At 31.4% G+C, this 116,173-nt stretch overlaps 10 protein-coding genes across 17 annotated transcripts; 6 read left to right on the forward strand and 4 right to left on the reverse strand.

Annotated features, from left to right (window-relative positions):
* The first annotated feature begins 4,639 nt into the window (after positions 1–4,639).
* On the forward strand, positions 4,640–7,391 carry LOC130798559 (uncharacterized). Its single transcript, XM_057661595.1, has 3 exons — positions 4,640–5,604; positions 5,698–5,887; positions 6,482–7,391. The coding sequence occupies exons 1-3, from the start codon at positions 5,242–5,244 to the stop codon at positions 7,057–7,059; spliced, it is 1,131 nt and encodes a 376-aa protein (XP_057517578.1). The 5' UTR covers positions 4,640–5,241; the 3' UTR covers positions 7,060–7,391.
* Positions 7,392–30,844: 23,453 nt separating this feature from the next.
* LOC130798560 (uncharacterized) lies at positions 30,845–41,039 on the forward strand. Its single transcript, XM_057661596.1, has 17 exons — positions 30,845–31,459; positions 34,854–34,956; positions 35,069–35,138; positions 35,260–35,298; positions 35,411–35,528; positions 35,608–35,665; positions 35,823–35,929; positions 35,973–36,015; positions 36,101–36,161; positions 36,368–36,427; positions 36,544–36,563; positions 36,646–36,711; positions 37,082–37,249; positions 37,888–38,145; positions 39,264–39,476; positions 39,611–39,882; positions 40,394–41,039. Exons 1-17 carry the CDS (start codon positions 31,377–31,379, stop codon positions 40,536–40,538), a joined length of 1,884 nt encoding a protein of 627 aa, XP_057517579.1. The 5' UTR covers positions 30,845–31,376; the 3' UTR covers positions 40,539–41,039.
* A 587-nt stretch (positions 41,040–41,626) lies between these two features.
* On the reverse strand, positions 41,627–42,574 carry LOC130798241 (protein ELC-like). Its single transcript, XM_057661153.1, has one exon. It carries the CDS (start codon positions 42,572–42,574, stop codon positions 41,627–41,629), a length of 948 nt encoding a protein of 315 aa, XP_057517136.1.
* Positions 42,575–44,472: 1,898 nt separating this feature from the next.
* On the forward strand, positions 44,473–57,490 carry LOC130798561 (histone acetyltransferase GCN5). Its single transcript, XM_057661597.1, has 13 exons — positions 44,473–45,266; positions 45,879–45,943; positions 46,088–46,168; positions 46,406–46,480; positions 48,733–48,901; positions 50,171–50,214; positions 50,504–50,603; positions 51,690–51,758; positions 54,625–54,679; positions 55,553–55,671; positions 56,529–56,622; positions 56,942–57,083; positions 57,173–57,490. The coding sequence occupies exons 1-13, from the start codon at positions 44,655–44,657 to the stop codon at positions 57,231–57,233; spliced, it is 1,686 nt and encodes a 561-aa protein (XP_057517580.1). The 5' UTR covers positions 44,473–44,654; the 3' UTR covers positions 57,234–57,490.
* A 1,771-nt stretch (positions 57,491–59,261) lies between these two features.
* Positions 59,262–63,841, forward strand: LOC130798563 (V-type proton ATPase subunit F-like). The gene is made up of 5 exons (XM_057661599.1): positions 59,262–59,425; positions 59,531–59,621; positions 61,739–61,820; positions 62,351–62,433; positions 63,468–63,841. The coding sequence occupies exons 2-5, from the start codon at positions 59,559–59,561 to the stop codon at positions 63,630–63,632; spliced, it is 393 nt and encodes a 130-aa protein (XP_057517582.1). The 5' UTR covers positions 59,262–59,425; positions 59,531–59,558; the 3' UTR covers positions 63,633–63,841.
* Positions 63,842–64,005: 164 nt separating this feature from the next.
* Positions 64,006–69,383, reverse strand: LOC130798562 (tryptophan synthase alpha chain-like). The gene is made up of 9 exons (XM_057661598.1): positions 69,061–69,383; positions 68,088–68,234; positions 67,921–67,986; positions 67,531–67,639; positions 66,743–66,819; positions 65,940–66,017; positions 65,125–65,202; positions 64,901–64,960; positions 64,006–64,811 (listed from the first exon to the last, which is right to left on the reverse strand). Exons 1-9 carry the CDS (start codon positions 69,265–69,267, stop codon positions 64,677–64,679), a joined length of 957 nt encoding a protein of 318 aa, XP_057517581.1. The 5' UTR covers positions 69,268–69,383; the 3' UTR covers positions 64,006–64,676.
* Positions 69,384–70,030: 647 nt separating this feature from the next.
* LOC130798564 (uncharacterized) lies at positions 70,031–77,156 on the forward strand. Of its 8 annotated transcripts, XR_009039076.1 has the most exons (9): positions 70,091–70,303; positions 71,073–71,185; positions 71,290–71,411; positions 72,164–72,299; positions 72,391–72,518; positions 72,603–72,801; positions 72,902–73,045; positions 75,152–75,276; positions 76,575–77,156. XR_009039076.1 is itself a non-coding variant. In XM_057661601.1 (8 exons), the coding sequence occupies exons 2-7, from the start codon at positions 71,125–71,127 to the stop codon at positions 73,009–73,011; spliced, it is 756 nt and encodes a 251-aa protein (XP_057517584.1). In that variant the 5' UTR covers positions 70,031–70,303; positions 71,073–71,124; the 3' UTR covers positions 73,012–73,045; positions 76,575–77,156. The 8 variants fall into 8 exon arrangements, 5 of the variants coding, with proteins under 5 accessions (XP_057517584.1, XP_057517583.1, XP_057517586.1 ...); XM_057661601.1 differs by lacking the exon at positions 75,152–75,276 and having other exon boundaries at positions 70,031–70,303; XM_057661603.1 differs by lacking the exon at positions 76,575–77,156 and having other exon boundaries at positions 73,439–76,568.
* Positions 77,157–78,743: 1,587 nt separating this feature from the next.
* LOC130798565 (transcription factor UNE12-like) lies at positions 78,744–82,995 on the forward strand. Its single transcript, XM_057661605.1, has 6 exons — positions 78,744–79,324; positions 79,924–80,043; positions 80,540–80,605; positions 81,333–81,398; positions 82,011–82,088; positions 82,241–82,995. Exons 1-6 carry the CDS (start codon positions 78,983–78,985, stop codon positions 82,469–82,471), a joined length of 903 nt encoding a protein of 300 aa, XP_057517588.1. The 5' UTR covers positions 78,744–78,982; the 3' UTR covers positions 82,472–82,995.
* Positions 82,996–84,637: 1,642 nt separating this feature from the next.
* LOC130798566 (NADH dehydrogenase [ubiquinone] flavoprotein 2, mitochondrial) lies at positions 84,638–90,184 on the reverse strand. Its single transcript, XM_057661606.1, has 10 exons — positions 90,010–90,184; positions 89,882–89,914; positions 89,697–89,762; positions 87,558–87,674; positions 86,792–86,869; positions 86,598–86,703; positions 86,452–86,498; positions 86,283–86,360; positions 86,121–86,186; positions 84,638–85,043 (listed from the first exon to the last, which is right to left on the reverse strand). The coding sequence occupies exons 1-10, from the start codon at positions 90,073–90,075 to the stop codon at positions 84,936–84,938; spliced, it is 765 nt and encodes a 254-aa protein (XP_057517589.1). The 5' UTR covers positions 90,076–90,184; the 3' UTR covers positions 84,638–84,935.
* Positions 90,185–92,609: 2,425 nt separating this feature from the next.
* LOC130798568 (auxin-induced protein 22D) lies at positions 92,610–94,602 on the reverse strand. The gene is made up of 2 exons (XM_057661607.1): positions 93,718–94,602; positions 92,610–93,330 (listed from the first exon to the last, which is right to left on the reverse strand). The coding sequence occupies exons 1-2, from the start codon at positions 93,936–93,938 to the stop codon at positions 92,955–92,957; spliced, it is 597 nt and encodes a 198-aa protein (XP_057517590.1). The 5' UTR covers positions 93,939–94,602; the 3' UTR covers positions 92,610–92,954.
* Between the last annotated feature and the right edge of the window lie 21,571 nt (positions 94,603–116,173).

Raw genomic sequence — 116,173 nt, forward strand, 5'->3', positions numbered from 1 at the left:
AAAAACAGGTCTGTGAGATAGCTTTCTTAGAAAAAAATAAATAAATAAACACCTACTCTACTTATTTTATGTTTAATTAGCTTAATTCAACCTCAACTAGCTAAAAAATAGAGTATTCATAAACATTCAAATTTTAATATTTTGTCATTGCTTTACTTGTAGAATAGGACTAGCTAGATATGTAGTATGTCAGTATGTGTATATTTATATTTATATATTTATGATTTTTTAGTACATTTCTTTTGCTTTGCCATAATTATTCTTTATAAAAATATTTTTTTTATTTTTCTTTAATCTTATTTACAATCTTTTTTGCTTTGCTATAATTATTCTTTATAAATTTTTTTTTTCTTTTAATCTTATTCACATTTTGTAGTATAATATTCTCTAATTTAAATTTAAATAATTCTATTATTTTTATGTAATATAAAATTGTTACATTTTTTTTTATGAGTAAATCAAATATCAATCAATATCTGGCTAACAATTGGATAATTTTGAACCACATAATCGAAATATGGACCCCACACATACATTTTAATAATTTTATTTAGCTCCATTGCATAATTACTACCAACCACAAATTATTGATTTAAGAGTGAGGTAATATAATGGGCCGAGAAATTTTAACATCTTATGATGGTACGGCCCATTATGACAGACAAATTAATGTGTTTATTGGCCCGGGATTGGGCTCTTTTTTATTTATCATGACAAAATAGTATTTTTAAATAAAAAGTTAAATACTAAAAATTTTATTAATGCGTCAGCTATTTTGTCATTAACCAGGGAATTTTGACTGTTTTAGGTTGACTGACAAACTGATAACTTAGTAATTCTTAGACTTTAGTATAATTAAATTAATTATTATGAATGATGACTTAAAATTTTGGACCATTTCTTGCTAGCTAATTAGATTGGACCATATATTAGTCTGGTCAAACATACAATTTTTATTTTTTTAAATTAATAGAATATAGTATATAAATACAATTTCGAATTATGAGATTAAATTTTGAATGAAATTGCATTGTTAATATAATATCAGAAATTAACCTAATGAGAGGTTGTGAGTATAAAAGTTCTCACCGAACTCTTGCTTGATACAGTATATAACATATACAAAAATATTCTGAGGATATTATTCTAATAACTCGTCCTATATAGTTAATTTGTTTAGGATTATTATTTTGACCATATATAAAGTTTGTAAATCATTGATTGAAATTGGACAACATATATATATGATCAAATAAAAAGGATTTTAAAATAAGAAAGATGAGATGAATTTTTGTTTGATTTTGTTTTGTTATTATATATACAAAAAAGATATTATGTTATAAATTAAGAACATTTTAAAACTTATTTCATAGTTATTTTTCTGTGTAACATAATTACTTTTACAATTATGTGTTTTTGGCTCCATCATGACCATAGATTTTTTTTATTTTAATGAAATCAAGAGTGTAGAGTTCTTGTTATCCTTCTCATTTTCAACCTCTTCTCATTGGATCCCTCCCACATATATATATATATATATAAAAGATCAAATAAGAAAGATTTTAAAATGAGAAGGATAAGAAAGATTTTTTATAAGTCACTATATATGCAAAAAAAAGATAGAAGTACTATCTTATAAATTAAGAACATTCTTCATATTTATGACATAGTTACCTTTCTGTGTAAGATAGTAACTTTTACAATTAAGTATTTTTGGCTCGATTGTGTCCATAGACTTTTTAATCTTACTCAAATCAAGGGTGTAGAATGCTTATTATCCTTCTCATTTTGAACACCCTTCTTATTAAATCTCTACATATATATATATATATATATATATATATATATATATATATATATATATATATATATATATATATATATATATATATATATATTAGTATTTAAAAATGATATGTGGAAAAATTTTATATTGAAAATTTCCAAGTATTACTGGATATGGATAAATAATTGAAGTCTTATGATGTTCTTGTATTACTTATAATGGATTTCAAAACTTGTTACAATTTGAATATAATGGGGTTGCGTACGATATTATAAAAGAATTAAGTGTGGTTTTTTTATGTAATTTATAGGTATAGAATATGATGTAAGTTACGATTAATCACATTAAAACATAAACAAATAAATAAGTCAAAAAAGTTTGAAAAGTTGTGGTAGTTCTTGATTGATGTTTTAGTTATGTTCGAATCAACAAGTCCAGTGGATTGATGAATTTTCAAAAATGTGTTAAAAATTGCTAGAATAAAAACAATTTACTTAACTTATTTACTCTCTACTTCTTTAGAAAATATTACTACGTAATTTATTTTTGTTAGTTATATTTGCTTTTTATATAGTTTAAAACCATAATTCAATTCTCAATATTTTTAAGTATATTTTATTAAAAATAATATATCTTAAAATTCTATAAAATGTTTCATGGTCCAATATGTGGGCACAATTAGAAACTTGACAATACAAGAAAAGTATTTTTTTCAAAGTATATATTGTCTTACTTTGTAAAGGCTATTTTAAGTTTCTTTATTTTTGTTTCAATATATTTGCTATATTTTTATTTTTCAACATTTCAATGTACTTTTTTGGTTTTAAAATATTTGCATCAAATACATTTTTGTGCAATCCAATGCGTTTGTCGGATCGTTTATAATTTATATCTATAGTTATACATAACTACAAATTATAAAAATTTAATATTATGAAAATATATAGAGAGATGAATAAAATAAGATCTTACATGACTATATTTTTTTTCGTATAATAGTCAAAATATGTAAATTACCATAGAATGATAAATAGTGCAAAAGTTAGTTAAGTATAAGTAATGCGTGGAACAAATAAAGTATTTGCTAATTACTATTTGGCTAATAATAATCACCTAAATATCTATTTTGTCATTTTTGTTATCTTATATGTACCTCATAAACTTTTACACATATTTTTTACATGTTATAATAATGATCCGTTTAAAGCAAGAATACAAAACCTCTATGTACAAACAAAAACACAATGAGGAGGTTTAATTTTTTTAAGACAAATTCTTGTGAGAAACATATTTTTTGAGAGACCATTTTTGTTTGGGTTGGCCCAAAAAAAGAAAAATATTGAGTAAGATTTTCGGCAGGCATTATGAATATTGTAAGTACGTATTTAAAATTTTGTAAGTACTTATGTACTTACTCAGTGGGCATTAAGTATATTGTAAGTAGACGTTAATGATATTGTAGGTTGACATTAAAGATATGGTAAGTAGGTTAGTAGACTAAGTTTCTCAGTATACATTAAGTATATTATAAGTAGGCATTAAGAATAATGTAAGTAATTAATGATACAATAAGTGAACATTAAAGTTTAATGGGATGGACTTGAGAGACATCTCGCAGGAGATTGACTGTTTTTTAAAGTGCAAATCTTCATGTGAGACGGTATCACCGTGAGACGCTTTTTACAGATCAACTGAATGGCCTGACTAATACTTCCTCTGTTTCAGAATACCCGCTACGTTTCAGTAATAATAATACTATTCATCTCTAATCTTGTTTCGAAAATTTAGACTCATATATAAGAAATAATATAGTCATAGGAAATCTTATTTTATTCTTCTTAAAATCTATTTTATAATATTTAATTTTCATAATTTTTCGTTCAGTGAAAATAAAATATTGAATACAACTCATCTTGTATGAGTCCGTCTCACCATGAGACAGGTCCATATAATAGCTCATTTCTTCAATTAATTACTTTAAGATCATAAGTAATCGTTTTATGATTATAAGTAATCACTCTAAAACTATAAAAACTAATTATATTAAAATTATAAGTTATCACTTTAAAACAAAAAATTATATTAGATTAGTCCAATAAAAATAAAATCACATCTCATCAAAATACGATTTTACATTAAAAATATATTTTTTAAAGGACTAAATAAACTTAAAAAACAAACCTTCAATGATGATGCTCTTGCATCAAAAAGAGGACCTAATATCAAATTTACCATAACACCCTTTCAAAACCTCCACCTTTCTGTCCTTTTCTAGACTAGCCTTTGTCCACTTTCACCTGTCATTCAAATCTTTCTCCAGGTGCAATCTCGTCCTTTCAATCATATCTAATCCAAACCTTCCACGTGTACATCCCATTTTTTGAAATTCCTCGCATTACGAGGGCTATTGTCCTTACTCTCACGCTACCAACTTATTTCCACTCACAACAATAAGGGGGTGTTTGGCACAAGAAAATGTGACTTTTGAGATTTTTAAGCTAAAATAGTCTCTTATTTGATATGTAAGGAACTTGGAAGAAAGAATGAAAATAAAAGGCTCAATCAAAATACACACCTTCCCCCAAGATATTTTTTAGGGATCTTATCTCTTTTAGTCCTATTCCCTTTAGATAAATAAGAATTTAAACTTTTTTTTAAAACAAAATCTCATATCCTTCCACAAATCTCAAATGCCAAACACCCCTTAAGGGTAATCTCGTCTTTTCACAAAACCGAACCCAAACCAGCTTCGGATGACCCGAACCAAGGGATTTCAACCACGTAGGATATACACGTGGCAGATAGTCAATCCTAGTCAGCTTGACTCTATAAAAATAACCAAGTACTCCATTGTCTCCTCTTTATCCTTCTTCTCACAATCAGATGAACTAAAACCACCAAACTCTCATTTTTAAACCAAAAATTAAAAATAAAATAAAATAAAATAAAAATCTCCATTTTCTCTCTCCTCCATGAAAATTCAGTTCAACCGCTTCACCTTTCTATGAGTTTTAATGGCTGAAGAATCGTGTGACTATGAATTACAGATTGATTACTGATTTTCTATGTTTTTTTTATTTTTTTTTTTAAAAATAAATCCTAAATTTGGAGTTTACTTGGCAGAGTTTACAAGTTATTCCATGCTTTACCTCGCTAATCACAAGGATTTTAAGCATTTCTAGGGTATAATTTAAGTTTAATCCTTCTTGGATTCCGTGTTAATTTTCCTTTTTCATTTCTCCAAAAAAATATTTTTCCCCCTTTGGAAGATGCGCAAAATGTTGTTGAAACGCGATTTCAAGATCATCTCTTACAATTGAAACTCTCAAAAAAATTGAGCTTAGAAATTGAAATTTGGGCGTTCAATGACAGAAAATGGAGTCCCGAGGGATTGAGAAGAGCAAAAATTCTTCAAAGTTAGTGTAATTAGGTTTTTGGTATTTGTGTTTTTGATCATGCCGTTATCAATGAAGATTCAGCCGATTGACGCTGCCGGAGATGATGAAATACTGGTGAATGAGCCGGTTAAGCCGGTGGTGAAGTCCCGGCTTAAACGGCTTTTCAGGATCTCCGTTTCGGAGCCGGTTCCTCCTCCATTACCGGCTTCAGCCGAGGTTTTTGAGCCGAGTTCAGTCTGCTTAGCTAAGATGGTGCAGAATTTCATCGAAGAAAGCAACGAGAAGGTTTCACAATCACCTGCGGTGAGGTGTACGAAAAATCGTTGTAATTGCTTCAATGGAAACGGAAGCGACGGTTCTGATGGCGAATCTGATAATAATAACACTGTTTCTTCTGCTGACGTCTGTGATTTTCTTAAGGTATCATAAAATCATAATTAAATTGTAATTTATTCTATTAATTGACTATTTTGGGTTATAATTGATTATTTTTTGAATTAATTTTGGAAGCAGAGTTTGGTGGTTTGTGCAAGTCTGAATGAGAGAAATGTGTTAGCAGATACAGCAAAAATCGTTGCAGAGAAGAAGACAAGCAAAAGAAAAGATGAATTAAAGAAGATTGTTACTGATGGATTATTGGCTTTGGGTTATGATTCTGCTATCTGTAAATCCAAATGGGAGAAATCCCCTTCCTTTCCTGCTGGTAAATCTTCCATTTCTTAGTTCCTATCAATTTTAGCAGTTTCTTGATTTTCATGTTAGAAGATAAATCTGGAAGTTTTTTAGGCCAGAGGAGAGTAATTAGTTACTTTTTACCTACCAATTTGATGTTTTAATACAAATTTTCATGGAAATATTATTGCTAGATATGTGAAAATTTCTATGATTCTATTTTTATTGCTGTAATTTAGGGTATTAGGCATCTAAATTTCTGCCTAGATCGGTGCCCAGTGTTGTCTAATTGGCTTTAGGATTTCACAATTAGGCTCAAATGATGGCCCAAATTAGTGTAAAATTCGCAGGGGATTAGTGAATTAGGGAGCTGTTTTACTGAAATATTTCTATATTGATGTGAATTTGGTTTCTGCTTTATCCAAAACTATAATTCAGTATCTGGGTTTTTTAATTTCTGACAGAATAAAAGTGAATATTTTTTTGGTGGAGTAAAATAATTAGGAGCATTTTTAATTGTTGTATTGATCGTTTTCTACCTGGATTTAAGGAAGGCAGTTAAGATCTTTATTTATGTTAAATTAATTGATTGATTGATTGAAATTTTGGGGAATTTGTGGAACAGGGGAATATGAATATGTGGATGTGATAGTGGGAGGAGAGAGACTGATAATCGACATAGACTTCAGGTCAGAATTTGAGGTAGCAAGATCAACCAAGGCATACAAATCAATCCTTCAGGCACTTCCTCATATCTTTGTAGGAAAATCTGACCGTCTTTCCAAGATCATCTGTATATTATCTGAGGCCGCCAAACAAAGCCTTAAGAAGAAGGGTATGCACATTCCACCTTGGAGAAAAGTTGACTATGTTCAAGCTAAATGGCTCTCCCCTCCAACCCGAATCACCTCCGCCTCTGCCACGGCCACTCCACCTCCAAGCCCCCTCTCCCCGACAAGCTTTGCCATCGACACTGATTTGCCGAGCCCTGATAAAGCCACAGGCTGTGATAACCACACGGCCAACGAGTCGAAGTTGAGCCAGAGCTCACCCTCATCTGAGTCAATTTTCGACATGTCGGAGAGTTCTGGTGAAGAGGAGGTCAAGGAGAAAGAGAATAATAAGCCTAACAAAGGTTCTGCAATTGGGGTCAAACTCATCACTGGCTTGACTTCAATCATGGAGGAGAAAGAGAAACCATAAAAGAAGAAGAAATTTTTGATCTTTTTTTTTTTCTTTTAATCTTTACTTTTTTGGACCCAATTTTCTTATTTGAGGGAGTTAGTTTTTGGTAACTACTACTAAGACAGAAGCATAAGTTTATAGAGGGTATTTTGTTAACTACTACTTACTAATATTACTAGTACTACATCATAAGTGATTTGCTTGGGTGGGTGGTAGCTTTTGACCTCTAGCTCTCTCTCCCTTCAATCCCTTCTCCTTTTTTGTTGTAAGGGTTTATTGTATTACAATCTACCTACTGATTTGAATCATATCAATAATATACAAGAAGCATCAAATATTGTTATATACTACTACATATACTTGGTCATATTCATTTTATTTCTCGTTTTTCAATGCATATATTCAATCTCAAATGTATTATTGTTTAGTGATCGTATTGTTAAGATTTTTGAGCTAAATCGGACTCAAAATGCTTTGATTTTTCTGGTATTTGATATGCAGCAACTAATTAAGACAAATTGGAAAACCAGAGACAAAGGAAGAAGAAAGGAGGATAAAGAAAAGGTTAGAAATTCTGAAATTAGCTTTGTTTTTAGGTATTTCTTTAATGTTTAAATTAATTCCTTTCTTGGTAAGCTGGGAAGTGGAGAATCTAGTGAGGAGAAATGGAATGAACCCTCGTGCTATCTCGATTATTGTGGTGTTAATAGGTTGAAGTTGAGAGAACTGAGGTTGTGTATGACACTGTTCAGATTATTATAATGTTTTCTGCCATTGTTTCTTGTTTCAATTCTAATATATATATAAAATTATCTCCTTTTGGATAAGATCCATGGTTAGTTCTCAATTTAAGTTTTTAAATCCTAAAAATGAAATTAAAAATTTTCATTATTCAATGACATCTACTAGGGGTGTTCATTCATATTATCATGTCGATTTTGGACTAGGTGTTTCGGATTGGACTAAATCTGATTTTACGTCAATTTTGGTTTATCTATGATGTTAAACTCATTATGAACTCGGGTCAAAGTCTCGGTTATAAGGTCCGGCAAATGTCTGATTATCGGGCCTGTTTGGAGCACCTCTACCTACGGCTCTCATTAAAACTAGCCAAGTTTTGAGAATCAAGCAACTTTACACCTAGTTAGTGATAACAAAAAAGTTGTTTACTATTTGGCATCAAACCACAAAGGTAAATGAGTTACTAGAAGTAATACCAAATGTTTTACTATTTCTTTTGTTTTTTTTCTTTAATCAGTTCTATATTTTGACTAATTCTTTTGTTTGACTAATGTGTATTTAATGTGAAAACACTTTAAAAATGATTTGGATTTTTGGGTTTGTATTTAATTTTCAAGAGGCATCTATGATCTGCCCTATGCTCCTCTCTTTTTCTCATCCTTCTCTTTTTGTACTTGTTTACTTGCTGGTGGGTTGAGAATTTGATCAGTAACCTTCTTTACTTTCCAAGGGGAAAAAGAAAAAGATAGTGTTTACTTCTTTATCTTTCTCTTTTTGCAATAATATTTCATGGGATTAATTCAGGATTATTCTAATATTCTGATTAATTAATAGTGAGTCTAATTATTAGACTTTCAATCAAGAATGTATATTTCTCTTTTAATTACGCCGAGATGAAATATCAAATTTTCTATAGACAAATCAAAAAATCTTATTACGTGTTTTAATACTTGCACAAAATAATTATTTTCCGTATATAAAATGACTTTTCTAATCTTTATGTGGGGCTGATAGCAACCGTCTCCACTTATTCCAAATACTGACTGTTTAATTATTTTAACACAAATTCTTGTGGTAATTAGGCCGGCTCACTATATATTTTTTAAAATATTATATGTAGATTTTTAAGAATAATATAAGTAAACATTTAAGATATTGTAAGTAGGCATTAAGGTAACAAAAAGTAAGCATTAAAGATAATGTAAGTAGACATTAATAATACGATAAATATGCATTAATTTTTAATGGGTTGGACTTAAAATATGTCTTTCAAAGAGACGGTCTCTCAAAAGACTAGCTGTTATTTTAAACGCGGTTTTATTTAATTTCGTGTTGGTCATGATTTGTCTAGAATCAATTATTGAGATTAGGATATGTTAACCCTAGATGTAGATGTAAGTTAACTCCTCATATAATCAAGTCCATTTATGAAGGGAAGGTGATGTTGAAGACCTAAAGCTTTGTTTTTGAAATTTAGGTTCTAGGACACACACATTACTCGTCTATCGGTCTATTTTATACTACTTTCTCCGTTTCTTTTTAAATGTCCTATTTACTTTTTGGTCACTATTTATGCATTAAAATACAGTTAAATGAAATCTTGTTTGATTCGTTTCAACATAAAGTTTATTAATATCAAGTTTTATAATTTTAAGTTACATACAATTATTATTATTAAGTATTAAATTAATATATTAATAAATATGTAAAAAGTAAATGAGAAATGTAAAATAAAACAATCCTGAGTATGTAATTTAGAAATTGTGTTTGGTAGAGTATAAGGCAATCCTTTTCTTAATGGTGGGTGTTTTGGTTTGATGATGGGATGGTGCCTGGTGAAACGTTATTCTCTACAACAGTATTCCTGTACTGTTGGAAGTTGAGAACTTTTTATGGCTTCTTTCAGGAGATGAGATGAGATGATGGCATAATACTCTTTCCATTTTTAAGTGATGTTAATATTTTTTATTTTGAGTTATATTTGTTTTTCTTTCAAACAATTTTTGTATTTATATTATAAATTTTAAACATATTAACTTTTTATTAATGATTATGATTCTTAAATATTTTTCGCTAAATTCATTTTATAATTTTAATATTGTTAATGATTTCCGCAAGTTTTCCACTAATTTAATTTAAGTATTTTTTAATAATTATGGTCTACATATTTTTTTCATTAATTTTATTTTAATTTTTTTTCATGTTTATGATCATCATTTTTCTCATTTAATTTTATTAGTTAATAAAATAAAATATTTACCATTTAAAAAATTTTATTTTAAAATTATTTTAATACATAAATATAAAACCAAGAGACTATGAACTTTAGGCTGACAGATGGAGTATATTTGGGGGAACAAAGTAGAGGACCCTACTTGTGTGACCCACTATACACGCAAAGAAGGCAGTAAATGGTCGGTGGGTTCCATTTAGATAGGACTACTACTTTCTTTGGAGTAATCTTTTTCATCCATTCTTTTTTTTTACTCTAACCTTCCCTATTTTTCAACTTGGAATATTTTTACCCTTTTGGTAAGAGGTTAGGCTCATGTTTAGTTTCACAAATACTAGTTGTTGGTTAGTGGTGATGGCTTGTTAGATTAGTTAGAAGGTTTGCTCTGTTTTATTTATATTGCATCATTTTAGAATATGATAGAATTGTAAAATAAATAGGATAGAAGAGTATTGTTTGATAAATCAGCATAAAGCTTAAGTTAACTATGTAAGCTAATTGAGATGAAAATGTTCGACAAAAATTAGTTGCTGGCTATCGCTTGTTTATTAAAGACAAAAAAATATCAAAATATGTAAGTCAATGAAAAACTAATCATTTTAATTTTTTGATTTTGGCTTACAAACGATATTTCCAATTAGCTTAAAAGCATTTTTCAAATACTTTCTTTTGATGTATATATATAACCAATTAAAAAATCAAACAAAAACCATTTACCAAATGTTATTTGTTTCATGTCACTAGCTATCTTTTCAAATAATGGACCGTTTTCTTTGACCATTAATGTTCAAATGGTATAAAACTGAACAGAATAGTAACTACAATAAAAAAATAAAAATTGTTATAGAGTTGAATTATATAGAATTGAATTAATTAATATTTTTAGAGAATAAGTTATAGGTGCTTACCTTTTTCCATTTATGGATTCTAATCGATTGATGTTAAGTTGTTTACCTAAACTAATTACTCGAAGTTGTTAGTGTAGTGAAATCTTATATCAATAGATTTCAAATGAACAAAAACAAAGGACAGTAATTTGAGAACAATAACCTTTAAAAGTCTCCTCAAATATTTTAATTGATAAAATACTAGTACACAAGAAACTATGATTGGGGTTGGGGAGGGATAAAAGACAATAATTCATATTCATAAAGGAGAAATCAGCCAAAAAATCTCTCAATTAAAAAAAGATCCTCAAATAGAGAGATTCCTGCAGCGAAAGAGAATGAGTAAAGCTGAATCCGCAAGTCTGCATCCTATAACACAAGCTGAACTATTAACATAAATAAAAAATTAAAAATAACTAGACGATTTAATATTAAATGGGTAATTGAGTGATCATGTAAATAGGCAAAGAATAAGAACAAAAACAAGTAAGTTTTTCTTAATTTGTATTTAAAACCCTTTATTTCTATAAGTTCATAGCAATTAAATTTTCTTAAAATCAATTACAAATGTTCTTCTATCTCATTAAGATTGCTATAATTATCCTTAAAAGTTTTTTTTTTTTAAATGCCTAATGTAATAATTGTAGTTGGAAAGAGAAGTATATTATTATTATTATTATTATTTTTTTTTTTTTTTTTTTTTTAAAAATTTTTTTTTTATGTAGGGGTCACCAACTTTGGTTGTTTACTCAGATTTGAAGGAAGAGTCCTTTTAGAAAATGTACACAATAATTCTTGTGCTTAACTTTGGAGCCTTTATTTATCCTTTAGCTTTGGTCTTTAGTGTCAACTTATCATATGAAATGTTGAGCATAAAGTTGAGCAATGTGTTTGCTTGTTAACGGCTACATTCCCCTGTTTTTCCTCTCTACCTTTTTCTCTTTAGTTAGATAAATTAGGATATTGATTGATTTAGCCAAAAGATGACATTATCTCAATTTAATTAGTTGGGTTAGTAGAGCCTACAATGTAGTTTACATCACATTAATTAAAATGATTTAGTCTTAATTAGATTAGATGCTCTAATTAGTCTTTAGCTACTCTATGATGATGGGAAAAGTCTTGCATTAGGAAATTCACCTTAATTAAGCATTCTATTTGTGTCAAGAACTTGGAGAACATAAGAAATGTCAGTTGAAACACAATTAGCTAATTTTAGCACATGTGTTATAACTAGTGTTAATGCATTTTAAAGAGTAAGTACAATAATAACCATATGTTTGATTATGTTGTGATTCATCTAAACGCGAAGTTATTAATGAATGAAGATCGACCATGACCATCACAAAAAATCAGGGAATACGTTGTGTATGATGTATTTCGGCTCATAAAATATTTTACACTAAGTTCAAAACATAATAAAAGCTTATCTCATTGTAACATACTAGAATTGATCGAAAATTCTACTATTTGTTGATTTTCAATCTCTCTTATATTTTGAGATTTTATTATTGTTTTATTTCCGGCTCCTTTTCACCTAAAGTCCTATCTTTGGCTAAAGCTTCCCCTCTAGCGCTTGACCTGTTAGAGTTGGTTGGTATGTAACGAGTACAAACGAAATAGATATACACAATCAAAAATATAGTTACAAAGAAGGTTTTAAGAACATATTCACTTTTTTCTGTATGAGATTTTAACCGGCCATATGATTACTAGTCGAAATAGACATGTATGTAACGAGTATGATGAAAATAAATATAAAAAATGACTTTAATTTACCCACTTATCAATTTTACCATCTCGATTAAAACCTTTAACTCAGTTTGTGAATAATTATCACATATTACCAGTTTCAAACCTGAATATGAGAGGAAGATCAACGGTAGATTAATGAGAATCAGCTCAGTATAACTTAGTCACAACTTATAATGATAAATTAAAAACTAATCTCAATATTTTAGAATTAAGCTTTAAAGGTTGTTGCTATTTACCTATATATTCAACATATCTCCATTGTGATAGCGTAATTAGTTTGATCTTACTTACACAATGACAAGTGATGCACAATGTATAGCACAACCACCTGATCAATTTAATTCTCGTTGTGCTACTAATATTAATAAAGTTCATGCTTCCAACTTAAAACTAGGTTTATAATATTATAAAATTTATGGACATAGTAAACAGAAATATAAAGGAATATCTTGGAAATTGAAGCTTGAAGGAGAACTTTAATGGTGAGATAATGTATAATGGAAGTATATTTATAATGGAACTGTTGAAACAATCATTGCAGTTTTGTTCATATAAAATAAATGTAGTGCGAGTATCGACTGTATGAAATTTGAAAGCTATTTGGTTGTCGTTTTGCTATATATTGTTGTGTACGTTAATTAAATCTATGACGTACAAGACTGAGACAACTTAAGAAATTAGCACTTAGCTCTTTAGTCGTTTTGGTGCCTACTAGAACATATATTATTTGGGCTTCAAACTTATCAATTGGGTATGCTGAATACGTAACTCAATCCATGGATAAGTTTTTAAATATAATTTCTAGAATCGTTATCATAATCATTATCGTATTTTTTTATACCTATCATTAAGTTTTTAAGAAGGTTGAACGATAGCAAATTTTATCTTTATCAAAAGGTATAAAGAGGTTCAGCCAGTACAGAGATTTATGGTTTGAAAATGACTTGCAAAAGAAAACAAATAACTTAGTAGACACTATAGGCAAGGCAAGACAAGATAAGACAAATACAAGATTAATAACATGTATCAAAGAAATTAAATAACGTTATTGAGTTTTAAATTTCAATTATCAATTTTAAGTTTTTTAACTGTATTGTTTACCTGAGATGATATTAGAGCCTATATTATTGAAAAATTTCACAATTTTAAATATCTTTTGCTATTCATTTCATGTCAAAGATTAGATATTATGAATGAATATGACCTATGTTGTATTTGCACTAACTTAAGTGACTCTCATAGTCTCATTTGAGAGGGAGCCGCTGTGACATTGAACATAATATTATACTCCCTCCTATTCATCTTAGGAATTCCTTTTGACTTTTTACGGATTTTAAGGAGAGTTAAAAGTGGGACCCTAAGGGTAGGAAAGAGAGTGGTATTATGAGTTTTTAATGTAAGGGAGGAAAATTAGTAATAGGTAATGGAGGGTATAACTGAAAATAGGATAAAGCTACTAAGGGCATAAAAGTCAAAACCTATACCAAAAATAGAAATGGGACAATTAAGATGACTTGACCATAAAAGGAAATGAGATACATAAGCGGAATAAGAGGGAGTATAACATAGAGATTTTTAAGCCTTTTAACTATTAAAATATGAAAATTGAGAGTAAAATTTGTGAAGAAAACTAATTCAAATGTAATCAAACTAGATTGAATAAGTAGATACAAAACAAAATGGAAACAAAATTTTTGAAGATAAGTTGATGTAATATAATAATTTTAAGAAAAAAAAGCACGCTCTATTTAATTTAGAAATTAGAATTAATATCTAAATAAATAATAAAAAATTAATAACTTTTTAAACTTTTGAATTTACACTATATTATATTATGTAAACTCAAAAAGACAGATGAAGTATGTTAAACTAAATAAATAAAAATAAAAGATATGCATTAGGCATTGTAACATTGTCTCTTTCGTCCTAGCTTAAGTAGATATGACCTTATGCATATATTATATAAGTGTCAATAATAATCTAACATCACAAAATTAAAACCTAATAAGTAATAATCTATCAATAATGAAGTATAAATGATGGGTTATGAACTAAGATGCTTAAAAACAAGTTTAATGTGAAGAAAGCAATGTCTCACCTAACCGTCTGACATCAATTTTAAGACTTAGTTGTTTATTATTAATCTGTGAAGATATTAAATTGCATTGCTTTCTTGCATGTCAGTAGGCGATTTCTGATGTTTATATTTTAATTTTTTTGGTAATCATATAATCTACTAATTCGTAAGCAATTTGAGATAAATGTCACTTTACAATACATTTTATAAGCATATTGTATTAAGTGTCACATTTATAATACAATTTTTAGATCATTTTTTTTGAAACCCATCCCTTCATCTTTTAATGCAATGTAAATTTTCAATGAAGAGTTCTATTTAAAGTGGTTGTAATTGTAATTATAAAATAAAAATTACAAATTCACATTAATAATACAAGTTATAAATATTAATAATGTCTATTCCAACCCATAAATAATGTAAGACTAATTAATATTCTCTGTAATTATTTTTTAACCCCTCTCTTTATATTCCCTAATGCAATGCAAGTGGGAGTTTATTAGAGAAGGTGAAAAGTCTGAAAAATAAAGTTAGGGTAATACACATTGGGAGTAACTCATTCAATCTATCTTATATTATAAGTTCACAACAAAATAGCTATCAAAGATTCACTTTTAGTATGTATTACATAAAAAAACACACATGTATTAACATCATATGGTACGATTGAAGATTTTTCAACTACTACTACCACTTTCAATGGTCTTTAAGAACATTCAAGTTCTCTAATTTCAGTATTTCTTTTAGAAATTTAATTCTAGCATCCAGTTATGAGGGAATATTTAATCATAATATCTATTCAAGTGTATCACTATGATAATATCATTAGCACTTTAAGTTTTATTATGTATTATGGTACAAATTTGCTAATGCTGAATAATAATTATCAAGCATATTCAAGAAGTGGTAAAAGGTTTTATATGAGGACTTTGCTAAAATTTTGTTAAAAGTTCTACATGTTATAAACCCAAACAATCTGTAAAAAAAACAAAAATATAAACCCTAACCGTCTGTAACACGAGTATAATCCTAGTATACTCAAATTGTTATATCAGGAGATGTTGATATTAATGTGAAATGCCATCCTTACATAAGTTAAATAGCTTATATTGATAACGAAAGTCTCAAAGAGGTTCAACAATGAAAAACAAATGAAAAATATAATGCAAAAGATGAACACAAGTGTTTATGAGGTATCTTGAATACCTCCCCCTCAAATATAGTTTATTATAATGAATTCAACAATAACAAGTATAATAAACCTCCCTTATCTTGAGAACAATCTCTCAAGACCACAAATACTAAAGCAAATTAAGAACACTCTCAAGTTTCTAACAATGCAATAGCCCTCTCAACAATATGTGTGTTTTGTGGTGAATGTTACTATGAGTGATGAATCCTATTTATAGGCAAGATATTCATCACTCTTAGTATTCCCTCATAAATCACCATAAACTCACATGTAACATCCCAATTAACATCCTAATTAACTATGACAATAAACATTACAATAAACAATAGAGTAATGCACCACATTATTGCATAGTCACTACAAATTCTGACCAAAAACAGGATCCAATGTAGTCTGCTGGACTTCCGTTCGACCGAGCCACTACTACCTCGCTCGGTCGAGCAAGCTTCCAGTGAAGCTACTGACCTGTTCTGGACACCTTGCTCGACCGAGCTAACACCGCTCGACCAGTCGAGCTAGACTTTACTCGATCGAGCGGTTGGTCGAGCCACTCACAGTCTGCTTCTTTCTTTGTTGCTTTGATCAAGCAACTCTTATCAACTGCTCCAAACCTTAAATCACCCATATTCGACACATCTTTATCGACCCTCTCTAAAGTACAAGACAAAGCATGTTCGATTATATGTTTAAAGTTAATTTCATCATTAAGATTATTGGCACTTGCTTTAAAATATGATAATATAAATTGTGATAATAAAAAGTTAAATTTGTCGTAGTGAATTATATTATATTGGTTAATTAATGTAATCTGTATTATTTGTTAATCAATTAGTTAAATTAAATGGTAAGTAATTTAATGATAAATTATTAACTTATAAAAATTTCTTTGAGCTACATTTGATTGTTTTAAAAAGTTAATTTAAGATCACCCTGAAATTCTGTAGAGCTTGCTTGATATAATATTTGTGGTTTTAAGTAAAGTCCTATCTATGTCTATTGCTAGATAAGCAAGCTTAATTAGTTGACCTACTTTGTTTACTTTCTTTGTTCTTAGGATATCCACAACTACATTTTCTTTATACATATTACTTCTTTTGTTTTCATTTAATATTCCCACAAGTTTTAATGTATATGATTTTTCTATACATATACAAAAAGTAAAATATATTTTATGAGTTTTTGTTTTTATTTTTATTAGCCGTTACAAATAGTGACATCTTGACGTATAAAACCATAGAAAGTATATAGTTAATATTTTTTCATGAAATACTTGATAGAACAAATACTTTGAATATCTACAAGTAAACTAAATAAGAACGTAAAATAGGAGTCACTTATATTTTAAAGATGTTGGGATTGTAAAAATTAAAAGACAAGTGTTAAGGCTAAAGAAATAACTTGAGGTTTTAAGAAAATACTAATAAATGAGATATATAGAGTTCTTACTTATATAAATATGCTCTCATTAGCTTTTTGACCCCAGAGCGAAAAATAAGAAAAATCTTATAACTTAAGAACGTACAGTATAATATTTCTTTTGTTTTTATTATCAATGATCCCTAATAATTTTTAAACCTAAAAACTCTAGACGGTAACCCTACGACCATGCTTATTACGATCTTGATATTAAGCTACTTGTGTTTTCTTTCGGCTTTTTAATTTTGCAATAATAATTAATAGAGAATATAAATGGAAAGAAAGAAGGGTTAATAAAAAAAGTTAAAAGCTGCCAAAATCACGAGGATTTCATCATCCTTATTTGGCTCTATTATGTTTTATGCTTTCTAAGTTTTAGATTACTAAACCGTTTGTTTTACCCATCGTTTGTTATTGTTTACTGTTTTTATTTATTACTTTTTACCTCCTTTAATTTTATCTTTATTTTTAATTATTTGTTTGTATTCTATTTATTCTATTTGCAAGTTGCATATTTCTCTCATTTTAAAGATCTTTCTCGAGCCGAGGAACTCTTTAACCGCACTCTCTTCTATGGGTATAAGCTGCTGTCGTTCTTCCCTCTCAGACCCTAACTATAGTTTTATATAAATGAAATACACTATGATGATTTTTTTGCCTCCAAACTTTCCTTGCATGTTTTCTTGGACCACCTCTTACTCCATCTCATTTTATCCTAACTAGACTTTGTCCATTTTTATACTTCTAAAATAAAATTAATTCAAAATCCGATTTATGGTGTTGGAGTTGTAATCTTGAAATTTTTAGGCATAATTCGAAAATAATCTTACTAGAAAAAAAATCAAAGTCAACACCATATTTTGGCCCTAACTCATATTGTAACACCTCTAACAAATAAAGGGATTAGAAAACTCCCATATAAGATTGTGCGAAAATTTTCGACAGCATATATCCTAAAGTTGGACGCACTGAACAAATAATGATCAATAAAACGTAATAAAAAGGAGGCATCATTGGCCTTGTAATAAAATATCACGGTGGAATGATCATCGCCTAATCTTTGGGTCGACATGCTAAGTATCGATCGTAGTTCCAATGTAAATGCTTGAGTTCAAAGGAAGAAAGAAAATGATAAACTATTAAAATTATACAACCCACAAAAATAACGCAGCGGAAATAACTTATATAGAGGAGGACATGTACCTCAAACTCAAAACATAAACAACTTAATTAAAAGAAACCACAAATAGACAAAAGAATATTGTACACTTCAGGATTCTCACTCATTTCCCCCGGTATGCAATGCAAATAAGCTCCATCACCTGTAATAGCTACCTATGATATACCCGCTGCTCCACGTAAGATCATGGACCAATGTGTCATAACAGGACCATCGAAGACAAGCCATCAACAATAAAAACAAAATAGTAGATAATTTTTGTCAACTTCAAAGTCTTTAATGATTTCCAGCCACTGCCTTTGTCGTATATTCAGCTCCTTCTGATTGAAGAAATATTTCAAATTTTTATGATCAGTGAAGATCTTGCATGGTGCTCCATAGAGATAATGTCTCCATAACTTCAGGGCAAAAATTATGGCTGCAAGTTCAATGTCGTGTACTGGATAATTCAACTCGTGTGGCCTTAATTGCCTTGACGCATAAGCTACTACTTTGCCTTCTTGTATTAGTACTCATCCCAAACCTTTCTTTAATGCATCACAATATACCTCAAATGCTTTCCCACAGTCGGGCATGGTCAACACAGGTGCAGTCGTAAGTCTCCTCTTAAGCTCTTCTAGTGAATTACTATGCTTCTCGCCCCATAGAAATCGAACTCCTTTTTTAAGTAACTCAAACAACGGTTAGACAATTTTATAAAAATTTTCCACAAACTCCCTGTAATAGCCTGCTAAGCCTAAGAAACTTCTTACTTTAGTAACACTCCTTGGGTTCGACCACTTCATCACTGCCCTAATCTTTTCAGGGTCAATAGAAATTTCATCCTTCGAAACAACGTGCCCTAAGAAAGATATCTTTTCTAACCAAAATGCACATTTACTAAACTTGTCATAAAGTTTCTTTCTCAATTTCTCCAAAACTATCCTTAAGTGCTTCTCATGTTGCTCTTCATTCTTTGAATACACCAATATATCACCAGTAAACACAACTACAAACTTATCCAGGTAAAGGTTGAAGTATCTTTGCATGAGATCAATGAATGCTACAGTAGCATTCATTAGACCAAATGGCATTACTAAAAACTCATAGTGCCCGTATCTGGTTCTGAATACAATCTTAGGAATAGCTTCTTCAGCAATCCTTAATTGATGATAACCAGACCTCAAATCTATCTTCGAAAAGACCCTTGCTCCTCTCAACAGATCAAAAAGGTCGTCTACCCTTGGCAAAGGATAACGATTCTTGATGGTAATCTTATTGATCACCCTATAATCAATGCATAGCCTCATACTCCCATGTTTTTTTTGTTAAAGAGAATCGGAGCTCCCCATGGGGAAACACTAGGTCGAATGAAACCTTTTCCAGCAATTCATCTAGCTGCTTCTTTAGCTCAGCCAATTCAGCAATTCGATACAATGCGTATTATCACAAAAAAACAATGATATCTTAAGGGAAAATTGCATATAAGGGTTATTTACTGCGTAACGTACCTGTAAACATCACTGCACGACAAAAATCACAATAATCACCCAGTTAAAGTTATACTTTCCTCTTATGAACTGGGAACCTATACAAGTTTCAAGTAGAACTAATAAGCCTACTTTCCTCTATTTAAGAGAGACTAAAAGCTAAAACAAGTTATCATTCACCTATTCAAAGTAACTTTTAATTATTGTAATACGCACTTAACCAATTCACATGACTCAATCTATACTTATTCATAAGTTATGACATCAACTCAACAATTGAATAAACTTTCACATTCAGTACACCAAGAATCAAATAAGCTTCCACAACAACAAAGTGTATGTTATGACCATATCTTTAAATCAACGAGACTCAAATTATGAAACCACATCACCATGTAATGTCATAAACTACTAACACTTACTCGTGTCACGAATATTAATAGTAACTTATAGTTTTGGCTATAATTACACCACTTACGAATCAACCTTTCAAGCATCCTTAACATGACAACATTCACATTATACCATAATTAACTAACAATAATATTTAATAACATAAACAATGTCTACCATCATCTTTATAAAATAAGTGATAATTCACAACCACTGTTAGTGACTAATAATCTCAACCAGTTATAAATACTATTATCACCATTCATAATATAATCACATATTCAAAGTTTATATAATTCTATTCAGTTTACAAAACACTCCCAAAACACAAAAATGGTACCACCATCATCATTTTCATTCATACTTCAAAACCTAATTTATAACTATATTCAAATCATCAATCAACTCTTACCCATAATAAGATTCAATGAAAATAATATAAAATAAATACTAAACTCATAAACTTTATAAAATTTTAATTGGAAACAAGAAGAAATCAAATAGGAGAAAGGGAGATGGCTTACAAAGATAAGACTAGCAAGAGGGTGAAGAGGTAAGTAGAGGTTGTAGTGGTGGTGGCACAGGATCAAAAATGGGCTGGAGGGGGAGCCAGAACCGGCAGTCCCAGCCGTTGTCTGCTGGCTGTTGGAGGGTAGCACAGCCTCCTGTTGGCGGCTGCTCGTGGGGAAGGGCTGTGTGGCGGTTCTGCTGGTTGTGGGGGAGGAGGCATGGTCGCCTGGTTGTGGGGGCAGGAGGCACGGCTGCTGATCTGTGGTGAGGGAGTAAGGCGCAGGCAGTGAGGGAGAGGGAAGAGGGAAAGACGTGAGTTTTGTGACTGAGGGAATGTGAGATCTCACTCGAAAATCCTAATTCATGTTATATTAGCTATAAAGACCCAATCAAGAAAAGCCTCTTTATTGTGCTCACAAATTTTAATAAAATTATATTTTAATTCGAATTTCTTTATTTTAGCAATCGCAACTCTATTTTTAATATAAATATATGTAAATATTTAAATTCACGTATGACAAAAGTTTATTAAAACTAATTTGAAAATATTTTAATATAATTATAAAATCTCCAAAAATTATTATAATAATAAAATAATAACATCATAAAATAATGAGGTGTTACACGTATCTTTTTAGTTAATATTTTTTTATTTATTTAAAATCTATTATTTTTATTAAAGTTTTAAAGTGCTATACTGCTATATATATTGTTTTTTTTTTCTTAAGAAAATTCGTTATTAAAACAATTATTTAATTTTTTTAATTAATGATAAGAAAATATTTTAAACATTCTTTATCATGATACAACTCCAAGATGATGCAACTCAAATTAACTCAATCCGAATAAACCCAATAGACTCAATTTAAAACTGGATTGTCCGAACATTTTGAATGTTGTCATCGTAACTGATCATATACACACACAAACAATGATAATACGTTATATGGAGTATTTTGATACTCTATTTAGTTTATATCATTTTCACTAATTTAAAATCTTTTATTTTAGAGCTACTCTTTATATAGACGTTTTATATGTGCTCAAAAATCTAATCCACTTCTCTCTCTATATATATTACGTAGATGTAAATTTATTTTTTTAATTTGTCGTTTGACCAAAGTATTCATCATAGTTAGGTAAATTAACATTATATTGAACAATTTGTGCTTGAAATGTGTTGTCATGTATTGTGGCGTTTTCTTTCTAATTCTACCTGACTTTTTGGTGTTAATTTGATACTGTTATGAATTCAAACTATTAGTAAGTATACTTCTATCATCTATGGTGTTGTATTATAAGCAAGAGAAGGAAACCTAGATAATTTGACTATAAATATTGAGTTATTTATAGCTAATTAAAAATTATTTCTATTTGTCTTTTTAAATTTGAATTATATGACTTAAAAACTCATATATGTTTAAATCATATGATGTAAATTAGTTTATTTCAGAGTTTGCACTATATAACTTAACGAACTTAGTACTCAAAGGGAGAGAGATAGTGTATCTATCTTATACTCACCCCGATTAACTATAATTGCCTCCTTGGTTTGGGCACAAGAATTAAAAAATGGAGGGAACCATATAAAATGGTACTCTCATTTGGTATTTTGACGTATTATATTCTCTAAATTTCAACTTATCATACTTATCACTTGAGACATTTTTTTTATTATAAATAGTTTATCAGGCATTTGGTAAAAAGTCTATGATTTAAAATAAAAAAAAAGACAATTGAAGTGAATCAACCAAATAAAAAGCGAAATAATTATATTGAATTGGATGGATTACTTGAATTTAATTTACACCAAATAGTCGACTTTTGCATATGTTTTCAAGGACTAGGGCACATCATATGTGTGACTATTTGATGTGTAATAACGTACCACTTCTAGTACTCCTATTTTTTCAAAAAATAATCTCAATCGTTAAATATGAACTAATAGTGTTCTTTTAATCTTTATAGCAATATAATAGTAATATATGAATTCTTTATTAATCAAAGAATATATCATTCAAAGAAATCATTTAATTTAAGCACGTTATAAATTTTAATTTTTGTTTAAAATAAGTTCATTATAGAAAGATGGAAGTGATTAAGATGCACATAAGATGAATAAATCTATTGATGTAGGATGCCGTAAAACATAAGGTGTTGTAGCCAAAAGAATATTAAACAAAAAAATAAGAGAAAATTGGTTTGTTTCATTTAGTTATATGCATGGAAAAAAAAACACCGATAAAATGTTGAAACTTTAAGGAAATTAGGAGAGTTTGATTTCTGTAACATTCAAAAAGATTACAATCTAAAAAATCAATGCCTAGATTAATTGTGAATGTCTTTGAGATGTTGCAAAGTCATCAACTAACACCTACTTGAGAATTGAACATAATGTGCGTGTAGTCAAGTCAAGTATAGTTTGGTCAATTCTTTTGAATGAAATATTTATGAGTAATAAGCTGTTATTCAACATTTATAGTGAGTATTTCATATTGAGAATTTGTTTGGAAAATAATTGTTAATTGATTTGATTAACTGAAATTATTAACTGATTAGTTAGTTTTTTAAATCAGTTCTTAAATGATTAGTGATTTATCATCATCATCATGTTCAGTGTATTCCGCTTATAAAAATTATGATTAGAGTATAAGGAGAAAGGAAGACGACAAATTATACATTCATACTCAAAAAAAAAAAAATACAGTCAAAGAGGCTTCTGACTCGAGAAAAATGCATTTTTTTTTAAAAAAAAAAGAGAATTTGATTTTGTATGCATGTATCACTCTTGTCCGGAAACATGTAGATTACAGAATTCATAGACGTCGTGTGCATTAGCATGTGCGGTTCATACACCACTCTGCTTGTCATGCATGCACGTACACACACGAATGACATGATGTACCTTGCACACACATTAACTATAGGGTATAGACAACGGCGAAACTTAGGCAGGGCGTGGGGGGACATTGCCCCCTAATTCTTTTAAATATTATATATATATATATATATATATATATATATATATATATATATATATATATATATAGTAATAACGCCTTATAAATTTAAGTAAAATTAAAATGACCAGCTTAGCGGTAAAGTTAGTAATAATAAAGAGATCATAAGTTCTTTAGAGTATATAAAATATTATAGAGGTTCAACTATCGACTTAACCTTTTAGTTGAGTTGAAATCTTAACAAGGTATTAGAGTTAGTGTGGCAAGAGGTTAAGAGTTCAAATCTCAACAACCCCTGTGAGCTTAAACTGATGGTTGAGAGTTGAGACTTTGGAATATGTTATATACTCTAACAAGTTCTCAAACATATTTCGAGGTATAATTTTTTTTATTTTCTGCTCAGGTTTTATCATTGGGTACAAAAGTTTGTGAATTTTGTAAAAATAAAACACTTATAAAAGCTCGTGAATTGTGTAAAAATCAAACACTTTAGAAAAGAAATCACCTGATTTTTTATAAGATGAACGTCTCTAACAAATTAAAATCGTTTAGAATTTTTTTCAACCATCTTACATATTTACCAAAACCAAATAAAAGACAACATGAACTCCAAGAGGAATTTCACAATTAGTAACCAAAAAAATGTGCTTTTTACCATGATGACAGAAAGCAAAACTACAAACATTATTTATTGAGTCACACTTGTAAAAAAACATCCTTTTAACATATCTTGGGGTGTAAGAAGGATCGAATGCATCATAGTGAAGGGCAAGAAAAGTCGACGAAGACCTAGAAGAACGTGAGAGGAACAGATTAAAAGTGACATGCATGAACTCTACTTTTCCAAGGACCTGACAAGGGATAGAGACAGTTGGCGGCGCCTTATAATCCACGTCTTAGATTACTAAACCCGTCCCTTTTACCCATCGTTTGTTATAGTTCATTGCCTTTAATTATCCATCTTTACCTCCTTCTTTACTTCTATCTTTATTTTTAGTTATTTGTACGTATTCTATTTATTCTATTTGTAAGTTGCAGGTTTCTCTCTCTTTGAATACCTTTCTCGAGTCGAGGGACTCTTTGACCGCATTCTCCTCTATGGGTATGAAATGCCGCCTTTCTTCCCTCCCTAGACCCTGACCATAGTTTTCTATGAGCGGGGTACACTAGATATGGTGATGATGATGATGATATATCCTGGGGTCTCAACCATTAAGCCTCAAGATATGTTATATACTCTAACATTTTTTATCTATGAGCCAGTTAATTGGTTTAATCATCTCAATTTTTCCTTTTAGATATGTTATTGGGATTAAGTGGCAAAAATAATGAGAATGAAACAAATTAATTAAGAATAAAAATTAATATAAACAATTTATATATAACAATACATTTCCGGCAAATTTATTGTGAAACGAAAAAAAAAAAAACATGTATAACTGATGTCCACTAATTCTTTATTGAGATCGTCTCATCGTAAGACGATTTTATTTGAGATAGTGAGCTCAAACTATTTTAAAATATTGCTTTCTATATAATTGAAAATTCAGTTTTTATTGTTTTTTATAATATTTTTCTTTTGCTAATAGATCTTTTATATAAAGATTTGAAAAACTCTTTATTTATTTATTACGTGTAGTAGTACTATTATTTATATTTTCACCGTCCACATGCGGCAATATCCAAATTTTATTGATAACATAACATATATTTTTGTTGTTCCTATGTAGGACAGTAGGAGTACTACGGTATAAATTTTAATATTCTATGTGTTCTTAAAGGTATATAATGCATCCACGTGCAACAATATCTGTTCACGTACACTCGCCAAAATATTCTTCAATACTATAACCAACTAGGGAGCTATTATTTCGACCAAATTTAATATAAACGTATTTGGTAAATAATTTATTTTGTTGGCTTTTAAATTTTAAGTATGAGTTATTCAAACAATTAGAAGCATATTTTGTAAATGTTTTTTAAACTACTTTGTTTGTTCTTTGATGTTTTTTCCATTTGAAATATTCCATCTTAAGGAAAAAGAAATTTAATTAATATTTTTGACACATATTTAAAAAAATAAAATATATTCATGTGAGATCTCGTTAGATTCGTCTTAATATATACTTTTTTATTATATATTTTTTATAATTTTTTATTATGTATATTTGGAGATATTAAGGTTTAAATTTTACATTGAAAATGTAAAAAAATAAATGAGAGGAACAAAAAGTGAGAGGGAATAGTTTTTAAGGTAAGGTAATAGTAATTACTTAATAGGCTTTTTTTATGGGAAAATTGTCAAAAAGTATTTAATTTTTGATTTAATTTCTTTTTCAATTTAATTCAGATTTTGACTTTTGAGTAAAAAGTAGAGCAAAAAGATAGTGAGGAAATTAAATTGAAAAAGAAATTGAAAATAAGGAAGAAGAATTTTCGATTTTGACCAGTCAACTGAAGAAAAACGTTTCTTGGTACTTTTTAGAAACACAAAAAAATTTTATTAGGTATCTTTTGGTAAATTTTTTTTTATTAGATACTTTTTTGAAAAAAATTTATTAGGTACTTTTTGACAATTTTTTTTTATTATATCAATTAAATTTTACTAAATATATTATAGTTGGCTTAAAAATTTTATTATATCAAGGTGAAAAATTTATTATTATAAAGTTTCAAGTAACTTAACTAATCCAATCGATCAACAACCAGCCGCGTAAAACATTCAATGAACAAAATCTAAAATTTAAAAAGGTATGTATACCCAAAATAAATAAATAAAAATAAGAATAATGATGAAAAGAAAGATGGTATTATAGTTAGAGTCACATTTTCGGCATGGAATAGAAAAAGGAGAAAAAAAAAGTAGTTCAGGCTGCTGTTAAAAAAAAGGCTGACAAGAATAATGTTAAAGTTACAAGACATTGGCATTGATCATTCAATTCTTAACCCATTGCCTAACAAAAGTCATGCTTGATGCCACCACTCTAGATTGGCAAAATTCAAAAGAAAATAATTATTATACCATTTTATACCCTTTTTTAAAAATAAAATAAATTATTATTATCATTATTGTTATTATTATTACTACTATATATTATTTGATTACAATTTACAATATAGGCTGAAAGAATAAGATTGCAGGTAAGATTCAAACTCAGAGTCTTATGTAAGAAAGTGATACTTGCTCTTCAATTAAGATAAAATTCGATTTTAAAAAATAAATTTAAAATGAAAGCCTCAGAGAAGTTCAACAAAGAAAAACAATTTGAGAATTAAAGCAAAATATGAACACAACTATTTTTGAGGTATCTTAAATACCCCCTCAAATGTAATTTTATTAGAAGTGATTCAACAATACAATTATAATAAACCTCCCTTATCTTAAGAACAAACCTCTCAAGATCGCAAAATACTAGAGCAAAGTAAGAACACTCTCAAGTTTCTAACAATGCACTAGACTACTCTCAATATGTGTGTTTTTGGTGAATGTTTCTATGAGTGATGAATTCTATTTATAGGCAAGGTATTCAACACTCTTAGAATTCCCTCACAAATCACCATAAACCACTTGTAACATCCCAATTAACTATGGTAATTAACAATAGTAATAAAACATCACAATAAACATTACATTAAACAACTAAGTAATGCACTTTATTCAATGACTACACTAAGAATTCTGACCATATTAATATCACATAAGAGCTTTAGATCTAAAATTGCCAAAAGAATAGGTATTTTAAAAGTTTTGTTATGCTAGTGTGGAGTAATATGACTTAAACATAGATCTAAAATTTAATTTTTTTTATGTATACTACATTTTACTAATTTTTTTAGTGTGGTTTGTGATCATCAGTATTATCAAATTCAGTGTATCTTACCATAGATATACTATGGTCAGGATTTGGAGAGGGAAGAAATGCGACAAACCATACCCATAAAGGAGCATGTAGTTAAAAAGTTCCTCGGCTTGTGGTTGATCAATACTCCATAATACTTGTTTGTTTGTAATTTTAATTGTTAAGGGTTCTCATTCGAGAAATCACTTACGTTTAATTCTATAATGCAATATGAGGTATGAAATATTTATTATTTATTATCATATAGAAATCTTAAATGGTGATCTCTGTCTAAATACAACCCAAAACACATAGTACTATATTATAAATATGAGATATTTCGATGAGTGATCGTTTCTCGATATGATGCTCTAAAAATAAAGATACTACATGTTAATAATTTGTAGTGGGACTATTCAATCTATATTATAGGATACGTGAGACCGTATGAGATAAGAATTTGTGTAAATATATATAGCAAGCGGATCAAAGGCGTTTTGGATTGACGAAACTACCAAATGGGCCACCATATTGTTTGTGAATGTCAAAAACAATCAATATGGGCCTGATGAACTTCGCATGGACCATTACATGTGGACTTTGGGTCGGGCAAACCTATCACATATGTCAATAACAGTCTCATTAAAAGGTTGTCTAAGCTATTCTTTGTTGTATGAGACAGTCTCTTTGTGAAACATATAAAATATATAGGTTAAATAGTTTAACTAATATAAAATATGAGCGTATGAGTATTTTATTTTAAGATCGTCTTATCGAGAAATAACCTCTCACAAGAGTAATTGTTTTTAAATTCTCAAGTTAGTTTTATATTTAATCAATCATGAATTGTTCAAAACCGGTTAAAGATTTGTTCATTTATTTAACATTCAAATTAATTTTCACAACTAGCACAAATTCTCATACAAGCCAACCCAATTTAAATCTATCCCATGAATCTCCAAATTTTCCTACAACGCATGATTATAAAGCCTGCAAAAACTTCAGCGGATGAACGTCAATATATATTACATGTTATATAATCAAACACTTTTGGCTGAGGGTCCTACAAATAGAAGTGTTCAAAAATACCTGATTTACTTGATTCGACCCGTCGACTTGATGACCCGCATTTTAATGGGCGGGTCAATTCATTATAAACTAAAAAAGATACGGGCCGATCCGTCTTAACCAGGTCGGGTTATGGGTTGCAAAATATATTTAGTCGGGTATCCGCTGATCCGTTATATTAGACAAAAATTAATTTTTTGAAATATAAATGTTTCTTGCCAAGTTACCAAGAATTACTGTGTTATGTGTATTACTAGCCACAAATTAAAGTTAAAAAATTTTGTTGTACCAAATCTTAACTCTTTACTGATTGTGTTAGTTTCTCATTCCCTCTTCATTTCATACTTTTTCCTTAATTATCTAATTTTCAAGTGTAGGTTCGTTTGATCAAAAATTCTACTATAAAATGCTTATTTTTGGCTATATTAAAAAAATTCTATAGCAAATGCTTATTGTGTTAGTTGCGTGACATATTACATTATGCCTAAAAAAATCGATACAATTAACAATCGGGTATCAAGTTTTTCAATTACCAGAAATTCGAATACCCGGATAAATTAGGCCGGAGCACGGACCGTTGAAAAAGGTACCCGACTAATCGGGTACCCGCTAATGAACACCTCTATCTTAAATATCTCATATTTTCCTTTGAACATAAAGTATAATATCAAAAATATTTTCCTTTGGTCATTCAGGGTTGTATATACTTTGAACATGAAAGCAGTTCAAACATTTACACCATCCTCCCTCTATTTGAATTATAAATTGTTGTAATTTTCTTAAAGAATGTCCCACTAATTGGCAACATTTCTATTTAAAAAGAGATCATCATTTAAGATTTTCTCAGATTGTATTAAGAAATCTTTGGGCATCACAATATAAATTGTGCAAACTAAATAATACAACATACAAATATTTCTATGTGTACATACAATTCGACCCAAAAAAAGAAGTGTATGGGTGAGATACCCATGCATTTTTTCTTTGTTTTTTTTTTTCCTATTCTATGGATAGAACATGACGCTTTCTCTCAGATTTGTACTTTTTTTTATTTAAGTTGTATTGTTTACTTTGCACAGTTTATATTGTAACGTGGTCTTATTTTTCAACTACAAATTAATATTACATTTTAAACAAATACGTGCGATTTCGCATAAAAAAAAAGTACATTCTATTCAATTATGCACTATTTCTTGAGCTTCGCCAATCAAATTAGGTGTTTGTCGTGAATTAGGCCCAATAAAAACTTTAGGTTGTTGTGAAGGAGAACCCAAAATTTTTTTATGAGAGGCGAAATTGTTCATTTCTTCATAAACTTGCTAAATTTTTTGGAACAAGTATATAATTCAGAAGAATATATATCAAATTATATTAATGAAAATAAATATTTGCTAATTAATTTAACTTTTGTCTGTTAATAATAAAAGTTACTTTGCGACTTATACTACTAAAAACTACTATATTATTTTGCTTGTCTATATTATTTCATGAATAATGTGGTTCTTTAATACATACAAATACCTATTCAAATAAATTCATTCAAAAATCAATTTAATTATTTTTCTACTAAAATTTTTAAATATTTTCTCAATCTAAGCTAATCTGAATTAGAAAATTTCCAAACTAAATTATTAATTTAATTTAATTAATTTTTAAATTTTTCACTGAACAACTACAAAACCAATTATTCCCTACTTATTATTAATTATTACTCAATCAGTTCTTTTATATTTGTCCACTTTTCTTTTTGCATGCATTTCAAAGCAAATTTGGAACCGATATCTCTTAATATGCATTATAAAAATTTATAAAATTTATATATTAAAATTTTTTGTATCAAGACAAATCTAAAAAGATTCTACATGAACATATTTTGTTTTTAATATATATACTTCAAAAATCAAATCTAAATTTTTGTCTCTTAAAGTGGAAAAACTTAAAGTGGACAAATAAAAAGAAACGAAAGAAATAACTATTAATTATTAAAAAGGGAGCAAAGTTAATTAAATTTTTTTGAAAAATGACCAAAATACATAAATAATTAAATATCCTATTGAATATTTGACGTTAGAAAGTCTCCTCATTTAGGCTCCATTGATCAACGTTAATGAAGTACATTACTCATCTTCTCCAATGGCCAAAAAACACGTCTAAGAATTTACGTTAGCTTAAACTGAAATTACCATAATATCCCATGTTATTTTCACTAATTTCTTCGATGTCCATTCAATGGCTCAAATCTCAGAACTCCGATTCCACTCTCTTCATCTTTGATCTTTCTCTCTCTTAATTGTCATAGAAATTCTGGAGATCTTCCACTTTCCAACTTCTTTAGCCAAACAATCACCTTCTTTATCGTTTTTTTAAAATTTTTTTTTTCTGGGGAAGAAAATTTGAATTGCAGAAAAAAAAAGAAGCAAAGGTGGGGCAAAGGTTGGGATTTTAAATGTGAATTAAAAAATACCCACTTTGCAAAAATTTATACATTTTCAGAAATTTTATACCTTTTTAATTCAAGTGGGTTTCCTGGGTTTCTCTTAATTTTCGAATTGATCCACTTTTGGATGAGATCTCAAAGAATGAAGATTTGAAGTATTTTGAATTTTTCAACAAAAATGGTGAGGATTTGGAGTTGGGTTTTGGTTATGTTATCAATTTTTGCATCTGGGTCTTCATCAATTGATGACTTCCACCAAGCGTATGTGAATCTTTCTTCCTTCATCTTGCATTTTTTATGCTTGTTAGTTAAAGTCAAATCTTTGGTAGTTTAGATTTGACTTTAAGATTGATGAACAATGTGGATAATTGCTGATTTGGGTTTATTTTATGATCAATTGCATGCTTAAGTATGTTTGTGTTATGCATATTTTTCTTTAGATTAGTTTTCTAAATTTCCATTATTTATTGGTGAATGCTAATAGTTATGTGTGTGAGCTACATTATACTAATTGGGGTTTATGATAACTTTTCAAGGGTTGACAATATAGGGAGTCTAAATGAGTTGAGATGATTATGACATTTGTGATGAATAAAGTAAGTGGGTTTTTGATATTAAGGCCAAGAATTGTCATGCAACTACTAGAGCATTGTCAATGGAATTGCAATGCAATGAGTTTGGCACTAAGAAGATAATTGGGTTAGAATGAGATAGAGTAAGAGGTGGTTTAAATACCTAAATAGATCAAAGTTACTTTTGTTTTGGCATTATTTACTGTAGGTATATTTTAGCTTGGTCAAGTGTGCTTGATTTGGTTTATCCATGGTTGGAGCAGAGAAATAGAATATATAGTTGATCTGAAGTCAAATTAAGTTTTTGGCATCCGAGCATACACATAGAATTCTTTAATTAAAATCATAGGAACAGAATCACAATAGTATAAGAATTTGATTGGAGTATGTGGTTCTCCTTCACCCTTGTAAAATAAGTGAGATCTTATATTGAATATTTTTAAGTTTGTATACGCTAAGATGCACACTTCGGTTGAGTCATTGAGAGGGTGGGAATGGTCCAATTATCTTGAAAGGACTTTTAGTTGAATTATCGAGAGAATGTGGGTTATGTTCCAATCACCATGAATGGAGTTTTAGTAAAATCGTGATCTATCCTTCACCTGTTCATCATGAGGAGTTTGGACTATATGGCAATTATTTTCTGGTTGGAATAAGTTTATAGCCTGAGGAGGTGTGTTCAGGATTGTAACCAGTGTTGAGCTATTTCTATCTGAATATTAGAATGGGTTTCTTATGAAAAATAGGTGCTTTAAGGCTTGAGGTGAATAGACATTATCTTTGTAAGTCCTTTGTAGAAACGCTCATGTTTAGTGGCTTCTTACATTTTAGTCAACTCTTGTATATAACGCCTCTATACCCTCATATTCTTTGTATATGATATTAGAACTTAAAATACCATACCTATTATTTAGTCTTTGTTAGTAAATAAAGGTATAGGCATTTAGAAACACAAATGGCATTGACTCTTGTATTTTGATAGAAACCTTAATACAATGAAGTTGCCGTTATATTGGCTCACCTTTGTACAACATGTCCTAAAGAAATCTTTTGTCTCATGTAAGATTAGACAAGATTTCTGAAGTTCATTACTGTCATCTCAAGTAAATGCATTTTTCTCTTGAAAATGCAAATGCAAAAGTTAAACGATTATTCTGTGGTTCATTACTATTGTCTCAATGTGAACCTCATTGCTAATTATATTTGTTGTTTTCTTATGGCTTGAATGTGAATTTGAGATCATCAAGGTTAGATCGGAGTGAATGCCATAATTCTTGCAGGAAATTATCCTTTTTTTAGTTAACTCTGCTATCCTTTGTTATGGCTCATCCTTTGTTGTCCTTTTCGTTCCTTTTCCATGCTATCCTTTTTTTAGTTAAGTCTGCTATAGTACTTCCATTGTCCCTTAATAAATTCCGCACTTGGACTTGGATTGAAGTTTAAGCTTAGTAAATAGGGTAGAAATGTGTGGGGATGGAAAGAGAAAAATTGATTGAATGTGTGGGTGTGGATTTTGGAGGGAGATAAAGTAAAGAGTTTATTCTAAAAGATTTCTGAACATCCAATTCTATATTTCTATTTAGGAACGAAGGGGTTTGTTTTTGTTATATCTTAGTCTATTCTTAAATGTAACTCTAGGTTAGTTTCTTACCATAGGAAGTCAATGATGAGAATTTTTGCTTCTAGTCATGAACTTGTTTTTGTTGGTGTGAGGTTTCATATAAAATTTCATAAGATGAGACTGCTAAAATCAAAATAGAGCTTGTTATTAAGCTATGTTAGAGCAATTTCTCATTCTTATGCTGCTTGGAATCAAGTTTCGCGAATGCAGACAAATACTTGTCTATGGAGTTGCATGCATGTGATGTTCTTTCTTAATCCTCCCATTCTTCAGTTTTTTTTGAGTTGAAGGAAAGGGTTTGTTTAGTTTCATGTGAGGGACAATTTGTCCTTATTGCTCAAAATTTCTCAATCTTTGAGTGATAAGAATACTCATGGATGAGCTAGAGCTATTACAATGAAGAGAAGAGTTGATGGTTAGAATTAGTTAGTTTGTCTCTAGGGTTTATGATTAGATATTGCTAAACATGTTATAGTATCACCCCTAATTTAATGGTAATATCAGGATAATTTAGTACACATGATTTAGTATTACTTCTAATTTTAAGGTATATCATTATCAACATAATCTTAGTACTATAAAGAGTATAAACTTCTAATTCTTCCCACTTCATATGTTATTAACTAATCCAAAAATATATTTTTCTTCCATTTCTTTTCTAGTTCCTACCACCACTAAGCTCTTCCCCTTTAACGCCAAAGGATCGCCAATGCCCCGTTCCTCCACTCTAGATTTCCACCATAAGCTTCTCCACTGGAAGCTTTCTTGCATGAAAGTCGCTGGAAATGGCCCCTGTTTGCAGTTGCAACATTGCCTCCATTTCACAGCCTACTCTCACTTTTTATTCATCTTCATGCTGCAGGGAGGTTGACACTATGGTTTAGGTGATTGGCGGGTTGTAGACTCGTGTTCATGTGGGTTGGGCGGATGTCAAGGGTTTGAATGGGTCCCGGTAATGTTCGATGGTGTTTTGGTGTACAGTCTGACATGAGATATAAGAGTGGAAACTGGAAAGTGTTTCATTTTTAAATGATTAAAATGGAAGTGTTTAGTTTTTAGATGATTAAAAGATATTTAAACTCAATTGGGGTTGAATTTGGAGTTAACTGAATTTATCAAGTCGAAGGGTTGCTTTTAAGAATTGTTGGGAGGTTTTTCGAGTTAGTGATGGCTTTAAGATGTTCATATTTAGAGGTAACATTGGTAGAAAATATGCCAAATTTCATCCTAATTGATCAGTATCTTGCATATGCATGATACAAACTTTAAGTCTTTTCTTTTTGAAAAATAAACTTAAAAGTCTTAAACATTGTGAACTTGTGATCTTAGCTTAAATTAATTCAGTTCATGCCAATATTCTGTGTCCATTTTTTTTGGGGAGGAAAAGGAGGGGGAGGGGTGCTGCTGAAAGATTTTCGACTCATGATCGTGATGATGCTGACATTTTGTCTCTTCTTGACAGGTTTCCTATTGTAGAACCTGATCCTGGTCATACGAAATTACGCCTTTCCAGGGAGGGATTGGAGGCCATTGAGAGAATAACATCACCGATTTCTGCTGTAGCTGTAAGCTGATGGTGTTATTGAGCCTTGTTTCTTCTAATTATGGCTTCCAGCCTTCCAACCATGTATTTTTCGTATTTATCTTGACTTTATTGTTGTTTCTATATAACATCAGGTGATTGGACCGTACCGATCTGGCAAATCCTTCCTACTTAATCAGCTCCTGTCACTTTCTTGTAATGAAGGTGATGTATTAATATCATGGTTATTGTACTATTCATATTTAAAAGTTGTATTAATTCACAACTTTCTGACATTTTGAGAATTGAGATCTAAAACTTGTTTTTTATATTTTTTCTTGAGCAGGTTTTGGTGTTGGGCACATGCGAGATACTAAAACGAAAGGTAGGATTTTAAGTAATTTAGAGTATTACTCTGATGGAAAATCCTGGAAATATGACTTTTGTTAGATATCAATATTCAATAGCATTTGTCACCCATGAACATTATTTTGCAGGGGTGTGGGTTTGGGGAATGCCAAAAGAAGTGGAGGTTGATGGTGTTAAGATGGCTGTACTGTATCTTGATACTGAAGGATTTGAAAGCATTGGGAAATCAAATGTTTATGATGACCGGTAATCCTTTTTTCAAGTTACCTTGAATTTATCGGTGAAAATAATTCTGTCTAAAGCCGTTCTGTTGTTTCCTTCTCAGCATTTTTGCGTTGGCAACTGTTATGAGCTCTGTACTTATTTACAATTTGCCGGAGACGGTTTGTTTCTCTTCCTCTTAACACTCTTCATCTCTTTTTGTTATTGCTTTGAATTTTGTACCCATCTCTTTTGGCTCCTTGAGATCTTTGATAGTTATACTCAGGCCTCCTTTTTTAATCTCCTGTGGTTTCTGAGATATGATGTTTCTTGTTTCAGGTGCGTGAAGCTGATATATCACGACTTTCTTTTGCTGTCGAGCTTGCTGAAGAGTTTTATGGAAGGTTAAGAATCATGACTTGCATATATCTATTTCATGAACAACTATTTTTTTTCATTAGTTGTATATTTTTTTCCAATTTCACTAACTCTTTTGTTTGTTTTTGTGGGTCTAAAACAAAACAGAGTTAAGGTATGTCCTGTGAAATGTATAATTAATGTTTTTACTTTAGGTTTTGTAATGGGCTGAAAAGTTTGCAATCCTTTGGTTGTCTCAGGGACAAGATGTTGCCTTTGAACCTGCTAAGCTTCTATGGCTCATACAACGTGATTTTCTGCGTAAGTTCTCTAACCCATTTCTTCAGTTTTTTTCAAACTAGGAGTTTATTTGTCTGTCTTTCTAAAAACATGAGTTTAGTAGTTACCTGCTGTGAACACAAGTCATATTGTGGATTTTTAATATATGTTTTTTTTGTTACATCATACATGGGCTTTAATTTAATTTTTATATATTGAAAATTCTATTGCGTATTGCTGTCTCACAGAAGGGAAATCTGTGCAACAAATGGTAACCGAAGCTCTTAAGCGGATTCCCAACCTCAATGGTTTGTTCTTTTCCTAATTAATTTTTTCTAGAAAGTTCATCAGTTATCTTAATACTTTTTACGTCCTTTGGGACTATATTCTGACTTTGTCTTTTACTATGGACCTGTCCTTTTAGATGACAAGGATATTGATCAGGTATTAAAACAAAGCTCTATACATGGAACTAAGATGACTGACTAAGTTATAGGTTGAACTCACTTTTTATTCCATTTATCAGGTAAATCAGATCCGAGATTCGTTGGCTGTTATGGGAGACAACAGCACAGCTTTCAGCTTGCCACAAGTATGTGCTCTATATAATGAGTTCTTATGTTTATTTATGCAGTCAGCCATCAGCCTCTCTTCTGTTGCCATTGTCGATCAATATCAGTATTAACATAAATACATTGTACACAAAAAACTTTTAAATGCGTTTTTTGTTTTTGAATTTTGGTTAGTGTTTGGAGGGAACTGTTAAAATTATCTTAAAGATTAGATTTTCCAGTGGAGTGTAATGTGTTTGGGCTGCTTTCTTTACTAGATCTACAATTTGCTTGAGATGTGTCGTCCATAAATTTCTCTTCTTTACTAGTTCATGAACATCTTAGTGGTAACTTTTGGCTGACTCTGTGTGAAGGTGACTCTAATAGTTGTTCTTCTTCAAACTTTAACAGCCTCATCTACAGCGAACAAGACTATGTGACATGAATGATACCGAACTTGATCCTGGCTATGTGAAAAAGAGGGATCAACTGAAGGAAGTTGTTGCTTCTATCATCCGCCCAAAAATTGTCCAGGGAAAAATGCTGAACGGGAAGGAGTTTGTTTCATTTCTTGAACAGGTGCCCTCTCTAATCTTGCTTGAATTGTGAAAATCATGCATTCCATTTTCAAACGGTTTCTTTCAGTTCTGTAAGAAGCATACATCTAATTACAAAATGCTGAATATCAACTATCAGCTATACTTGGATGTCTAGTTGTTTGGCTGAGTGTATATTTTCCCCTTTTTTATAATTATACTATAGAAAATCGAAATTAATGGAGAAGATAAATCCTTGTGGACGACAATTGAAAACGATCTATTGGTTCTGACCCCAATCTTTTGGGATCAAGGCTTTGGTTTTGTTGTTGGTTTGTTGTATACTGTATTGTTTGATCTTGTTACACTGGAATTTATTAATCTGGACTTCAGTTTCCTCCTATGTATATGCATCACATTGCCTAACAATGCTCTTCAAGCGTGATAATTTTTGGTTCTAGTTCAGTGTCTCTTTATGCATTGCAATGTTATGATTGTCTGGAAATTATATGAACGGCCACTAGAACATACCTATGCTTGTAAGAAAAAGCATGAGTTGTGAATGTAAGAAAAAGAATGAGTTGTGAACTTTTCATGGAAGATGTTTGTTCGGGGTTTGTCTTTCTTGATGTGCCTTTTGACTGTACATTTTTAAAATTTATTGCTTTGTTGTCGTTTCAGATAATCGAAGCATTGAACAAAGGAGAAATTCCATCCACCGGATCTCTTGTTGAGGTTTTCAATAAGAAAATTGTTGAGAGGTGCCTGAAGCTCTACAATGAAAAGATGTCCATGTTGAGATTGCCTCTCTCTGAGGAATCGTTGAAACTAGCCCATGAAGAATCAAGGGTTGCTGCTATGCAAACTTTTGATGAACAACATTTTGGTCGTCAACATGCTAAGAAATCAGTTGAACAATTGAGTGAAGAAATTAATAAGGTACATGCATCCGGTTGAATTATTTTTATAGCATCAGTTATCATTGAAACGTGCCATTCAGATTTGACTGGTGTGCCTTTTTATCACAGTGTAAAATCAAGGCCGCATTGCTTCGCATCGGCCGCATTGTATAGGTTTTAAAAACAAGTGAACCTATATTTACCGCGTCGTAAAGGTGTGAAAAACTGCTTTTTTGTCCGTATGAAGGGACATCTTATGAGTCAACCGATGTTTAGGCGTAATGATAACCCATCACTCCTGTTACCGCATCATTGTCATGTTACCACATTTTTACACTATGCTTGTGATAGAAATTTTCTTCTACTAGTATTGCCAACTTGGATTATTGCTATTCCAACAAATATGTGTTGAACAATCATTAAACATCATATTCCTCTATTATCTTCAGTAAGACACTCCTGTAACCTTATATATATTTGATATACCATGGAATAAAAATGAGGCAGTTCATTATATAACAACCGCTTTATAATAGATTTTGAGCTTATAAGGTGTTATTCTAACATATTAGCCGTTGTAATCTTTACTTTGATATGTATTAGGTTTTAAAAGGTCTATTATTCTAAAAAAACTTGAATTACTATGATAATAATTTTTTTTAAGTGAACAATTCACCACGTGATGTCTGCGAAACGAGTCATACGCTATGAGGTGCCGTATCTGCAACAACGCAACCGTTACCGCAATCAAAACGACTTCCGTGATTTTTTTTTCTGTGGGTCTAACTCCACCTGTTTTTTAAAGATGATAGTGTTTTTCACTGAATATCATTCATCTTCGTGGCTGTATTGCAAATGGTGTTATTCGCCTTATTGTTTATGCCTGAAATTCCCTTGAACCTCTTTGTTACTTAAATTTTCTATCTTCATTTCTCATGCTAAAGGGAGCGAGCGATAGAAATATAGAATCCTGAATTGTCAAATGAGCAGAATTTAGGTTATATTTAAAGTCTGATATCCATTTACTGCTTCTGTAGCACTCAGCTGCGCTCTACTTCTCTGCTTTTGGTTTCTTCACAAATGAGAACAGCTCTGGAATGTTGGTAGCCAATTTATTACTTCTGACTTAATCGGAGGCAATCATTGCTTTTCATGTAGGTGCTTAAGAATTACATAATGGCAAATCAATATGAATCAACAAAGCTTTGTGAGATGCTGTTTACAAATTGCGAGGACAAAATGGATCAACTTCAGGTGCTCAGACTTCCTTCCATGGCGAAATTCAATGCCGGTTTTCTCACGTGCAACGAGACTTTTCAACAACAGTGTGTGGGACCTTCAAAAGCCAGCTATGAAAATCGGATGATGAAGGTTGTGTTTCATGTTTTATGTTGTTCCACTTTAGATGTCATTTTCCGTGTGCAATTTGGCTTTATCTCGTTAATTTATTTGATGTTCCAACGAAGTCTACTTAGTATTATCACCTGTGAAATATACACATGCAGATGATGGGGAAGGCGCGCTCTTTATTCATCAAGGAATACAACAATCGGCTTTTTAATTGGTTGGTGGCATTTTCTTTGGTGATGGTAGTGGTGGGACGATTTATCATAAAGTTTATTTTGCTCGAGATCGGTGCCTGGATAATGTTCATTTTCTTGGAGACGTATACGAGGATGTTCTGGTCAGCAGAATCTCTGTATTACAATCCCGTGTGGCATGTCATCGTAGGTACCTGGGAAACAGTGGTTTACAGTCCGGTCATCGATTTGGACAGGTAATAGAACTGAACTTTTCACTAGAATATTTCAAAAGAAATTCTGAGCTATATCTGAAATATCAACGAATACCCCTGATTAGATGATTCTTGCCCCTTGTGATCGGTGTTTATAATGTTACTAGAAACTCGGGCACTTGTCTCAAACTTATTCTGATGTCCCAGTGTCCGAATTACCTATTTTGTGCGAGTTCTCCTTCACTTGAACCTAAAATGAATCGTAATTGTCGTATCTTTTCAAAGCATCGAGGATCTCACATGGGTATATGGATAAACAAAAGACTCCGAGTAGAATAGGTGTATCACTTTTTATTACGAAGTATCTTCATTGGTAAGATTTGTTGTCTTTCTTTATGGGTATGAGTTGTTGCCTTCCTTCCCTCCCCAGACTCTGAGCATGGTTTTCAATTGGCGGATACACCGGGTATGATGATGATGATGACTCTTTATTACGAAGTATCTTCATTGGTAAGATTTTCTCGTTCTAAATTGTTGCTTTCCAATGAACCAGGTGGGCGATTCCCCTTTGTGTGATTATGGGTTTATTCATTCTATATTGGCGGTGTTATGGGAGGAAGAAGCACGGGTATAGATGGTTATTACCTATGTACAACACTAACAGAAGTAGTAGTTCAAATCGATCGAGAACAGATTAACGATGCCTCGTGTTATGTATACCATTGTTATGATTCTCTAGATATGTTGAATAGGTTGAGCTTTCAAGTTTTTCATACATAGAGCTCTCTCCTGGACCCTTTAAAATTACAAGTCTATAAACAGGTTCAAGGATCATACTTACGATGTCGTTAATTCGTTTCGATAGTGTTCTCTTCAACTGTAGCATACCATCCATGTGTATGATTATTTAGGTTAATGAAAATGTTTTACATTGATTGATATTTGCTATCTTCGCCTTGTTCATCATTGTCAAGAGTTCTAAGAATTATTAGATACCTCTGTCTCTTTGAATCTGCTACGGATGTTGAGGAATATCGTTGTGGAAAACTAAATTTATTTGAACTAATATTACAATGATGCTTAACAACATGATCTAAATTACCATCCTACAATTGTAGGATTCAAAAATCAACGAGTGATGATCGTAATAATAATATGAACTTACGATCTTAATTGGATTAAAGAGTGGTAGGTAGTAGAATATGATTCTATCATATGATCAACTAAATTTAGTCTTAATTATAATTTATTAATTTATTCACCATTTTTCACTAATTTATTTCACAAATATATTTGAAATATTCCATAAATTACATTTAAAAAAAATAATATTTTCTATTAATATCAAAAAAGTTTTTTCCTTAAAATTCAAATAAAAGAAAAATCTATATCACAATATTAAACTTTTAGAAAAAAATAGTTATGGCTAGAACAACACATAAACATATTTATGTTTATTTTTAGAATCCTATGATCCAATAATTTGATTTTAATCAATTCAAGCAGGATCACAATCCTTATGAGCTTACTTCCAATCCGGTACAATAATCATTTGTTTCCATATTCCAATAATGTTACATAATAAGTTTATGAATCAACTTCAACAATATAGCTCTATGAACAAACTAAAGAAGAAAATTAACAAATCTAAACAAAATCTCACCCCGAGACGTTTTTATATATATAGGTTTAATAGCCCAACTAATTTAATTATTAGCATATAAACTCTTATTTAGATGTCGTATCACCGAATAATAGTATCTCACAGGAGCAGCCTCATCTAAAATCAAGATTTAAGAGTTTTCAACTTAAGTCTCATAGCTCTTTGATAAAATTGGTCTCTAGCTAGCCTTCTAACTTCCCTTATATACACATCCAAACTAACAAAACCTTCATCAAGACCCTTATCCAATGCACAAATCACATCATCTAAAGCATCATCTTCAATCAAACAATCAATAATCTTTTTCTTCTTACCAAATATTTGATTTGCTACATTCTCCATTGTAGGACTCATTTTCTCATATTTTCTCAACCAATCAAACAATTTCTCATTATATTCTTTGATTTCCATAACCCTTTTTTCCAAAAAATCTCGCTCATTTTCCTCCCTACAAATTTTTTCATCCAAATCATAACTCCTTTTTTGTAACTCTATTTGTTCATTCGACAATCTCTCGATTTCATCCCCAATTTGTTCATCCCTAACTGCTAAATCATGACTAATCTTTGCATAAAGATCGTTTAAAATTGTTTCTTTTAATACTGAAGACGGCATGGAAGGATGATCATGTCGAAAAAGAGTGATTAGATTGTGTAAAAGTTCACATAAATTGCTTCTAGAATGATCCCAATTTAGTAAGTAAGGTGGGGTAACGACACCAGATTGATCTATAAATAGATGATCTTTATGAATTCTGCAATCTAGGTTTGATGGGATAAAGATCATTGGTGACATAACAGGATAATTTTCATGAACCCAGATAATAATGGGAATTTCTGGTAAGAATTCTGAGACATGAAGGAATCCATTGATGTTCAGAAGATTCGTAGTTTTACCATCAAAATGAGTATATGTATTAGTTGATGGTATAAAAGATGGGAAATCTTCTAGAAGTTTAAGGAAATGGTTTCGGATTATCCATTTCTGATCCGGGTCGGTGTATGAGAGCTCCAATTCTTTGCTTTCAAAGAGGGCTGTATGGATGAACTCCATTGAAGATGTTAATGTCATGGTGTATAACAAACAATGATAGGAATATAACTATGTATTTATGGGAATATTTGTAAGGTTAGAAAAAAAAATTATATTTATAATTTTTCTGATTATCGGTTGATTGAGAAAAGAGATTTGAATTTAAGCTCTTATTTGAGATAGGAACGATTTTATTTTTAGTTTTTTGATAAAATTAAATGGGCTTGAAAAAGTTGTGATTTGGGTTTTCATAGCTTGGAAGTTTTCAAGCAGTTGTAAGGATGGTTTTTAGGATTAGAATGTCAAATTTATTAAATTAAGACTTGAATTTAAAATCCTGTCGGATATAAAAAACGATCCTCTTTCTAATTTTTAAATACAAAGATTTGAAATTGAAAAAGTTGTGATTTGAGTTTTAGTAGCTTGGAAGTTTTCAAGCAATTTAAAGGAAGGTTTTTAATGATTAGATTGGCAAATTTATTACATCCCTAATAAACAAAGCTTAGGGGCTAAGATGACACCAAGTCATTTAGTATTAAAAATATGCAATTTAGACTTTGACCAAGATAGGATGAAGCTTTTATTAGGTGAAGTGTTTTCAATTTTGTGTGAATCATCATATGAATGTGTTAATTATGTACTTCTTGTGTTTTATATAGTTTGCTTTATTTGTAAATGGCGAATGATACGATAATAAGGAGTTGAGTGTAGTAAATTTATATAATTGAATATTTGAAAATAAGATGAGAAATTTAGAGGGTAGAATAATAAAGTTATGTTTGTAAATAAAAATTGAACAAATTCATTAAAACATACCGAAAATGAGATATATTTATTGGGACAAGATAAGTACATGACTAGGCAAAGCTCCATAAGGCAATTTCAAGTTTAAAAGATGATTTGAAGTGTAATGTATAAGGATCTACGAAAAATAATTTAAAATACAAGAATATTTCTTTTGTTGTATTATAAATTAATTTTTTACACAAGTAAACTGAAAATATAAAATTTTATATTAAAGTTTATATAATTGAAAATAATGTAATAAATGTTAATTTATTAATGTTTAAATATGTGTTTTAATTTCTGCTAAAAATTTATATGAGTAAATAAGTCTTGATTATATTTTGTAGTTTGATTCATGTCATGCGTACGTTAAGTCGTTAACTTGGATTGATGGTAGAGTAATGATATTTAAATGTCAGCTTCCACTCAATTGTGTTCCATGCTTATCTTCAAATAGAGGGCTATAGAGTTTAAAACTTGATCAATCATATTTACGTATGTATCTTGAATAAATTAATCCCTTAATTTATTGCAAAAAGTTCATTCTATTCCAACTGTAGTGAAGTATTTTTATATTTTTTTTAATTACATGCTTGCGTGGAGTGAATTTCTTGTTGTGTTATAGATTTGAATTCATGTTTAATTACATACTCTCTTTATTTCTAAGAAATTACTCCACAATACTACTAATTGACACAAGTTTAAAAAATTAGTAGGGACTACTAGTATTAAAAAATATGGTAATCTCTTAAGGATAAAGGGAGTATGTGATTCCTTAATCTCGCCTTACTAGTCATAATCTTTAATTCATTATCATCATATCCAATATTCTGTTCGAAAGCAGAGTCCCGATGAGAGAAGGTGATAACAATTTATACTCGTATTCCCTTCACAAGGAGGACTATAGGCCCGACTCCCCTTGCCAAAAATGTGATCTTTTGTAATTTGCTTTGATCCCCCTTACTAATTTAATAAATAATTTAAATAATATATAAATATAACAAAAATTAATACTATAACTCAATAGTTGAGATCACATGACATCCATGTAACACTTTTTTTTAGATAAAAAATAGTTGCACGAACATATAAGTGGTTAGCAATTTAGCATCTAGATTGGGTCTTATAACATCAAACTCGGTTTAACTCGGGTCATGAACTTCTTTATGAAAATCGAGTATGAATGGTTGAGGGCTTATCGCATAGCAAAGATGGTTAGACAGACCTTCTAGAATCTCTTGAAACATCCAAATTATTCTGAGACACCCCAAATTATTCTGAGACACCCCAAATTCTTCCAAAGTCCACTCGCAGGCCTAACTTTACTGCCCCAATGGATTCCCACCCTTCGCACCTAAACCCAACCACCACCACTGCCGCCAGATCTCGCTCCTCCCATTCTCACTCCCAATCCCAATCTCCTTCCCACTCTTCCGCCTCAGTCTCTGCCGCAACTTCTTCTCTCCGCCACCATTCCCACCACAACAAGCGGAAACTTCCTCCTCCCCCTGCAACCACCACCATTGATGCTCCTCCTTCTTCCATAATTTCCGCCGAAACTAACGACGATGTAGACAGTATCTCCGCCGCTACTCCCGCTGATAACTCCTCCGACGACGCCGCTGGTGCTACTCCTGCAGACAATGACGATGACGATGATGACGATAATGATAATTTTCCTCCGTCTAATTCCTCATCTATTCGTACTTTTACTGCTGCGCGACTTGATGCTGCGCCAAGGAGTTCGAAACTTAGTAAGGTCGATGCCAGTGCGGTGAAAGTTGAGGTTATGGATACTGTTAAAGATGGCGCTAATTCTGGTGGTGGTAGTACTCCTTTTGGTAATAGTGGTGCAGTGGTGAAGGAAGATCCTGTGAAGAATTCTACTGAGAATATTCAAACTAGTGGTGCTTACAGTGCTCGTGAAGAAGGCTTGAAGCGCGAGGTATGATTGAATTTTGTTGTTGATTTAGGTTAATTTAGTTAATGAATTGTAATATTTACTTTATTTTTGTGCGCAGTTTTACGTCATTGGTCATTTTTGAATGGAACATGTATTTATTAGCTTGGATTTGAACTTATCTGTGTATATATGAACTACCTTCTACGGAATTGAATTCTTTTGTCTTCAAGTGAATTGGTTTTATGTCGAAATTATACATCTTTTGGGAATGGAAAGTGTGAAGAACTTAGAATGAATCGAAAGAGCTTACTGAATTAGCTTAGCAGAAAACAGTTCTGTTATGTAATAACTGATGAGAACGGAAGGTATGAAGAAATTAGAAGATTTGCGGAGACTAAAGAGTAGAGAGTATCATCGAATTAGCTTAACGAAAGAGTTCAGTCATGTTATTACTGTTGAGAACAGGATGTAAGCAGAGCTTTGAAGGAATGGAGAGAATATTATCAAATTAGCTTGACAAAAGAGTTCAGTCATGTTATGTGCACAAAGGAAACAGATGGATTTTTGTACCATTAGGAAGTTGATGTTTTACTTTAGTTTTGATACTCTAGTGCTACGTCTTTTAAAAGTCTTATGAAGATCTGAATCTTGCAGGAGGAAAGTGGAAAACTGAAATTTCCATGTCATTGGAATGACGGAGTTGATGAGCATATGGTTTGGTAATCTTTCTGGCTCAATGCTTATACAACTTTTGTGTTTGTGATTGTGAAAGAGGGATGTGAATTGGCTACAAATTATTTCTATTGCATACACTAAGGTCAGAAGATAACAATTAATGAAATGTTTTAATTTTGATCTTTCAGGTTGATAGGGTTGAAAAATATATTTGCCAGGCAACTTCCTAATATGCCAAAGGAATATATAGTTCGTCTTGTGATGGATAGGTATGCGAAATGATTGAGTTGCTTAATGTGAGTTTGTCCTGGCTTGTACATATTATTTATATGGAACAATTAAGTGAATCACGTGGAAAATGTTTGCTGACTTATAGTTAGGAAAACATTGTAAAAGAAATAGGCAAAAAAGGTTTTTAAAAGGGATATATTGCTAGTGTGATTGGATTTTGCAGACTTATGGTACCTTCAAGGATTGCTATTAATTACTGATTTGAATATTTGCAGAAACCATAAATCTGTGATGGTTGTAAGACGTAACACTAGTGTTGTTGGTGGTATCACTTATCGTCCATACAAGAGGTATTTCTATGCTTAGTGTATTTCGTGTACTTTAACCTAGTGGAGCACGGAACTTGTTGTGTATGGATGAATTGGAAGTAGAACGTTTAAAATGCTATAACTTGCAGAAATTATGCTTTTTATGCTATGCTATCATGCTCAAATATCTGTGTTGAGCTATGAGATGTTCAACAACAAAAACAACAATGCCAAAATCTTAATCTTAAAAGATTGGGGTTGGCTACATAAACTAATATATCACTTTCAATAATTGTCCATATAATTCTTCTTTTCTATGCATTTTGATTTTCTACTATCTCGATCCGTAAGTCTAAATCCTTCATATCCTTTTTCATTCGATTTCTTCTTGTCCTCTTTTCTCTTTTTCACAATATCTTATTGAAGACCAAAGCCCAGAACATCCTCGATTTGTTGTAGTTTTTTTCTCATCTTTTATGGTTTCTTATTTGAGAGCAAACACTAAAGCTAACTTCTAAAAGTTCACAGAAATTTGATCGCCCTCACCGGTGATTCAAGTCACGTTTTCAAATGCTACTGGTACGAACGTTTTAGTAGTGATCTGTGTTTCATGCTTCAATGAGTTATATCATCTAGGACCACTACAAAAAGAAAGGGACTTAAAGTCGAGTCTTGATGATGGGCATGTACGTTTGTCTTCACTTCTCGATGTATATCTTAGACTATCAATGTATTTCTTTGAAATACCCTTCTTTGTCATTGCACTATATCTTGCACAACAATAATGCTAAAACTTTAATTCTAAAAGATTAGAGACGGCTCCATGAACTAATAGATCACTTCCAATAGTCCACATGGATTTTTCTTCTCCATTCATTTTGATTTGCAACCATCTCAACTTGTAATCTCTTTTCATTCCTGTCTTGGTGATCTTTGGTCTTTCTCTCTTTTGAGGTCTCCAAAGTGTCAATATTCTATCTTTCTTACTGGTTTGCAAATAACTCGTCTTTGCGCATATCCATACCATCAAACGATTTCTTAATCTTTTCCTTAATTTTTGTGACTTCCAACCCTTTCTTGTATCTTGTGCAATTGTTTTAGAAACAAATTTTATCAAGTGCTTTTTTTCATGAACATTTGAAGGGTATTCTTTTGAGAAAACATGGTTGCAAACGTGCATCTATGTTGCATATAAATGAAAATGAGGAAGGAATTCATGGCAACATGGAGACAACTCAATCTTCAAAAGAATTAAAAATACACATTTTTTGCTTTGATATGAATGGATTTGTACTGTTTGTTTAGACTTTCAGCAAACTTTAAAAAGTTTTCATTTAGGGACTTTAAAGAGATAGGTATGCTCAAGGGTTCCAGGTTTCCAAAACAGAAATGTGGCCTTCCAATTCAATCAAAAACAATATTTCTATTATCACTAATTAGGGTAAGGTTACGTACATCCGATTCTTCAATACCCACCTAGGTAAGAGTCACTTAATAACATTGGGGGTAATTAATTGTTGTTGTTGTAGACTTGTTAAGTCTTGTATCTCCCCTTCTAGAGTACAATTAATTCAAATTATGTGTTTTACACTTTTCTTACAAAGTGTACAATTAAAGATCATTTAGCTTGAAATTATTAAGAGTTTTTTAATTACATTATCTTCCTATCAAGTGATGACCATCTCTATCGTTTTGATGAAACAACACTCCTTGCTTTGGTTTTCTTTAAGGTATAGACATAGTTTAAGAAGTTATTTTAATTAACCAGTAATAGTGTATTGCCATTTTAAGAGACTAATAATATGCAATAAGATAAGTTATGTGGAAAAGCAATATGGATGGAGGGATCAATCTACATTAGATTTATTTTTTATACCTCTTCATGAAATACTATCTTTTGTTTTTTTAATAGCTACACTTCTCTAAAAAAATACTCACATATAAGGGAGAAATGTAACTATCAAAAAGAAATGGAGAATAGTGATAAGTTCTTATAAATTTATGTAGATGTATGTGATGAGATGGTGGCAAAGTCCGCTTATTGTTCAACCCGAGACAGTCAAGCTGAAGTTACTGTCTCTGCTCCCTTTTCATCTCTATAAGCATGACTATGTTGTAAATGCACTAACACATATCTAACCTGCTCAGTTTCCTTTTCATGACTAGTGTATGTAATCAATCACTTCTGTGTATATGGGAAATAGGTTTTTTTTCTTTTTTTCTTTTTTTTCTTCAAGGAAATGCATTATATCCTTTCATTGCTCTTGAATGTGCTATCCTTTGTATTTTGACAGCCAAAAATTTGGCGAGATAGCCTTCTGTGCTATTACTGCTGATGAACAAGTAAAAGGCTATGGCACTAGGCTGATGAATCATCTAAAACAGCATGCACGTGATGTTGATGGATTAACTCATTTTCTAACATATGCAGACAATAATGCTGTTGGTTATTTTATCAAACAGGTGCAGTTCCCATCATTTTTATTTGGCATCATTATTGTATATGATGTTATGGTTATCTACATTTGAAGAAATACACTGGTTTAAAATTTGTTCACCTTAGTGTCGTTTCTTTAGTAAAATGGATGATTTTGATCAAAATGACTGAACTAGTGAAATAGGGTGCTATTACTCTGCCCTAATTGTGACTCTTGTCATTTCTTTGTGGTTTGTTTTATTGCCTTATATATATTTTTGGAATCTTCGGGGAGGAAATGTTATCTATTAAGATCCATCAAAGTTAAAATACTTTTGGGAAAAGGTTCTATACAAATATATTCATTATAGATTAGTCGCCCATCTTGCAACAAGACGAGTTACTGTATTCCTCTTTCCTTACATGAGAAATAGTTAAAGAATCTAAGTTTTACATGACAGTAAAAATAATCATGGCTTCCTAGTTCGCTTTCTTTCCCATAGAGATGGTTACTGTATATAAGTTGGATCTCTTACCTTTATCCCTACTAAATACTAATTGTCCCATTAATTTGACAATATTCATCAATCACTGCTAGTTTGTATTTTATTCTTAACTTTTTAGTTATAAATAAGTAAAGTGAGATCTTGCTTGATTCATCTTAATGTAAATTTTATTAATATCAACTTTTTTATATTTTTTAATTTAATTAGGACAATTAAAGATATTAAGCATTGAATTAGTGCATTGACAATTGTGCAATCCCAAATAGGACAAATACTAGGGATAGCTGGGCGTATGTATATTTTTTTATGTAACTACACATTGAGGAAAAAAATTGTGTGATGTATAGTTTTTCAGTGAAGTGTTAAACACATAAGATGCAGGTGTGTTAGCCATATGAAGCAAATAAGGTTGAAAATAAAAAAATGTACCATTGTAGGTAAGAATAAGATGTAGCTCTGTTAGACAAACCATGGTAGACTTGAGGAGGATCACCAAGAATGATAATTTTCCTTACAATAGATGGATTTTCTTTTCCTGCATCAGTCATTAGGCATAATGAAAAGATTCATATGGCTTAACCTCATATTAAAGAATATCTAGCTATTGATAGTTAATTGAATACAGTGGACTTCAATTGTAAATAGGGCTTCAATTGCTGAGAAAAACTGAAGCTGTGACCTTTCATAACAGATTGAGCTTTATTGTGTTTGTTAACTGATTCATGCTACATTTTCTGGAATTTATTCTTTTCAATTTATGTTCATGGTCAAAGATAAATCACTGACATTGTTTTATTATATATCTTGAAGGGTTTTACTAAAGAGATCACCTTGGAGAAGGACATATGGCATGGGTAAGTTTTATACTGCAGTTTATGTGGGAGAAATGAGAGAAACAGTTCTACTAGTAAGTGAAGCTTGTTGGCTGTCTTCCTTTTTTCTCTATCATTTGCTTTTGAGGTTAAAATGTTTGATGGGATGGAATAGTGCATATGCTTCTGTTACCAGCCTACCATCTACTATTTACGCGTTGCTTACTATGCGGAATTTATGGCTCTATTGAAGCTGTGTTATCATTTGGTGATGTTTGATGTGGTTAGTGTTCATTTTTTTAAATTTTATGATTTTATCTCCTTTCTTTAGGTATATTAAAGACTATGATGGAGGAATTCTTATGGAATGCAAAATCGATCCAAAGCTTCCGTACACGGATTTATCAACTATGATCCGCTGTCAAAGGAAGGTAAGAAATTTTACTCTAAAAAGAACCTTTGATATGATCCTCTATGAGCTACGACTCTATCTCTTCTGTTACTTTATGGTTTCAAAATAATATCATATGCAGATATGCTATAAGCAACTAGAAATTGATTTTTTGCTGGTATGAATGTTAAGCAGTACTTTGGGAAAAAATTTTATCTGACATGAATTTGTAGTTGTGCTAATTCGTAAGCTTAAGAAATGTGAGCTTGGTTTATTTAATTCATGGGAATTTCTTGGTGCAATTGTGAATAAGGGTGTATAGATAAATTTTGGGGGAGAGGGAATGAAATGATTGTCCTTATCAATCCTATACTTACTCCATTCTTATTTCCTTGCAACACTTTCCTTTTTAGGGTGTTCTCTAATACATGCAACATACTACGCCAGTGAAATGGAGGTGGATCTTTTGAAAGATTTCATTGGCATTGAGGACAATGGTAATTTGAGGTGGGGGTATGTCTTGTGAAATCTCTGTGAGGGTGGTTCTAAGATTGCTGTGGTCGAGGCTGCTAGGTCAGGTAGAGGGGTTGTTAGTGTGGTTAGCAGTTGAGGTAAGGTTGTGGGGTACGGGTTGCAAGGGTAAAAGCCTAAGGCAATTCAGTAACTTTGTGCGCCTCCATGGTCTTTGTGCTTCCATCTATGATGCAAATAAATAGGAACGGTAATATATTGAAATTTCTGTAATCCCATTCGCCATAATTAACCCCCAACGGCTCCTTGGGAATAAAATTTGGAAGTCAAAGGTCTTTGATTCCCTCTCTTATATCCTTATCATTTCTTCTCCATTGTAACAAAAATAGATTTTACAAGAACAAAATCCTTAATCCTTTTCCCATCTCCTTTACATATGCCAATTGATCCATGTGGATAATGGATCAAAGTTATAGCTTTGGAGAGTCACACTGTCCCTTGCTTAAATTATGGTGGGAGTAGCTTTTTTTTTCTTTTTCTTTTTCTTTTTTTTTTTTTAAATCTTTTTACTTTGGTCTATGTTATAAGTTTGATAGTTGATATTTTGTTGGGTCACCACATTTTTTCGATTAACTTCATTTGTTGGGTGGTACAGGCCATTGATGGAAAAATCAGAGAGCTCTCAAATTGTCATACTGTCTATACTGGTATTGTTTTTGAGAAGGTAATTTAATTGCCTATTATTTTCAAGGTTTGTGAGATGATATTTTTCTTGCTCCCTAGGAAAAAGGCATGAGTTAGAGTTCACATTCCTAGGTGATGTGATTTTTGAGGCACATATTTTGAATTATTTTTTCATAAAATGATTGAGCTTTTATAGTAATAATAATTTCTAAAGATCATTCTAAATGTAATTTACCATAATAATATTTTGCAGATAAGATGCAATAAGAATTTGAGGTTTCCTTTTTTTGTAAAATGGGTAAAAGAGACAGAACTTCAAATGGTGTGCTGAGGGGCATGCTGAGGGGCACTACTAAATTAAGAACTGCTTTCAAAGTTCAAATTCCTAGCGTTAATTGTCTTTACAGCCTTGAGGAATATTAATTCTAACGCAATGCCATAGCTGCAGGCCGCATACATTGCTGATGTTCTTTCACGCCGATTCGTTTTATTTGAAGTTGTCGACCCCGTATGTTGGGATTAAGGTTATGTGATTGTTGTCGAAGTGTTGCTGTATTGCAATAGCAGCAGAGTCTATACTAACTTTAGCATGCAGTAAAAGATCCTGATTATCAAGGTTTTTAGGTGATCCTTTATCTTTACACAGTAAAAAACAAAGGTAAGATTAATTGTTCTCAAATCAAGTTTCTTGGAGACTGAGGCATATGAATCTGAAATTGTAAGGGTACGATGAGTTAGTTGCTTTCTGTGGAGGGAAGTGATGGCTGTTAGATGAGGAATTTGAGTTGGAAAGAGGGTTTATATATCTTATGGTGAAGACGCATTATGGGTCTCATGACCCAAGTAAAAGAAAACATTAAGAACGTTAGATTTGAAAACTTAATAATTTTGGTTTGTTTCTCTTGTGTATGATACTAGTAGTCTAGTACTCTTGCAAGCTTTTAAAGCTAGAAAAGATGGATGTAGATGTGAAACATTTGTTTTCCTAGACATGTATTAAAGAATTATATTCGAAAGACGCCAACGGAGTGTCTCCGATATACAAAGGAGGGTTAAAATACGTGATAACATGGATTATGCCTTCAAGTTGTGGAGTTTCATTTAATACAAACTCAAGAGAAGTCAATGATTTTTGAGAGATAGATAGTCACTAGGAAAAAGGGTTCATATATATTATGACGAAGACACATCATGGGTTTCCTTATTCAAGCACAAGAAAACATTATGAGCGTCAGATTTAGAATACTTAAATAATTATTGATAGTCTTTGATATGATGCTCTTTGTAGAGAAATATTACAGTTCTAGGGAGTAGAGACTCTTGATGCAAGAGGATATAACAGGTTAATGATTGTGGTATTGGACTGGACCATATACCTTTTTTGGAGCATGAGTGATTGATGTCATTTGATGAAGACAGATGGGCTTGTTCTTCAGTGTGGATAGGGGTATTCGTTGGTTCCTGATGGCTTTCAGTGTCATTCTATTGTGGTTGTTATAGTGTAATCAAAACTAAATTGCTTTTCTTTATCCGTTTCTATACTGTGGTTTATCATTTATGGAATGAGTGTTTGCTTGTCTAAATTTGCTTGATTTAATGTCTCAATGGTGCTTGCTTGTTGATTGGGGATAGGATTTCCTACAGCTTAAGTTCTAATTTGTGGACTGAAGGCGTTTGGCTGTTGTTTAATGAGGATGTGATTGAGACTTGTTCAAAAGGTGTACAAGGGTCTCTTTCAACTAAATTTTTGAGAATTCTTATGATAAAGTGAATTTGGGTTTCTTTGGTTAAGTGTGTAGAGGATATTAACTAGGTAATGCATATTACTTATGATAAAGGGTAAACTGAGGGAAGGAAAGGACTGACTGAGAATTAAACCCTAGACCTTACATGGAGAAAGTAATACTTGCTCTGACTAAGATAAGACCCGTCTCTCATCTTTATAATTGAATTAAGATAACAGTGATGTAGGCATGAGTTGACAAATGAAAACCTTATCTCTACTCTAAGATAGATCCATACTAGTGAAAAAGTGCGATATACAAGACTTTTTAGTTAAAATAAATGTTAAATTATTTGAATCTTAAATTGTAGTATTATTTTTAGAAAATCTAATTTTAAGCTTTCATATTTAGAGATTTATATATTTACAACCAAGGTGTCAGTGTATAAATTTCGGTCTTTGTCCCCGTGCCCATTAAATTTAACGATAGCTGAGTCGGATACTCGGACACATTTCAGACACCGACTCTCGGATCCAAGTCCAGGTAATATAGTTTCTAGCTGCAAGTCATGAAAGTTCAAGGGGGAAAGTTCATTGTCTTGCAGAATTTTTAAATTGTGGATTTAAGTGATCAATCTAGCCCATGTTGTATTAGGCAGTTTGCTGCTTTTGTGGGTTGCGAAATCAAGAGTTGGTTTCTTAGTGATTTGGATGTGTGTCTTGGAGGTAATCCTTGCTGAGAATCTTTGGGGAAGTCTGCTTCTCTTTTAGAGGGACAATTACCTTGCTGCAAGCTTGCTTGCGTAGCTTTCCTCTCCAAGCGTCTCATTATCATATGGTCAGACCTTGCTTTCCTAACTCAATTTTCTTGGGCAGTTAGAACTAGTTACTTATCTAGTCATCTAGTGTCTTTGATGACTAAATCAGCTGTGACTTAATGCCTTTTTTGAGCGAGGGAAATTTTAAAGTTTAGTTTGTAAGTACTGTTTGCTATTCGGACTTTCTGAGGACAACTTGTCTTTTTTATTTATAATTTCTGTGCTTTAATTTTGTAATTTTCTCTTGAGCCAGAAAATGGAAAAAACCTCTTTTAAGATTAATTCTAAAATCTGAATGATTATATCTTTTAGTGTTAGATTCTCCATACCAAAATTTCATCTAACCGTGGAGTATATTATTCCAGAAGGAGGCTGGTATCCCCAGAAGGGTCATCAAAGTTGAGGATATTCCAGGATTGAGTAAGTGTGGTCAAACATTATTGCTTTTGTGATGCATAGGTCTAAACTTTACATATCCGAGTTCTCTGGTTGCTGTATAATGTTTCTACGTAGCTTTCACTTCTCTGATTGTTTCAGATTCTTTCTCTAGCTTACTGATTGCCAATGTTTTGCTTTGATGACTTAAGTATATCAGATAACAGTCAACTATTGTTTTTATACACTGCTTACTGTTCTTTTTCATTGCTTTACTTTTCCGAGTGTTTTTGATTTCCTCCTATATTCTACCGCGTGCAAATATTTTGCTTTGATGACCTAAATATATCTGATGGCACCAGTCGACCATTGTTAGATTTTTACGCCTTGCATAGTTTTGATTGTTCCGTTTAACTCTTCTCACTTGACTAGTCATTTTTCTTTCAGCTGTTTTTGTGTTTAACTGTAATATGTTGTGGACCGAAAGGGAAAATATGCAATAGTGGCTTGCATTTTGAAATTATTCTTTATAAAAATTGACATGTTATGTGAAATGCCCATCTTATTTCCAAATCTTGCCAACGAAAGTAATAAACATTTCCTTTCAAAAAAAAAAGTAATATCAACATTTCTACGAATTCTCTGCAATAAAGTCCTAGTCCTACCCTAGTGTCACCTTCTGAGCCACGAATTTACATTTTTCTTGTGCTTTTACTCTTCTTTACAGTTTAAGCCAATTGATGTGATGTGATATTGCATTGGCAATGTTTCTAATAATTTTTGGAACAAACAATCTTCTAATTAAAGCCTTAAAGCCAAAAGTGAGGTCAGCTGTTGGGTGTGGACGAGACAAAGATTCATACTTGATATCATGAGTGATGAATCCTGATAAATGTACATTGTTATGTCATATTGTAGGAGATGCTGGGTGGACAGCGGATCAGTATGGTCATTCAAAGTATAAGCAGTTAATTGCACAAGGAGATAGTGCTTCGTATCAGAAAGCTCTGACTGCCTTCATGCGCTCACTCTTGAAGGTTATCTTTCTTGCTTAATGCTGTAGAGTTCGAGTCCATTATGCTCGACATTGTAGCCGATGATTATTTAAAATTGAATTTAAAAATCAAATCATTGGTTGGTTAGAATAAAAAATCCCATCTTTTGTTTATTATGTTAAAAACTCACCTTAAACAAAGTCTAACCGTCTAAATGACCTAAACCAGTGTGCTAAAACCTTCAATTTCACTCTAATTAATTGAAAATCATGTGTGCTAGCTCTTGATTTTGCTCACATTCACATTATGACGATCGGGCCACTTTAGCCAAATCTGTAAGGAAAGATATGTTTGAAGGTGTTTTTTTAACAGAAGGTTGGGGATTTTTAAATGGGATCATTTGAAGGCGGAACTTGGGATCAGTTCAGTCCTGGTATCAATAAAGCGTGATGATCGGTGTTTAACCAAGATTGGTTAGGGGTTTGCCAAGCTGGGCTTTTGTACAATTTTCATCCTACTTGTATGCTAAAGAGTCTAGTCATTATCGCATTGTTTGATAGCTCTCTCAGCATTTTGGACATCTAGAGTAACCTATTCTTAGGTAATGGAATAAGAATAGTTGTTTAAAACCTGGAAACGATTAGATAGTCCAAGGATTGGTTAATTTTGTTCATCTCATTGTGATGTAACACCCCTATGTTGGTGTATCTTTCTAATGCTGAAACGTAGCATAAAGCTATGCCTCCTTTGAACATTTATACACATGATTATCTCCATAATTGGACATACTATAGTTCCTTTACTATTCGTCTGAATGAGATTTGAGGCTTTCTCCCCAGTTTATGCTTTTGAATACTTGAATAATGCTGCATATTAATGATGAATTCTCCTGAAAGCAGTCTATGCAAGAGCACCCTGATGCTTGGCCATTTAAGGAACCAGTCGATGCTCGTGACGTGCCTGATTACTATGAAATCATCAAGAATCCCATTGGTATGATCAATTTCTTCACCTGTCTTGTGCATCATAAAATTAGTACCAAGATTTAATAATGTTCTCATTTAAAATTTCAGTGGTCTAGTTCTATACCTTGTTAACCAGACACATTTGCACATTAGGACCCTTAAGGAATGTCTACTAGTTATATATAAGGATGTTAAATGGATCAACCCCTGCACTCCTCGGTTCTACTCTTTTGAAGGGTGCTCAATATATGTTTCCAAAAGTCATTACAATAAGAATTGAGCATCACAAACGAGTTTAGCTTCGAGGTGTTAATGTTTAATTCCAGAATCACAAATTTATGATGCAGATTTGAGAACAATGTCAAAGAGGGTAGATTCAGAGGTGTATTATGTGACATTTGAGATGTTTGTTGCTGATGCTCGAAGAATGTTTGAAAATGCACGAACCTACAATTCTCCGGAGACAATATATTACAAGTGTGCAACCAGGCATGTTTTCCATCTGTCTGTTATAATTTTTGCTGTGCTCTGTGATTCCTTTTCTTTTTGAATTGTTCATTTAAAAGATGGATTTGCAGGTTGGAGTCACATTTCATAAGTAAAGCAAATTCTCAGGCTGGAGTACCATTTCTCAAGTAAAGTTTTAGTTTTGGCAGCTCTGCTATTCGCAACATTATTGGGTGTATGTATATATGCGAGTCTGTAACATATACACTAGTTGGGAGGCTTAGGTTACTTCTTGATGACACTTTTACTGGTGGATAATTCAATACGTTATGATTTGTGAATTGTAATATTACAATGAGTAACGAATTTATTTAGAGGTAGGTGGTTAATGTTTCACCAAACATATCAATAATCATAGAATCAAATTCTTCAATTACATTTTTTTCTCTCATTCTTTGTTACTGATGCAAATTTGACTAGACTTTCAATTAAATTACATAAAAAGATCCGTCTAAATGACATAAAGAGTCTAAATGTCCAAGACCCGCATGATAAATTTGCCGATTTGAACTATCATTAAGTGGTATATCTTTGTTACTAATTTATCAATAGAGTTCCTTCAAGAAAGATGCAAAAACATCAAATATTTTACAGAATGAGATCATAAGTGATACTATTAAATATTATTACAAGGATGATTCTAACTACATTTGTGAGAGACTGTCTCTCAAAAAGGCGACCTCAAAACAAGAAGTCTACATTCTTATTTTCTCTTCAATTTGTACTAGTGTACTATTTAACCCATAAATTTAATGCATCTCTCGAAAAGATCGTCTCTCACAACAATTTGTGATTCTCAAATGAAACAATTTCATAGCGAAATCTTATTGTTTTAAATATACAATTGTTTTAAAGTGATTATTTATAACCTTAAAGTGATCATTTATAGTTTTAAAGTGACCACTATTTATAATCTTAGAGTGATCATCACATATAACGTGACACAAACTCTTACTTGAGACTGTCTTTATAAGAGATGCGCCTCAAATGGGCTGACCCATTATTACTAAAAAAACAACTACCAAAAAAACTCGCGCTATGTAACCTATTTGGAGTTGGTATTATAACTTATCAAAGTTGGTATTGTAACCTATTAAAGTTGGTATTTGGAGTTGGTGTTATAAAAAGTTGATATTTGGAGTTTGTATTATAACCTATTTGGAGTTGGTGTTATAACCTATTGAAGTTTGTATTATGATCTATTAGAGTTGGTATTTAGAGTTGGCATTTTAACCTATTAAATTGTTTAAACTTTAAGTTGTTAACCTATTGAAGTTGGTATTATAACCTATTAAAGTTGACATTTTAACCTAATAAAGTTGATGTTTTAACCTGTTAAAGTTGGTATGTTAACTTGTTGAAGTTGATTTTTAAAGTTTGCGTTTTAACCAACTACCAACAGGTTAAAACACCAACTTCAATAGATTAAAATATCAACTGTAATAGGTTATAATACAACTTCAATATATTAACAACTTAAGGTTAAAACAATTTAATAATTTATAACGCCAACTCCAAATACCAACTTCAATAGGTTAAAATACCAACTCTAATAGGTTATAATACCAACTTCAATAGGTTATAACACCAACTCTAAATAGTTTATAATACCAACTCCAAATACCAACTTTAATAGGTTATAACACCAACCCCAAATACCAACTGTAAAAGGTTATAATACCAATTTAATAGGTTATAACACTAACTCCAAATACGTTCAAACGTGCGCATCGATTTTTAGGTTTTTCTCTATTTTTTTAATTGTTGGGCTGGACCTAAGAGAGCTGTTTCTTATAAAGACGATCTCTCAGGAGAGTCTTTCCTATTTAAGTGAACTCGTAAAATAAGTAATTAAAAAATTAACCGCTATAATATGGGCTCTATCTTATGACTAATCACTTATTTGTTAGTCATTCATTATTTAATCATGTAGTTTTTAAGCAAATATTATAAAAGTATAAGACAATCTCATTGAAAAAAAGACACTAAGAACCAAATTTTGAAATTGAGTATTTGATTTGATTATACAAAGTAAATATTTTGAGATCAATTGAAATAATTCTATTTGAGATAATTTAATTGAATTATTTAGATCAATTTAAAATTATCTCAATAGTCAGAGACCATTTTAGAGGGGAATTTACCTGTCATTTAGACCCGGTTTAAAAACAAAAAATACTCCAGCGTCGATAGTCGGTTTAGATGATGATTGAAATCTGAAGATCTATCTAGGTTTATGGTGCTCTGACTTATCTAGATCACCCAAGTTTTTACGACAGATAATTACTATTGTTCTCGAAATCCTGCACTCTCATTCATCCCAGGTTTGTTTCTCTGAATTTTCATGGAGTATTTGGGCTCTTTCTTTTAATCACTTTGTTGTTGATTCGCAATCATGAATTCATCGATTTTCTGAAATTTCTGTTCAGGAATCTTGGTTGTTGACCTTGATTGAATATGGCTAATAAACCTCAAATCCCAACAAAGAATTCTGCACTTATTGCTGTTATTGCTGATGAGGTATGAAATCTAGCTTATTTTAGATTCTATGTTCAAAGGTTTGCTTTTATTTTTGTTGTTGTACATATTGGAAAGATTGAATTTTTCTTTGATTGAGTTGAAGGATTATGTCTATAAGGTTAACTTCGTCTGCGCAACTATCATTATCAAATTGAACTTGCTGATGTTTATTTAGCTTCAATTTAATAATGGCACCGTATTTGTGTAAAGTTTATGAGGGTTACTTGATGAGAGATGAGACCATCATGTAATTCCTAGTATGCGTGGTGGAAATTACTTGATCACAAGGAACTAAAATACATACTTGTATATCCCCTTGAATTTGCTAAGCTATATTTGTAAAGATCTTTCTTTGATTTGTGTGATATAACAAATTTGAAGGGACAAAGTACTAGTATGTGTTGCTGATTGGATGATATAGTGTCTTGGATTAAGCATTTTCATATATCCCTTAGTAAGATTTTGAAAGATGGTCGAGTAACTATGGTTTTTGGAAGACAGTTAAGCTTTGTATTTGGAAGGCCTTTCATATTGAGGTGTCGTTTGGTAAGGTTATTTTTTGGAAAGGAGTTGTTTCCATTACCAAGAGATTGGTAAGAGGTAATGATAACAATTAATGTTTATTAGGGTAATTGTTTTACTTCATTTGTTACCTCTCTTAATTGTGTGGAATCAAAATTTATTTGCTTTAAAATAAGCGAATCCTCTTCTCATCCTCATACCAAACAAATAATATCAATAAGACTTATCATTACCATTTCTATTCTTTTACTATTATCGTTCTATTACATGTGCAATTTCTATACCAAACGACCCTTGAAGCCCAGTATTTGAAATATAATAAGAGATTAGGTGAAAGTCATACTTGAACTATTCCTAATTAGAGCTGAATAAGGGATACTTTGCCTTGATAAGGTACTCCCTTCGTTCCTTTTTGTTTGTCTACTTTACTTTTTCACGTATTTCAACGTAAATTTTGAACCTCGATATCTCATAGTATGCATAATAAAAAATTGTAAAAATTATATACTAAAATTCTTTGCATCAAGACGAATCTAACAAGATCCCACATGAATATATTTTATCTTGAATATATACTTCGAAAATTAAATTTAAATTTCTCTGTCATAAAATGGAAAAACTTAAAGTGGACAAACAAGAAGGAATAGAGGGAATATGGTTTACTAGCGACTAAGGTCTTCAACTGATACTAATATGTGCTTCGGGAGATTTAAGAATGAAAGATGAAAGGATGATTGTAGAAAATTTTTGGAGTGAACTAGGAATGTGATCAAGAGCTTAAAAAGTTTGTGTTAAGAGGGAAATTACGAGTAGTGAAAGATAAGGCTGTTTATTGCATCATATCATATTGATGTTCCTATTACTCTTTCTAACTAACTCGAGTTTCTCACTTGTCGAAATCGTTGAATATTTCCTGTACCTAACTTCTTTGAATTAATCGACACATTCAACCATTGTGTCGCTCATCTTGTGTCTCACGTAGGTTGCAAAGCCCCTAGCACTCTATGGAATTGTACTGAATTTTTTGTGTCTTGCTAGCTAATTGTAAATTTAGAGCCTGGGAAACTTAAAAAGAAAAATGGTATGAAGGATCTAGACTTACAAATTGATATATGGTTCATGTAGCCGACCACAATCTTTTGGGATTAAGGCTCTAGCATTTTTGTTGTTGTATTAGATTGGATTTTCCTTGGGTAGAAAGGTAACAGTGGGTGGTTACATCATAGAAGGAAGGTGATTTGCTTTTAATTGATGTAGCTAGCTGCTAGCGCCATATTTTTGGGATTAAGTCTTTCGCATTGTTGTTGACAAGAATGGTTGTCTTTTGTAACCTACTAATCTGGCCAAATTTGTATGAGGGACCAGTTCATGAAAAGAACCCCAAAAGTTAGAACCATTCTTGATTACTTGAAAATTGAGTCTGATCAATTTTCCAATTTTTTTGGGGACTTATTTGTTTTTCTTGGGAGTTTGTGCGTCTGCCAGTTATGTTAAAGCTTCTAATGACCTCCCCAAACTTTGGCATCGTGTGAGAGTCATGCTGGAAGTTGTTGCTCTTTATTTTCAAGCTTATCTTATCAATTCCTTTCATGTAGGACACTGTTACCGGCTTTTTACTTGCTGGAGTTGGTAATGTTGATATCCGGAGGAAGTCAAACTACCTTATTGTGGACAATAGTAAGCACTTAAATTTTTAAGGCGTATACTTGTTGCTTAGTGTTGGCCCCATTTTATCTTTTTCTGTGAGACTGCCATACTTTTACCTTGGTTGAACATTAATTTGATCTAGTAATGTTGTTTGATGCAAGAATTAATCATTTTAAATTTACCAAATACCAATAACCACATCACACAACCTGTTTGCACTATGTTGTCTCAATTGGAAATCCTTGAACTTGATAGTCAACCTATAGATGAGGCTTTGTTGTGATTTTATATGTATTTTTTGTTCATTTTGTTAGTATTCTTTGCTAAGGCTCTTACAAAAAAGAAATAGTTCCATAGTGTATCATCTATTATGTATTTCTGTTCATCTATTGTATTCTTGCCTCTACATTTAGGACTGTCTTTTGACTTTTTTCATCTCCGGTATGCATCTTATGCTCGTGGTCATCCCTTAATTTTTTTCCCGTTTTTTCAAATTCATATACTTTGTTTTTCTTGTTTGGTCTTTATCTCACTGACCTTAACTTGTGTATCTTGGTTAGAAACAACGGTGAAACAAATTGAGGAAGCATTTAAAGAATTCACAACAAGGGAGGACATAGCAATTGTATTGATCAGTCAATATGTAAGTTCATTTGCATATCAAATTCCAATATACGAATTTCCATGTTATTCATCATTTAGCCAGTTGATCGACTATCTGTCATTGTAGATGCCAGTTCAAATTCACCTTTTCTGAATACCTCACATGATTAACTATTAGTCATTGTTGCAATCTCACTCGGACGTTTTCTGATAACTGATTGAAACAGCATCTCATGAGAGGTGTGTTAGTCAAGTTCTTGTCAAGTACTTTCTTTATCCCTTTTAGCTTAAAAGACCTGACCCAAAAGCTCTCACATATTTAGATTGAGTATCGCAAACTCAAAGAACAGGAGGGAGTACTTCTATCAGCCCACATAATGGAGCTTCAATTGAATATATTGTTAGCATTGTCTCATTGAGATTTCTACATTTCTCCTCAAAAGCTCTTACATAGACGGCCCGTTTGGTAATCAGTACTAAATGGTGAGAATAATAATGAAATGTTAGTGTATTTTTGATAAGAATATCTCTTGATAAATTTAATGGTCATATTTATTCTCCTTCAACAAATTCATTTTCTTTACAAAATTCATTTCAATACGTTACCATTTAAACATCTGGTATTAGGTGGTAATGAAAAATTATGATGAAAAAAACTTTTTCATGAACAAACTTTCATTACCATGGTAATGATATGATACATATCATGATAATTTACACTACAAATCATTCTCATTACTACCAATTAGTACCATTAACCAAACGGGCCGGGAAATACATAATGTAGCAATCTCACTAGAATAGAGCAGTAGATGCGATGTTTCTTTTTATGCAAACTTCTATTATTCGATAGAACAAGTGCAGTTTATCTGGTCTGTGTCTTCTAAGTCATCTCGAGAGAAAGTTTGTATTATCTGATTTCAGATGGTCTTACCGGATGAAAGTATCTTTGTCATGTATGTTTTGGGTTGAAGCTTTTTGCTTTCTTATTGTTCTTTCGGTTGTATCCCTCTTACCTCCCAGAAAAGTATTCTTTGAATATGTTTCTCATCATGAGCTCTTGCCTGTTTGTAGATTGCAAATATGATAAGATTTCTGGTTGATAGCTACAACAAACCAATTCCAGCTATTTTGGAGATTCCGTCCAAGGACCATCCCTATGATCCTGCTCATGATTCCGTACTTTCAAGGGTGAAATACCTTTTCTCTGCTGAATCAGTTGCGTCAAGCAGATATTAGGGTTTAGGCATATTGATATGCCCTCGAATGTTGAATGCTTTGAATTTTAAACCCGAAAACTGTTCACATTCTGAGTTGATATTCCAATGTTTATTTTTTAAAAATAAAACGTGTAATTAATTCATTACATTTAATTTCCGATTTTGAATGATTTTATCTTTGTATGAATATTTAAGCAATTTCATGATCATACTTTTTAGTCGGGATAACCATGTTTTGGTTGTTTCTTGGGTGTAATTGGCATAAGCATCGAGTATGACTTCAGAGGGAGTACGTTGTTCAACTTATATGCAGGATGGTAATTCATAGACATCTGTGTTTGAATGTCAAGCTGAAGAAATGTGCTTCAAGAACTCCAACAAAGTGTTTAACAATGCGATTAGTAGGTCACGATTGCGTATTGAGCAGTGAAGAATCGAAGATTCAACTAATAATCTTCTAATCTTCAACAAGAGTGATTTTATTCTGTGTAAATCTATAGTCATATTCATAGTCAACAATCCAGTATCCCGTACAAGTCAAATCTGAAGGAAAAGGGTAGCAGACAAATCATACCAGTGCCTCCTCTAAAAAGTGGACAAGGAGTAAGGTACGCACTCAGATATCCATTTTCATTTCCCTCCTATAATTGAAATCCTTCCAAAGTAGTAGTGCAAAAGAGGACGTTTTGAATTTTATTAATTCCGGTTAGGCCTTTTCTTGAGCGTGTGTTTAGTTAACATATCAATTCAATCGTGTTTTAAGGACGAGTCATTTGTTGGTTCATTTTTTTGTTAGCTTGGCACAAATTGAGCAGCTATAGCTGATTTCTCCTTAATTCTCCACCATTCCTACTGAAATACACCACATATCAGAAAATAATGGTCAATAAATTTTTGTACCATAAAGCAAAATTACAAATTTGTACCGAGACATCATAAGCAAATGGCTTGACCAAACTACAAACATGAGCCCTATTGAAAGGAATCATGTACAACATCAATTGTTCCATATACCATAACATCGATTGTTCCATAGATTCTGATTATTTTTTAACACATTCTTTTAAATTAGAGCCGACTTCAAGGATTTTGTAAATTCTTCCACTTTTTTCAATCCTTCTTCTGGTGAACTGGCTTCGCCCAGCAGCCTCACGTAGGCACTGCCAACAATCACGCCATCAGCACCCCATCCAGCTATCTACAGCCCCAACAAATTAGCGTTAGGTGAACCATCGTATGCAAGTGCATTAACTTGGGTAAAGATAAAAAATGTTATTTGTAATTCACCTGTTTTACATGTTCGGGCTTAGAGATTCCAAAGCCGACAGCCACAGGCTTGGTTGTCGCCTATATACAAAAGGGTAATGGGTCAAAAAAAAGTCGTATCCACAAATCTAAAGGATTAAGAAAAAAGTGGTGTTTGCAAATTTAAACTATCATTCATTCATTTAACCAAGTCAAAAAAAGCCATCAAAAGATAATACATATCGTAAATTCTCACAAAAAAACACCTCTTTTATTTCACCGAGCAGTTCTTGAACTCGTGAACTGACATTTGACCGAGCACCTGTTACTCCAACTGAGCTCACCTGCTCAACAAACATCAGTATACGGAATTAATTGATTGAGCACCTGTTACACCCAAAAATTGCACGTGCCACATTTTCTACACAAGCTGGCCCGAATCACAGTGTCCAAAGCGAGGTTTAATTAGCATTAAAAAGGACAAATTCCAGGAGCCTCAGTAAGTACAATGGTTGTCGCACTATTTTGAGGACGAGGGGCCAATATCTATTAGGTTCCTCTCAAACCATGACCCAATTGAGGAATTCTTTTTTGTGGTTGATTTCGTGTTTACTAAAGTGTTTTCGTCGAACACATTTAATAGCAATAATGAATAATCACCACCGCAAAACTGAGTCAGCCAACAATTGCTGATTGCATAAACCAAAACTAACGTAAAACATATAGAATTCTCGGACCATTGGAAGTTCGTACGGTTAGACGGAAGTCAACAAAGTGTGTCAAGGCACTTAGATATCAAAAAAATTTTCACTGCAGTTTTTTTTAACGACTACATTTTTAGTTTTATACATGTCTTGTTTTGACCTTCGTTCATCATTAGTGAACTATCTTTAAAAAAATGTATAGTCATGTAAGATCTTGTCAGATTCGTCTCAATATATAGTTTAATTTAAATATATATACACTTTTCCAATTTTTAGTATACGGAGATATTAGAAGTTGAAAATATGTATATAGTGCGTGTTTGAGGAGCGTATACATTAAAAAAAGGGAGGATAGTATAACCAAGAAGATAACTTACAAGATAGACAAATCCTTCAGAAGCTTCCACAATGCCCTTCATTCTTTCTCTGGGAGTAGTTGGTGTAGTCAGCAGTACCTCCACCACATAATACAAGAAGTCAATTTAGGCCACAAGGTCGAGATTCTTGTAATAACTTCAACCATATACTCGTCTCTATCTTTTTTCATGTTTGTACCTTCGGAATTCAAATTTCTTATAGTCTTCGGTTCCACCTAAAATTTTGTTTTAAATATCTTAATAATGGAACACCACAAATGCTAATTATTGTTGACTACAATTGCTTCTAACAACATTGCATATAACTGATGTATTTCGTTTGCTAGCTCAAATCACTGCCTCTGTCCCTCTCACTTTGCACCACTTTCGTTTTTAGTTTGTTTCACTAATTTTGCACCCTTTTTATGGCAGTGGTCCCAATCTTGTTCTTTTAATCTAGTCCCTAATCTTCTTAGGCTACATATAAAAAGGATTAATCTTCAATATGATCCACTCAAAGCTCTTGAATAATCAATATTCAAGGTTATGATGGTTCATATGATAATCATGAAAGTAAATTCAAAAGCTTTTATCATGTATTCTCTTGTACAACTAAATGGAGCTAAGAAACTATAGCAGAAAAGAGAATAACAGACTAATTATATTGTAACTTCCATCATACTATCATGAGGACAAGCGCTTCCTACTTTTTTTTATTGGAGTGCTCAAATGGAGAAGCCTTTAAATTATCAGCTCACAGGACTTTGGTCACCTTCCGACCAAAAAAATTTAACAAAAACAAGTGATCAAACGGTGAAGCCTACCAATTCAATTCCATGATTAAGAGCTTCCTGTCTCAGGACTCCCGTCTCCTCTAAGGGAACATCTGGAACCACTAAACCTGAAAATATAGATATGAACGTAAACATTTTATAAGATATCATACAAATTTACTCATTAGTGAATGTGAGCAATTATTATGGTATGATTGGATTAAGCATCTATAATATCCAAACACACAAGTACACGAAATAACACGACCAACCGCCAAGTCACCACTCCCTCCCCCCCCCCCCCCAACCAAATATAATTTTAAGAAAGGGTTTCGTTTTATGTGTGTTCCTTTAAATCCACAATATAAGATGTGCTACACAACTAATGCGACATTAAATGCCACTCTATAAAACCAATGGCTTCACTAGAGATTACTAACTCTTTAAAAAGGTCTGAAAAATGTTCAGAAGAAGCGAGTGAGCTGCATAGCTAAAAACAATCGCAGTACATGCAACTGCATTATGGCAGCTTCAAAGGCTTAAACCTAGCCTAGATTCTTTATGCAACCACATTTAAAATGCAATGGTACCTTGTTACGATTCACGACAACAACCAAATTGCCAGAAACAAATGACATATACTACTAAAGATAAAGAATATGCTTTAAACATTTGACAGTGCAACTTTAGATTGGTATTGGAAAACTCTCTTCTTTGTCTAGATTCATTTACTCTATACGAATTAATTTTAACTATACAAAGTTGAGTCTTGCAGGTTTTTAATATATGACAATAGTTCTAAAACATAGAAGCTAAGGCATTGAAGTTTGTGCACGTACCATGTACACCAACATCTTTTATGGTGGACATGAACTTTCCCACACCACGCTTGAGTATAGGGTTGTAATATGTAAACAATGCGATTGGACAAGAAAGTTCTGGCACAACCTGTTTGGGGATAGCATGACATTAAAAATTATAGAATTATCAAAGTGAATCACTGCTGCAAATGTTTACCTCGACCTATGTTACTTGGACTTGGGTACTATGTCGGATACTGGTACGTTTCCAAGTGTCGGATACGTCTAAATATTCAATTTTACGCCTAAAATGAAGTGTCTAAGTGTCATACCAATGTCTGAGCATCAAGGATCCAACACGGGTACGTGATGCAAAATGAAGAGTCCGAGTAACATAGATCTTGAAAAAAAGAAATAGAAGGATCTTACATTCCTCAGCATGGAGATGATAGCATCATAATTGGCTCCATGTGACAAGGCACGAGTAGCTGCAGCCTACAATAAAAGAAACTAAGATTTAAGCTCTGAAATGCCTGAACAAAAAAGGTTCATAAATGATTGGTAATAGGATTCAAGTTAACAGACTTATAAGGTACCTGAATAACAGGACCATCTGCCAAAGGATCAGAGTATGGTACACCCAGTTCAATTATATCTGCACCACAAGAGTCAAGCACCTTCAATGCTTTCTCCGTCGTAGACAAATCAGGATCACCAGCTGTGATGTACGGAATAAGTGCCACCTTTGTAATACATCCATATTCATCAGGTGTCAAAGGATTCAAGAAGTACATAAGAACCATAAATCTATGCAATGAGTGTAAAAGCACGGCAAAGGAATTTGTTAAAACATGTCAAAGTACAGTTAGATGGTTTTGCGGTGGTCTACGCCTATATTTCGATCGCGGTAAACTCAAAACCATGATATGGTGATGTTTTGCACTATTAGGAACTTACACTTAAATTACAATGCTGCAAACAATACACAACAATGCCAAAGCCCTAATCGCAACAACAATATATTGCCCCAATACCGCTAAAGTGACTCCTTCCTAAGCGAAGTAAGGGTGGATTTTGGTTGCCATCCAGTGTTGACAATAGGTATGTATAGCTATCTAGGTGTCCTAAGGTTCAAATTCAAGTACATTACCCTTATTGGTAGATAATCAGACAAGGATTACAGATTCAAAAAGATGTTTACTTTCTCCAATTAAACTACTAATACAATATTCAAATTTAGTGGGACAAAGAACAATCAAAGGATATGGCAAGCCAATTATGACGCATCAAAATTACTAATGCAAAAATCATTATCAAACTTGTAATTACAAAACCTAATAAGTAAATAACATCAATGACCATTCACTAATCAACATCTTCATCATCATACATTCATCAAGTTTTAACCTTTTTTACAAATCTATCAAAAAGATCAATTTCCTAAACCCAACAACCCAAATGTAACATCAATTCAAACATAAATAAACACTAATCAAAATTCAAAACCATTTAGTCAATCAGAGAAATTTGCAAACTTTTTAAAGAGAAAATGAGAAAAAAGATGCATACTTTCTTTTGCTCCCTCAATCTATTGAATGTTTCAGACAGTCCAGCAACTGTTTGAGCAGTTGCAAGGGATGCCATCAATTTACAAGGTTTTGTTGAAGAAAGCTTCACAAGTCTGAATGAGGAAGAAGACGAAAAAGAACCCAGAAAAGATGGAGTTTCGAAACGTTTCTGATGCAGAAAAGAAGTAGACTTGAAAGCTATAGCCATTCCAAAGTCAGTGAGTTTCTTATCTAATGGAAAAATTGGAATAGAATAGAATAGCCCACTTCCCACCCACTCTTTCTCTGTGTTTGGTAGACTTGGTACTTGAAATTAAAATTACACTGATGACTAATGAGGGTGTGTATGTATATGCATTATGGTATTTGTTTTTTTTATCTGAGATTGCGATTAATAATGATATGTTGTAAGAAAAAATGTTACTATTAATAGTAAGTTTAAAAAAACAAAAAACAAAGAAGTATTCTATATACTACTAGTACCTTATGTTTAAGAAACACTAGTGCTAATTAGCTTGCCGCTAATTAGATTGGAGGTTCGACTCCACCTAGCATGTAAGCCTAAATTCAGGATCAAATATGCTTATTTAGATTGATCTAATCTGGTTAAACTTGCCAATCAAATCCTATATCTATATGGTGTATTGGTGTGCCTAAAAATAAAAGTGGTGATAGTTTAATAAGCACCACATTGTTCTAGTATAATTTTTTCAAATAATACCATTTTTGGATGGAATTTAATATATGAATATCACGTCAAAATTTAAGATTTAAAAAGTTTAGTATATATGTCAAATGACTGTAAGAATGTCACTTGTCATTCTACGACAAAATTATTAAATTGTAAGATTATATCAATTACCAAACAATTCGAAAGCTTGATTGTACTTAAATCAAGCTCAATGTCAATTAATCTTTAACAAGCTATATTCATTATAAGTTGACTGAAAAATTATTAATCAAAACACTTTTTTTTTAAAGTAAATTTCCTTAAACCCATAAAGTAATTTGAGGCGAAAAGAGGGCCGTCATTTAAAATCAGAAATACGGGTAATAGGGAGTATTATTATTCTATTATCTCAAGAAAAAAAGGGTGTATTATTCTATTTCTACATAGATTTGACGGAGTCGATCGGAAGTACCAGACAAGAATCTCGGTGCTACGGCCGCAGCAGCATCTCACCTTTCCGGAGAAGATGCCGGCAATGTCTACAATACGACCTGTGTAACTTAAAGAAGGTAAGGTAAGCCCTACTTTTCTCTCTTCTTTAAATTTTGGTTTTTAGGGTTTAAGGCCGAGAATAATTTACGGAAAATTGTAGCTTAAGATCAATGACTAATTGACTGGATTAGAGCAGTATCTTGTAGTTGGTTTCTGATATTTTGTTAGTGTATGAATGTTTGCTTTGTGGTTTCTTTAATTGGACGAATTAGGTGATGTAGTTGAGTTTACAATTTGTTGAATTTAGATGTTAAAGGTTGATTCTTTATGGGTGTACTTTGTTGAATTTGTTGAATTTAGTACCAACACAATGACCAGAGTGAATCTTTTTAACCTTGGCCGTGAACATTTGATTATGGTCAAGGAAAAATCAGATGCAACCACTTGTCTTGAGTCTTGATCCTTGCGTGAATCCTTGTGAATGAATACGAGCTCTTGAAACCACAAACTAAATATAATCTAACTGAAGAGAATGGGTCGGCCATGCACTTGATACAAATTGGAGGTTTTCTAAGAAGCTTTGCTAACACAAGAATGGTTGTTATCCGTCATCATGTGTATCATATCTTAGGAATATACTTCTTCATTTTTAGAATTTCACATCTCTTGAGATGTTAAATACATATTTGTGCTTATATTAACTATCACGTATTAAAAAGACAAACACAATCATTCACATAAAAATACGTATGTTGAGTCTCTCTACCGAGTCAAGTGAAACTGCTTGGTCAAACCCACATGTGTGGCCTTGTTAAACAAGGTTTTGCTTATTTGTAAGGCTTTTTTTGCAGAATCATTATAGTGAGTTCTACCAAAAAAAGCTACGGCTTCGACTTCAAAATTATGTTGGGATTGTCATATGGAGAAATTTTTCTTATTCTTGGAGCCACTGCTGCCCTTATTGGTTTGTGTCCGTACATTTAATGAGATTGATATTTTAATTGCTTTCATCTTGTGAGTTGAGCCTCATTATTCAATGTTACTTTAATTAATTGAAAAATTCATCAGGGCCTAAGGATCTTCCAATCATAGCAAGAACAGCTGGTCGATTAGCAGGGCGAGCTATTGGTTATGTTCAATTGGCTCGTGGACAATTTGATAATGTCATGCAACAAACTCAGTTCCGTCAGGTCTCTCCATTTATGGCTACTTAAACATATGTAATGATATGTTTTATTGGATTCTTGTTGTTTTTTATAGGTTAATTGTTTGGACTTTCATGTAGGGTTCTTGCTTGTGAACTAGCATATTGATTTTTTTTATGTACTGGGTGATTCCTTCTAATTCAAATGTTCAATTTGATCCATTGTAAGTAATAATTTCTGATTGTTACTTAATTAGACTTGGCAAAACATGAGCTGAGTCTGCCTAGATAATTTGGGTCTTGAACAACATTCTAAAAGCAATTGAGACAGTTTTTCGCCGAATTGATTTAAGTGACCTGGTGAAATATGAAATTTATTTGTTAAAAATTGCCCGTGAACTTTTTGGGCAGGTCCTTTGCTCATATTCATTCATACATTATTGAGGCTCTGAGTTGATTGTGCTTGTAATGTTGCTTCCTTCTACAATGGTCTGAATCATTTATGTGTGTTGGGGTCGGGGGTGAGATGTGGGGGCGGGTTGGACTTTGTATTGATTAGATGTTTGCCTGTTGTAACCTCTGTATGCTTCATATGTGTGTTTGAGTGAAAGTTTTCATTTTGCTAACAAGTTAGCAACACTGGCATTTCTTTTACTGGGGCAATATGCCAACTGCCAACATCTCTTGATACTTATGAATGCTTCTTTCTTTGTGTGGTTGGCCAGTGTTCCTTAGGGAGTCTGGATGCCTTCCAGACTTCTAGTGCTCTAATATGTTCAATCCAACTTGATTTTCCAGGTTAATAAAGAATTGCAAGATACGATGGCTCAACTAGATGCTATTCGTTATGAAATTCGTAGCATATCCATTATGAACCCTGGTCTATTGACGCAAAGGCTGATGGATAATCCTGATCAGAATGACACTGATGCAGGTGTAATATATTATAGTAATAGTTATATCGTTTATCTTCATTCCAACTCTTATCATGCCATTTGATTGTAAATTATTATATGACTTTCCAGGGGCTACTGTGAATGCCAAGCCTTCAAATATTAATGAAAAGAGCACTGTGACTAAGGGACATCAGGACCAGCATCAACAAAGCCAACAAAGGTTGCACGAGTTTAAGACAGAGACAAGCACGTTTAAGGTTTAATAGATAAGCAAATTATGAGTGTAAATATGCAACTTAATGAGTGTAGAATGACAAATTCATTTTGATATTAATCTCCAGGAGCATGTCTCGCCAGCTTCTGGAACTTCCAACTTGTATAGCCAAGCAGCTGCTTTTGCTAAGTTGGCAGAATCACCAGCCCTCAAAGCTGATACAATGGATCGTAGTTTGAGTGCGAACACAGTTGATGACACACCTGGCCTTCTGTCAGTCCTTCCAGTATCAGCTGAAAGTGCAGGTTTACTTCCAGTTCGTAAAGGTATAACTTGAAGCCATTAGAAAAATCACTTGTGTGCACATGGATATTGGTAATTTATTAGTTGATTCGTCATAGGCTGACTTGTGTGCCATGGTCTCAGGTGATGCAACTGGTTCTGACATAATATTAGAAGCAGTGTTAGAGGCAGAAGTTGCGCGAAATGCCAAAGAATTTTTTTCCAAGCCAGAAAATCTGATCAAACATGAATGATGCACATAGCAGTAAAAATAATTCTTTTTATATGGTGAAGTTCTTTTTCTTCTTTAATCTATTTGCTCAGTCAAGAATCAAGATCAGTGTAATATAATTTGCTAGTTAATTCGCTTTTTGAATTCGCGATTCACTTAAAATAACCCTAAAATAACCCAAAATCGACCATAATTTGCTTCTTTTTTTATCTGTTTCGCAAGGAGATTAGTGAATCATATCCTATTGCTAGAGTATTAGATCTCACAAAAAAGTAAGATTGCACTTGTGCTGATTGCTTCTTTCAATAGGCTTTTCCTTGGTGTAAAACTTGGTGACGAATAAATGAACAAAGCTCCAGTTTCAATGATTGGCTGTCTTGTGAACTGTGATGGGTTATTTCTTTCTTTTTGCCTTTACAAATTACTCTTACTTGAGAATCTTGTTACAGGCACCTGCACAAAAAAATAAGGGCCGTTCCTGAGGGTAGGCAAGGAGTGCCGCTGCCCAGGGCCCAACATTCATAGGGTCCTAATTTCAGTGTAATCCATGAGTGTACAGTAAATTTATTTAAGAAGAAGCCACATTTGAGCGAGGAGAAAGATGTGTCATGAAGAAAACAATTTATTTCAATATAAAGGGATTCTTCTCTATTTTTTTTTAAGTACTAATTAAAAACCAGAATCGATCTTCTATAGGGAGGACCCATATCTATTATTTTGCCTAGGGCCTACAAAATGCCTAGAACGGCACAAAAAACATTTGAGATAGTTTGAATTTGGTTGATATTGTTTAGTCAATGTTAAGTTCTTGTATGAGTAGGAATGTGGTCATTGTTAAGACAGTTTCAACTTTCACCCCTTCAAGGTTGTCATTGATAATAAATGCATGAAATGGTTTCTTGTTTTTTTTGAGTATGTTGGTGGTCATCAATCAATCATAGACTATATGTCATAAGTCATAACCAGTGTTACCAGGATCGTTGGTTTGGCCGGCGAACCTCGATCCAGGTCAATCGACCCCAATCGCGGGTCAAGGATGACCTAGATCGTTGGGAAACGTGTTTTGGATCGCCTTTTTAATCGACCCCCATTGAAGCTTGATTAATACGCCTTGCATGTTCTCTGTTTCATTTTCATCTTCAAATCCTTTTTTGAAAGCTTTTTACTTTGTTGAAGATAAACATTTTAGATAGAACTCTTGAAAGAAGATGAAGTTTTACAGAAGAAAATTTGAAATCCAGGTTGTTTTAAAAAAGATTAAATTTTTGAAAGAAAGAACAAAGTGAAGGTGGGAGGCGGCACAGCTGGAATTAGGTTTTTTTTCCATGGCCCTTGGTTTTAGGCCTTTTAGCTGAAATAAGATTTGGACTTTTTAAGTACAGGTGTAAGGTTTTCCCTTTGGGCCAAGGCTTTTTTTAAAAATGTTATTTATTTATAGGAGTCTTTTGGGCTTTTGAGTACAACTAACCTTTAAGTACATCAATGCCCACCTTCATTATAGGAAGCATATAGTAATAATTCTTAGCTATTAATTATTTTATTTTTGATTCTTGTATATTGATCTCTTTTTTATAATTTCTATTTTTTATCTCTCATTTTGAAACAATTATTTATCCATAAGGTAACCGATCCCAAAATGTTCCTCGATCCCAACTATAACGTTCCCAACCCATAAAGATCACGACCCAAAGTTTTTTCGTACCAACCCCATATTTTTGAAAATGGCGAATTACGTACCCGACCCCGTTCCTCGACCCGAATCGTTCCTCGATCCTGGTAACAATGGTCATAATTCATGAGCATAGACCATAGTGCAAAAATGCGAATTTTCAGTAAGGATCAAGGTTATGTGATAGCAGAGGTGATGCGGTAATAGGGGTGATCTGTTGACGTACCGATAAATTCGGGTCAATAAAATGAGATACCCTTTTATAACTCGCCAATATGATACAATGTGTTTTGTTACACCTTTATGGTAAGGGTAGCACTTCTTGAAAACTTTTACAACTCGGTCGATATGATACTTGCGGCCTTGTTTTTTGTACTATGCTAATGAAATATGCTATCATGCTCTTTATTGATTATCTTTGCTGTAATAGTCATTTGAAAATTAAATAAATACATTACAATTTGCTATGAAATACAATTGCATGTTGGTGCAGAAAACTGGGTTGGTGGCTTGGTGGCTTGGTGCCATAGTGATAATAAAGTGATTTGAAATTATCTTGAGACCAAGATGTTTGCCCCTTCAATTAAAGCATCAAAACTTGCACCCCATCCTGAGCAGGTCACATGTGCGCATCTGTTTTTTTTTATATATATATATTTTTTATTTTTTTATGGAGGAAAAGGGATTGGATTGGTTTAGGGTGAAAGGAAGCAGTAGTTTAGAAAGGGGACCTACAGCAGAGACAATGATGTTTGATGTACATAATTCCTTTAGTATAGATTTGCAATCACTTCATTCTTTCCTTAAGTTTAGACTTTTGGACACATTTTTATTTTTGTCCCAAGTCAATAGACCAGTTTTAAGGTCTAGTAAGCTATCCTTGGTGATAATGTGTTCAAGAATAATCGATATTTTTAGAAAGTGACGAATGTTACGGACTTTTGCAATCATTGAAGTGAAAAATGTGTGGGAACAATTTTAATCTGCTGATAATCCTTTGGAGATAGCTAAAAATGTTGGAGTTTTGAAGCGAGGCAACCTTGGCATTAAATATGAAGGGTTAGGCTACATTTTGGTGGGTGATTAGATGAAGGGTTGGCTGTCAATATTTTAGAAGGACACATAGGAAGGATAAAACAAAGTGTACATGTTCATAGCTACTTTTTAGTTCACGGAATGTGGATTTATGGAAGTAATCTTTGCTAATTGGGAGTAAGTGTGATCCTCACTCAATTGCACCAGGGTCCAGGTGATAGAATTTGTTACTAGGTGGACTGCTGCTACAAGAATTTTTTGTATACATTTAAAGTAATGAGTGATGGAGCTTGCCCTGAGTTGCTTTGAGAGCTTACTGATGCAAGAGGGATGGTTTGGTGGATGTGTGAAAAGGCAAAGGTCACAGATGGCAAGGGAGAGTGGCATGTGGAAGTGTGTTGTGTTGTGAAGGCTTATGGGTGGCTGAGGGTACTGTGTCAGGAGTACTCAGGAGCCAGACAATAATCCTGTCTCCCGATCTTCATTTATTTGGTTACCTAAGCTGAATTGTATGCTATTTAACTAGTAGTTGGAGACATCTGGCCGATGAAGAGTTGTTGAGATGTGCAAGGACTCGCTTTCGGCAGTTAAGGCCTTCTAAAATCCTCACAGAGGACAAAATGGCTGCTTTGATTAACATGGAAATCAAACACAACCTTGTAGCTGTAACCATTATTGCTTTTCTATATGAAAGAGTTAATATGTAGGAGTTAGGTGCTACAGGACACCCACGAGCTGATTGTCAAAGCGAGAAATCGGGAATTTTCCTTGTTTATCCCCCTCTGCCTCACATTAACTCAGAAATCTTTTTATTTATTTTTTCAGCTGATAAGTTGCATACCTTCATGGCCATGTTCTTACATTTGTTATTTCCTCTTCAGGTTTTCTTGCGATTGTATATCCAAATCTTGGTCAAGGACTCTGTTAGTAGCCATCACTTGGGGTGGCTCAGAAGAATCATGACTTTTGGGTCAATATCATTGATAAATTGACACAATCACTTGTAGCTACGTATTGCAGCTACATGCAACTCCTGCTCTGGCTTTGGCTCATCTTGAGGAAAAACTGGACCAGGAAGTGCAGCCTTGGCTGATGCTTGCTGTTTTTGAATGACCCGAGCCTAATTCATGCAGTTCAACCTTGAATGATGATGATCTTCTTGTCGATTCTCAGATCCCACGGTCAGTTGAACTCCTCAGATTGTTCGTCAGGAGAATATCTAGGGTTGGTGAGATATTTCGTACAAACATTGCTGGCTCATACCATGGTTTTCGCCGTCATTGAACATCAAAAGATTGATTTCTATTCTCTGATGTTTAATATGATAATGTACTTTTGATTGAACCCGGCATCAACCATTTTTCTCTTTAATCTGAAAGAAACTAGTTTTTTGTTTTTTGAAAGCATCATCCGGAATTGTTTGCTTTACAATGTGCGAGGAAATAATATTTGATTTTTCCTTTATAGATCACGCCCGTTATTCAAATCTAACTAAGAAAATATGGTTTATGTGAGGATAAAATTAGGAGATAATTATTGTCAATTGGTTGTAAAGTGATGGAGAAGGAGGAATTAAGGAATCAGTCTCCTCATTTTGAAGGTTAGTATTTATACTTCATCCCATAATAAGATGATAATTTTCTCTTTCCTTCATACTCCCGGTACGGCAATACCATTGTACCATCGTCTTTTCTTCCTCTCATACCATGTATTTTATTATCCTCTTAAATATATACTCTGATTTAGTTTAGTGAAGACCCATGCTTAGCTACTCATCAATCATCATCTCTATACCTTGTATAATTCGAATTTGAAAAGAGTTGAAAAAAAATACATAAATAAAAATAAAAGACCCAAAATACGCCATAAGACATACCCATAAACAGCCAAGCGTTAAAAGTAATTTACAATGAGTTGATATTATATGGGCATATTGGGGGACAAATGAAGCCAAGAGGTAAATAGCTAAAATGATGAGATGTGTTTTTGTCAGTAATCACTGCACTAGATTGGCTTTGCAACTTGTTTACCTTTCTTTTTTCCATTTGCCTCACGCCTAACTTCTTTAAAATAATACTCATAGTCTACTACATTTTTCTACTCCACTAGTTGTATACTTAAATAATAATAATAATAACAATAATGTACAATACTTTTGTGTCCAACCATTTAATCTTATTGATTTTTGATACTGAGATAAAAAATTAGATTTAATGAGTAAAATTAGTTAAATATTAAAAAATAAGAGATTAAATATAGAGAATAAAAGTTATAAGGTCATATCTAAAAATAAAAATATAATAAATTTAATATGACAGAATAAAATAAAATTGAGATAATTAAGTGGGACAAATAAGTAATAATCACTTATCTATTCCCACGGGGCGGTCTAATGACTTTCCCATCCTCGTTCATAATTGATAATATTAGGATTTGGATTATTTATTTATTTCATCACTTGAAACCTAACTCTCATCATATAAAGGTTGAGGACAATCCACTGAAAAGGGGAATAAGCTTGTACAATAATTTAGAAGTAACTAAAATATTTAATCACAAAATTGGAATTTTTATTACTTGAAATGAGAAAATATTTTTCTCAACTAAATTTTTGAAAAAAATTTAATATTTCATTGATAAAAATATCATACCATCACATCTTACAAAATTGCATGGACAATCCAATTAGTACTAACAACTCCTTTATTATGTTTAATCTTTTATATATTTTCTATTTTGGTAGATGTACCGCACTTTGCTTCTAATTTCATCCTCAAATGCAAGCTTTTTTTCAACTCATTTACACTTTTTGCCTTATTCTCCCATTAACTCTACCTACTCCCTCGGTTATATTTAAATTTGCTACTAAAAATAATATTTTTTTTTACAATATATTATTTTTAGTAGCAAATTTAAAAGAATGAAAAAGTGCTTTTTATATAATATGTAACAAACTCAAAAAAAAAAAAAATCTAAATTTTATTATATTTAATCTAAAAGTTTGACATAATTATACTTCTATATATATATATATATATATTATGAAGTATATATTATAAATAATCCTAAACAAGTCCCAAACAACACGTAGCATATTAAAATTAGAAACGCTTTTATCATAAGTTCATAATCATCCAATTTTGTGTTTCTTTTCTTTACAGCTGCGGGCTTCCTTGCACAAAGAAAAGTTCACCAAACTCCTCAAAAATCCATAATTTCTTCTCTTTCTATTTGTATTACTACTTCGCAAAAAGAACCCATAAAATTTTTTTCTTCAAATTTCACTTCAATGGCGAATAACCCAGATAACCCAAACCATGATTTTCTCGAACAGTTACTAGAGATGCAGAATTTTGCAGCAGCAGCTGCTGCGGCAGTAGGTGGAGACCTTAATTTGGCGGGAACTGATGTGAATTTGGGTCCCGGAGCTCCAATGATGCTCCAGTTGAATTCGGGTCCAGGTGGGTTTCATGGGCCTCCTGTGTTTCCATTGGGGTTGAGTTTGGACCAAGGGGGGAAACCCACTTCTGGGTTTATTAAACATGAAGGTTCTAGCAGTGCTAATAAACGTTTTCGTGATGATCCTCAGCATCATCTTCTTGATGCTTCTGCTAATTCTGCTCCTAAGAATGTAAGATGTTTTAGAGTGCAATATATTCTAAACGAATTTTTTGAGTGTGTGAAGAAAGTGTGATTGAATTGAAATTTTAGGATTAAATATCCAGTATTTAAAGTTTTATATGATTCTTCATTAGATATAAATGGGAGAAATTTCTTAATTTAGAATTTGGGCTAGTTAAATTGTTGCATGGTGTTGAATTTTTTGTCCTATAAGTAAATAATTTGGAGATTTTGAGAGATTTTCTTAGTTGGAGATTATGCAATTAATTTGCATGAAAATAGTATTTTCCACTTGTGTTATTTCCATTTATTTGTTACAACACAGAATTGTTTATTTTACAATGGTTCTTTTTTTGGGGTTTTAATGTTTTGGTTTAGTTGATTTGGATTTTTCTTATTGGAGAGGATGTATGAATTGTATGTGTTGTGGGGTTTATTAGTGGACAAGAATTAATCATGAATCTGATATTGGATTAAGTTATGACAAAACATAGACCATATTGATTGTTTGGTTCAGCTGGTGGGTGTGAGAAGGATTGTGCCTTTTCATATTTTAATTAAAGTTGCTATATCTTAATTAGGAATTTCTGTGTATGGAATTGTTTTTAGGTTTTTCATGGCCAGCCAATGTCGAATCCGGTCCCTGTTGCACCATATCAACCTGCAGTTCGTCCAAGGGTCCGAGCGAGGCGAGGACAGGCTACTGATCCACACAGTATTGCTGAGAGGGTAAGATTCGTTTTTGTAGTTAGATTTTAAAGCCTTGCAGTGGGTAAAAACTAAATTTATGGATATGATTATGATTTATGTCTTTTGTTTCTCATGAATCCCAATGGAATAGTAAAAAATGTAACTCTTTCTTCCATCCATTGAAGACTAGTGTTTGCATCTCAGAAATTTGTGCACCAAGTTACCTTTATTCATGTGGTTATAGAATCATGTTCATGTCACTTTAATTCCTGAATGTTTGTTTCTACATAGGCTTCCTTCTGTTTCTGTACGAATTTAGCCTAATATATATATATATATATATATATATATATATATATATATATATATATATATATATATATATATATATGCATCTAGTTATCCAGGATAAGAGATTCAATTCTTGAGTAATATAATTTGAATTCTCAAGTGATACGTTATACGAACTACCTTTGATGGAAGAAACGTGTATTTCTTTTCATTTGTGTGAAATGTCTTTTTTGTCCATGAACAGTTGCGTAGAGAGCGAATCGCTGAAAGAATTAGGGCACTGCAAGAGCTTGTTCCTAGTGTTAATAAGGTTAGTTTGCTTTCTGTTTTTCTTAGACGACCTTTATATATTGTTGTTGAAATCATGAAATCTTCCTCTTGTCCTTTGAGGATGACTCATTATGCATTTACCTTTCATTGTTGACATGGTGAATATAATATAGATTGTACTTGATAAACGGTGTTACAAAATTTTATGATTAGGAGTCTGTATATATTTACTGTAAACTCCTCATGGTTATTAACAGCCCAAAGAGGTGTATAAAAGAAGTTCTTTTGTTCTCGGTCAGTTATTTTTGTGCCTATAAGGACCATATTGAATGGTTTATGTGCAACTATGCTATCGACATTTTTCCTTATCCAAGCCTTCTCAGAATATCCATAATCCGTTTCAATGACCAGGTTAGGTGTTGTTTCTTGTCTTCAGCTTCTCCCATGGCCTTTATACTCGAAGGCTTTGCATTGTTTTGATCAGGTGTTTAGCTTTATAGTTCCATTGCTTGGAGACTCGCTGTTATTCCTTTCAAATGGCAGTGAGTGATCAAAGGCAACACAATTGCCAAAGCTATAATCCCCAACGGCATACGGTTAGTGAGTGATTAGAAACGACTAAAGAGTATTGTTTTTAGCTACACTGATATGTATTTCTTTCAGAAGGCTATGCTTAAAAGCCGCTAGCATGAGTATTAGATTTAACTGCATGAATTGCCACTGCTCAAAAACGTCTTTGCATATTTTATTGATTAATTTTTTTGCAGACGGATAGAGCTGCAATGCTCGATGAAATCGTGGATTATGTGAAGTTTTTGAGGTTGCAAGTCAAGGTAATCTTTTGTTTCAGCTAGGACTTCGTTATGCCCAAATCTTTTGGGATAGAAGCTCTAGGATGTTGTCGTTGTAGGAATTCTTTTTGCTTACTGCTCTTTCTCCGATTGAAGCAACCATCCCCTCGCGGAAGATAGCTCAATTGTTTACCATTTTCTGTCTCTGTATAATACTAGTATTAAGATCTCAAGTTTATTATCAGGTCTCTTTTTCCTTCACAGGAAGCATCCTATAAGTGCTCCATTTATTCAGCTTAAATGAGTGACACGTGGACTCATAAAAATTACCCTAAAGGCCAAAGAGAATAATGTCTATGTTCCTAGTTTGATTTTTCATCATTTTTTATATCATAGCTTCATAATATGGATTTCCAATTCTTACTTTAGAACTTTAATCATGACTTCCTATCTATAGGCTCTCAATATAATATGAGGGTATATAATCCAAACACTATGATTAAGTCTCATATTTAAATGCTGTCATAATATAGGCTGTATGACTAGTGTTCAAGGATTCTTCACGCTTCACTTCACAGAGAAGCTTGCACACAATTATATGAGCGTTATGCTGGTGTGATTTGTAATAAGTGATAGTCTACCATTAATTAACAGGTTTTGAGCATGAGTAGACTAGGCGGAGCTGGTGCAGTGGTTCCACTGGTTACGGACATGCCAATATCATCTCTTGAGGTACATAAGTGTGTTTTGATATGATAACATCTCATTTGTGGTATAAGAAAAAGAAAAGCCATTAAGATCAATATATTTAAGCTTAGATGATTTGATATACATTTGAACATTCCATTAATGTCATTTTCAACTATGCTTTCTTTTCCCAACAGGAAGAAGGTGGGGAAGGTGGTCGAGGTCAACCTGTGTGGGAAAAATGGTCTAATGATGGAACTGAAAGACAAGTTGCAAAACTCATGGAAGAGAATGTTGGGGCTGCAATGCAATTCCTTCAATCCAAGGCACTTTGCATCATGCCCATTTCACTTGCATCGGCAATCTACCACACTCAGCCGCCAGATGCGTCATCACTTGTGAAGCCCGAGTCAAACCCACCTTCATAAACTTCCTGTCATAATTAGAAGGTCATAGTCCTTCCGCTCTCTTATTTTAATTCGCTAATCTGATAATGGGTCCTGCCATATCGAAATTCAACCCTTCCAAAGAAATCCGTTTGATCATCTCATCTTCATAAAGTTAGATTTTTCATAGTGCCAACTTTATTTCCTTTAGTGGTTTTTTCAAGAATAGAGATTGATGTAATGGCTAAAAAATTGGAAGCATGCCTCTAACATAGTCTTTATTGAGTTTAAGGCAAGAAAAAGGGAATTTGTCAAAGCTTCACTTGATACACTCTTTGTCTCCTTTTTTTCTTCTTAGTTTCTTTTCTCTGAATTTTGAATTATATGGTGGTTAGTGGTGTATGACAAAAGCACTTTATGTAATATTTTGTGTTAGTGGAGGGTTGTCAATTTTTTCCTCTGTTAGTGGGTGGTGGGACCATGATGAAGGAATGGATCAGTACATATGTTTTCTGTAATTTGTAATGTATTTTTCTTATCAAGAAAAAAAGTGCAGATTTTAGAAAGGATAATGTTTGGTTGTCTTGTATGGTTTTATAGTCTCTTTTCCACCATTTTTTTATTATGTTTAATTGTGGACTTATTTAGGAAGGGTTGTTGGCCTGTGTTTAAAAAAGTAGGTTGATAATTTTTGAAACCCCTTTTCTTCTTTATCCTCTGAATTCATTATTAGATGGTAGAATAATTTGGAGACATTGAGGTTTAGGTGGGTTTTGACTTGCCACATTTTGCTGCCAAAAGTAGCTGTTGGGTTTTTCCACCAACCTCTCTAAAGAAGGGTCTAGATAGGTGTGCACAGTGCAGACTAGAGGATCCTGTAGAGTCGCTTTCCGTAAGCACTGAGTTTTTTCCATTTGTTTTCTTGTGTATAGTGGAGGTGATTGAATTTTCTGTGATAATGACGCTATGATTTATTAGAGCTAGGCACTGGGAGATAGGGTTTCGATGGAGGGGCGATGGAAAACTCAGAATTTAGCCTCAGTGGAAAAGGAACTCTTGAGGAACATCCGCGATGTTGATTCGAGGGAGTGAGGGAGCCGTCTAACTGTCTAAGGAAATGGATGTTCTTCAAGTGCATCTGCTCAGAACCGTTCTCAGTGAATTGGCATCATCTGGGATGCTCCACGCTCTACGCTCCACCACGGTGGTGTAAAAAGGGACCTTGTGGACTGTCGTGTGTATGGAGTGATCTAGGGGATAGGGTGTGTTCTCAGAGTAGAAAATTTTCCATCACTTCTGGCCAAGAGCCTAATATACTCATCTTGAGCTCTTGAAATAGCTGTTTGGCTGCAGATAGCCTTCATGATGTGGTCTTTGTTGCGCTGCTTGTTCTTTTCCTCAGAAAATCACGGTTTTCCTAATCATTGTGTTCATATGATTCAGCTCAGATGTAAATGGCTTCAATCTATGCAATTAAAAAAAATGGGGGAATGTCATTATTTATGGTATCATGTTACTCAAGAGACATCTATCCTCGACTTTCTTTTTAGGGAAATGCTTCAATTCTAACTTTGCAAGTACGCGCAAGACCATTCCATTCAAAAATGACAGCTTCAATATTTTCTACTACTCTCTTTGTTTCATCGTTTCATTTTATTAGTCGCACTTTAACCCAAACTTTGAGAAGACAGTGTAACAAACCAATTAAAACGAAGGCAGCAGTTTAACAATGATTTTTTTTTTTTTTGACTCATACGAGATGAATCAACATTATAAAGTATAAATGAAATTATGTTCTTATTCTCAGATAGAGTCAACAAGTTCACATAGCTTTCTGCTCACAACATTTGGACATATTACCAACTAAGTCAACGTGGTTGCGAATTAATAGGGAAAAAAGAGAAAAAGAAAAAGAAAAAGAAATTATGCTTTCCTAATTCACTAGAGTTGATCTGCACCATTACTTAATCATCAAAACCTGTCTCTCTCTCTCTCTCTCTCTCCCATCTTCTCTTGAAAATCATCAATTGAAGCTCATACAAAGAACATAGGTTATGTAAACATGTAAAAATTCAAGTCTTTCATATTTTTACTCATAAACACAACATAAACATTAGATTTTGGAAATTGCTTCCACAAAGTTATTCAATTGGCAACCAAGTATAAGAAAATATCATACAACACATATTGCCAAGTCAACTAGTCAAGTGCAGGGTGAAGCACATGAAGCTCTTCATACGATTCTTATTAACGGAAACCTTAATCTTCAACATGGAATACCAGAAACAGATTATTCTGTTCTTTCTGTCACAGGGCTCATGTAGGCCAATAAGACCTTAACCAAACAATAATCTGTCACCTAAAGTGAAAGTTAATAATAAGACATTGGCGATGAGAAAAACGACAGCACCAGTACAACAAAAATGCTACAAACTTTGCAGAACAGAGGGCGTATGAGATATTGAAATAAACAGCAAGTTATTTGAAGCATCATCCAGTAGAAACATTAACAAGCATCAAGATCCCTGCATGGAGGAGGCTTTGGTTCTCCTAGCAATGTTGTATTTCCTCCTTCTGGACCTGACTTGCAACGATTCGGATTTTGGGTGCCCGGCTGAAACAAATGATCAAAATAAGCAATTAAATAGACATAATATTGTTTCTCTTTAAAATCTCACAAAGACAAGTGTCAGTTTACCCATGAATAGACAATGATCAGCAAGAAATATCGCTTCAGATAGTGGTTTGACAATTGAAAGTACTTTTGATACCAAAATGCATATCATATTTATAGTAGCCTAGCATCTGTCGCGTCTAACAGCTGATGAGAGAATACCAGCTGTAAACTAGTCGTGAGATGAGGTCTAAATATTAAAGCCTGCCTTCCAGTGGTAAGAGAACTGTACTGGATGGCCCTAAACTGGGGTTTACATATTCAAAAATAGTAGGAAGAGGTCTTGGGGCAGTGAAAAAATGCGGGGCATCTTGACTATCAGTAATATTGCCAAAGGCATCGAAATTACTATCTAGTTATCCTGCATCGGGAACTAAAAAATGATGGCCGTGTACTTTACACTATCTAGCTTGATCATGATCATGCAAAATAATTGAACATACAAGAATTGATTTAGACCACGATGAAAAATTTTAGAAGATCCTTTCTTTATGTTTTGGAGAGGCTCCAGGAAGCTCCTTTAAGCTTTTTCTCTAACCTATTGAGATGGTGATTTGTTCTTTTGGAAACTGACTTCTTGGCTAGGTTTACATCTCCATGTCATTTAATGATGTCAGAATCTATGTATCATTCATTGTTAGGATTACACACAGCTGCATACGGCAGATTTATGGAACAATAAGTCATTATCAACAATTTAGTAATTGTCCATCATAATCGACTTCGGGCATGGCTGTTGGTTTGATCATGTGAAAGCATTGGCTGATAAGCCATCTATATAAGCTAATTGTTTTTATGAAGGTGTTCGGTAAAAATTAATTGTTAGCTGTTGCAAAGTGGATAAAAAGCCAAAAGCCAATTGTTAGTTGTGCCATTTATCAAACACTTTTTTTCACTGTGCCTATTTGACAAATCAAAAAGCCAATGAAAAAACCATTTACCAAACAACCCTAATTTGGCAGGAAAAAGGATTGCGAGGAAACATCAAAATGATAGCTTAGTAGTTAGTTGACTTACAGGAGGCTTCTCTCCCCTCCTCAACATCTCAACTATTTCCACTACGCGTTTTGGAGTAACATCCTCCTGCATTTCACAGAGAGCACAGACGATGGAAAAAATTTCTTAACCAACTATTTTAATCTGCGAGTGAGAAATGCAATAACATAAATCAAGGCTTACATAGTAATTGTAGGTATATCCTTCAGACCCATTGGAGTAATCAGCCACAGTAATCATAGGAGCATTCACACAGCATCCCTGTCAATACAACACATTTTCTGTAACGCTTAAAAGATGACCTAAAAGAATAAAAAAAACTGCAACATGTAGTTAATGACAGTAGTTTCACCATGCACTCCATTTCTCCAACAGAGAATAAACCATCCTTAGTCACCTCTGCGATCACAAAACAAAAGATAACAATGTCACAGTCCTAATTCCATTGTAAAACCTTGTGTAAATAGTTAAGAAAAAGGATCACTACACTTGACTCACCATTTCGCTTCACCCCTAGGTGTTTCAACAAAGCATCTTCAATATCTCGTGAGCCACGGATCATACAAGGGGTTGTTCCACAAACCAAAAGATGATATTTTCCCACCTGAAATTGATAAAAATGGTTTTGACCTCTGAGAATACAAGGCAAAAATCAGACAAAAGTAATCGGGAATCAATCATGAACATCAGACCTTGGCCCGGTTGAACATCGAGTAGAAAGTTGCAACCTCATATACACGGATAGGAGCAACTTCAATTATCCTTGCCACCTGCATAAGTCTCAACATATTATATTCAAGGAAATTTACTGTTTTAATAATTTGTGCAAACGAAAGAGACACATTACTCATTCCAACAAATCTCTTCTATGTTTGTCCACTCCACATAAAAAAAATGATATTCTTTCCAAAAAGGCACATAAAGAATTCACCTAGTCATAAACCAGGAGGTTGCAGAAAAGCCTGGTAAAATATCAATTCCTATCAGAAAGTAAAAAACATGTGTAGTATTATTTATACTGTTACACAGTTGATGAATTTGCAAATTAATCAACAAGGATTAATACTAATTTATAATGGGGTTCGGTTAATGATCAGAGCCTCAATTATCATCAATCCTAAAAATCATGTTTTTTTTATCTTAAATAAAAACAAAGGATCGATGGCAACTTGACTAAAAAAATCCTCATTAGCAGCCTAGTTTCTCATCTAATTACTTTGTACCACTCATATCCAATGCATTTCTAACACCTCAAATAGAAATGTCGGTGGCTTCAACTTAGAAAGAAACAGTTAGGAAAAACAACTTAAAATCTAACAACTATTAATCCTAGTCCCTATCAACTTTCAAATGTAAGATGCTCAATTTTCAGATGAACAATTGAACACTTTTCTTTCTCTTTTTGGTTATAATAAATACTAGAGAAATATATTAATATAATTTAAGTATACCCCATACCTCATTCATTGAAGAAACAGTAAGCCAACCGCCATGCTGTTGTTGAGCAAGATCCAACAAAGGAATGACAGCAGACTGCTTGTAGTTGGATGGGTAATGAGATAATATCTCCTTCACCTACAAAAATAGAGGAAAATTTGAAAGAGGTCGGATATATAGCTTGATTACCACAAATATCACAAATCCTTTTCTGAAGACTTGCCAAAAATTTAGCATAAGAACATCTACAATCAATACTTTCATATAATCTCATTTCAAGATAGCAACTAGCAAAAAATTACAATGCTAATCTCTCATTCTCACTACTCGCATTTTGAAAATTAACAATATAAAGTGTTCATCAACATTAAGTCTAACAACTAAGAGTGTACTATAAATCAAATGTAAATGAGCAGATACTGAGGAACAATTTGACAGAACAATAATCCTATGTTAAAGCTAAGAATCTAAGATGCATTAAAATATTCAATTTTAAAAGGCATGCCAATTGTAGATGAAGTATGACACATCAGCCAAAAATTTTCCATGTATAGATGCTTGTTCAAGATACTACTAAGGTTTAACTATGCAATAGGGAACTGGACAAAGAATTGCAAAATGCAAGTAGTAAAATTCAGAAACAGTAATCTAAAAGTACATATAATTAACAAGATCAACAATATAAAGATCGATTAAATGAAAAAACTACTTCATCATGCGCACCTAACCTAGAGATTAAGCTCTATCTTCTATATACGCAGCCACTGAGATAGAAGGAAGATCCATGTCACACTATAAAGAAGCCGCCATTAGCTGGAGAAAGGAGCGATGATAGAACTGGGTTTGGGGACTCGTGAGGAATGCTGGAAGAAAAGGTTATCTGGGACTCCCATTAGTCTCACGCCATATATCTTGGGCTAGCCTTAGACTGACAAAAGCAAGTAATTCATTCTTTTCACCACGTGACAATTTGGTACAAAAAAATTTCTTCATCTCGGGGAAAGTCTCCATTATCGCTTGGGTACGAGAGGTTGATATTGAGTTACTCTGCTGTTATGTTAAAGTGACGGTTCTATCTTAACAATTAATGGAATTTTATGCTAATTTCGAGCCCCTTTATCCCCACAAAGCCCCTTCAGCCCCTCCAAGGGTTGTTCAATAGTCATATATAGAAGTTGAAGTTTTTCTAACACTAATACAGGGATAGCTCAAATTTGCGCTGTGTTCTAGAGATGATGGCAGTCATGAAAGTTTAAGTTACGAAGCAGTATCCGTAAAGGACAGCCTACTTTGTACTACCTTCCTAAAGATAAAGCAAAAAGATGCTAAATTCCCAGTTTATAAAGTTTCATCACATATACCTTTCTCAAGCCAGGAACAAGAGAATCTCCAATCCAATCCGAGAGGGTCCTTCTATTCTTCCCCTAGAAGTTAGAAGATCCTAAGCTTCCATACTAAGTTCCTAAAACTCAAACTCTGACATCAACCCCGTTGCACTCTTAGCATACATTGAATAGACAAGATCAAACCATATCTATTTCAAAATAGCTTGATCACCTCATACGAATCTTCCGTTTTAAGCTATGTTTCATGCACTCTATGGATTTCGAAATCACATACATGTCAAGCTCAGCTTACTGCATATACAACAATGCCCAAACGTTTACCCAAAAATAGGGGTCGACTATATGTCCGGCTCAGCTAACTACATATACGAGAACATTTTCTTATCACTTGACCCTTTTTGCATTTTCCTAGAATCCAACTGGCGAAAAAAAGGTTATGGTCCAATACCATTTGTATGCTCTTAATTTTCTAGCCACTGAACACCTCAACAATACAAAGATCATCTCAATTGAGACATCAAGGTTCATTACTCCAAATGTGTCATCTTAAATTTGACCAAGGCATAATTCTAAAAAAGAAAAATCTTGTACCCATTAATTTTTATAATAATTTTAAGCTTGTTCATGAATTTAGCAACAATTTACAATAGAAAATTTCAATTCAACACCACAATAAGTATCAATAAACGTCAACCAGATATAAATGATACATTCTACAGAAATTGATCATCATCTCAACAAACGGAACAACAAAAGCTTACAGAATCAGCTGCAAACAGTAAAATTCTAACACAAAATAAAGTTAATCAATCACCTTCTCTTGATTTGATTTGGAGAACTTCCACTCGATGTTAGGATTATTATCCGGGGTATCAAGGTGCTGTAAACTCATCAAATCAAACAAAGTAAGTTTACCTCAGCCTAATTATACCAAAAGCAAAATCACCGAAATTGAAGAAAACGCACAATACGAAAAACAAAGATGAATCAATAACTCACATAGTTAAGAGCAGTAGAGAAGGATCGAGAAGCCTGAGATTAAGGAGAAGAAAGCATCTAAGACGTTAAAATGTCGCTCAAATGGAACATCAAATAGGACGGAAAAAAGAAATGAGATATCCGATTACCTGAGGAGATTGACGGAAAACTTGACGGATCTCCAACAGACGTTGTGCCGCCCGACGAGCGAACATTTTCGAAAGAGAGAGAAGCTTGAAGCGCTTTAAGTCGTCAACAATGGAGATTTGGGGAAGAGAGAGAAACGAAGAGTTGTATTTTTGGTCTACTGATGACCACGAATAGAGAGGGTGACCCAGAGAGTGTGGCAGCCACAAATTCTAGACCGAGGGCCCAAGTGAGAGTATGGGCTTTTAGAATGGATTTGGACATTTGGGCTTCTGATTGATTAGGCCTGTGAAATTTTGTTCCTTGAAAATTAAAAATTATTGTAAAATAATTCAACTAATATAAATTATATTAACAGACGGTCTCTCACAAGACTAATTGTTCAAAAATCTGATGGAACCCTATTTGACCGAATATCAGTTTGCACAATCCTTTTTTAAAATTTAATAAATTTTTAAGTTTTACATTAATATTTCGAATTATAACTTTTTGAATTTCACAAATACCTATACGAGACAGTCTCATAGTGAGACTATATTACTGTGTAAAGGTGTAAAAGAATTGCGTGTGGGCCGGTTCAAAATATCTATCTTTCTTTTGATTGATATGTGATGTATTTTATGATAAACATCACTCTCATTACTACATGACCGTGTCTATTACGACATGACCAATGCAATGTATTGCGAAGAGTGCACCAACAATTTGAATCATGTAATGGTGCAACATCTATTGGAGCCATTATTAACCTGACAAATTGGTTTTGGTTGCCTTAAAAATAACTTGTATTATTCCCTGTCATTGCTTGCTTCTTACTTCTAGCTTGTATTAGCCTAAGGCTAAGTTTGACTAACATATCTCACATTCACATATACAAATACACTGTACCTTTCTCCATAATGCTTTTATGATTACTCCTACCATCAATGTTTAAGGGGTTAAAGTTGGGCACCTTGTGAACAAAGTACCAAACAAGAAGGGTCAACCCCAAAATTACTCTTAATTGTATTCAGATCTTGTTTTGATTTGCAGTCATTTAGGCTTTTCTTCATCAAAATATGTAATATTATGTCCCCATTCAACTTGCATGCTTGCTGCCTTTTTTGGTAGCTAGCATGTGACTATTTATAACTATTTTCTTTTGTTTCCTGATGAGTCCATCTTTCCTATAGAGTAAAATGATGACATAAGTCTAACTCATGGCATGCATAGCATGCTGGATTGCTGGTAGATGGTTAAAATGCCTTACAAAACATTATAACTAACCTAACAATGGTTTACATTCTTAATTCATTGAATTTAGGTGCGAACCTGCTAGGTCATGCTTTGGGTCATTTAATTGAATCTTCTATTGTTATTGAATTGTGTAACTGTTAGAATATATAACATATTCTAGAGCCTAATGGATCCTTAATATGGCATCAGAAGCCATTGTGACAATAGGTTACAGGCTCAATTCTCTTTAAAGTGGAATATTTAGCATCAGATATGAAGGGGCTTTATCTTGGAGCCTCAACCATCAGCCTAAGTTTTTGATTGAGTTGGTTCCTTGACAGTAACATATAGCACATAAAAATAGTAGTTGAATTGGTTCAGCATACATGTAGAGCAAGGTGAGTGTTTGACTCACTTTTGACTAGAATCCTGAATTCGCTCTTGATTTTGACTCAAGTTTAATGCTAATCCACAATAATTATTATCATGTAGCTAGGTTTTAGTTGGACAATTGAAAACAGGCAAAATGTATCATGCTGCCAGCAGCACTAAGCATGGTATTCCTGGTGGCTCATACAATATACTAGTTCGTGGTCCACGACGAGGGCATGCCACCCACTCTCTAGTGTGTGGTGTACCGTTCTCTATGAACTCAGATCATGCTTTCATAGGTCTGAGTTGTTGATCTGAAACCAGTCTATACATACTCCTTAGCCTTAGGCTTAACTCTTCAAAACTCTATTTAATTATTAGCGAACTATGTTGATACGATATTATGTATTTTGATCGTTTGTTTTTCACTTCTTTGCATTTGTCTAACAATTATAGTTACGACAGAAGTATGAAAGATACACATATGTCAAAAAATATAATTACAGAGTTTACATGATTTAATAATAATGTGCTAGCTACATCAAATTTTATTAATATACATGAAAAAAGTCGAATACATAATACAATTAATAGGTTGAAAAGGGGTTTATATATGAAACCACATGAAAACCCTAATTAGAATAGGACTCTAGAAAAACTGAATCTAATTAGATATGGACTGATTTTAAGCCCAATAACAAAAACAATCAAACATATAGCAAAACCCACCTTGGGACATTAAATGAAGATATAACCCATATTATCACAATTACTGAGATGATGTAGGATCTTGCAGAGTGACCAGTTCAGGATAGTAGTATGGATAAAATTTGTTTATTTAGATGATGCATACTGTTATATCTTGTATATGAAAGCAAATACTGAGGATATCTGAAGAAATACTCTCATAGAAACAAGGAAAAGAGTATATTATATCTTGTCGACAATGTTATTGTTACTTTTGGCTCTATTTTTTCAGTGTCATATCTAATTTTTGTATTTGTACAATTGAATCTCATGAAAATACATAATATATCCAAAGTATAAAACAGTACAGGTTTTGACTATTAATATCAGTTTCTTCCAAAACCCAGAATGAAAAACTCAAAAACCATCCAAGAACAAAATTAGAAATGTAAAATAAACAAAAAAAGGAAAGAAATTTTCTATGTGTTCCTAAACCCTTTTAAGAGACACTTTCTTTTCCCACATTGATTTGATTATCTTCTGTTCTATGTTGAGTTACACACTTCTGACACGAATTTGTGCTTTAACGGTCGACTTAAACAATTAGCAAATCAGTCAATACTTTCAGCTAAAAGCTCAACCAACAAACCATTTGCCAAACAGATCCTTATATTCACAGACACCCAAGTCCTTTAGCTTCTGAAGACTTCATGATCCTAAGCCTTTTACAAGATGTGATGAACATCTCCCACGGAACATCTCCAACCAACATCCAATCCCCATCTTTATCTTCATAAGTCGGGGCGAAATCGGATCCATTGTATCCATCTCTCTCAGAATACTTTCCAATACACACCTTGAACATACTTTCCAAGGCCTTTAACAACTGTTCATAACTCTGATACACATTCAAATCAATCTTCCTTAAGTATGGTGCTCCATCCATACTTACTTTCACATACATTCCAGATGCATCAGCTTCACTTTTCTTAGACTGCAGGTTATTCTTCCTGTAATTTCTGATTGGTGGCCACCCAACTATCTGTGCCCTGCAATTTTCATACATACAACAAAATGTAAGTTTTCTCTCAACTTTTTTATAATCTTTGTTAGCAATCATCTCAATATATAACATATTTTAAAATTTCAACTATAAACTTAAGCTTTTGGTTGAGTTGGTATTAGAGCCAGCTTAACAAGGGGTCAGATTCAATTTCGTTATCACCCTTCATTTAAAGTGGAATATTATGAGATATAAGGAGGGTATGAGTTGCATCACACTTCTGGCCCAAAAGACTCTAGTGTGTGAGGGGGTGTGTTATCCACACTTCTAGTCCAAAGGGTTCTAGTGAGAGGGATCGTGTTAGAGTATATAAGCCTTAGTTATAAGATTTTGGTTGAGTTGGTTTCTGAGACAAGATAGATGAATTACTTACTTGGAAGGAGGAGGGCAATCTTGATTTCTAGCATCAGAAACACTTGAATTGTTAGTTGATGAAGAATCCTCAGGGATTTGATCAGGTGATGATCTCTTATTATTTCTAGCAACATTATTAGATAATGATTGATTCTCAGGTTCTTTGCTCCCTGGTAATCCTAATCTAAGCTCAGTAGCTTCAAGATGAAGATCATTTTCATAACTCTCTGATCTTGCCATACTTTATCTTAAACCAAATCTAAAACCTTGTGTGATGAACAGTTTGATCAGATCAATATTTTCAATTTGTAGATGATGATGATGATGATGATGATGATGATACAGAGAATAATTTCTTAGGCTAATTCAAAGCTTGAGAGATTATGAATGGGAATAGAATGATTTGAGTTAAGTTGATGAGATAGGAAGGTGAGTTTTATACTATTATATAAAATGAGATTGATTAAGTAAAGGAGACAGAATAAAACATACATCTAAGTCAGTATTTATTCTGCTTTCTGTGTGTATAAACAGAGAATTAATATTTATTGGCCGTCCACACATACAAAGAAATTATTCCTGAGACGCGGTTCTTGGGCCACGCGCCTCGTGTGGACCGTCTGATTAAAAGGATTGGTGAGGATACGCATAATATGCCCATTTAAGGTATACGCCTGTCCAAATCCTCCAGAAAACAAGTTCTCATGTATTAACAGACTCCTTGTGGTGTATCAGTTATGTATAATTCAGTTGGTGACATGCTTTTTTGTGCTATTGTTAGTTAGAAGTTCAAAACCTACCAATGTTAGATGTTTAAGAAAATTTCGATCCTTATTTTTTACTATTAACGATTGACAAAAAATCTTAAATTTTTAAATATTTAAAAGTAAATAGAGCCCTATAATCTTGGATCCGCCCCTGATCTTAAACTCTAAGCTAAGTCTTAGGTATGATTTTTAGTGTTGTGGGGGATAGTTTATGGTTAGGTGTTAAAGGAGTTTTCTTATGGGTTTACCTTTGTTTATGGGCATAAATATAGAAAACAACTAATGGGTGTTGGGACATTGCATTGTGGTGAGGGGACAATAGAGGGACAAAGAACAACCAATTAGTCTAGAAGACTGTGGACCATATTGCCAAAATTAAGTTTCATTGAAAATTACTATTTTGGTCAAGGTGATGAAGTAATAGATGATATGTAGTTGTATGTTAAATGTCAATTTAGAATATAATATTTTTTAAACGGTTAATCTCATCTAACATGTGGTTATTTAAATCTTTATAATGTAAGTAGTATTAGTTTGATAGATTTAAAAATCTTTATAATCAGAATTTAGTTTTGTTTTTAAACTATATATGTTGAGGATCGTCTAGTTATTTGACGGATGGCTGCAGGGTTATTTTTTAGAGTAATTTTAAGGTGCAACTGCTTAGGGTCCAAATTGAGTTAGTCCTTATAATTAAAATTAGTATTTGCGTAAGTAGCTTTTGGCATGCATCGAACTTACAACATTAGGTTTATCAGTTAAGTGCATGATTACTGAACTACATAGTTGAAGAAAAAATTAATTGAAACTTTACTTATATAAGGACCCTTTTTTATATTTTGCCAAGGGCCCAAAAGCTGTTAGGTACGATACTGGATGGCTGGGTCGACTCTAGAAATGGGCAAGAGGGGCGAATTCAAAAAAATAGAAATAACGACGCTTTATTAATATTTAACAGCTAGGTACTTATAATAGTATACTCCCTCCTATTTATTGATTTAGGAACATTTCCCTTTTGCACAAAAAATTAGGAGGGATGAGGGACTACTTAAAAGTGGGTGGAAAACTCACTTTTTTCATAAATGGTATTGGTATTTATGTGTTCTTGTGTTGTTGTAGTAAGGGTAAAAGGGTAAAAAAGAATGACAAAAATAGAAATGGAACATAATCAATAAATTGACCCAATAAAGAAATGTCTCTAAATCAATAAATAAGAGAGAGTATTTAATAGTTATAGATACATATAATTAATATTTCGATACGGATCTCTCAAATCGAAGGATCGACCCTGACGGATGGACAAGATGGATCTTAGAGTGGATATTGGAGCGTTAGATTATGAGGAAAGAGAAAGAAGACACAGAAGAAGAAGAAGATTAGTATGTGAATCAAGTCCCCACATGGATAATGGTGGATGTTGCATACCAATGTGGAGAGCATGGCCATGTGGTTTAGAGGTTGTGCTTATATTAAGGGACCTTTTCTTTGAGTAATAGTGTTGATTATTCGTATCTGTTTGTCTTTGATATCACTAACCTTACATGTGGGGTTTAGTTTAGGTGATACTTGATGTATTGTTAGTCATTAGACATTTCATACTTTGACTTGTAATTGTAGTCATAAAATTTTTCTAGTGTTACAACTTACAATAATTAATGATTTGATACTAATTTGTTATAACGAAAACAAATACAAAAAAAAAAATAAATAGATAGATTAATAATAAAAATCACATAAATATTTGATATGGTTTACTAACAATGTGTCAACTGCATTCAACGGGACAAAGAGTGTGATAGAGAAAGATTCAGAACAATAGGCGTGATTAATGAATTATAAATATTACCAAAATAACAGAATTTTTAATTTCTTTAAACTTATACGAATTACATTTCGACTCATTTAATTTCAAGCTCAAATCTATTAACAATCAATTACAAACAAACCCCCTCCCCTGAACAACTGTGAAGCGAGAGTAAGAAGATTTAGGTCATATTATCACACCTGGGTTTTACAAATACAATGTGAAATTAATCAATTTTGTGTAGCATTCCTTTTTGAACTTCTAGCAATAATTATTGACTTTTTAATCCACTTTTTCTTTAATAAACTGCTAACAATCTATATTTATTAAATTCAATATCCTCGTATCAACCGGTATAAAATTCCAACCCAAGTTTTCCATGATGGTGAATGAGTCAAAAATGTGTAGCATTCTTCTTTGAATATCTTGTTTAACCTAATTTATGATACTTCCAATAATTAGCCTATTGCAGAAAGAAGCTTCTCAGGTACTACCTTCTTATTATAATTTTACCTGCAAGTCTTGTTTTCTAAAGATTCAATTTTTTTCAGGTGCCTTCAATTATTGTATACAAAAATATGAATTTCAAGTGGAAGTTGTACAACTATAAACTTACTATTTTTTTAGTTACTATTTATAGGAAGACTCTTAACATAATAAACTGTCATATCTAAAAAGATCTAAAATGATGGAACAGCATTCAGTAACAATATTGTGTGTTGGACAAAGAAAGAACTTGACATGTCATTTTCATTACTTCAAGGATCTCATACTCTTGCAACATAAAAAATTAAGTTTACTTTTAAATTTGGTTTTAGAAAACTATTTTCATATAAAGATTTGATTGATTAAGTAAGGTTTAGTCTTAAATAATTTAATTAAATTAGAAGGTATGAGACGTTTAAAGGTGTTAACTTTTGTCCGAATGTGAAAGTGCTCAAATTCCACAAATTAAAAAGTAAATTGAAAATAGTAAAAATTACAGAAGAATAAGAAATTGCCTTTCAAAACTAAGATGCAAGACAAATCTAGTTAATTATTATTCCTAAGATAATGTAAATTCGTCTATATAGATTAGAGATCAACAGTTTGATACATACAAACAAGTATTATATATATTATCATCTCAAACTCTTCTATTTTTATAGAAAACGAAAATGAATCCCTCTATGTAGATCGAGGTTTGTTTTAGAAGTATGTGAATTTCTTGTAAATCTATTTAATTTTAAAAAGGTATTATGATAAAACAAAAAGTCCATAATTGTTACTTATTACTATGAATTACTCTATTGTCACATTCAATTAGCCACATTTTCAATGTTTGAATTTTTTAATTTAAATGTAGCAAATTGCATAAGACGGATTTCTTATTAAACATATCAAAATTGATTTCTACCATATATACCTCGATCTAAACCATTTATACTCTAAATTAGATAAAGTGATTTTGACCCAAATGGAATAACACAATTAATAACCAAATTCTTATAATGAATATCCATTATTATGATCAACTTGTGGTCCTTTCTTAGATTAAATTGCAATAATTTCCTGATAAACGACTACAGAAAAAATAATGTACACTTATGCACATAATAAATTTGGTACCATCCATCAAACGATAATTGTTTGTAGTTTTCACAACAAATGCTGAAAAGATTCACAGGCCAATACGTACCCTGTAATTCTGTAATCTGTATCAACATCCTTTTACACTAATAACTAATTATATATTTATGCTGATGGGGATGTATCTCTGCCCAGATTTTCAGATAATCTGTGGCACAAAACGCGTAAATTGCGCCTTTCATTCGTTGGAAGAAGAAAATACGTATGAGATTATTATGCATGATTCTAGGTGGACTATCCCATTTTGATTTTCTTTCTTATATTAAGCCCCGATTAGGAGATCTTGTTGGTTCTAGAGCAAATTCAATACCACAAACTTACATCCACCCCTCATTTCGATGTGGATTATTTCACGCCAAGTATAAAGAGAGTCTGTGCTGCATCCACACTTCTAGCCTGAAAAACTTTCGTGTGAAGAGGCGTGTTAGAGTATATAACACATTTTGGGGCCACAACTATCAGCTTAAGCTTTTGGTTGAGTTGGTTCCTTGACATGGTATCAGAAGTCAACGTGATAAGAGGTTACGGGTTCGAATCTCAACTACCCCTTGAAAACGATGCTATATTAGAGTTCGAACAATGTGTTTCAAACTCCAATATTGTCAAGATCGAATGTATGAAGTCTTGTGACAAATAAATTACACTATCAATGATATTGATGTTTGTAGGAGAAAATAATGCAATAAAAACGACATAATAATTTAAAGAGGTTCACCCAATTAAAACTACGTCCTTCGATGTGTAGTATCTCTTATATTATCAAAGGAGTTCAAAGAATTCTCAAAATATGGAGAATTACAATTGAGAAGAGATTAGGCTAGTGTTTGGCTTGGGATGTATTTTGTGAATGTTTTACAATGACATATGAGACTTCTATTTAGAGGGGAGATTACACTAAGCAACATTTAATATATTAAAGCTATGAATAAATGATAATAAAACAGCCCCCAAGCACTTGAAGAGTTAAAAACAGCATCCTAAGAGCATCAGAAGATCCGCTCGACCAAAATAGAGGCTCGCTCGATCGAGCGACCTTCAGGAGGCATTCTGAAAGCCTTGCTTGACTAAGCATAGTAGAGCATCTTTTTCACTTCTTCATTAAGACTCACAACTCCCATGATTAACTCCTACTTCGTCACCTTCATGACTCATGAATCAATTCATACTTTAATCACTATCATAAATCACAAACATTAAGTTACCAACTTAATTCACCCACATTAACACACACATAGGATTCCATCTCAAAGAGTCACTCATGAATACACACATCAAATGTGCACTCAAGTCACCCCATTCAGTGCTTATGTGCATCCACACTTCTTGGCTCTAGCGTAATGGGCTCTCGTGTGAGGGGGCGTATTAGAGTATATAACATATTCTAGGGTTTCAATCATCAGCTTAAGCTTTTGTTGAGTTGGTTTCTTGACACTGTTATTGTATAAGATGTTTTTATCGTGAGAATACATGTTTTTACTGAGAAATGGGTGAATTAATATATGCCTTACACAACAATTCATCGATGGTGAGTTTGGTGTATTAGTTTATGATCCTAGGCACCACTAGTAGTTTATGACAAAGTACACGTTTACGTAGTGTTTAGTGTTTAGTGTTGCAACTATAATTGTATAATTATAGTTATCAACAGTTAATAACTACCTTTATAACTATCTTGTGCCGAACAAGTTTAAATATATTTAAATATAGCTAGATTTTTAAATATACCACTTGATTATAAATTATTTTTTGTTATCTCAAAAAAGATATTTTTTTTATTTGTGTTCAAATATAATACGTATTTAATTATAAACGCAAAAGCTCTAACAAAAGCATATAAACTAATGTAATAATTGTTTATTTTATACAAATATAAAATGAGCTTTAATTGTCTATCTCGTCCTATTTTATATAAGACCATGTCTTTGTTTTTGGTTGTGAATGTTTCAACTCAAGATATTGCCCAATTCTTCAATATTCTTAATTATTAATTAATTACAGTGGATTAGACAATAACAAATTTATATTTTAAACAAAGACTGACTTTGTAAATCTCATTGTTGAAGGAGTAGAAAGCATGATCACATTGATTGATCCTTATAAGCCTTGAGTCTTTTAATCTCATAGCAAACAAAATCTTTTATCATGATAATAATAATATGAAAATTTTGAGGCTTTAATTCGCAAATTATTCTAAATTTTTTAGGTGGATCATATTCACAAAAAATCTTTATCATAATCATCAACCCAATATCCTTTACAAATTGGGGTTTAGAGAGCGAAGAAGGTAGCGAACAAACCATACCCATATCCCCTCAAATGAGAGGGCAAAGAGGATTGCACATTGAGATACTCCCCCAAGATAAATGGACCCTACAAAGAAGAAAGGTGTGACATACAACTCGCCTGAGAAAGCACCTACAACTAAACAAGAAAAGCTCTAAACGACACATATAAGATGAAACATTATTCATTGTGTTAACCTCTTAATTTACCCACGTATATTCATGTCTGATCGTAACACATACAAACTATAATTTTAACACATGTATATATACTTCATTTTGGATAAAACTACAGAAAAATTTGTAAAATTATCGTATCAGATCTGAATCTACACTCCGATAAACATTTTGGCGAAACTCCACTCCATAAAAAAATAGTTGAAGAGGTATGATTAATCAAGATTAGGTAGGGACAAAATATATGGATTGGGATTATATGTAAATAGCTGTGATATCTTAAATTCTGGCTGTGATGCTATTGGCAGATATTTGTATGAATATTTGTACTAGTTCAAAGTAGAGGATGAGTATGAGACATGTTCCACCTTGCCAGCAACGTATCATTTACTAGTTGAAAATGAAATTACGTGACTTATCAATATAATTGATATGTACTTGATTGTTAGTAGTGTTTGTTACCTTATTATCTACGGAACATTTTCTCTTTATGAATCTAATCTTAAGTTTTTTTTTTTTAGGTATCTAATCTTAAGTGTCGTTAGGATTTAGGAATTGGGTTTTGTTGGAACTTAACATAACCAAATGTATAAAAAAGCACACGTAGATATTTTTGAATGGATAGTTTCATAAAAGTATTAAAAATTAGTTCTGTTCAGGTGTTAATTGATAGAATTTATAATGTATGTTATGGGGCTTTAACAATCATTTTAAAATTTTAGCTGAATTAGTTCAGAAACATAATATCACAAGTCAATATGATGAAATGTTTCAAATTTAAATCTCATTTATAATGAAATTTTCCATCTTCACGAAATATTATCATTTTTCTTTCAAATGAAAAAAATTAATTTTTCCCCTATTTGTGAATGAGTTTTCTATCAAACCAAATAGGAAAAAACTAATTTCAATTATGTTTTCCATAAAAAAAAATTTTTGCAACTTTTTTACTTTATGTTAGAACTTTGTTTTGTATTTCTCTACCTTGTTGGTTGTTGCCTTCTTAAAAAGGGAAAATTGAATGCAATATCTATCATGGAAGATAGGGCAACTTTAATATTTGACATTTAATAGTGTTTCCTCCTGTTTAGAGTAACCTTCTTTTTAAATTTATGATTTAAATTTAATTTGAAGTGACTTTTTTTTATATAATAATAGCTTGTCAATTAGACCCATTGCCTCTAATTAAGCTTTTAATAATTTTCTAAAAAATTATCAAGAGGTGCATTTACGTATCATATTTAAGCTAAATAGTTAATTTTCATCAATCATCTTGAAATTAAATATGGCAATTCGCATTTCACCTTGACTATTTTCATTTAAACGAAATTTAATTTCAAATCACAACATATATTATATTTACATAATTTTATCAACTAAACTAACTGCCATTAGTTTATAATCTACTATATTACACTAGTATTAATTAATTTTCTTATAAAAGCTCAAATTATTCTTAAATAATTTTTTTAATGAAAAAATATGAGAAATAAAATGAAGCAACAAGTTAGCATGGGAGTCCTAAAAAAAGCCAGTAAATGCAAACTAAGATTGTCTATCTAAGGCCTAACACAACTTTTAGGGTTGTTACCCCCACAATGTCCTTGTGCACATTCATAAAAATAGGTCTAATGTGTGAACATGCATGTGCATGGGCTAAAGGAAATTAGATTAGCATCAAGACAATTTTTTGAGGTGTCATTGTCTTAGGACTCTTAATATTTATGCCTTGTGAATTTTTAAACAAATTTTTGCTCAATATATATTTATTTTATTGATTTCTCAACCATAGATAATAAACATATTTGGTCCACTTTCTTTTATTTTCCCATACTTATCTTTCAATCTTCAATGACTTATTAAAGAATATACTTTTTCATACATCCATGCATGTATTTGTTCTCATATAATTAATACACATATTCTCTTAAAAAAATAGGAATTGGTAAATATTCATGAAAATAATTTAGAATCAACTTCCATTAGAATCATCCACCCAACTTTTTTTTTTTTTATCCGGTTTTCATCTATTGATTTTTCAAATTTACAATAGTGTTGTTCTCTCCATGTTATTGAAACTAATTAGCTAATTAAAACAAACCTAAACTAAAAGTTAACAAATTCTCTTTGTTATTAATAATTTTAACTTTTCAAGAGAATTTAATCCAGAAACTAAAAAGCAATTAATATTTTATATATTTAGTTTAACTTTTCAAAAAAAATAAACGGTAAAATAAATTATAATTAAATTCTTATATTTCTAAAGCAAAAATAATGTTCAATTACATAAATAAAATATAAGAAACTTTCTTATACACAGCTCTTAAGGTTGTATATATCATTTTTCTTTGTTTAATTTTTCTCAATGTAAATTTTATAAAAATATAAATTTTTATAAATGTAAATTAAGCACAATTAGAGATATTTAGAATTGAAAATTTCGTTTCGTAAAATAAAAAAATAAACATTAGTTATATGGTGAATTCAAAAACTAGAAAAAGCTTTTCAAGTCCTTTTTTCAATCAAATTCCTTTTGGGTCAATGAATATTGATTAGTTTTGAATGAGTCTACCATATGAAAACCTTATTATTACCAATAGTATATGTCTATGTAAAAGAAGTTAAATGTGATTTTAAATTTAATTGAATAGTATTGCCGAAATTTTTGAATATTTTTCTTGAAATGCTTTTACTTTGTTGCACATTATAAATTCCACCAAAATTAATTAGATCCCCACAAGAGTTTTCGATCCATAATTCCATGTTCCCTAAAGCTTCTATAAGAATTATTGCTAATGTTCCCAAGCCTGCCACCACCGTCTTCTTGACCGTACGTCCTTTTTGGACTCTTGTTTTTATTTTATAAATAAAAAGTAAAAAATTTATTCTTCACATAATTGATCTATATTTCTAATTAATTTTTTTTTAAGAAAATAATAGATAATTTTTAATATTTTAATTAGAAAGATTAAGAGTGAGAGTGTGAGACATACATGTGAAGTACTTATACTTTTATGTCGATAACTTGATACATAGGATAAGAAGCTAGAATTTTCTATAGATTAAGAGGAGAACTAGTAAAGAGGTGAGAATTAAACCTTTATTATAATGGCGAGAGAGAAAAATTTTATTTACTAGATGAACTTATAATTCTTATTGATACTTTGATTAAGTTACAAACTTTTGATATATGTAGCTTTTAGGCTTATATATAAGCATTTTAAAATAATACTAAGTTGAGATTTTATCAATAGATTGCAATGAGTGTAATTTATGTACATATTTTAATTGTTAGCTCCTTATATACGACTCTTAGGGCTGTGAATATTATTTCATAAGTAGGATATTTTTCTCTTGAGCAGTGACAAAACCAAAATACTAATATAAAATGGGCAAAACAATCAGCTTTATATGTATATAAAATTAACTTGGTTGTCATTTTTTTTTTTTGTTGTTGTATGGTACTTGAGCCTTAACCTAAATAGATGCAAATCATGATTCTCCTTGTCCCAAGAACATTAACTTATCTCCTAGAATTAAGAGTCTAACTATTACTAATAGCATCGATCGGAGATATTCTTTGTATGGAGGCAAGCTAGCTAAGATCAATTCGGTACAAATAGTTCAAGTAAACATACATTGATCAAGAACACACATCATAAGTACATGTCGTGAAAGTGGGCCAGATTGGCATTATAAAGGGGAGAAAACAAAACAAAAAATAGTGAAATAGTGATGAAAATAGGCAATGATAAAAGAGGTTTTCCCTTAGTTCCTATTTTGTAATCCTATTAGACTATGTAATATATTTTGAGGCTTTAACCATCAGTTAAAATTTTTGATTAAGTTGATTCTTTGACTTGTTATCATAAGTCAACATGGAAAGAGATAACAGTTTTGAATCTCAATCACTCCTAATTTAAAATGGAATATTTAGCACCAAGTATGAAAAGCACATGTGTTGTATTTACATTTCTAGTTCTAAGGACTCGTATAAAGAGCATATCAGTGTTTAGAACATTTTCTTTAACAAATCCAGAACAAATAAGAAGTGGTGTTCCTCATGAATTCCTAATAGTAATTGCACCCCATATGTCATGGCCAAATCGTACCAAAATAAAGTCAATTAAATTGTTGTTTCAGTGAAGACATATTCTTGACAAACTAATAATTCATTATGCATGGATTCTTGACATCATTTCTGTAAATATTAATTAAGTTCAAGGTGTTGTAATTTTGGCCACGTATTGATGATAATTAAGATTTTGGGGTCACATGTCTCCATTATTATTATTAATTGAGAATATTTTCTTGCAATAAACTTTTATAATCTTTGAATTTGAATTTGCTTTCTTATTGTAATAAACTTTTAGTGGTTAAAGTAAAGTTGTCTTTTTATTTTATTTAGTGTATTCTGTTCAAATGTTTGAAGCAAATTGAAGGTGGATTAAAATGAGTGAATTAGATCTTTAGATGCTCATGCAAAACGAACAAAGTTAATTACTAACTGAAAAATATTGATTAAGACCAATGTTTTTTAATAGTCAATACCGTATATTAATGCTACAAATAATTTTGAATCCTAGATCAACATCTAACTTTTATGATTAGGTGTAGGGATGGTAGAGTTGTAAAATTATACGAGTTTCGTATTATATCTGTTTCAGTTGGGACAAGTATAAGTATAAATTTGGTGGATAGTGGGTGGGTATGGATATAAAAAGTCCTACGCATCATAAGTAGCGGGTAGGTGGTAAATACTATTGGAAATAATTTCCTTGCCATTTCATTTCAAAATAAGAGAATAAATACAAGAGTAAACTTGGAGAGTAAGGAAATTAATTAGCTAATTACAAAATAATTACCAAAATATAAAGATTTACAAGATATGCACAATATTCTATTCTATTAAGGTGATGGGGAGTGCATACTATATTCACCCGTTCATTTTGGTTGAGTACACAAATAATATTTTTAAGAGAAGGATTGAAAGCATTCGTATCAGAAGTAAAAAGCCAAGACTTGTCTGTATTTACTGCTCAAAAATACACCAACGGAGCTTAAATGTTGAGACAAACCATGTTCTCTAAATGTAAAGATAATAGTGAAAGATACTATACCACTATTAACCTACACTTAAAAAAAAAGTTAGCTCGATTGGTGATATACGTATAGAAAAAATTTACTCCGTACTGATTAAATACTCAAATCGCTTCATTTATACTCGGCAAGAATTACTTGGTAGTTAGTTAGTCGATTGTCCCGACCAAAGTAGCCTTAGTAGCTTACTTGTAGCCAAAGTTGTCTTGAAAAATTTAGGCTCTCTATACAAAATTTTTATTTTGCGCCTTATTTATAATAAATATATTTATTTTATTAATAAACTTAACATATCTTTTTTATTAAATTTTTTATATAAGGGAGAAAAAGGGACCATGTACGATTGATCATCGCGTACACTCTCAAAAACCCCCTATTAATAGCTACAACGTACCAAACAAATGTTTTAGTAGTCATTTGGTCACGACAACCAACCACCTAGCTACCAAAGTCCCTAGATTGTACTAATAAACTATTTATATATTAGAAATAATATACATTTTTATTAAAAAATAATAATATAATTTAATTATAATTATAAATTATAAATAAAAATTTAATATTAATAATCTAAAAATTCGAGAGAAATTAAAGAAAATTTCAATTGATTCTTAAAAAATATTTAAAAACTTCTCTAAAAGTAAACTCATGTAATTGGTTGGCTAAAAAAGCTAAGGTAATGTAGCAAAGTGTGATGGAGGACGTTGATCTAGCATCAATGTCAGTCTTCCACCCCACGTACGTGTGAAGTAATTAATGATGAAAGTGAAAGGTGGAAGCTTTCCACACGTGGGATTGTAGGCCCAATCATGTTGTTTTGGATCATTTTGAGAAATATACATATGGGTTTTAGGCCCACAGCCCATACGGGAATGCCCTCACTATGTTCCCAATTTTATTTTTATATAATATATAATATATTGCTACTATTATTATTTAGAGTTAAATTTCTTTGATCAATATGTAGGTTGAAGAGAGTTAAATTATAATCTAAACAAAAAACTAAATGGGTTAAGATTAGAATTCTCAATCTTTTATTTAAAAATAATATTCTAAACAACTTAATTGCATATTTTATTGCAAACTTTATAATATTTTGATTTAATAAAAATTTCAAAAATATCGATGATGACCGAATTTCTATAGGCCCTTTAAAAGATCTTTCATTAACTGTAAGAATAGCAAAAACGATTTACTATTTCATCCTACTCATTTTGCAATATTTAGTTTAAAAGATATCACAGAAAAATCTGAAATATTGCTAAAATAAGGGCAAAGGAGTACTATGTAGCAATATTTAAAAAGTACTATCTCTAATTTATAACAATTGTTTCATTTTTATTTTTTTGCATCCTATTCGATGTATTTTTCAATTTTAAAAACTAATATCAATAAAATTTATATTGAGACAATTAAATAAACTTCACTTGATTATGTTTAACTTATAGATATAGAATAATATATATATTAAAAATGATCGATAAATAATGCTAAAAATAAATAGAACAATTCCTTTGAATTGAAGAGAGTAATTTAAATAGAAAATTGTATTAGAATTATGTATAATGCAATGGCAATATGGCATTGATGTATGAACTCTGTTCTATTATGTATGCATGGCCAACCATCACGTGTTGTGGACTATGATTGGTCTCTAATCTCATTGAGATGTTCAATCTTACACAGTTGTGACAGCTTAGTTTTTTCTTTTAACAAATTCTCACATAAGCTGTTTTCTTTTTTAAGATAAAGCTTATCTTATTGTAAATTAGTAATTAATAATTACTAATATGAGATTTATTTAAATTTAATGTTCGTAACCTAATTCAAATAAATGAAAATTTTGAGATTGATTTCTAATTTTTTATTACAAATTTCAATTTTTCATTTCATTAAAAACATGATTAAAAAGAATAATAACAGCAATATAAATCGATCATATTCTTTGCATTTTTATTGTCAATATAATAGCTAAATTACGTGTGTAGTGTGTAGTTAATTGGATTGCAATTGTGATTATTTTATCGTCAATCGTTTAATTTTATTATACTTACATATTTACCTTTTAATTTCTTTTTTTAAGTTTTTGCTCTAGTGCTTGTAACTTGTAACATAATAGCCAGAAAAAAGTATATTATGACAAGAAAATGACAATGCATAGTTCAGGAGTAGCTTGAGAATTGTACACCTTGTGTATATTGAAGAAGGGAACAAAATAAGATGTTCACATCTAGTGGTAGGACATAATGTTAGTCAACAACTATTGAAACTTGAAAGAATGAGATAAGTGGGCACTTTCCATCCATGGGGAGGGATAATGATTTCTTTTCTTTAATTTATGTTAATTTTTATAGTAATAAAACAAATAACACTCCTAGTAATATATTGATTAGTAATATTTTGTGGGATAATATACGTAAAATATCAAAAATGTCCTCAATTAAAAGTAAAAGTGAAGATCCTAGTCAAGATTTAAGTTAAGGTCAAAATTAGAGACTTTTAGTTATGGATTTTAAATCTTTTTCACATCACAATCCTTCTAAGCCCACTAAATCGGGGCTTATATATCAATTCTAAACTATCCACTTCCGACTATCACTTCCTAAAATAACTAATCATTGCCTTTAATTTATTGTGGAAATTGGTTAACCTAGTCACTATTGATATTTCAAAAAAAATCGGTTAGCTTATCAATTTGCGAAAAGACTTGTTCACCATAAAAAAATTAAATTGAATATACCCAATAACTACTCTAAGTGATATTTAATTTTATTAGTTTAAGACTTTAATATTTTTATTAAATTTTTTGAGACAAATTTTTATAGAACATATATATGAAATATAAAAAAGTTGACGATGTTGAATCTGCACAAGGAACAAACCGAGTTTAGGATAAATATAAAAATATGCTTCGATGTTAAAATCAATTTGTGAAGTAGAAGAATAAATAAGCCACTGTTGATTCAAGGAACCTCCAACAATAAATAAGCGATGTATAAAGGGAGATTTTTATACTTTTTGTGAGAGAAATAATATTGTGATTTTCTTTCCTTACGAATTATAAGAGAGATATTTATAAGAATTTCCTAAGGTTGAAAAATCACAAGAAAATATGTTAATAATAACCTTTAAATCAAACAATTTTCAAAAAAATAAAAATAAAAAAATCTACTTTTAAAAGAACAAATTGGGTAATAGTTTAGTATAAGTGATCCTTTGACCTATAAAAAAAAATATTTTGATCCATTTCCATTTAATGTTTCTACAAAAAAATATTTTATTTAAATAGAGAGAAACTTAATCTACAAGTTAATTATGTATGTGAGATTTATTAATTTCATTTTGACATATAAAATGTTATTTAATAATTTTTATAATTTTTTTAAAACCAATACATACTAAAACTAAATAAAAAAACAATAAAACGATAGAAATGTACTAAAGGGAGGCTGAAATCATTAACGAACCAACTACCAACTAAATATTGCACCGTCAACCAACATCTGTTTGTGCTATTATGGAATCTCTTTCTGCATTCTTTTTGCTTAATTTAAATTTATTTTTTGCTTTGCTAGGCTGTTCCTCTGTGGTGTGTCACACATCTTTATCCTGCACCATCATTGTCTTTGCCCCCTAACTGTTGTATGCCTTCTGATCTGCAAATAAAATAAAAATCTGATGAATAAATTTTTCTGATAAAAGATAGACACTCAACTTTTTAAAAATATTTTTTTATGGATAATTAATATGACTATACGAGAGATAGAGTAGTTTTTTATTATATAACTAGGTGATTGCCTGTGCTAAGCACGGGTTATTAATACTAAATTATATTTAAAATATACTTTTATAAATAAATGAAGAAATTATTAAAAAAAGAATAAAATAAAAAATAATTATTGGTATTTTCCTAATTTTAACCCATAAAACCATTACATATGATTGACCATGCCTTAATACATACTGGTAAAATTTTAAATTTTATGTTAGGTAATAATCAAATAATTAAGTTTTAATTTTATATCTTGTTTTTTATTTTCTTATCAAGATATTCTTAATGTCAAGTCTTTAGTTGTTTATAAAACTAAATAAAGGAAAATAAAATTTTAGATTTTAGTATTAGGAAATAATATCATGATTGTTATTGTAAATTCTTCTCAAGTTTTATTACTTCTTTATTAGTGTTGTCTATCTCTAACGCCGTTTACATCGCCTCAATTTGAATACAAAGTCAATTTTTAACAACTAAACATAAAAACCAACTAAATAAACCATTAATAAAAAAATATATACATCAATCAATACTAGTCCAATAAATTAAATCCAAACAATTCATATCCAAATCTAAATTTAATTATATAATTAACAATTAATAAAATTTAAACTTAATATAAAACTCAAAACAAAAATATCAGTTTATTATATTTAGTGTTGTTACTTAAAATTTAGTGTCTAAAATATCCTTACTTCATTGTTATTTAACTTGCATTAGAAAAAAAAAATTACTTTTTAAGAAAATGTATAAATTTTAGATTTTTATTAGAAGTGACACAAATTTAATATTTACAAAGAACGTAACTTATGATATATTTTATATTCCTTACATGTATATATTATTAATCAATGCAAATAAGATAAAAATATATTTATCATATAATGCCTGTATAAATTAAATAAAATAATGGTAACAAACTAACAATCAAATTCCCAAACATAAATAAAGAAAATTATGATAAACAAAGAAACTCGATTTTAATATAGATAATCATGATAAACAAAAGAACTCCTTTTATATCATAATAATTGCATCACTTAGCATTTTAGTCTATTCAAATATAATAGTAGCCTTCTTTCAAAAAAAATAATAGGAGTAGTAGTTTTATTTATTTACTTTCACAAAACTTATTCTAAAAACACAAAAATTTGTATTATAAGAAAAAAAAAAGTTGTTTGAAATATATTTTCTTTTTGTAACTAATGCAGGAGATATGACTCATTCATCGCGATTGATTACATGCTTTATTTCTCTTTTTGGTTCGAAGCAACTAACCCAAAACATCTTTAGAGAGATAATTAAAAAAGAAAAAGCCCAATTTTTAGATATGGGAATAGAAAAAAATATGGATTTTTTATTAGAAAAGATAGAACTAATCTTCCTCCATAAGCTGTAAACATGTGAGACTTAAATTAATGAGATAGAAAGAATAAGTCACTTATTTGATGAATGAAAGCAAAAAAGGATGAAAAGAAAAAATGTGAAGAAAACAACGAAATTTGTAAATGATATATACTTTCTCCGTTTTAAATCACTTGCAACATTAGCAATATTTGCATTATTCACTCATCACCCTTAATTTGTAATTAAATCTTAATCTATAAGTTAAAACATATATTAAATGAAATCTTATTTGATTTGTCTCAATGCAAAGATTATTAATATCAAATTTTTATAATTTTTTATTATGTATAATTAGAAATATTAAAGATTGAATTACTGCATACATGAAAAAGTAAATATTACAAGTATTTTAAAACCAAATATAATTAATATTATTTTATTGCCAATAACACACTATTATTCTATTGCAATTACTATAAAGTGTCTCATCCCCTTTTTATATTAAGACAAAAATAAGAATTTAGTATATTAAAAGTATCTTGAATTATGAAAATGACGATATATAGAATTTAGAATAATGTTAATACGTATAGTAACAAAAATATACAATAGTTAATTATATTGTATTGTACGATATGTAATTTAGGATAATTGGTACAAAAATATACAATAGTTGATTATAATTAAGAATAAAAGGCTTATATAGCACATAATTATTTTTTCGAGCATTAATTAAAAGGGGTTATTAATGACAATAGCATACTACTAATAATAGGGATAAATATGATATCTTTGCAAATTCTACATTTTTGGTCAAATTTGTTTCCAAAAAATGTACATTAGAGTAGTAATTAATTAAAGAAATGATGGTTTCCAAAAAAAAGATGCACTTAGAGTAGTATTTGGGTGGGAAAAAAAAGTTCTAGGAGCCTGACACTTGTCATTAAATGATGTCTGTTTTAATATTAGATATAGAAAATAGATAGATAGATATATGCAGTAGCTTTATTATATATGTTGATTATTGATTGTATTTATATACATATTTTTTATGATTTGTTTGCATAAAAACATCTTAGTATTTTATAAAAAATGTTTTTTTCTAATTACAAATTATTTGCTTTTAATATATATATATATATATATATATATATATATATATATATATATATATATATTTATATATTACTTAAAATAAGAAGGGTGAAAAAGATTTTTAATTTCTTAATCACTATATATACTGTACATGATACTATATTATGAATTAAGAACATTTTTCAGATGTATGACATAATATTTTCTATATAATATAGTGATTTTTACAATTAAATGTTATTACGATCGTGACCTTACATTGTTTTTATCCTATAAAAATCAAAGTTGTAGATGTATCTCATTCTGAGAGATAAATAATCTCTAGGATATTCATTGTAATTACGATGATGATGATCATTCAAATCAAATTATTTAGTTTAAAGAACAATGACTCGTAGGGAAACGATACAAACAAGCACATAGTTGACACTTATTTTAAATATTGTACACTTTTTTTTATCACAATCCTTAAACATAGTCATTCTTTTTATTTTATCGCCACCTCTATTTTAATGAATTGACGATATTGCCCCTGAACTATAATAATAATAATAATAATAATGATAATAATAAATAATAATAATGATAATAAAAATAAAAATTATAATAATAATAATAATAATAATAATAATAATAATAATAATAACAAAAATTATAATAATAATAATAATCAAAATAATATTTTTTTTTAAATTAAAAAATAAAATAAAAAAATTTAAAGGGGTGAGTCGCACAAAACCCACGACTCACCCGTTTAAATTTTATTTTTATTTTTTTAAAATATTATTATTATTATTATTATTATTATCATTATTATTATTATTATTATTATTATTATTATTATTATTATTATTATTATCATTATTATTATTTTTATTATCATTATTATTATTTTTATTATTATTATTAATTTTTTTTTGTTTTTATTATTATTATTATTATTATTATTATTATTATTATTATTATTATTATTATTATTATTATTATTATAAAATAATGATAATAATAATTATAAAAATAATATTTTTTTAAAAAAATTTTTAAAAAAATTAAAGGGGTGAGTCGTGGGTGACTCAGCCGCGTCTTAGTCGCACGTTTTAATTTTTTTTAATATTATTATTATTATTATTATTTTAAAATATTGTTTTTATTATTATTATTATTATTATTATTATTATTATTATTATGATTGTTATTTAAAGCCAGGGGCATTTTCGTCATTTCATTAATATAAGGGTGGCGATAAAATAAAAAAAGGTGGTGATGTTTAGCAATACCCTTTTTGATCGTGGATAAAAAGTACACAAACTTAAGAAAACGTCTTTAAAACTATATATAATTAATTCCCTCCGATTCTAATTCTATTTTTTCTTTCGAAATATTCAATTTAAATGTCTAGCTGATTTGTTAGAAATACTTCATATGTAGATAAAATTTCACATCACTAAAATATATAATGAATTATGGACTTGCATACGATGTTTGATGGATAATCTTCCTACAACCCTATAATTCTGGAAAACATCGAATCTTATCAAATGTGTATGCAAGTTAATGCCTATTACTCAGGTTTTTGGGCTTGAACCCACAGGTGCTCTGTATGTCTCCACACAAGTGGGTCCATGAGGTGATTTTATACAAATAATTCAACTAGTAAAAATGAGTTTTTGACTAGTTTTACCTAAATGATAAAGATTTGATTCTCACCACCTACAAATAAAATTATTTCTAATAGCAAAAACATAAACACTAATTATTAATTAATTAGTAATTTTACCTCATATACTCATTAGTCATTATCTTAGAGTCTCTTCGGCCCAAAATTGCTATAGGATAACTGTGGGCAGTTGTTGCCCTAAAATCGTAGTTATTTGACATTTAATTGTCTATTAATAAAAATTATAATGACGAGAATTCAACATTTCATTTCATTTTTCAATTCTTTCTTTTCCATCATATCATATACTCCCTAAACAAGTTATCAAGTATGGAAGATTTCACGTCCGTTCATATCTTAAACTCGATTAACGAGTCTTTATATTAATTAATTAAGTGTACTATCGAATTAACCGTGATGTCGGCAATTATAATCAGCCAAATATTGGTGGATCCACCTTATTATAGTTATCTACTTATCTTCATATAAAAAGTTTATTTAGCTACAATTAGACATCAATGTCTTTTGGATTCACCGGTCATCATTATAATGATTTGCAAACTCATTAATAACGGACACTTTTTATGTAGAAGATATAATCGATAATCGAGTTTTATTTCGGTCAGAGTATTACTTATTACTTTCTTCGGGCTGTAAGGTCATGAGTAGGGGTGTTCAAAGGGTCGGGGCCCTATTTTGAGCCCTAATCCGGCCTATTTCTTGAAGGACTTTGTAAGGACCGGATCGAAAACAGGCTATACTATAATTAAAATGAAGTGGGCTATAAAATGGCTCAATAAGTGCCGAAAATGGACATTTGTAAATAGTATAACCAATGTATAATTTAAATATTATAAATGACAATGCCCATGAAATTATTAATTTTTTTTTCAGTCTAATTATTATAAATGATCATCTAATTATTATAAATTGATAAATGGGAATTAAAATAATTTTTAGTAGTAAAAATGGGCTGGGTTGGGCCAGACCGGGCTTTAAAAGCCCGGCCCACTTAAAACCCATATTAATTTTAAAGGGCCTTATTCGGCCCCGCCCATATTTACTTAGCCTGGCCTGGCCCCTATCCGGCCATTGAACACCCCTAGTCATGAGTTTGATTCGATTAAGACCCTTGCCTAGGTAAGGTTTTGAGAATTAAACCTTCTATTAGCAAGGTAAAAAGAAAAGCTCTCAACTATTAGACCAAATCAATAATATTCTCGTTATGTCGCTTTGACGTCTTATTGTAGTTGTTATTATTATTATTATTATTATTATTATTATTATTATTATTTATTGAAGTTTTCTAAACGTGAGACGACTTCAATTGGGTCAGCCCAAACTATTTTTTAAAAAAAAATTTTTGTACAATTGTGAATTCAGATTTTATTTTTTTTTTATGTTTTTTTTACTATGAGTTGCTTGTATGGGCCTGTTTCACGGTGAAACTGTCTCATGTAGTACAAGACTTGTTATTATTATCAATAATAATAATAATAATAATAATAATTAATAATAATAATAATAATAATAATAACAACAATTACAATAATAAAAATTTCTGTCCCACCGTGCAGTACAAGATTGTCTCACCGTGTAAAAATTTCTTCTGAAATAAATTGCCTTTAAATAATAATAATAATAATAATAATAATAATAATAATAATTATTATTATTATTATTATTATTATTAATGTAAAGCAAGAGGAAAATAATAAGTTTTCAATATTGGGAAAGCATCATAACATGCATAAGAATTAATAACATTATCGATTAGTATATAATGTAGTTATAGTGATTAGTGATGGGTTTAAGTGATGGATGTATACAGAGAAGACAATGAAGCTATGAAAGATTGATGATTTAAGGGTGATAATTGCAGGTACAGGGAAGAAATTCCTGCAACAATGCACATGGGATCATAAGAATAAGGGGAGTTTAATCAAAGATGATATATATATATATATATATATATATATATATATATATATATATATATATATATATATATATATATATATATATATATATATATATATATATATATATATACATATATATATATATATACATATATACATATATATACATATATATATATATATACATATATATATATATACATATATATATATATATACATATATATATATATATACATATATATATATATATATACATATATATATATATACATATATATATATATACATATATATATATATATACATATATATATATATATATATATATATATACATATATATATATATACATATATATATATATATATATACATATATATATATATATATATACATATATATATATATACATATATATATATATACATATATATATATATATATACATATATATATACATATACATATATACATACATATATATATATATATATACATATATATATATATATATATATATATATATATATATATACATATATATATATATATATATATATATATATATACATATATATATATATACATATATATATATATACATATATATATATATATACATATATATATATATATATATATATATATATATATATATATATATATATATATATGAAGGTTGACATTGTAATGTCCAAATAAGAGTATATAAGTTGTTGGTTCCCCATCACATGTTGTGACTTTTAATTTGATCCTAATGGAGAATCCTTTCTACATGCACATGCCTTTCTTATGCTTATGTCTCCCTCCTTTTTGAGCTATACTTTCATTCTATACTCATTATGTACTACCAAGCAATGTCAAATGCATTGCAATGCAGAGCAAATTTTAAAAATAATTTAATTGAATAATTAAAATCA

Source organism: Amaranthus tricolor, chromosome 13, assembly GCF_026212465.1.
Source record: "Amaranthus tricolor cultivar Red isolate AtriRed21 chromosome 13, ASM2621246v1, whole genome shotgun sequence".
NCBI lineage: Eukaryota > Viridiplantae > Streptophyta > Magnoliopsida > Caryophyllales > Amaranthaceae > Amaranthus > Amaranthus tricolor.

Excerpts from the sequence above, each read along its gene's own strand:
- LOC130798559 (XM_057661595.1), top strand. The coding sequence starts at position 5,242 with ATGCCGTTATCAATGAAGATTCAGCCGATTGACGCTGCCGGAGATGAT. Across the intron at positions 5,605-5,697 it reads ACGTCTGTGATTTTCTTAAG|AGTTTGGTGGTTTGTGCAAG; the intron begins GTATCATAAAAT and ends TTTTGGAAGCAG. Across the intron at positions 5,888-6,481 it reads ATCCCCTTCCTTTCCTGCTG|GGGAATATGAATATGTGGAT; the intron begins GTAAATCTTCCA and ends TTTGTGGAACAG.
- LOC130798560 (XM_057661596.1), top strand. The coding sequence starts at position 31,377 with ATGGTGAGGATTTGGAGTTGGGTTTTGGTTATGTTATCAATTTTTGCA. Across the intron at positions 34,957-35,068 it reads CACCGATTTCTGCTGTAGCT|GTGATTGGACCGTACCGATC; the intron begins GTAAGCTGATGG and ends ATATAACATCAG. Across the intron at positions 39,477-39,610 it reads ATGAAAATCGGATGATGAAG|ATGATGGGGAAGGCGCGCTC; the intron begins GTTGTGTTTCAT and ends ATACACATGCAG.
- LOC130798241 (XM_057661153.1), bottom strand. The coding sequence starts at position 42,574 with ATGACATTAACATCTTCAATGGAGTTCATCCATACAGCCCTCTTTGAA.
- LOC130798561 (XM_057661597.1), top strand. The coding sequence starts at position 44,655 with ATGGATTCCCACCCTTCGCACCTAAACCCAACCACCACCACTGCCGCC. Across the intron at positions 45,944-46,087 it reads GTTGATGAGCATATGGTTTG|GTTGATAGGGTTGAAAAATA; the intron begins GTAATCTTTCTG and ends TTGATCTTTCAG. Across the intron at positions 50,604-51,689 it reads TGATCCGCTGTCAAAGGAAG|GCCATTGATGGAAAAATCAG; the intron begins GTAAGAAATTTT and ends TGGGTGGTACAG.
- LOC130798563 (XM_057661599.1), top strand. The coding sequence starts at position 59,559 with ATGGCTAATAAACCTCAAATCCCAACAAAGAATTCTGCACTTATTGCT. Across the intron at positions 59,622-61,738 it reads TTGCTGTTATTGCTGATGAG|GACACTGTTACCGGCTTTTT; the intron begins GTATGAAATCTA and ends CCTTTCATGTAG. Across the intron at positions 61,821-62,350 it reads CTACCTTATTGTGGACAATA|AAACAACGGTGAAACAAATT; the intron begins GTAAGCACTTAA and ends TATCTTGGTTAG.
- LOC130798562 (XM_057661598.1), bottom strand. The coding sequence starts at position 69,267 with ATGGCTATAGCTTTCAAGTCTACTTCTTTTCTGCATCAGAAACGTTTC. Across the intron at positions 68,235-69,060 it reads GATTGAGGGAGCAAAAGAAA|GTGGCACTTATTCCGTACAT; the intron begins GTATGCATCTTT and ends TGTATTACAAAG. Across the intron at positions 64,812-64,900 it reads AGCCCGAACATGTAAAACAG|ATAGCTGGATGGGGTGCTGA; the intron begins GTGAATTACAAA and ends TTGGGGCTGTAG.
- LOC130798564 (XM_057661601.1), top strand. The coding sequence starts at position 71,125 with ATGTTGGGATTGTCATATGGAGAAATTTTTCTTATTCTTGGAGCCACT. Across the intron at positions 71,186-71,289 it reads AGCCACTGCTGCCCTTATTG|GGCCTAAGGATCTTCCAATC; the intron begins GTTTGTGTCCGT and ends AAAATTCATCAG. Across the intron at positions 72,802-72,901 it reads TTTACTTCCAGTTCGTAAAG|GTGATGCAACTGGTTCTGAC; the intron begins GTATAACTTGAA and ends CCATGGTCTCAG.
- LOC130798565 (XM_057661605.1), top strand. The coding sequence starts at position 78,983 with ATGGCGAATAACCCAGATAACCCAAACCATGATTTTCTCGAACAGTTA. Across the intron at positions 80,044-80,539 it reads CACACAGTATTGCTGAGAGG|TTGCGTAGAGAGCGAATCGC; the intron begins GTAAGATTCGTT and ends GTCCATGAACAG. Across the intron at positions 82,089-82,240 it reads TGCCAATATCATCTCTTGAG|GAAGAAGGTGGGGAAGGTGG; the intron begins GTACATAAGTGT and ends TTTTCCCAACAG.
- LOC130798566 (XM_057661606.1), bottom strand. The coding sequence starts at position 90,075 with ATGTTCGCTCGTCGGGCGGCACAACGTCTGTTGGAGATCCGTCAAGTT. Across the intron at positions 86,361-86,451 it reads TTGGAGAAATGGAGTGCATG|GGATGCTGTGTGAATGCTCC; the intron begins GTGAAACTACTG and ends TTGTATTGACAG. Across the intron at positions 86,187-86,282 it reads GATATACCTACAATTACTAT|GAGGATGTTACTCCAAAACG; the intron begins GTAAGCCTTGAT and ends TGTGAAATGCAG.
- LOC130798568 (XM_057661607.1), bottom strand. The coding sequence starts at position 93,938 with ATGGCAAGATCAGAGAGTTATGAAAATGATCTTCATCTTGAAGCTACT. Across the intron at positions 93,331-93,717 it reads GATTGCCCTCCTCCTTCCAA|GGCACAGATAGTTGGGTGGC; the intron begins GTAAGTAATTCA and ends TGAAAATTGCAG.